We start from the raw sequence: 112,121 nt of genomic DNA on the forward strand, positions 1-112,121 counted from the left end.
CAGCTGCCTATCAACATCCAGGCCCCACAGACCTTAAAGCTTACAAGGGCAAGCGAAAAGCCACTGAAAAATAAATGTCAGGGACTCGGGGTCAAGGATGCATTAGGAAGTGTAAGTGGTAAGGTGTGTATGTGTGTGTGTGTGTGTGTGTGTGTGTGTGTGTGTGTGTGTGTGTGTGTGTGTAGGTGGTGGTATAGCAACTGATCGTGTTAAAAGGGTTTGTGGATTCTTTGTTGGCGAGGAACAAAGAGGCGGCTTTAGAATGAGATGAGGGTGCTGGGGGAGGCAGCAGGGGTGGATGTGAACCAGAATTTTTTCCTCTTTTTTTATTTGTTTGTCTACAATTAGACAGTTATCATTGGTGAGAGATTTTTTTTTTCATTTTTTAGGAAAAGTAGAGTGATACGACATTCATGGTCTCAGACAAGATTTGTGGTAAAGTGAACAGGATGGTTCTTTGGGAGGGACATTCTGTTTCTCGAGTGGCGTGTATGGAAGACTTTGGAGTATTGCTATGAGCTGTGGAGTGGAGGCAGTGTGTGTACTGTGAAATATATGTGTGATGATGTGTTTAGAGTGTGTGATATTGCCTGTGAGAGAGAGAGAGAGAGAGAGAGAGAGAGAGAGAGAGAGAGAGAGAGAGAGAGAGAGAGAGAGAGAGAGAGAGAGAGAGAGAGAGAGAGAGAGAGAGAGAGAGAGAGAGAGAGAGAGAGAGAGAGAGAGAGAGAGAGAGAGAGAGAGAGAGAGGGGTGGGGCGCGATTGTGGTTTGGTAAATACTTTGAACCTCGAACTTGAATGAGAGTTGCAACTGTACACACTACTAGTCACAACCCTTGGGTTATAGCAGATGAGGTTGTTGTATGTTGTATGTGAAAACCTACCTGAACATCAAGTCTTCTGACTCAGAGTAGAAATAAGACCAATAAAACTTTCATGCAACGACGAAACAAGAGCCATGAGTCTATTTCCCCTCCGTGTTGTGTACCATTATTATTATTATAATTATTATTGTCATTATTATCATTATCATTATCATTATTATTATCATCATTATTTGCTTAAGTCGTGTATTGGTATATGATATTCACAGAGGCTGGAAGCCTTACTACCTTCGTCCCTCCCTCCTCCCTCAACCTTTCCTCCTTCCTGACACATCAGTTTACACCAAAACTAATGATGGTAAATTCTTCCGAACGACTTGAATTTATCTATTTATTCATCCATTCGAGCTAACCATTTCTTTTTGTGGAAGATATGGAACGATTATCATGTTCCAGGATCTAAGTTTTTCCTCCTAAGGTCATGTCATTGGTATCAGGACCTGGGAAACAGTCGTCTTCTAAGCCAGACTTCGATGTGCAAAATATGTGGTGGATACTACAAAAATCTCTGAGGGAGACAAGGCTCCGAGAGTTGCACACCAGCTCGATGGAAGTAAGTACACGACCCTGTCATGGTCAGTGTTGACAACGGCCTTCCTGACTACATCGTTCTACAGAAGACCTCTTAACAACTTCAAGAACTGGATCACTGTCGAATGCATGACCATCAATCAATAGTCCAAGACCATCCGTAGTCATACATATAAGCCTTGCTTCTATTTATGTCTCATCCCTTGCTATTGTACCGCGCCCTAGCCTCCTACACATCCTTCAGGCCACTAAGCTTCTTAAGATCCTTTCGAAACGAGAAGCTGACCGGGCGGGAGCACGTCGGGACGATCATCTAAGCTTCCAGCTATCGTCTCCACATTCCTCGTCGACCCAGTACAGTTGGACTCCCTAATCCTGAACGTAAGAACATCTACACGACTTGAATTCTCCCCACGGTCACCTGGCTCTCCCTACGCCTTGGTGTTATTCCTTATCCGCAAGACGAAAGGAGAGGAAAGGGAACTGTTTACAAAATTTGGCCTACGACAAAGCTATCAAGATTGTATAGACCTTCGCTAATATCAGTGTTACAGTTGTTGATGTATTTGATAATAGCAGATTCAATAATACTTCTCGTAGTAAAGGAATTACGGGTAATAATTGAATTAGCGTTACTCCAGTCGATACAATACTCATAATCTTTAACATGATGAAAGAAATCATCTGATTCTTGTCTTATTCTTATAATATATATATATATATATATATATATATATATATATATATATATATATATATATATATATATATATATATATATATATATATATATATATATATATGTATATATATATATATATATATATATATATATATATATATATATATATATATATATATATATATATATATATATATATATATATATATATATATGTATTTTTTTTTTTTTTTTTTTTTTTTTTTTTTTTTATACTTTGTCGCTGTCTCCCGCGTTTGCGAGGTAGCGCAAGGAAACAGACGAAAGAAATGGCCCCCCCCCCCCCCATACACATGTACATACACACGTCCACACACGCAAATATACATACCTACACAGCTTTCCATGGTTTACCCCAGACGCTTCACATGCCTTGATTCAATCCACTGACAGCACGTCAACCCCTGTATACCACATGACTCCAATTCACTCTATTCCTTGCCCTCCTTTCACCCTCCTGCATGTTCAGGCCCCGATCACACAAAATCTTTTTCACTCCATCTTTCCACCTCCAATTTGGTCTCCCTCTTCTCCTCGTTCCCTCCACCTCCGACACATATATCCTCTTGGTCAATCTCTCCTCACTCATTCTCTCCATGTGCCCAAACCATTTCAAAACACCCTCTTCTGCTCTCTCAACCACGCTCTTTTTATTTCCACACATCTCTCTTACCCTTACGTTACTTACTCGATCAAACCACCTCACACCACACATTGTCCTCAAACATCTCATTTCCAGCACATCCATCCTCCTGCGCACATCTCTATCCATAGCCCACGCCTCGCAACCATACAACATTGTTGGAACCACTATTCCCTCAAACATACCCATTTTCGCTTTCCGAGATAATGTTCTCGACTTCCACACATTTTTCAAGGCTCCCAAAATTTTCGCCCCCTCCCCCACCCTATGATTCACTTCCGCTTCCATGGTTCCATCCGCTGACAGATCCACTCCCAGATATCTAAAACACTTCACTTCCTCCAGTTTTTCTCCATTCAAACTCACCTCCCAATTGACTTGACCCTCACCCCTACTGTACCTAATAACCTTGCTCTTATTCACATTTACTCTCAACTTTCTTCTTCCACACACTTTACCAAACTCAGTCACCAGCTTCTGCAGTTTCTCACATGAATCAGCCACCAGCGCTGTATCATCAGCGAACAACAACTGACTCACTTCCCAAGCTCTCTCATCCCCAACAGACTTCATACTTGCCCCTCTTTCCAGGACTCTTGCATTTACCTCCCTTACAACCCCATCCATAAACAAATTAAACAACCATGGAGACATCACACACCCCTGCCGCAAACCTACATTCACTGAGAACCAATCACTTTCCTCTCTTCCTACACGTACACATGCCTTACATCCTCGATAAAAACTTTTCACTGCTTCTAACAACTTGCCTCCCACACCATATATTCTTAATACCTTCCACAGAGCATCTCTATCAACTCTATCATATGCCTTCTCCAGATCCATAAATGCTACATACAAATCCATTTGCTTTTCTAAGTATTTCTCACATACATTCTTCAAAGCAAACACCTGATCCACACATCCTCTACCACTTCTGAAACCGCACTCCTCTTCCCCAATCTGATGCTCTGTACATGCCTTCACCCTCTCGATCAATACCCTCCCATATAATTTACCAGGAATACTCAACAAACTTATACCTCTGTAATTTGAGCACTCACTCTTATCCCCTTTGCCTTTGTACAATGGCACTATGCACGCATTCCGCCAATCCTCAGGCACCTCACCATGAGTCATACATACATTAAATAACCTTACCAACCAGTCAACAATACAGTCACCCCCTTTTTTAATAAATTCCACTGCAATACCATCCAAACCTGCTGCCTTGCCGGCTTTCATCTTCCGCAAAGCTTTTACTACCTCTTCTCTGTTTACCAAATCATTTTCCCTAACCCTCTCACTTTGCACACCACCTCGACCAAAACACCCTATATCTGCCACTCTGTCATCAGACACATTCAACAAACCTTCAAAATACTCATTCCATCTCCTTCTCACATCACCGCTACTTGTTATCACCTCCCCATTTGCGCCCTTCACTGAAGTTCCCATTTGCTCCCTTGTCTTACGCACCCTATTTACCTCCTTCCAGAACATCTTTTTATTCTCCCTAAAATTTACTGATAGTCTCTCACCCCAACTCTCATTTGCCCTTTTTTTCACCTCTTGCACCTTTCTCTTGACCTCCTGTCTCTTTCTTTTATACTTCTCCCACTCAATTGCATTTTTTCCCTGCAAAAATCGTCCAAATGCCTCTCTCTTCTCTTTCACTAATACTCTTACTTCTTCATCCCACCACTCACTACCCTTTCTAAACAGCCCACCTCCCACTCTTCTCATGCCACAAGCATCTTTTGCGCAATCCATCACTGATTCCCTAAATACATCCCATTCCTCCCCCACTCCCCTTACTTCCATTGTTCTCACCTTTTTCCATTCTGTACACAGTCTCTCCTGGTACTTCCCCACACAGGTCTCCTTCCCAAGCTCACTTACTCTCACCACCTTCTTCACCCCAACATTCACTCCTCTTTTCTGAAAACCCATACTAATCTTCACCTTAGCCTCCACAAGATAATGATCAGACATCCCTCCAGTTGCACCTCTCAGCACATTAACATCCAAAAGTCTCTCTTTCGCGCGCCTGTCAATTAACACGTAATCCAATAACGCTCTCTGGCCATCTCTCCTACTTACATAAGTATACTTATGTATATATATATATATATATATATATATATATATATATATATATATATATATATATATATATATATATATATATATATATATATATATACATATATATATATATATATATATATATATATATATATATATATATATATATATATATATATATATATATATATATATATATATATATATAGCTGGTGACTGAGTTTGGTAAAGTGTGTGGAAGAAGAAAGTTAAAAGTAAATGTGAATAAGAGCAAGGTCATTAGGTACAGTAGGGTTGAGGGTCAAGTCATTTGGGAGGTGAGTTTGAATGGAGAAAAACTGGAGGAAGTGAAGTGTTTTAGATATCTGGGAGTGGATCTGCCAGCGGATGGAACCATGGAAGCGGAAGTGGATCATAGGGTGGGGGAGGGGGCGAAAATTCTGGGGGCCTTGAAGAATGTGTGGAAGTCGAGAACATTATCTCGGAAAGCAAAAATGGGTATGTTTGAAGGAATAGTGGTTCCAACAATGTTGTATGGTTGCGAGGCGTGTTCTATGGTTAGAGTTGTGGGCAGGAGGATGGATGTGCTGGAAATGAGATGTTTGAGGACAATGTGTGGTGTAAGGTGGTTTGATCGAGTGAGTAACGTAAGGGTAAGAGAGATGTGTGGAAATAAAAAGAGCGTGGTTGAGAGAGCAGAAGAGGGTGTTTTGAAGTGGTTTGGGAACATGGAGAGAATGAGTGAGGAAAGATTGACCAAGAGGATATATGTGTCGGAGGTGGAGGGAACGAGGAGAAGAGGGAGACCAAATTGGAGGTGGAAAGATGGAGTGAAAAAGATTTTGTGTGATCGGGGCCTGAACATGCAGGAGGGTGAAAGGAGGGCAAGGAATAGAGTGAATTGGAGCGATGTGGTATACCGGGGTTGACGTGCTGTCAGTGGATTGAATCAAGGCATGTGAAGCGTCTGGGGTAAACCATGGAAAGCTGTGTAGGTATGTATATTTGCGTGTGTGGACGTATGTATATACATGTGTATGGGGGGGGGGGTTGGGCCATTTCTTTCGTCTGTTTCCTTGCGCTACCTCGCAAACGCGGGAGACAGCGACAAAGTATAATAAAAATAAAAGAAAAAATATATATATATATATATATATATATATATATATATATATATATATATATATATATATATATATAAATATATAATGCACAATATATGTGAACTTTTTTGTCTTCCAGCGCTACCTCGCGCAAGCGCAGGAGAAGGGGGTGCCATTTCATGTGTGGCGAGGTGGCGACCAGAATGAACGAAGGCAGCAAGTGTAGATATGTACATATGAATTATGTATATGTCTGTGTATGTATGTACATGTGTACGTTGAAACGTATAGGTACGTATATGTGCGTGTGTGGGCATTTATGTATATACATGTGTTCCTATGAGTCCAAGGAAAAAATAGAACACGATAAGTTCCCAAGTGCCCTTTCGTGTAATAATCACTTCATCAGGGGGGATACAAGAAATATAACAGTCATTTGATATGCAACGAGGATACGTAGCTAGAACGCCATTTGGTAAACAATTGATTGTCCAAATGGCGTCCTAGCTGCGTCTCTTCGTTGTATACCAACTGACTGTATTATTTCTTGTATCTCCCCTGATGATGTGATTATTACACGAAAGTGTCTTGGGAGTAAAGTCAGCGGTTAGTGAGAGGACAAGAGCACGGGAAGGAGTAGCACTACCGAAACAGGAGTGGTGGGAGTATGTGATAGAATGTAAGAAAGTAAACTCTAGATTGCTATGGGTAAAACTGAAAGTCGATGGAGAGAGATGGGTGATTATTAGTGCATATGCACCTGGGCATGAGAAGAAAGATCATGAGAGGCAAGTGTTTTGGGAGCAGCTGAATGAGTGTGTTAGTGGTTTTGATGCACGAGACCGAGTTATAGTGATGGGTGATTTGAATGCAAAGGTGAGTAATGTGGCAGTTGAGGGAATAATTGGTATACATGGGGTGTTCAGTGTTGTAAATGGAAATGGTGAAGAGCTTGTAGATTTATATGCTGATAAAGGACTGGTGATTGGGAATACCTGGTTTGAAAAGAGAGATATACATAAGTATACGTATGTAAGTAGGAGAGATGGCCAGAAAGCGTTATTGGATTGCGGGTTAATTGATAGGCGCGCGAAAGAGAGATTTTTGGATGTTAATGTGCTGAGAGGTGCAACTGGAGGGAATTCTGATCATTATCATGTGGAGGCGAAGGTGAAGCTTTGTAGAGGTTTTCAGAAAAGAAGAGAGAAAGATGGGGTGAAGAGAGAGGTGAGAGTAAGTGAGCTTGGGAAGGAAACTTGTGTGAGGAAGTACCAGGAGAGACTGAGTACAAAATGGAAAAAGGTGAGAACAAAGGAGGTAAGGGGAGTGGGGGGAGGAATGGGATGTATTTAGGGAAGCAGTGATGGCTTGCTCAAAAGATGCTTGTGGCATGAGAAGCGTAGGAGGTGGGCAGATTAGAAAGGGTAGTGAGTGGTGGGATGAAGAAGTAAGATTGTTAGTGAAAGAGAAGAGAGAGGCATTTGGACGATTTTTGCAGGGAAATAATGCAAATGAGTGGGAGATGTATAAAAGAAAGAGGCAGGAGGTCAAAAGAAAGGTGCAAGAGGTGAAAAAGAGGGCAAATGAGAGTTGGGGTGAGAGAGTATCATTAAATTTTAGGGAGAATAAAAAGATGTTTTGGAAAGAGGTAAATAAAGTGCGTAAGACAAGGGAACAAATGGGAACTTCAGTGAAGGGGGCTAATGGGGAGGTGATAACAAGTAGTAGTGATGTGAGAAGGAGATGGATTGAGTATTTTGAAGGTTTGTTGAATGTGTTTGTTGATAGAGTGGCACATATAGGGTGTTTTCGTCGAGATGGTGTGCAAAGTGAGAGGGTTAGGGAAAATGATTTGGTAAACAGAGAAGAGGTAGTAAAAACTTTGTGGAAGATGAAAGCCGGCAAGGCAGCGGATTTGGATGGTATTGCAGTGGAATTTATTAAAAAAGGGGCTGACTGTATTGTTGACCGGTTGGTAAGGTTATTTAATGTATGTATGATTCATGGTGAGGCGCCTGAGGATTGGCGGACTGCTTGCATAGTGCTATTGTACAAAGGCAAAGGGGACAAACGTGAGTGCTCAAATTACAGAGGTATAAGTTTGTTGAGTATTCCTGGTAAATTGTATTGGAGGGTATTGATTGAGAGGGTGAAGGCATGTACAGAGCATCAGACTGGGGAAGAGGAGTGTGTTTTCAGAGGTGGTAGAGGATGTGTGAATCAGGTGTTTGCTTTGAAGAATGTATGTGAGAAATACTTAGAAAAGCAAATGGATTTGTATGTAGCATTTATGGATCTGGAGAAGGCATATGATAGAGTTGATAGAGATGCTCTGTGGAGGGAATTAAGAATACATGGTGTGGGAGGCAAGTTGTTAGAAGCAGTGAAAAGTTTTTATCGAGGATGTAAGGCATGTGTACGTGTAGGAAGAGAGGAGAGTGATTGGTTCTCAGTGAATGTAGGTTTGCGGCAGGGGTGTGTGATGTCTCCATGGTTGTTTAATTTGTTTATGGATAGGGTTGTTAGGGAGGTGAATGCAAGAGTTTTGGAAAGAGGGGCAAGTATGAAGTCTGTTGTGGATGAGAGAGCTTGGGAAGTGAGTCAGTTGTTGTTCGCTGATGATACAGCGCTGGTGGCTGATTCATGTGAGAAACTGCAGAAGCTGGTGACTGAGTTTGGTAAAGTGTGTGAAAGAAGAAAGCTGAGAGTAAATGTGAATAAGAGCTAGGTTATTAGGTACAGTAGGGTTGAGGGACAAGTCAATTGGGAGGAAAGTTTGAATGGAGAAAAACTGGAGGAAGTGAAGTGTTCTAGATATCTGGGAGTGGATTTGGCAACGGGTGGAACCATGGAAGCGTAAGTGAATCATAGAGTGGGGGAGGGGGCGAAAATTCTGGGAGCCTTGAAGAATGTTTGGAAGTCGAGAACATTATCTCGGAAAGCAAAAATGGGTATGTTTGAAGGAATAGTGGTTCCAACAATGTTGTATGGTTGCGAGGCGTGGGCTATGGATAGAGTTGTGCGGAGGAGGGTGGATGTGCTGGAAATGAAATGTTTGAGGACAATGTGTGGTGTGGGGTGGTTTGATCGAGTGAGTAACGTAAGGGTAAGAGAGATGTGTGGAAATAAAAAGAGCGTGGTTGAGAGAGCAGAAGAGGGTGTTTTGAAGTGGTTTGGGCACATGGAGAGAATGAGTGAGGAAAGATTGACCAAGAGGATATATGTGTCGGAGGTGGAGGGAACGAGGAGAAGAGGGAGACCAAATTGGAGGTGAAAAGATGGAGTGAAAAAGATTTTGTGTGATCGGGGCCTGAACATGCAGGAGGGTGAAAGGAGGGCAAGGAATAGAGTGAATTGGAGCGATGTGGTATACCGGGGTTGACGTGCTGTCAGTGGATTGAATCAAGGCATGTGAAGCGTCTGGGGTAAACCATGGAAAGCTGTGTAGGTATGTATATTTGCGTGTGTGGACGTATGTATATACATGTGTATGGGGGGGGGGCCATTTCTTTCGTCTGTTTCCTTGCGCTACCTCGCAAACGCGGGAGACAGCGACAAAGTATAATAAAAATATATATATATATATATATATATATATATATATATATATATGTGTGTGTGTGTGTGTGTGTGTGTGTGTGTGTGTGGCAGCTGTCCCTCCATAACTCATTACTTATGATGGATATTCTTTGCAGGTGGAGAACAATGGGATGTAACATGAAAAACACATATATTTCTACTTTTTTTGTGATGTCAGTACTCTAGAGAAGAGTCAACTATTTCCTTTTATGTCTTTATCAAACGACAGAGATGAAGTCAGAAATATATCTCAAGTTACGTACATTTCACATGAACTGTGCAGTGAAGCCGTCGCTAAACTATGCAGGAAAGTGTAGCTAGATCGCACAAAAAGTGTTGCAATGTCGGCCGATGTGAGTGTATGTGTGTGGGAGAGAGAGAGAGAGAGAGAGAGAGAGAGAGAGAGAGAGAGAGAGAGAGAGAGAGAGAGAGAGAGAGAGAGAGAGAGAGAGAGAGAGAGATCGGTGGGCTGTTACGTATCTTGGAATGAAACAGTCGGTTGCCCAGCTGGGGGCCGACTCTCCTCCCAGGCAGCCACAACCAGCGCGCGGTCCTAGGAACTCTGTGGTTTACTTTCAGTCGCCTACGTTGCAGTGGCCAGTCGGTATCAGGCTGTCTCGGGCTCCACCAGGCCGTCAATATACTCTTCCCTTCCAATTTCCTAAACAAACTCAGAACGTCACTAAACCCTTTATGTCTGTGGCTGATAAAGAAAAAGAAAGAGTTTAAAGAAATTGTTGTTATATTGTGTGTTTTCGACGTGTGTTTTAGGTAGATGTATCAAAGTTATCAATTTGTTTTTGACCTCTCGCAACGCAATTGAAAGTTTATAGCATAGGTGTGCCACACTGTGTCTCGCCCGTCTTCCGTGATAGTGTATGTGATGTGCAATGTAGGTTTATGACAACTTACGAGCTGTTTGTAGAGGTACTTACATGTCTGAGACCAGCCGAGTCTTGTGGGTGGGGAACACGTCTCCACCAGCAGCCGTGTTGACCTAGTGGCTTGGCTGGGAGATAGTCTCCACCACCAGTTGTGTTGACCTCGTGGTGTGGATGGGGGGGAGAGTCTCCGCCACCAGCCGTGCCGTCCTAGTGGTGTGGATGGGGGGATAGTCTCCACCAGCAGCCGTGCTAGCTATCCTCCTCACTACCTGAAGCCTGCCTCACCACCGCAAACCTCGACATCAACAGCGTCAGGTCACGTAACCCACCACCAAGCAGGGGACGACGACCCCATCATCCAGACACCAGACAGGGGACGACCCCATCATCCAGACACCAGGCAGGGGACGACCCCATCATCCAGACACCAGGCAAGGGACAACTCCATCATCCAGACACCAGGCAGGGGACGACCCCATCATCCAGACACCAGGCAAGGGACAACTCCATCATCCAGACACCAGGCAGGGGACGACCCCATCATCCAGACACCAGGCAGGGGACGACTCCATCATCCAGGCACCAGGCAGGGGACGACTCCGTCATCCAGACACCAGGCAGGGACGACCCCATCATCCAGACACCAGGCAGGGGACGACTCCGTCATCCAGGCACCAGGCAGGGGACGACCCCATCATCCAGACCCACACCCAAGCAGGTAGGTTGGTTGACCACATGAAAGTCATGGGTTTGTGCACGTGTGTGTCGTGTTATGGGAAGCTGGCTTCGGGAGAGCAACTGGTGTGAGCACAGGTGACAGTAACACTGGCCAGATACCTACATGAAACGTCTACTACGAGGCACAGGATAAAGATGATAGCCTGTGAAATCATGAGGGCCCACTCCCGTTAAAAGCCAATGAACCTCCCTCATTTTTCGCCAATAACCAATAAAGATAATGAGAAAGTTTGTGAGTCTCATCAGGAGCAGAATCTCCCTCTCTCCTTTGGTGATTGTCGACAGCGCCTGAGAATTCGAGCCTCATAATGAACCCTTTGCCTCATTGTTCAGGGTCGGGGAGGAAGACTAGTCCCGTTTTTGATGAGCACAAAGCGATGGGAAAGATTGATGTGAACGGCAAGGGAAGATTTTTTTTCTTTCGACCGCAATTCCCAACCATTTTCGCCGCGATATGCAACATAATCGCTACATCACCATTGGAATCATATTGTGGTAATGGTTTAATAGACATCACCTAACCTGCCAAATGTAAAGAGATAGATCAATCCTTATGTTTTCCTGGTTTCAAATATTTTTTTTGAAAATGTTTTAATTTTCGTTGCCCACTGGGAACCGCTTCATGAGAAGGAAAGAGAAAGTGTCTATAATAATCATTGTTATCTGTGGTGATTCGAGATGTGCTCGGCAAACACTCCCTTTCCATTGAGCAAGATGGTTCGATTCTTTGCTTATGATACCTTTGGATCGTAAAGTCGTGCTGAAGGGTCGTATCTTCGTGCTCAAGGTTCGTACTATCGTATTAAGGGGGTGTGGTGGGGTCAGTTAAGCGTGTCAGTCAGTTTGAAATGTTATTGAAACAGTGAACTTATTGGGTAGATGATGGTTGTCTGGCAAGGTGTCAAGGGATATATAGGCGACACTGGTAATTCAAGGTTGTAATCTAGGCTTATCTTTGACGTAAGGAAAACGGGTCCTAAAGTTGCCTGTTAACGTCAGCACGCAAGGTCTAACAGAGGGAATATTTTCTACGAGTGGTGAATCAAATTAAATTCCAGATTAAACCTTTTTTATAAGTGGTATAAAAAACAAATTCATATTGCACTACATACTTTATTCATCTTAATGGATGCCGGGAAACGAATATATAGAGTTACATGACTGAAGATTTTAATCTCCAATTTATGGGGTAGTTTAAGTTACGGGTTAAACTTAGATTTTAAATGGCATAACTCGGACCGATTCCAAACGAAACGGATTAGTTTTGTGCTATTCAACTGTCTTAATGCTAGGAAAGAAGTGTGTAAAGTTTTATGAGCATCTGATTAAGAGTTTTCAAGTTGTGACCAACGTTTGTGTGGCGCTTATATTGTGACAGGCAGTGTTTGGCATTTATTTTTTTCCGTTGTCTTCCTGAGCGAGCATAACATCGAACGATTTTTCCATCTTTATTTCCATAGTCGTGCTACGCAATGTACACAATCACGGTGACTAGGTGTTCATCAAGAAGAATTCATTCAGCTTAGTCATTTGCCTAAAAAAGCTTTTTATTTAGGTTTAGCGTCATCGCCTTTCCGGGCAGGTAGGTACTGCTTATCTTGCTGGTAAGTGTGAGTCGCGTCGTGTTGTCCAAGTGTGTTTACAAACCACTTCAATAAGAGAGTAAAGGTTTTCTCCTTCCAAGCAAAAGGAGTCATAGTGTACACAGCATTTAGAAACAATTCACAAGGGATGTCTATAAAAGTGTGTGTGTGTGTGTGTGTGTGTGTGTGTGTGTGTGTCTGTGTGTGTGTTGTCTACGGAAAAGGTAATGTGGGATTAGTACGTGAAAATTTCGCGTCAGTCTCCTCCTCCCACAACCTCCACCTCCTGCGTAACCCTTCTGCACTAGTCCCATTCTCATGACCACCTTTCTAATCCTTCTCCTACACATTACTCCTCCAAGTAAGCTACCTAGCTCGTGACATACTAACCCTCTCCCTACATGTCTGCCCCAGTAAGCTCCCCAGCTTCTGGGGCGGCTACCCCAGGCCTGACGTGCTCCACCATACCTCTGGCAGATCAACTCACACCCACCCTGACTGGCAACTCAGTCTCCCGCTTATACAGTTTATGTATTGTGGTGATACGTAAGGTGGTGGCACGTGAGCAGGATACAGCTTACAAGACCTGCAGAGGCCGACCTTCTTGTCCTGGTACAAGACCTGGAGAGGCCGACGTTCTCGTCCTGGTACAAGACCTGGAGAGGCCGACGTTCTCGTCCTGGTACAGGACCTGGAGAGGCCGACGTTCTCGTCCTGGTACAGGAATTTAATGTCATCTGCGTCCACAATAAAGACAGTCGGACTTCACCATTACAGGGCCTTGGAGATCACCTCGACCTGCACAAGAGACTGTTCAGGGTTACAGTCCTCACACAACAGGCTAGGAAAGGGTCGCACCTCCCATAAGAGGCTGGGAGAGGACCTTCCCTCCTACAAGAGACTGGGAGATGCCCTTCGTACTCCCAGCAACAGGCTGGGAGAGGACCCCCAGTCTGCCTCAGGTAAGGCGAAAGAAACTCGTCGAAGCTTCAGTAGCTGTTGAAACTTTGGCAATCAATGGTCGCCTCTAAGCCAAACCTGGTGCCCGTATGTGTAACAGCGAGGTCTGTGTCGTGTGGCTGACCTGACCTTCTTCGGAGTTGAGGACATTTCCACGTCCATGGTGGCGTGGGTTAGGTCGTCCAAATCACTCACTTCCTTTACAAGATGGCCGCCAGGAACTTGGTGACGCTGAGCGAGAACAACTAACGACCCTCAGCAGCTTTTGAGATCACTGTCTTTGGCTCTTCGAGTTCAGCTGGCATTCGAGATCTCTAGGGATCTGGTTAGCCATATTCCACTGTCTCGACACGGGCTCACGCCCGCATGTGATGTGACTGCTGCTTGGTACTTAAGCGTTACCTGATCCCTCGTCGAGAGCAAAACTTTCTTCCTTTCCTTTCATCTTGTTTGTCGTTTCCCATGTCAGCGAGGTAGCGCCAAGAACAGACGAAGAAAAAAAAGATCTCATTCGCTCACACACATTCTCTAGTTGTCATGTATCATGCACCGAAACCACTTCCGCACAAACAGGCCCATAGAACTATACGTGGTTTCCCTCATTTGCCCCACATGCCTTCGTTCAGTCTATAAGCAACACGTCGTCCAACTGTTGATAAATAATTAACAAGAAGAATCAGATCAAAATCCATCAACCCATCTTAAGATTTCAGTCCGTCATTTCTGAACTATTGCCTTCGTTACAGTGCTTTTTGAGAAACGATTTTATTGAAGTGTATCTATGGAGTTTTATACTAGTTAACTTGAATCCGAAGATGCCATTAAGAGCCGATGACAAATATAGCCACGAAAGTGACTTCGAGAGGTCATTTGAGGTCAGATAATGGAAAAAAAAAATCGAAATGATAACAAAAGGTCATACGAACGTCGTATTAGAACTAAATGGAAGTTCTCTTTAGTAGCCAACCATATCACAGTGGTGTTTCAAGTTAAGGAGGTCAACCATGTGACCTCTAGAGGTCATTTGAGGTCATACAGTGTAGAAACTGAAAGTAACAGCGTGAGTTCCCATGAATGCCGCTCTGGTGTCAAATGAAAGCATTTCACGGAAGAAAACTAATGTATTCAAATACTTATAGTGGTTGGGCCAGCTTCGCGACCTGTATGATAGATCAGCGAAAGCAATTCAGTAATGTATTTTTTACTCAGACATCATAATTCCAGACCCACATCTCCGTAATTCCAGACCCATCTCGCATAACACGGTCAGATGAAGTCCTATACAAATCCTTGCTCTCTGGCTGGCGCTGTTGTTTGAACTCGCTCGATAGAACGCAAACAGATCTGTGTTTCGTTTGAAGAGTCGTCCAGGAATTTCTCCCAGTTCATCTGGCGGAGAGGAATTTTCCTTTTGTGGATCTGTCGATTTATTGCCGTGTGTTCCTCCCCTCCACCAGTTCCCTCGGCGCTTCGGCTTTCCGTATTTCCTTTGATGCTTCTACGGGAACGTATTGATCCCATATCAAGTCAAGGCCATCAGCAAGTCTTAAGTTCGAGTCGCGGTCGAGGAGAGAGAATGGTAAGATGGTCGAGGCGTCAAGTGTGGAACAAGTGTAGCTTTGGTTGGAGGGTATGGCCAAGGAACTCAACACCGACGGTTAAAGCATCGTAAATACGTGGATGGAAGTGAACTTACCTCGATGAAACCTTGCTCGACGACAGCAGCGGCGGCGGTTTACACTGAAGCCTTTGTCAGGTGTCGACAGAAGTGTCGTCTCGAACTCAAAGAAAACGAGCCAGCCAACATCCAACGGAGATTGTTAAGATCCTTCCTTAGAAATTCTAATTAAGTACAAAACAAGTGGTTATATTATAGCAATTGTGAATAATGACCATTTTTAATTAAATAATCTTTGTAATCTTCATCACACGAAGCATACTCACTAGTCGAACTGATCATAAACTTGACTGTGCTCTGTAATCCGTATCATCAAGGGGGATTCACAGCTTTGATACTTCCCTCTAGGCTTCTACACTCCCCAGTAAAGAACGAAAGCTAAATTCGTGAGTTTTTCTGTAACCTCGAGGCAACAGAGATGTCCCATGTGAACTCCTCAGGTACTGCAGTGAGGCCAAGATTCGCCAGTTGTGTATGTACTGCACCCCTGATGTAGAGTGTAGCCAGGAGCTTGCTAACAGCAACAGTTGCTCCTTGAAGGCTTGGCTGCTGCTGCTGCTGCTACGTGTGTGTGTGTGTGTGTGTGTGTGTGTGTGTGTGTGTGTGTGTGTGTGTGTGTGTGTGTGTGTGTGTGTTTTACATGGGTGAGAGGTGAGTCCCCAGCAACACTTCTGGTAGGGTGAGCTGCATCTACTCACCCATGGCGCTTGTCATCACATTCCTTGCAGTCCGATGGGCTCATCTTGGGTCACCCTACATCCCTCCCCTCGCTCATGATGATGATGTTGTTGATGTTGTTGTTGTTAATGATGATGTTGATGATGAAGATGATGATGTTGTTGTTGTTGATGGATTATTGCCGTTGTCTGTGTCGCGAGATAAATGATTTGCTATACTGGACTCCTCTGCCTAAGCACAGATACCCGATGTCCGATACGGCATAACACATCTACCAGACCTGGAAGATCTCCAGTGACACGACCATACATTGCCCCTCGTGGTATGATCATTCGCCACAACATCTCAAAGTGGCGATGAACCACATACTTCCCATTAGTTTCAAGAGAATTACCACCAATATTATTAGGTTTTTAGGGTCCTTTCTTTTGCTCAGAAGCGCCGGAGAACTGTAAGGGTCTGGCGCTTCCCACAACGTCAATTAATTATTCACCAGAAATACATGAAGGTCACAAAGACGCATCCCACACACCCCGACAGCTTGTTCCATAGCGTCGCTTGGCAATAAGGGACGTTCAGGGGGAACAACTAGACCTCTGGACGAGGCTGACGATCAATAGATAGATATATCCCATATGTTGGATGGGCCTCAGTCGTTTTATCTCTCTCTCTCTCTCTCTCTCTCTATATATATATATATATATATATATATATATATATACATATACATATATATGGGAGCGTTGAAGAATGTGTGGAAGGCGAGAACATTATCTCGGAAAGCAAAAGTGGGTATGTTTGAAGGAATAGTGGTTCCAACAATGTTATATGGTTGCGAGGCGTGGGCTATGGATAGAGTTGTGCGGAGGAGGGTGGATGTGTTGGAAATGAGATGTTTGAGGACAACATGTGGTGTGAGGTGGTTTGATCGAGTAAGTAATAATAGGGTAAGACAGATGTGTGGAAATAAAAAGAGTGTGGTTGAGAGAGCAGAAGAGGGTGTTTTGAAATGGTTTGGTCACACGGAGAGAATGAGTGAGGAAAGATTGACAAAGAGCATATATGTGTCAGAGGTGGAGGGAACGAGAAGTGGGAGACCAAATTGGACGTGGAAGGATGGAGTGAAAAAGATTTTGATGGATCCGGGGCTGAACATACAGAAGGGTGAAAAGCGTGCAAGGAATAGAGTGAATTTGAACGATGTGGTATACCGGGGTCGATGTGCTGTCAATGGATTGAACCAGGGCATGTGAAGCGTCTTGGGTAAACCATGGAAAGTTCTGTGGGGCCTGGATGTGGAAAGGGAGCTGTGATTTCGGTGCATTACACGTGACAGCTAGAGACTGAGTGTGAACGAATGTGGCCTTTGTTGTATTTTTCAAGCAGGGTGTCGACGAGAATGGATGAAGGCAGCAAGTATGAATATGCACATTTGTATATATGTATATGGCTGGGTGTGTATGTGTATGTATACGTTGAAAAGCACAGGTATGAATATGTGCCTGTGTGGGCGTTTATATATATGTACATGTGTATGTGGGTGGGTTGGGCCATTATTTCGTCTGTTTCCTTGCGCTACATCGCTAACGCGGGAGACAGCGACAAAATATAATAGATAAATAAATGAATATATATATATATTTATATATATATGTATATATATATATATATATATATATATATATATATATATATATATATATATATATATATATATATATATATATATATATATATATATATATATATATATCCCCTGGGGATAGGGGATTAAGAATACTTCCCACGTATTCCCTGCGTGTCGTAGAAGGCGACTAAAAGGGGAGGGAGCGGGGGGCTGGAAATCCTCCCCTCTCGTTTTTTTTTTTTTTTTTTTTTTTAATTTTCCAAAAGAAGGAACAGAGGGGGCCAGGTGAGGATATTCCAAAAAAGGCCCAGTCCTCTGTTCTTAACGCTACCTCGCTAACGCGGGAAATGGCGAATAGTTTGAAAAAAAAAAAAATATGTATATGTGTGTGTGTGTGTGTGTGTGTGTGTGTGTGTATTATGCACACGGCCAGAGACACAATGGCGGTAAAACGTTAACTTTCAAATTCGCCTTCTCCACTTCCAGAGGCATACAGTATGGACCGGAGGCATCTTCTCTAAACCCATATGACCCCGTCTCATAATCTACATACGAAGACAAAACAGTGTTATTATAGACGGTCATCCATACCCTTGGGCAGCCTAAAGCCTCACCCCTGTCGATGTTGGTGACTTAGAGCAGTAGAATATTTGTTTTCCCCCTTAATACATCGGTCATCAATCCTCGAACATTACAAGTTCGTCAACTGAATCAGACACGCGTGGGTTGGCGCTCCGGAGATCACGACTCCTCTAAGTGGAAGGACCTGATCTGTAGTATCACAGCTGCTTACTCAGCCACAACACGTCAGTCTGTGGAGGGCTATTGGGCTATTGTATTTAAGCCCATCAAGTCCTCTTGACTGAGTGTAAGAGCTGAGTCGCCTCTCCTACCCTTGAGAGCCTAAATAACCTCATCACGTAATATTACCAGCTTATGTAACCAGCGTTTCTATATATATATATATATATATATATATATATATATATATATATATATATATATATATATATATATATATATATATATATATATATTTTTTTTTTTTTTTTTTTCATACTATTCGCCATTTCCCGCATTAGCGAGGTAGCGTTAAGAACAGAGGACTGGGCCTTAGAGGGAATATCCTCACCTGGCCCCCTTCTCTGTTCCTTCTTTTGGAAAATTAAAAAAAACGAGAGGGGAGGATTTCCAGCCACCCGCTTCCCCCCCCTTTTAGTCGCCTTCTACGACACGCAGGGAATACGTGGGAAGTCTTATTTCATCTAATTTCATCACTACGTGTTGTAACTTCCTCTTTTGCTCCCTTCATCGATCTTCCGATTTGTTCTCTAGTCTTTTGCACATTATTTGCCTCCTTCCAAAACATCTTTTAATTCTCCCTAATGTTCAATGATACTCTCTCACCCTAGCTTTCATTTACCCTCTTTTTCAACCCCTTCACCTTCCTCCTGACCTCCTGCCGCTTTCTCTTATACATCTCCCAATCATTTGCACTGCTTCCCTGTAAGTACCGCCCAAACGCCTCTCTTTGCTCTTTCACTCGTAATTTTACCTCTTCATCCCACCACTCACTACCTTTCCTTATATGCCCACCTCCCACCTTTTGCATGTCACATGCATCTCTAGCACATGTCATCACTGCTTCCCTGAATACCTCCCATTCTTCATTCAGTCCTATCACTTCATTTGTTCTCACCTTTTCCCATTCCACACTCAATCTCTGCTGGCATTTCTTCACACAAGTCTCCTTTCAAAGCTCACTTACTCTCACCATTCTTTCCTCCTTGACATTGTTTCCTCTTTTTCTAAAACCTCAACAAATCTTCCACCTTGCATCCACAAGATATCCCATCTCCTGCCCCTCCCAACGTATTTACATCCAAAAGTCTCTCTTTTCCACGCCTATCAATTAACATGTAATCTAATAATGCCCGTTGATCACCTCTCTTCTCACATACGTATACTTGTGTATATCTCTCTTTTCCAAACCAGGCGTTCACGATCACCAGTCTTTTTCAGCACACATCTTTACATGCACTTCACCATTTCCTTTCATAACACTGAATACCCCATGCGAATCAATTATACCCTCAACTGCCGCATTACTTACCTTCGTATTTAAGTTACCCATCACCACAACCGGTCTCGTGCACCAAAACTGCCGACACAATCACTCAGCTGCTCCCAAAAACTTGCCTCTCATGATCTTTCCTTTCATGGCCGTGTGCATAGGCCACTCATCTCTATCCACTTTCAGATCTACTCACATCAATCTGTAATTTACTTCCTTACACTATCACACACTCCCACAACTACTTCAGGAGTATTGCTGCTCCTTCCTTAGCTCTTGTCCTTTCACCAACCCTTAACTCTACTCCCGAGACATTTCCAGAGCATTCTTCCCCTGTAACCTTGAGCTTTGTTTCACTCACAGACAGAACATCTAGGTGTCTTTCATCTGTCATACTACCTATCTCTCCTGCCTTCTCATCTTGGTTACGTCCACAACATTCGGACATCCCAGCTTGAGCCTTCGAGGAGGATGAGCACTCCCCGCTTGGCTCCCTCTTCTGTTTCCCCTGTGCAGGCTTGACTTCAGACGGTCCTTGGGTGCGTCAAAGTCAGGAACGCTAACCGATACACTAATGGAGATGTGAATCATGATATATCCTGGACGTGATAAGCTGATAGAGAAAAAAATACATAAAACTTTATAATGCCTAAAAGAACTATGGCACCAGTCTATCACTTCTTTCCACCATCAGTAAAGATTTCCTCCATTCGTGGCTCATGTTCCGAGCTATAGGTTGTCCACACATTGCAATCAGAGTTTCAGTTTCATGTAACCTGTGTGAGTTTCGTGCTCGCGACAGTGAGAGACCGGGAGTGTGAGAACTGGGTCAGTTGGTTAGGAGGGAGAAGGACAAAGGAGACGAAGGAAGGCGTGAACAGATTCTCCTTCACATCAACGTAAAGTTGACCACCTCCTTCAGCAGTTTGCTGACGTAGCTTGTGAGGGATCCTGGGCTGTGGTTCTGTGGTCCTGAGGCACCCTTGCCACTCTTGGTGAACTGTGAGAGACTCTCCCACCACGAGAAGGTAGCTCCGCTGGGAGGGTCAGGCGTGGGGAATATGACGAATCTAAGGGGTGGGAAGTGTGACCAGGTCAAGAGCGTAGGGTTATCCTAAAACCAAACGTGGGGTCGAATTCGAGGTCTGGTATCTGCGGAATAACAAGGATTTTGTGAAGGACATGTGAGCAAGGTCCCGAAAAGTCTGTTTGGCTAAGCACAAGGAGGCTATGAGGAGGCTGAGAATGTAAGTATAGTACCACATTGTCATGGATGAGATCATGGTGGAAAAACAAAAACACGGGGAGTTAGATATAGTCACAAAGATGGAAGTAAGGCAAGAGTATGATGATAAATAGCACAGGTAAAGGAGGTAAAAAAGGTGATAAAGATGTACACACACGAGGGAAGGAGGGTCGGGTATGATGAGAGTGTGAAGTGGGAGCACATGGGCTGTAGTCTGTGTTGAGGATTGTTGTACAATCTCTGCATTGACCTCTCGTCTCGTCTCTCTCTCTCTCTCTCTCTCTCTCTCTCTCTCTCTCTCTCTCTCTCTCTCTCTCTCTCTCTCTCTCTCTCTCTCTCTCTCTCTCTCTCTCTCTCTCTCTCTCTTTCTCTTTTTCTGTGTACCACCTACACACGAACAGGATTAGTTCTAACATGCGATCATTAACCTCCCACTTACATGCAGTATGTCCATCTACCCACGTGCAGGATGAACACCCACGTAAGGAGAGGATGACCAGTTACCCACGTGCAGTATCACCACCTACTAAGAGGCGTCATGACCATCTAACCACGTAGAAAATAACGACTCACCCATGTACAGTATAGTCACCCACCTACCTACAGATCCAGTCAGTGTTACCATGATTCCAGTTACTCAACCAGTCAGCGTTACCATGATTCCAGTTACTCAACCAGTCAGCGTTACCATGATTCCAGTTACTCAACCAGTCAGCGTTACCATGATTCCAGTTACTCAACCAGTCAGCGTTACCATGATTCCAGTTACTCAACCAGTCAGCGTTACCATGATTCCAGTTACTCAACCAGTCAGCGTTACCATGATTCCAGTTGCTTAACCAGTCAGCGTTACCATGATTCCAGTTACTCAACCAGTCAGCGTTACCATGATTCCAGTTACTCAACCAGTCAGCGTTACCATGATTCCAGTTACTCAACCAGTCAGCGTTACCATGATTCCAGTTACTCAAGCAGTCAGCGTTACCATGATTCCAGTTACTCAACCAGTCAGCGTTACCATGATTCCAGTTACTCAACCAGTCAGCGTTACCATGATTCCAGTTACTCAAGCAGTCAGCGTTACCATGATTCCAGTTACTCAACCAGTCAGCGTTACCATGATTCCAGTTACTCAACCAGTCAGCGTTACCATGATTCCAGTTACTCAACCAGTCAGCGTTACCATGATTCCAGTTACTCAACCAGTCAGCGTTACCATGATTCCAGTTACTCAACCAGTCAGCGTTACCATGATTCCAGTTACTCAACCAGTCAGCGTTACCATGATTCCAGTTACTCAACCAGTCAGCGTTACCATGATTCCAGTTACTCAAGCAGTCAGCGTTACCATGATTCCAGTTACTCAACCAGTCAGCGTTACCATGATTCCAGTTACTCAACCAGTCAGCGTTACCATGATTCCAGTTACTCAACCAGTCAGCGTTACCATGATTCCAGTTACTCAACCAGTCAGCGTTACCATGATTCCAGTTACTCAACCAGTCAGCGTTACCATGATTCCAGTTACTCAACCAGTCAGCGTTACCATGATTCCAGTTACTCAACCAGTCAGCGTTACCATGATTCCAGTTACTCAACCAGTCAGCGTTACCATGATTCCAGTTACTCAACCAGTCAGCGTTACCATGATTCCAGTTACTCAACCAGTCAGCGTTACCATGATTCCAGTTACTCAAGCAGTCAGCGTTACCATGATTCCAGTTACTCAACCAGTCAGCGTTACCATGATTCCAGTTACTCAACCAGTCAGCGTTACCATGATTCCAGTTACTCAACCAGTCAGCGTTACCATGATTCCAGTTACTCAACCAGTCAGCGTTACCATGATTCCAGTTACTCAACCAGTCAGCGTTACCATGATTCCAGTTACTCAACCAGTCAGCGTTACCATGATTCCAGTTACTCAACCAGTCAGCGTTACCATGATTCCAGTTACTCAACCAGTCAGCGTTACCATGATTCCAGTTACTCAACCAGTCAGCGTTACCATGATTCCAGTTACTCAACCAGTCAGCGTTACCATGATTCCAGTTACTCAACCAGTCAGCGTTACCATGATTCCAGTTACTCAACCAGTCAGCGTTACCATGATTCCAGTTACTCAAGCAGTCAGCGTTACCAATGATTCCTGATACCAGTCAGCGCAGAAAGCTACCCAGATACTATGCAGGAGTCAGCCGTTGTCAGGAGGGCTGCCATCACCTTCCCAGGAGGCAGTCAGTGTCATGAGGTCTGCCACCTCCTCTCCAAGAGTCGGTCAGTCTTAGGAGGCAGATTGTCATCTTTTTACTCGTCCTTAAAATCCGGTTCTGGCGTCAGGTTAGGGGCGTTGTCGGTTTCAATTCTCTCTCACCCGCATAGATTCCTGCAGTTTATTTCGTGCTATACAGTTGTCATATCAAGGCCTCTTTTTCTTTTCATCCTGACCCATACTCATTACTTTTCATCATTTTCCTCAGGAAAAATTTGATCAATCATGTGCCAGACCAATTTTTTTTTCGAGTTGGTCTAGGTTCTCTTGTGAGTTGATGCAGTCCTCAACTTCCTCCACTTCCCTCATGATTCATGGCATCATCCGCAAACATATACGGGTATGAGTCCAATCCTTCTGGTGAGACTGATACACACATCTAGAGTAGCAATGATTTCTAAGCTGAGTGCGTCGGCGAACACGCCTAGGGTGACCCCCATCCATTTGGAGAGGGCTCTCGTGACATGCCTCCTTTGCACCCGTCCACGAAAACTGGTATTCAGTCGATCGAGGGAATTCTTTGCCCTCATTCCAGTATGAGGATTCAGCTTCTATCCCAGCCTCGCATGCGGTACAGTGTCAAATGTTTCCTGGAAGTTCAGATACACAAAATATAATCTTCTTTTGCTTTAAGACGATGTTCACCCTCTCTCTCGGACTTCTGGGACGTTCGTTGCACACGACGTCCTTTCTTTAAGATCGTGCTGTTCGCTGGCTTCGGGAGGTTCTCCTTTATGAGCTGTCATGCGTCTGCATTTTGATCATCGCTTTCAGCTATTCCGCGGAGCAGACTCGTCAGAGAGAGAGAGAGAGAGAGAGAGAGAGAGAGAGAGAGAGAGAGAGAGAGAGAGAGAGAGAGAGAGAGAGAGAGAGAGAGAGAGAGAGACTGCGTCGGCAGTTCAACGTCACATTCCAGACTCATTTCTCTCATTCTTTGGCACTCTCCTCTCCTCCAACGACATCTTGACAACATTTCAAGTTTATTGCCTGGTGTACGTGCACACTTCAGAACATATGTGTGTGTGTGTGTGTGTGTGTGTGTGTGTGTGTGTGTGTGTGTGTGTGTGTGTGTGTGTGTGTGTGTGTGTGTGTGTGTGTGTGTGTGTGTGTGTGTGTGTGTGTGTGTGTGTGTGTGTTTCTCCGATAGTTATACAAAATAACTAAAATAGGAATACAATTACATCAAGATACGAAAGAACATGCAACTTGAGATACGTTTTCAGTTCCAGGGTTTCGAGACAGAAACTATATCAAAGTGACTCTAGTTCAAATTAAATTTGAGGTTAAACGTACTAAACGTAATCATTTAATGAGTCCTGAACGTTTTTATATAATATGTCCTGAAAGTTATTATATGATGTTTCCCTATAGCAAAATGATTGAGATATATTCACTTTATAAACAAATAAGAAAAAGAATCATTGATGTCTAATAATACTGAACATATCCATATAATGAGTTCCCCACACGGAAACTCCTTACAACAAAAACCATCAGTTTCATAATGAAGCAATTTGTAGAATACATATTCCAAGAAAAGGTGATGATCTTGAAACCCTTCACGTAACATTCAACTACATTTAATCAGTGAACTATATTTTCCTTCTCTGTCATCAAAGGGTGAAGTGTAACTTTTCTAAGTCCATTTTTGATTATGACTACGAATTTTTCAGTCCGTTTCAGTGCAACACGTCTTATTTCCTTTCCACCTATGTATACTTTTTTCCAGTTCAACTGCCACCTACATGATACATAGAAGAGGGTCAAGTGACGAGATCTGTATTAGTTCCAAATATTCATTGCTGATATCTAGTATTCCTCGGGGTCGACGTGCTGTCAATGGATTGAACCAGGGCATGTGAAGCGTCTGGGGTAAACCATGGAAAGTTCTGTAGGGCCTGGATGTGGAAAGGGAGCTGTGGTTTCGGTGCATTATTACATGACAGCTAGAGACTGAGTGTGAACGAATGGGGCCTTTGTTGTCTTTTCATAGCGCTACCTCGCACACATGAGGGGGGAGGGGGATGTTATTCCATGTGTGGCGAGGTGGCGATGGGAATAAATAAAGGCAGACTATGAATTATGTACATGTGTATATATGTATATGTCTGTGTGTGTATATATATGTGTATATTGAGATGTATAGGTATGTATATTTGCGTGTGTGGACGTGTATGTATATACATGTGTATGTGGGTGAGTTGGGCCATTCTTTCGTCTGTTTCCTTGCGCTACCTCGCTAACGCGCGAGACAGCGACAAAGCAAAATAAATAAATAAATAGATAATGAATAAATATCTAGTATTCCTAGGCAGAAGGTGTACTAAGAAGACACTATCCAGGGAGACGAACTAAAAACGATCAGCTTTTAAGCTTTTAAACTTCTATGTCGATCATCACAAGCTAAAAGCGCTGATCTTTAGACCTCTTACGATGCTCTGATTCAGCTTCGTCCCTGTATAACATCCAGCAGTAATCTGCAAGTGTTCCAGAAATACTGGTATCGATGCTCCATCGCGCTGATGTCCTGATGGAAGCGTTCTCCACGTTCGTCAGACACTGCCCCAAGGTTCTCCGCAAAACGTCTAGATATGTATGGAGGAAATGCACTTTGAGCGAACGTCCTACATCCCTTCAAAATCCGGAGACCTTATGTTTCCCAAGAAATTTTCCACATAGTCAGCAGAAAGAGTTCCAGGCCTCCAACTCCAAGTCATCAAGATGTGTGATGCTGAAATTGTGGTCTTTCAGGAGCTCCATCATCTGAGGACCAACAAAGATGCCTTCTTTCAACTTGGCCTCAGCAGTCTTCGGAAAATTTTCCACGACGTATTCGAATCCTTTCGAGTTTCTCTTGGCTCTTGTTTCCACAAATTGCTTCATGAGACTAAGGTTTATGTGGAGCAGCGGGAGAGAGAGAGAGAGAGAGAGAGAGAGAGAGAGAGAGAGAGAGAGAGAGAGAGAGAGAGAGAGAGAGAGAAGAACGTTTTTGTGGATCAACCAGAAGCTTATCCTGGACACTCGAAATCCCTGGCTCATATGATCTTCCATGAGGTCAGTCCAACTCCATATCATGCCTGGAAGTTGCTCGACTGTCCCAGAGGCATAAAAAAAGCAGTATCTCATGAACCCTGACTGCATTCCCTTCAGCATACTGATCACTTTCATGTCCCCACATATTTTCCAGTCGTAATTTTTGTATTTCATGGCATCTAGGAATGGCTACATGTTCTCATAACATTCTTTCATGCGCATTGAATGACGTACAGGAACGGAGGGTTTCGTGTTTCCATTGTGAAGCAGCGCCGCTTTCAGAGTTCTCTTTGATGAGTCGATGGACAAGTGCCATTGAGAGGGATCGTCACACTCTTGGCATAAGCAGTGGAATAATGCGCCAATGGTGTTGCAAAAACAGAGCGGCCCATCTACGGATGAATGAGAAGTAAGAGTCTGACGTCTTCTACCTGAAATAAGTTATGCGAGCTTCCTCCTTGAGCAGACATTTTTTTTCTTCTCTCTTAGACGAAATGTTAAAAGTTCAGCTCTATCTATCGGTAGTGCTAAGTCCCTCATGAAAAGTAGACGTGATACAAGAAGACGGACGGCATTATCGAAATCAGCGTCCACAACTACATCAAGTGCACCACAAGCCAAGTGTGATGAACATTAGCTGGTGACCAGTGAATTATTACACTGGAGATTACATTTAGTCAGCAGACGCAGAGAGAATGATTACTACACCGGTGATTAATATTCAGATCTCTGTTCTTTGATGATGAGACTTCTTGGGTTAAGCGGTTAATTCATCAACAAAGTACCTATGTTTTTCAGATTTATCTTTATCTTCTTCTCTTTTTTTCAGGTAAGCAGATGGGATCTTACTACTCTGAAATGAGGGTTTCTTTCGGGTTACTTCACAGGCTCTGTGTATATTGAGAGTGTTATGTGGCTTGAGAATTACCCTTAAACGCCTGAAGAAGGTGACCAAGATCTTCCTGCTGGTGGCTGTAGCTTGACCTTAGCGGCCGTCATGGTAGATATTATACCGTGTAGGGTTTCACAAGGGCATGTGTAGTGTTCATATCCCACTGGTCCTGGGGGACATCTCTGGAGACCCAGAATAGACGTATATTTGATATGTAATAGATCTTGTTGTGATGCGTACGCCTCTCAGTCGACCTTTCCTCTCTCGTGTTACAGATGGTGTTGGTCGGGGCAGCCACGTCGGCCAGGACCATGACGGCTCCTGACGTGGCCGCGGCCGTACATGCGGGACTCACCACGACCGCCGACACCACCGGGCTCGAGGACACCCTCGCCGACGCTGCCACCAACGTCAGCGCCTCCTGCTGCGCCGCAGTTGTGTTCACAGACAAGTTTGACTCCCGGCTGGCCTGGCACGAGGACATCATAGTCGGGTTCTTCCTCATCATCGTCGGTAAGTGTCAGGAGCAAGGACGGGTACTGAGGGCGAGGGGAGAGGCCTGCACGCCTCGGTAAACGCGTGGCAGGATAAGTAAGGCCAGAGGATGTGGAGGAGGAGCAAAGGATATTATGGTAAAGGATAAGATGTCCTGCAGCGGTTCATTGATGTCTGGGGAAAGGGAAATTAATTACACGAAATAAACATTGATGTTGTGTAAGAGGGAAATCGAGCTGAGGGAAGAGTGAGCGCAGCTGTATTCGTGGCAGAATGCAAGCGGATGGACACTTCCGCCTCCTCTCTAGGTGGAGAGGGAAGGATCTTATTGATATCCTAGTGTAGGCTGTGTGTGTGTGTGTGTGTGTGTGTGTGTGTGTGTGTGTGTGTGTGTGGAGGAGAAGGGAGGAGAATCCTTAGGATTCCTCAGTGTTAGGAGGGTATTAGGACCTGTTGGGGGCTGGAGTGAGGAGAGGACTCTGAGGGGTATCAGTGCTGGTGGGAGCTTCAGGGAATTTCAGTGAAGGGGTTCGTTGTTACGAGACTGTGTGGGGGGGTGAGTTCCCAGGAATCCTTGTGTGGAGTTCACAGGAATCCCTGTGAGGGGATCTCGCGAGTCCCAGCGCTGCGTCCGAGTGCTGCGGTTCTCGAGAAATCCAGTTCTGCGGTTCTCGAGAGTCCCAGCGTTTGGGTTTAAGAGAGCTTCTAATGTGGTGAGATTGCCAGGAACCCCTAGAGTGGCTATCTTAAGAGCTCAACAATGGGGATTTATCCCTGGGGTATGGAGTTGTCAGTGGGTTAAAGGAAACCCTCTTACACTTCCCTCAGAACTTTCACATAAGCGACGTCAAGCCGACAGGGGACTCTGCCATTGCCCTCAAGGTACCGACCACCGAAAAATAAGTGGACAATTCATTAGCCAAGGTTGTGTACAGATTATCGAGCAAATTCTGGGGAGTAGAGAGGGAGTAAGAGACTCCCTGAGTCGCTAGTTCCTGGAGATCCTCAGGTGATCGACTTTCATGACCACAGGCGAATCCAAAGAACACTTGCAAACTATTGACACCATTAGAGTCCGGAATGAGCAACGCTAACCGGGAGAGTCGGCCATGTAATCTCTTTGGGGATAAGAAAAGACATTCTTGGCTTCACAGGGACAAGCAAATGCAAGACCAGAGCGCCCTTCCAGTCAGAAGGCTCCTGTAAAGACCGGAATGAAACTATTGTCTATGGATTTCATTCCTTAACGAGGATGATACGTAGCTAACTGGGCTTCTGCGGGTGGTGAGGTTATCCCCAGCCTGTCACTAGTTAAGCCACTCCCTGTGCTGGGGCTGTCCTCAGCCCATCACTAGTTAAGCCACCCCCTGTGCTGCGGTTATCCTCGGCTTCACTGATAATAAACACTTGGGCTGGAGGGCAGTGATCACGTCTCCGGTCTTCGTCTCTCCCGTCTGGTTTGGTCTTCCCTTTCTTTTGGGTTTCGCTGAACTTCCTTTTGTGTTTGTTTGTACACTGAAACTTGCTTTTTATTTGCTTTGTGCTATCTATAGGTCATGTATATATCCGGGACCTTTACGCTGCCAGTCTGTTCAGGTATTTGGTATTTCCCATATTCATGTACGCCTTACCAAACACGAGACATTCACAGAGAGAGCTAGGAAATAGAGTGATAGGCTATGGACATGTTAATTTCCGTACTGGGCAAGTGTTCCAATTAGCGGAGATTTTTTGGCAGTCGTAAGGAAGTACTGATGAAGGTATAGAGGAGTCTGGATGGCCGGGTGTAACAGAGGGAGTTTGGATGGCAGGTGGAGCTGAGGGAGTCTGGATGGCTGGTGGAGAGGAGGGAGTTTGGCTGGCTCAGATGAGGATTCCTTCCTTATAGAGTGCCGTGGAGGGAGGGAGTGGAGCGCAAGGGTGACGTCGAGGTGGGAGAGTCTCTGCCAGAGATTGAGGGTACGTTTTCCAGTCTTGGATGGTTGGGGACGGGAGCAACTCATTGAGTTCCAGTGTGGGGAGTGTTGTCATCCAAGTTATGTTGAGGACATTTCTACAGGAAGGAAGAGGTGCTCTCATTGGTCCCACTGTGGGGATTCCCAATGCTGGGGGTCAGGTTCCCAGAAATCCCAAGCCTGAGAGTTTGGGATTTGTACTTATAGGAAAGCTTGTGGGTTATCGTGAAGGTATTTTCACGAGTCCGATGTTGGGTGGAAAGTTTCATCAAAATTTCTAATACTGTGAAAGATCTTAAAGTCCCAAACTGGGGCTCTGGAGAGTCCCAGAACTGGGAGATCGGGAGTGTGGACGTTCCACTATTAGTGAAGCAATGTGAGGGATTATACACTCTACTGACACAGACGCTGGCAGCAAAGATGGGGAGGAAAGATACGAGATCAGAAAGGCAGGTGGTGAGGGGGGAAAGGGGAAGCACGATTGATTATGAGCGATGGGATCGATAATGGGCGAACGAGAGAGTGGAGGGAGCGAAGGAGAAAGAAACGCAAGGAGTTTGAAGTAGGGAAGCTGCCTCGGGGCAAGTCCCGGGGTTCATAAAAGACGGATCTCATGTTACAAAGGATACTACGTGGGAGCTTACATTACAGAGGGCATATTACAGTTGGAAGTACACTGTAGTATGCACGGGGGCTAGCCTATCGGGGTACAGGTCTGACAGACGGTGGTACATCAAACGTGACGCAAGGACTTCGTGGACTATGGAGTCAGAGTACGTGGAGGCGTCTGAGGCCTTGTATTCTCCGTTTCTGTGTTGAAAAGCTTTTGGAATTTTGTACTTGAGGCGAATCATCCTCCAGTCTGAGGAATATTTTCATTCGTGTTTCTTTTGCTGATCATATTCTAAGGAACTCTGTCAATGGAAGAAATGATCTTTTGATAAGGGTGGGGGGTGGGGGGGATGCGCCTCCTTTCCCTCCCACTTTCCCCTTTACCACCACCACCTCCTCCTCCCTCGCCCCTGGGGCAGAACGTGTCCGGCAGGAGGAAGGTGAGGGTCTGTTCTCTGTCCTCTATCTTCATCAGACTCTGACCTCTGTATAATGAGCATATCCTTTCGTAGAGAGACCTCAGGGTCACACAGAGAAGACCCGCGAGACATCTTTGCTTATCTGACCCGTACCAAAACATACTCCTTCTTTTTTCTATGGCATCCTTCCCTCTGAATTCATTCAGTCACTTTGATTTTGTAATCATGGACTATGTATACGGCTCGGTTTCCTAATTTCATCTTCATCATTCTTTTTTTTTTTTTTCCACATGATTTACGTTGTAAATTCGTCAGTTTGTTTCATATCTCTTCATTCGTTTGTTGTGCCTTTTCATCCATTTTCTCTTCAGTCGACAGTACCCTTGTTGGTCCCAGTTATTTCATTCATTAATTCTTCTTTATTTCCTTTTTATTTCCTTTATATGTTAAAAAGCCTACGAAACCTCATCCCTCATCATCCAGCCTGCTTCTGAGAAACCTATAGACATACATATTAGATCACGATGGATTTCCTTTGTCTCACTCCAACTCTTCATCTAGATTCTGGTCTAAAATTGAATGAGATTATGCATTTCACCTCACTACTCTCTTTCTCAGTGCCTCCCTTACAGTCTTTCAGTTTTTTAGGTGTCGTAATCTAAGAAAATAAAAAAGTAACATTTTCTGTTAAAGCGATGAACGTACTCTGGGTTCGCTATCTCCTGCCTGAGGCAAGTGTTACAAGAAGCCATTCTTCTAGAAGGCGCGGTGGAGGAGAAGATATGAAAAGACTTCGGTCATCGTATTACCATATTCGACCTCATTCTGAATTCATTATTTGACTATAGCGAACTGCTCTTTGATTTACATCCTGTAATTTTCCCGTCTTGTGATCAGATGTGCCGTCTGGCAATTGCCCAGTGACTGTTATGGTGTGGAGAAGATATTTCTTGCATGGGTCATATGTTTCTAACAGTTCTGTTCAATTTGATGGTATTTCATAAAATCTCGAGTAAGGCAAGTAGAGTTTAATGACTCCTTTGAGAATATACCTTCCCCCATCACTCTGTGTCTAGGGATCTAGAAGAACATTTACTCACTTATTGATACAGGTATTTCAGGAATCCCTGTGAACTCCTTGTTAGCATCGAACGAAGGGTTCAACGCTTACGTTATGCAAGACTATAAAAAGAAACTGGACATATTTTTCTAATCTTCTTGTGTAAAATGACTTTCAGTGTTACAAGGCAAATGCAGTCTCTTTGCTTGTGAATGATTCTCCAAGTTCCTTACAATGCCTGTTCTTCATGGTCCTTGTCATCCCTGTTCTTCATGGTCCTTGTCATCCCTGTTCTTCATGTTCCTTGTCATCCCTGTTCTTCATGTTCCTTGTCATTCCTGTTCTTCATGTTCCTTGTCATCCCTGTTCTTCATGTTCCTTGTCATCCCTGTTCTTTACGTTCCTGGTCATCCCTGTTCTTCATGTTCCTGGTCATCCCTGTTCTTGACCAGTACCGTTCTCGTCCCTGGCAGGTGTGACGTCAGTTCTGGGCAATGGGTCAAGCCTGGTCATGTTCTGGAGGCGGCGGCGACACCTGACCCCGGCCGAGGTGTTGTTGGTCAACCTGGCCATAATGCACCTCTTCCTGGCCCTGGCCAGCTACCCTGCACCCATGATCTCCAGCTTCGCCCACCGATGGCTCTTCGGGGACCTTGGTGAGTGCTGGAGGAGGGAGGGACTGGTGAGTGAGGTGGTGTTGGAGAAGGGAGGGAGGGACTAGTGAGAGAGTGGGGCGGTGTTGGAGAAGGGAGGGACTAGTGAGAGGGTCGGGTGGTGTTGGAGAAGGGAGGGAGAGAGCGGTGAGTAAGGCGATGCTAGAGAAGGGAGGGAGATGAGTGAGGCAGTGTTGAAGTAGATGGCAAGAGCAAATAACATGTGATCTGATAGTCCATATCGAGGTTATCTGCTGGAGGACGGTGAGTTCATGATCATATCTGTGGTAGAGATAAGAGAGTAAAGCAAAAGGCACCTCTCCACCCATCTCTCCCTCCTGTACAACAACCATCAGAAGAAAACTGAGGAAGAAAACGATGTGGTATGGATAGTATATACTGTCATGGAAATTCTATAGGAAAGCGCTAACGGGAAGACTTTCCAAATCTGACGGCAGTGGGAGAGGAATCAAATCTGAAATGGAGTAAAAGGGCTGAGATTTTTTAAATCAATGAATTCAAAAGTCTCTCTTTTTATATATATATATCTTGTAGAAACAGACGTATCACCCAATAATGAATATGAACAATATATTTGTTTAGCTTTGACTTCAAGGCAATGAAAGTCCTCCCGTTGATAATATCTGCTGGTACATTATGTGAGCTGAAAAAAATATAAAGAGAAAATGCTCACATTTGATTCGAACTCAGGGTGAGCGGTTTGCTTCGCATGAGGCAAAGCAATATTCATTCAACAGGATTATTAGCACGGAAAGATTAATCATTTACAGTGGTTCAAAGCACCACCAGACATATGATGAATACTTGGCATCAAACACACGCCTGACAATTGCGCCTCTTTAGCAACATGGAAAGTTTGCAGGCATTTGAGTCTGACTCATCTCTATATATATCCTCTCTTCCTACACTGGACTTTTGATCTCTTCCACTATCATACACATTCTTGAAAGGATTCAATGAGATGGCGCTGTTCGAGTCTATTTGCATACATTTTTACATATACATATTTACTTAGACATCATCATTTTTTGGAAAATTTGATATTTCAATTTCATTTCCTTCAGAAGCGTCGATTTCATTTTTTCCCTGACGTTACGAAAACTTGAGATCACTTGTGAGCTAGTCGCTCCCACTGCATGACTGAGCAGTGAGGTATTCTGGTCACCTCGGCTGAGGGAGGGGACATTATAGACGGCTCAATGGACGGGTTCCGATGAGGGAGATCTTTCCCATCATGCGCACCGTAGCTTGGGCCATCTCTCGGCATCAAGAATCGAACTGAAGATGTCTGAGGAGTTAAAAGGTATTGAAGCACAAGTAAATACCAGCAGTTAAGAGGAACTCCATTTGGAAGATGCGATTAGAAATTTCAAATGAATCCAAATTTGATCTTCACAGAGAATTTACCGCGAGGTCTGTGTCGTCATCATGTCTGTAGGAGGCAGTAATCAGGTGTGGGTTGCGCGTCGTAAACAAAGTGGGTCCTGGAGCTATGGAGACGATCAAAGGGGCTTTATTCTCCCAGCTTGTCCTCTGCCATCGACCTTATGTCCCCCCGAGGGTTACTTAGTGTGGCGTTCCCACCTTTATGACTCTCAATATCCTCAGTAGAGTCTCCCTTCATCCTTCTTATTAGTAGAGGCTTGTCCTCCTTACCCAGGCTGGGGACTTGCTACACTCGTCCTCCTTACCCAGACCGGGGACTTGCTACACTCGTCCTCCTTACCCAGGCAGGGGACTTGCTACACTCGTCCTCCTTACCCAGACCGGGGACTTGCTACACTCGTCCTCCTTACCCAGGCAGGGGACTTGCTACACTCGTCCTCCTTACCCAGGCAGGGGACTTGCTACACTCGTCCTCCTTACCCAGACCGGGGACTTGCTACACTCGTCCTCCTTACCCAGGCTGGGGACTTGCTACACTCGTCCTCCTTAACCAGGCTGGGGACTGATTGCACCTGAGTGTTGATTTCTTCCCTCGCTAATATACATATATTCATGTTATTAAGGTATGTAAATAAGCATAACTTAAAGGTTTCGTTGGTAATTTCCCTATAGGATGATAATCTACAAAGCTGCTGAATAATCACCAAAGTACGTCTGGCAGCTGTGTTAATGTAGTTACTGTGTACAACATTTCTCCGACGCGTCGCATCTTTCGTCTGACAGCTATGTTGTTGTTACTGTGTACGACACTTTCTCCAACGTGGGGCATCTCTTGCATGGCAGCTATGCTGTTGTTACTGTGTACGACACATGCTCTAACGTCTGGCAAGTGTGCTAGTGTTGTTGTTATGTACGACACTTTCCCTAATGTGTGGCATTTCTCGGACAGGTTGCCAGCTGTACGGGTTCGTCTGCTACGTCCTGGGCGTCGCCACCATAATTTCCATAACAGCCCTGGCGGTGGTGCGGTACCTTAAGACCTGCACCTACACCTATAGTAAGTAGAGAGAGAGAGAGAGAGAGAGAGAGAGAGAGAGAGAGAGAGAGAGAGAGAGAGAGAGAGAGAGAGAGTGGGTGGGTTGGGGGGGAAGATCCCAGACGGACGCTGTCAACCACTGGGACAGACACCATGACAACTTCAGTCACGGCGGCCACCATGGGAGCCACCAAGATCACCACCATGACGACCATGACCTGGTACCACCACCATGACCTGGTACCACCACCATGACGACCATGACCTGGTACCACTACCATGACCTGGTACCACCACCATGACCTGGTACCACTACCATGACCTGGTACCACCACCATGACGACCATGATCTGGTACCACTACCATGACCTGGTACCACCACCATGACGACCATGACCTGGTACCACTACCATGACCTGGTACCACCACCATGACCTGGTACCACCACCATGACCTGGTACCACCACCATGACGACCATGACCTGGTACCACTACCATGACCTGGTACCACCACCATGACCTGGTACCACCACCATGACCTGGTACCACCACCATGACGACCATGACCTGGTACCACTACCATGACCTGGTACCACCACCATGACCTGGTACCACCACCATGACGACCATGACCTGGTACCACCACCATGACCTGGTACCACCACCATGACCTGGTACCACCACCATGACGACCATGACCTGGTACCACCACCATGACCTGGTACCACCACCATGACCTGGTACCACCACCATGACGACCATGACCTGGTACCACCACCATGACCTGGTACCACCACCATGACGACCATGACCTGGTACCACCACCATGACGACCATGACCAGGTACCACCACCATGACCTGGTACCACCACCATGACGACCATGACCAGGTACCACCACCATGACCAGGTACCACCACCATGACCTGGTACCACCACCATGACCTGGTACCACCACCATGACCAGGTACCACCACCATGACCTGGTACCACCACCATGACCTGGTACCACCACCATGACCTGGTACCACCACCAGGAACCCACTAAGCCAGACGTTCTCCCTCCCCCAAGGCAGGATGTTGACGCTGCAGCACATGAAGCTGGTGTTGGTGGCTGTGTACATCTACTCCTTGTTCTGGGCCCTCCTGCCGCTCTTCCAGGTCATCAGTAACTACGAGGTGGAACCATTTGGCGTCTCCTGCACCCTGAACTGGGCCAACCCCAGCAATTGTGAGTCTACCCAAGTGATTATTCTAGTTTTGTTCATCTCTCTCTCTCTCTCTCTCTCTCTCTCTCTCTCTCTCTCTCTCTCTCTCTCTCTCTCTCCCCCTTTTATGGGGGTGGGGGGGAGGGGGGGGGTCCCCAACAGCGCCCAGGAAGCTGGCCACATCCAAAAGCTTGTATTTGTTGGTTGAGCGGAGGACAACTGAGGGGTAAGTGTTCAGTGAGGTGGGGTTTGTAATGTCGTGGGTATGGGTTCGAGTTCACGCGCACTGGTTTCTTTGATCATCCATTCTGCAGGTCAGAAATTTCTCTTGACTCCGGTACCCCCAGGCTCAAGCTTCAAGTTCGTCCAAGGTGAAGTATTGTTTACTCCTGTGCATCATTGTCAATAAGATCTCATAGCAAGATGTCTTTTGTGTGCAAGTGAGGACATCATATATGGCAATTCCTCCTCCCGGATCAATTTTCATCCACTTCGCTGCTGGAGGTGCCACATACTTCAGAGTCTGAACTGAACATTTCCTTCTTTTATTTTGGCTCAGAGTTGAAACTTTGATAACATTTTTAATCGGATGGTAAATCCAGGATCTCCAAAGAGCTCCTCCAATTTATGGTTGAGGAATTCGGTGCGCGAGACGAGCGGAGGAGGAGGAGGAGGAGGATCAGAGGGCAACTCAACGCCCGTCATTTGTTTTCTCTTGGCATTAGTCGCTCATTGTGAGGTTGTCGTCTGCCAGAATTCTTTATTTGATTCTATATATATAATTTATAAAGAAAAGATGTGATTATTAGGGACTTTGAATAATAATGATGATAACTTTTATTACTATCATTGTTATCATTATCTTTATTATCATTGTTATTATTATTATCATTATTATCATCTCTGTTATTATTATCATTATCATCATGACTGAGAAGACATTAATACGTTGTTTCCCTTGGCTGTTGCTCCCGCCTGTGCTGATGCCTCGTCTGTGTCTTCTGCTTCCCTCCTGACCCATGTCTGTTGTCCTCCTCTTCCCCCGTCCTTACCTGCCGCCCCTGACACCCACGCCTGTCTGCTGCTCCTGTCACCCGTCCCTGCTGCCACCCGCGCCTGCCTGCTGCTCCTGTCACCCGCCCCTGCTGCCACCCGCGCCTGCCTGCTGTTCCTGTCACCTGCCCCTGCTGCCACCCGCGCCTGTCTGCTGCTCCTGTCACCCGTCCCTGCTGCCACCCGCGCCTGTCTGCTGCTCCTGTCACCCGTCCCTGCTACCACCCTCGCCTGCCTGCTGTTCCTGTCACCTGCCCCTGCTGCCACCCGCGCCTGTCTGCTGCTCCTGTCACCCGCCCCTGCTGCCACCCGCGCCTGCCTGCTGCTCCTGTCACCCATCCCTGCTGCCACCCGCGCCTGCCTGCTACCCCTGCCACCCGCACCTTCCTGCCGCCCCACAGCTGCTCGTGTGTACATCCTGCTGGTGGTGATGCTGGTGGTGGCGCTGCCGTCGCTGGTCATGATCTGGTGCTACACCAAGATCCTGCTGCTGGTGCACCGCAACCGACGTAAGAAGCTCATCATCAGCAAGAGGAGCGCCACCTCCCAGGGGCCGTCCGAGCTGCAGATCACCCTGGTGAGTCCCCCAGGGAGGGCAAGGCCTGGCGTGGGGAGGGCAAGGCCGAGTGTGGGGAGGGCAAGGCCTGACGTGGGGAGGACAAGACCGGTGTGGGAAAGGCAAGGCCGGGCGTGGAGAGCGCAAGAAAGGTGTGGGAAGGGGAATAGGAGGTGTGGGAAGGGGGTGAGGGACAAGGGTAAGCTTGTAATTAGATGGCTAACTTTTATACCATCTATTTACACGAGGTCAGACCTGGCGGGAGAGGGAGTGGTGTAGTCTGGCTCAGACAGTCTCTTCATAGGTCCTGGGAAGGAAGGAAGGAGTGAGGTGGGGAAAGGTAGGGGAGAAGCCATCACTTCTGTCGTTAGAAGATGAAAAAAAAAAAAGATGAAATGCGTTGAAATATAAGCAAATGATGAAGTGGGCACTAGCAGAGAGAGAGAGAGAGAGAGAGAGAGAGAGAGAGAGAGAGAGAGAGAGAGAGAGAGAGAGAGAGAGAGAGAGAGCACCATTAAGGAGCGGATGTTCGTGAGGCAGGAGTTCCTCTACGGAGAGGCAGGATCCTGCGAGGGAAGTGTAGTGTCAGGATGAAGGATATGGCAGCCTTCCTCGGATTCCTTTCTTTCTTCCTGCTTTCGGGAAGTAATAACAGGAGGGGAGGATGTCCAATACCCTTTACTGCCGCCCCTCCAAGACGCCTTCTGCGAACGCTGGAGACCCGTGAGAATGTTCTCTCTCCAGGGACGCATTTGAGAATAGTGGAGGAGGAGGGCCGCACCTCAGCTGAGTTAGGGTGAGGTAATATGCCAGCATTTCGGGCGAGCATATGGAGTGGTAGCTCCTTCAAGATATGAGGCCTGGAGCAGCGCTAAATTTAGAGCAGGACTCGGCTATTAAGGTAAACCCCTCGAGGGGTTAACTTAAGAGGGAGGTGTTGTAGGACGTGCACAAACCTCTTCGGTCTGTCCGGGTGTGGAATGGCTCGACAAGAGACGTGTGGGTGATGTAGAGAGACGCGAGTGAGCCATAGCCTGTCCAAGCAGGGTGACCCTCACGGTCGAAGGGGCGGCAGGGGATGAAGAGCATCATCACACAGGAAGCGTCGAGTAATCACTAGCAACACATGCTGGCTGGTTCTCTTCATGCATGTTCAGGGACTCGGATCGAGCAGACCATGATGAAAGGTGGCCGGGGTAGATGTAATGACCTTCACTTCGTTAACAGAGCAGCGCCAGAAGCCCAGATATAGGCAGAGATGGAGGGACGGAACCCGATGCTCTCATGTTTGGGATACGTGCCCAGCGTGGCCCGTGTGGTCTTTGTGAGGAACGTGTGGACATTGTGGGGGATACGACAACATTCAATCCAGAGTGAGCTGAGCTAGTGTGTGAGAGGTGGTCTGTTGATCTCACAGTATTATCACGAGCTCCTTCCGCTTGTGTAAGATGTAGCAACCCTCTCTCTCTTAACAGTTTCTCCCGCCACATGGAACAGAGTCTTCAACAGCTGTTCTGTACCTCTGTAAATTTTGTTTTCCATATGAAGCCTCGGTGTCATACAGACGAAAATGTTTTCTTGAGTCATTCCTTCTCTTCGTTTGTTTCGCGTTCCTTCCAAGTGATCCGTAGAGAACGAAAGGAAGATATATAAAAGATAATATAAATCTCAGTTGATAGAGAGTGTCAGAAAAATAAGCCAAAAGGAAAAACCAAATCGCATGATAAAAGTGACTATGTTTAAATCGTTCTGACTTTTTATATGACTCGATGGTTCGAAGCTGCTTCAGGTGTGAGTTGAGTCAGGTGAGCCTAGAGGCACAGCGATCACTGGCCACATAATGTTACACCTGAAGAGCCACGTGTGTGTGTGTGTGTCCAGGGGTTAGTGCGGTATATGGGTCGTCCGTTCCCAAGAGTGAGAACTGTATTGGAGATTTAAGGATGTGTGGACCTTCTGGCAAGTGGTATGGTGTTATAATCCCCGACATCCACCGTCCATCACTGCTGTGTTTACCTGGAGGAACCGCCTCATACCTGAGCATCTCCCTCCACTTCCCCCTCCATCGCCACACATTGGTTGACGTGCAGGTGTATCGTACAAGCAGGTATATGCAAGTGTGTCTACATTATTCAGGTGCAGGTGTCCTGCTATGCATGTGTCCCGCCGGTATAGGTATGTTCTAACCGTGCAGGTGGTATAGTACAAGTGTTTCCTTCAGGTAGATATTACTGTACAGATGTTTCTCTTGGGTGTGTTTGTGTGCGCTGCCCCTGTAGGTGTGTGGGCTGTCGTGTGTGGGGTTCCTGGTAGCATGGATGCCCTACAGGTGTTTGTACCGCTCCTGCAGGTGTCTGGGCTGGTGTGTCTGGGGTTCCTGGTGGCATGGATGCCCTACGCAGTCGTCTCCATCATGTACGGCCTTATGGGCAAGGCGGCGCCCGTCTACGCCTCCCTGGCACCCGTCCTGCTGGCCAAGTCCTCCTGCGCTTACAACCCCATCATCTACATCTTCATCAACGCCAGGTACAGGTGAGTCCACGCCCAGGTACAGGTGAGTCCAAACTCAGATACAGGTAAGTCTACACTCACCTACTGGTGCGTCTATACTCAGGCACAGGTGAGTCAACGTTCGGGTGAAGATGAGTCGTCCTTGTAATGAGTACTGCTCTCACATCTGGGGCAGCTGTAGCTCAACACGCTTTATTACTGCCACTTACCCTATGCCTCACTGCTGGTTCTCTCTCCTTCTGCCACAGCTATTACTCCGATCTTCGCTCCTGAGGACGACTGTACGCTGACTTACTTGCGCTTTAAACTAGATCATGGCAATACTCAGCAAGACAATTCTGTGTCACACAATTACCGTGCAGGTGTCGACACCTTATGGGTGAACCGGTGTGATGTCTTGACCAAATCCAAGCAACATTTAGTGCTTTAATGTAATGTGATCCGAAAGATCTACTATGCACGAAGATCCATTTCCACTTGCCATTAGTAATGCCATGGAATTCAATACATATAAAGAGATATTCATGAGAGAGTCCATCAGAAATGAAGTTCTACATATGTTATCATTAATCGGGAATGTTCACAACGCTGTTACAAATTCAGACTCGTTCTGGTGTCTTGTATACAAAGAGGTAAACCCAGATTTCTCGGTACGTGACATTAACAAGATCGAGCGTATGATCAAGGAGGACCACCGCATTTCATTCCCGGGGTTCCGTGTGTCTGGGCACAGGCTGGTGGTGGAGAGGGGACGCTAGAACAGACGAGACCGTGGCCACCTTCCACTCCAGGAATGTGTGTGTGTGTGTGTGTGTGTGTGTGTGTGTGTGTGTGTGTGTCCTCGTACAACCCGGGAGACTTGTGGTTGAGGCATGTCCATTAACAGCGAATGTCAGACTTAACAATATTAAATGACTGGAAGATTTATCCGTCGACATTAATCCCCATGGCATATAGGTAAATTCTTCCCCATGGCATATAGGTAAATTCTTCCCCATGGCATATAGGTAAATTCTTGATATCTTGGATTTGTTCAAATAGTGTTTTTGCTGGTTTGTTGTTCCCTTAGATTGAATTCATTTCGTTTAATCAGTTCTAATGTTTTGTGGACTACAATTACCGATGTATGTTGCTTTATTGTATATACTGTAAATCCTTTACTGAGTATATGTAATATGCAAAATATAACTGTCGTCTGTTTCTTTCCGTGCACCGCTTAACCTTAGAACTTCTTTTATCCTCTCATTTTTTTTTGGGTACAGCTATGACCTGCACTCTATGAAAGACAGATTCTCCTCCTAATATGTTTTTCACGTCCTCTACTTCATTCTCTATCCCTTCAGCCATATCTATGACTCATTTAAGGCCCGACCTTGATAGACAACCTCTGTCCATGACTGGAGCCTTTGACGCAGAGAAGACTTACCATAGGAACAGACCTTTACACTCATGTCCTTCCCTACAAAAGATGGAAAGTACATCAGTGTCTGACGTTTTAAGTCCTGGGTTAAACAAGTATTCATTCCTGGGAATAAAACTCTCCTTCCAGTTACCTCAACGATGAGCAGGACGACCACGAACTGGCTCCATCCTCCTTAGCCTTTCCCGAGGGTGACCTTGAAGAACACCTCCAGCCTTTTGATCTGATCTACTACAAACTTGGATAATGTGACCTTTGCTTCCTCTCTGATAGACACAAATGTGTGTGGAAGACCATCGTAGCCAGCATTTCCTGATCCCTGGTCTCTGCACACACACACACACACACACACACACACACACACACACACACATCGACTCCCTGTCTCCCTCCTACGCTCCCAGATCTCTCTGTCTCATGCACGACACGCCAACCTCACCCCTGAACACATGTCTACTACGGCTTCTGGCTTATGATTATACATTATCGCTGTATCACAGGTGCACCTTGAATCTAAGCGTTTATCAGTGATCCATAGCTTATCTATATTGCGTTCACTAATAAATGCAAATTCTTATCTAGTTTATCTTTTTCTCACATATGAATGAATCTGTATTTTATCTAAAGGCTGACTTGACTCATAAGATATATCATTGGCTGATTAATATTGATATTAGTGATAAATATCGTAACAAGTGATTCTGACGTTACGTATGACTGACGTATCAGTATTACTGATAAATATCGTAACAAGTGACCTTGACGTTACATATGACTGACGTATCAGTGTTACTGATAAATATCGTAACGCGTGACTCTGACGTGTGCCAGCTTTGAGTAGGTGACACGAGAGGTGTGAGATGGTCCTGCCTAATGATGCTTCCCCGGCAGGCGTGAGATGATGGGGATCCTGCAGGAGCGCCTGGGTCCTCTGCTCTGCTGCCCACCACGGCAAGATCACCCTCACCAGCACCAGGACCCGCCAGGTGAGTGCCTACTGTACAAGGTCAGGTCCTGCCAGGGTTGTGGGTTCACCAGGTCCTGCCAGGGTTGTGGGTCACCAGGTCCTGCCAGGGTTGTGGGTTCACCAGGTCCTGCCAGGGTTGTGGGTCACCAGGTCCTGCCAGGGTTGTGTTGTCATCAGGTCCTGAAGGGTTGTGGGACACCGGAACCTGGCGGGGTTGTGTTGTCACCAGGTCCTGAAGAGTTGTGGGACACCGGAACATTGGCGGGGTTGTGGGACAACAGGATCTACGAGGCGTGTGGGGGCACAAGGCACTGTCAGGGTTGTGGGACACACCAGGTCCTGCCAGGGTTATGGGTCACCAGGGCCCTGCTATGATTGTCGAAGGCCAGGACCTTTCTCGGGTTGTGGACCACACTGGTGTATTCCTTCGCTAGCTTCAGGACTGTGTCCAGAGACGAAAAAAAAAATCCGACTGAATCAGAATCGGTGAATGAAATGTGTCCAATGTCAAAAAAAAGTAGATATATGTTTAAAGATCTTTCCACACGGAGGACGATCTGCCCCTAGACATGGACTATGAAGTCGACGAGGTGTTTCTGTAATCAGAATAAAGGTTTGATGAATTCCAAGGAGTTAGGGTAACTCGCTTAAGAAGCAGGGGAATTCCATATTCATGCAAATATGGAATCTAAAATTGAACTCGCTATCTCTTCGTAGCGAGTTAGGGATGAAACGAGTTATGGATATAGCGAGTTAGGGAGGGTGAGCGTTAGGGATATAGAGAGTTATGGATGTAGAGAGTTATGGATATTGAAGTTATGGATGCAGAGTTCTATCAAGTTCTCCTGAGTTCTTCTAAACTTAGTTTCCGCAGTTTCTCAGTCGCGTCTGCCAACAAAACCAGGCAGACGACAAAGAGCAACTGATTGACCTCATATAGCTCCCTCTTCCTCCAGAACACTGTAGACACATCCCTCTCTCCAAGGGCCATTTGCTCCTCTCCCTCTCCACCCTATTGATAGACAGATATAACAGCGATGGTGACATCAATCTTCCTTGCCGGAGCACACTCGCCTTCTCCTGGAAGCACTCACCTTCCTCCCTCTCTGCCGTAGCTTCCTCCTCAGAGCCAACCCATCAACCATGTCATAATCTTTCTTCAGATCCATAATATTCAATGAAACTTGTTTGAGAGAAGATTTCCTGCCTAGACACACACACACACACACACACACACACACACATATTTACCACTACACCCCGAAAATCGATTCCCAGAACATCAGTGTAGCAGCCAGGTAGCCTAACCTTCAACCCACGAGGAGCACACAACAGCATCTCCTCCGTAACCACTCGCTCTTTCACTGATCTCTCTGGTGCGTCACGCGTCCTTCCCGAGGTGGTACCACTGCCACTCCCACTCTGGACAAGGAAAGAAGACTTATTAATCGATTCCCAAATCACTACGGTGACATGTATGTATCTCAACCACGTAATGTACTTATGAAATGTGTTGTTAGCTGCTCACCTCCATACCCCAAGAATTACGTTTACATTACATGGTCGAGATATTCTATGGCTTATAGATTACAATCAGCTCATGGATCGAGAAGTCGCTAATGAAGCACTGATCGTAGGCCAAGCTGAGTCGCATTTCTACACTATAGAAATATGAAATAAGTTCATGTTTCTGATATATGTGTTATAAAACTAGACAAAATATATCTATCATGTGCTCGAGAATAACTCATGTATGATATGCCGTTCCATCCTCATCCTCAACTTTACTAAGCTTCATATTTTTCGTGACTCCCACACTACGGAACCGTTTACTAATAAGATGCTACTCCTCTCCTCCACAGAGTCGACTTCGCTCACGATGAGAGTTCCGAGGGAGACGAACCAGACGGAGGAGGTGTCGCTCGCAGTTCTTGCCGAAACAAACGGCACGCCAGACCTGCAGACCGCCACCGACCGCCCGCCACTCACCTCCTCACACCACCACAACCACACACTCCAGGACTGTCGTGATGCCCCCCACTGTGTCCCTGGCTCGTCGCATGACCAGACCGATGGTGAAGGACAGTCAAGCGAAGCTGATGAGGTTCCCGACCAAGCTGCTGGATGGTCTCTTCCTTCCACTGGACAGCTAAAGTCATTTTCGTGTGATGATATCCATCCTTTGTATCACTTCCCCGACCAGAAGGGTCATCAGAGACTCTCGTTCACCGGCAGCCAGGGCCACCAGTCGGCTAAACCCTCAAACACAGAACCGCAAAATATTGAAGAAATGGTAGAGAGTGTTTCAGTGGGTGGGAGATCTTCAAAGACCTGTGACGGGATTAATGCTTGCGTCTCCTCTCGTGACGAAGACGAGTCTTCCTCGTCATCAAGAGATGTTCAAGACATTAATTCAGACATGATCTCGTTACCATAAACTGTGAGGATAGTTCTAATGGCCCCCATCACATGATTTTGTAACAGAAATTTTCCCTCTGACTCATCGAGGCACCATTAACTATCCAGCCTTCAAGAATGTTTGAAGCCGATACCTCCCCTTCAGCAGAACCTGGAGGGAGTAACGTCTCGCCAGAAGAATTTCAAAGTGACGACAGACTCAGCCCAGTGGAGGAACTTCAGGCAAGGTCAACCACCTCGACGAGAGTGTTTACACCACCAGCTGTGTCGTTATCTTATAATCTCTCACAAACGTCGACCTTGGAGGAAAACTGTGAAGCAACAGTGAACGCATCAACGGAAGACCTGGTGTCAACGGTGACCACGACAACGAATGATTTTGCCAGATCTGTCCCAGAAACAGGACAACAGACAGTGATAATAACACGCGACAGATGATGTATTATTCGTGTTTTCACCGTTCATGGAGCGCCAACAGTACCATCCCCAACAGAACTCCCACACAATAGACACACTAGCAAACAGAACCTTCCTCTCCATCACAATCATCCTAAACATCAACATCGACCAAGAGAGAGAGAGAGAGAGGCTCTGCCTCCTTACAGAAGCCCCGGCGACTGGCCCACTCACCCGACCAACAAGACCTACCGTGTTCAGTCTTCTCTCCGCATCAGGTAACCACAGATCAAAGAATATGTCCTCAAGTGCCATTCGAGATAGTTAAATGAGACCCCTGATATGAGGGCGTCTGTGTGAGCGCGTCTGACATAAAATTTACCTCATTATACATAGGTCATGTCACTCCCACAGACTCATGTCATCATATGACCTTAGCTCACCTCTCATTCACATGTTACAATAACATTCCCGCAGGCTGACCCGTTACAACTGTGGAGCATGACTTGGACCAGCATTATATCTTGCTGAATGATATTGAATGAAATAAAAACTTTTATGCGTACCAAAGAAAATATGGGGTTGATTAGGATAAAGATAGGTAATACTCTTGTGAGATATCATGTAGAATATGTAATAAAAAGTATCTTAGTCACGGATTGGAGGTGGAAATATACTGACGTGATGTTCGTCTCCAACTGTGTTTGTTGGTTGGTTATCCTCCCGTACCACGTGATGGTGTATACCCCATGAGTGTGAGTGATCTGCATCGAATACATTACTGAACATGACGAGAAACCTTGGCTGCTTAGGGTCAAATGATGTCTCATAGATTCTGGTGACTTTCTTCAAGTGAATCACTTTTAATCAATCTCATATTTTTCCAGATATACTTCTGTTACCTAACTTATCATTACACTATAAGATTCAATGTTTCTGATCGTGGTCCACAGGCATTTTGTGTAATTACAACGAATTACATTAAGCATCTATAACATACATAGACTTTTCCCTAAGGTATGTCTTATACGAAGCGAAGCTGGTAAATTACTGATGTTATTACTGTTACCATCACTATTACTGTCATCTTATATATATATATATATATATATATATATATATATATATATATATATATATATATATATATATATATATATATATATATATATATATATATATATATTATGAAGGTGAAATCGCACTTCAGTAGGAGTTCATACAATTTTATATAACACGTAATTTTCCCATACATGTGTCAAATATCAGGTATTACTTTCCTGTTAAATTGGCATCTCAAAAATCTGGGGAGTTAAATTTCCTAAAAAGACGTTCCCTGGGGAGGAAGGTATAGGTTAGGGTACAGTGCATGGTGAGGCCAGAGACCAGTCTTGTGAGGCAAGGGCTGTGCAGTGGAGGGTACAGTGCGTGGTGAGGCCAGAGACTTGCCCTGTGAGACAAGGGCTATACAGTGGAGGGTACAGTGCGCGGTGAGGCCAGAGACTTACCCTGTGAGACAAGGGCTGTGCAGGTTACAGTGAAGGGTCCGTTTTGTGGTGAGGCCTGTGGAGGACTCCGGACCACCTTGGACCATGTCATGTCACCTGCGACCTGTTGCTTACTACCATATTCTCACCCACATTGGACGATAGTAAACCTAAGGTTACTATAGTTAACCATTAACCCACGTTAACTTAACCATCCTACACGAGACTGAACCATAAGACTATTACATTCTGGCGCAGCTTTACCTTACCTGAACGGCTTTGAAATATGGAAGCGACAGCTAACGAAGGTCCCTCCCTCACCTCTGGATGTTGTTCTAACATCTTTATAAACTAGATTGCGAACGAAGCTAGGCTGGATTTGAAGGGTTTTCTAACTCACGTCACTGTCTAGGTGGTACTAGAATCATCTGTATTACCCTTGAAGTGAGTTGAGCTAGAGAGGTATTCACGAGTCCCACCACACACTCCCTCCCTACCACACCTCCGCCGCCGTAGAAGCCAGCCAGTACCAGCTCTGAGGCTGCGTCGTTCACTTCTTGTGACCCTCTGATCCTTAAGACGAAAAAAAATAAAATTCATTTCGTTTTTGTGTTGAGTCTGACGACGGACGTTCACTCTGATTCTATTTTATTTTTTCATTTCCGTACAGCCTCGTATTGTAGAAGGATCCTTATCGAATTACAAGCCACGTCCAGATTCAAATCCCTTCTTCCTTTTAAAAGCAACGTTTCATTTGTTAGAATTTAACCTTAACTGCTAGTTCCAACGTCTCATTGGTTAAGATAAACCCAAACTACTAGTTCCAACGTCTCACTGGTTAAGATAAACCCAGACTACTAGTTCCAACGTCTCACTGGTCAAGATAAACTCAGATTACTAGTTCCTTATGGTTTATTTCTTGCTAAAAGGTAGAGTCGCAACGAAGGACCTCTTTCGCTCTATCCCAGCCTCATTAATATGCGAATATCGGATCAGATTTCCTCATATATTTACCGTACCAACTTTGTTATTCTTTGAGGAGCAGAACAGTGGTCTTGTTCTTGCTCAGAAAGACATCGCGAGAACACAACAGAGCAATAGAACACGACAGAGTAATAGAACACAAGAGTAATGGGGTGTTTGTGATACTGGAAGCGATAAGAAGCATCGAGCTAAGTGTGGTAAGAGTTAGATAACATGGTTGATAATTCAAGGAGAAATATCTTTAAACATTATATACAAAGCTTAATCTTAGGATATTTGCTATGGACATATATCTGTAACTAAGTCGTCATTTACATAAAGTGATAGACCAGCTGTGTAATGATATGAATATGTAATTCTGTGGGATGATTGGTTGGTTGTTTGATCTTTAGGCCTATCACCTACCAGGGTCATTAACGCTGTCTCTCTCTCCGTCAAGCGACATCGACCAACACCTTCTTCAGGAACTAAGGATAATCCTATGACCACATACACACTCTCGCTTCATATGTATTCCACATCAACATTTACTTTGATCTATCTTTTTCTCATGCAAATTATGCTATATACTTCTTCATGCTAATTAATGCAGATGTTGATAGTATATTCTGGGACAGACAGACACATTTTGTTTCGTTAATTCACTATTCTTTTTTTTTTTTTTGGCATACGTATGGAAAATGAGCGTCAGCTACGCTTTAGCAAATGTTCTCTCTGATGGTCACTCACATCAACTCACTATAAGACTCTCCCGAGCTACGTCTTATCGTCTCTAGCCATTGAGATCATTGAGATATCTAAAAGTCATCGTATTTTCCTTAGAAACCATACTGAACCAACCTTGAAAAGCCAGTATTGGAAGCAAGCGACCTCAGAGGTGATGCGTTGGTGAAATTGCTTGTGCCAAACCATTCTCCAGCCACGACATTATGGACGAGATCCTCATGTACAGCTAGAACAAAGCTAAGTCTGATGATATTTACGTCACGATTAGGCAAAGGTCTCTTCTAAGGGCACTAACAGGCAACACTTACTTATGTAGCGCCCACGGTTGCTGGTGAGGAAGTTTGGCTACCGTTGATAATTGACGATACGATACGATCAACAAACACACGCAAGGCTGAATCCCACAGCAGGGCGGTCAGGTACAACAGATGACAAGCAGGGTTAGGGCAACTCCATGTTTGAGAGAGAAATTAAGAATAAAGAAAGAAAGAGTTATAGAAGGTATCAAAATTAACTCTTCTCATTTACCAAGTCAGAAAAACTATTCATCTATTGTTATCCTCGAAATGAAGTTGAGAAATTCGTTGCTTTTTTCATAGATTTTATGTAAAGTGACTCATACATATCTGTCTGGCAGTGGGGAGTGGCTACCACCCATCCTAGAGCGGCCCAGCACTGCCTAGTGTCAGAGAAACTCGAGAATAAGTCTCTCTCTCTCTCTCTCTCTCTCTCTCTCTCTCTCTCTCTCTCTCTCTCTCTCTCTCTCTCTCTCTCTCTCTCTCTGCCAAACTATTGTTTGAAATATATATATTTTCTTAAAATCAATGTTGTTTCAAGCTTGTGAATAATGGTGCATGACATATTATGAATCATGTTGCAGCATATATCATGAATCATTGTGTATGATATATCATGAATATTGACATATTACGAATAATGGTGTATGATATATTTTATTGTTGTGTGACTTTATCTCAATAAATCAATGAATAAAGTACTTTTTTATATCCCAGATTTAAGCTCTATGATTCTCTCTCTCTCTCTCTCTCTCTCTCTCTCTCTCTCTCTCTCTCTCTCTCTCTCTCTCTCTCTCTCTCTCTCTCTCTCTCTCTCTCTCTCTCTCTCTCTCTCTCTCTCTCTCTCTCCCTCTCTCTCTGGGTAAGACAAATCAACCTGATGTACATTTTTTTTTTCAACACTGAAAATTGTAACTTTTTCGACACTGCAGATGTCCTTCGCAGAAGACAGGCATGAAACTCTTCATAGAGATGATGTCACAGTTTTTCTTTTTCATACATCTTCGCCATTTCCCGCGTCAGCGGGGTAGCGTTAAGAACAGAGGACTAAGCCTGAGAGGGAATATCCTCACTTGGCCCCCTTCTCTGTTCCTTCTTTTGGAAAATTAAAAATGAGAAGGGGAGGATTTCCAGCCCACCGCTCCCTCCCCTTTTAGTCGCCTTCTACGACACGCAGGGAATACGTGGGAAGTATTCTTTCTCTCCTATCTCCAGTTCTTACCTCTTGTAAAATTTACCATTATGTTTCACTTTGTTCTTCGAAACACTAGCGATGTGCGATGGCTGTCCTAGCATTTCCTTGATCCGTGTATCGCAAAATGGAGAACAACGAACTTAGCGGAAAGTCGTTATCTTAAGCTCAGGACCTCCTCATGATAGGGGCCTCGATGGTTCCAAGGTTACGACGCTACTTTCAGTTGCAATAAGTGGACTCCTTTAGAATGAAAGGTTCCTCGAAAAGAATGTACTCCTCTTTTTTGTCAGCAACCCCACCCAAAAGTGACTTTTCACTTACAGTGCAACCACAAGGAGTCCGGTAACACCATATATATATATATATATATATATATATATATATATATATATATATATATATATATATATATATATATACGAACATAGTGCATAAAATCGCGCACCTTCATAGAACATACAAACCTCCAGCAGCCAGGATCGAACCCGGGACCCCTGTCCAGGAGGCGGGAATGCTAACCGGTAGGCCTATAGCCTAGCGGTTAGCATTCTCGCCTCTTGCACAAGGGTCCCGGGTACGATCCTGGCTGTTGTAGGTTTGTATGATGTATATATATATATATATATATATATATATATATATAACACTAAAGGGATAAATGATGAAATTTTTGGCAGTCAGAAAAGCGTAATTCATATCCCAGTGCAGTCAGTACACATGCCGCTACAATCAGTTCATATCCCATACAGTTAGTACGTACACAAGTGCAGTTAGTATGTATGTCAAAACAATTAATACACATATCAGTACAATCAATCCTTATACCAGCATAGTCAGTCCATATACCAGTACGGTCGGTAAACATACCAGTACAGATAGTACGTATTCCAGTGCAGTCAGTACATATACCAGTATAGCTAATACAAATGCTAATACCTTTGTCTTTTTTCCACGTCAAGAAACTCAGGAAAATAAAATGATTATGATGAAGTACATTGCTGGCGGTACAATACTGTAAAGGCCATTTGGTACTGATATGTACTGGTTCTAAGAAATCTCACTCTGAAGTTAATTTAGCTATGTGCTTTGAGTACGAAGGTACGACCATTGTGCACGAAGGTTCGACCCTTGAGCACGAAGGTGCGACTATTGAACACGAAGGTACGACCCTTGAGCACGAAGATACGACTATTGAACGCGAAGGTACGACCCTTGAGCACGAGGGTACGAACATTGAGCACGAAGGTACGACCCTTGAGCACGAAGATACGACTATTGAACACGAAGGTACGACCCTTGAGCACGAAGATACGACTATTGAACACGAAGGTACGACCCTTGAGCACGAATGTAGACCCTTGAGCACGAAGGTAGACCCTTGAGAACGAAGGTACGACCATTGAGCACGAAGGTAGACCCTTGAGCACGAAGGTACGACCCTTCAGCACGAAGGTACGACCCTTGAGCACGAAATACAAACATTGAGCGCGAAGGCACTGCCTTCGAGTACAGTAACAAGGCCCTTGGGTATGATCACCTCAAGGGCCAAATAAGGGCCAAAACTTAAACAACTGCTGTATCATGAGCAACTCATGAGACTTGAGCATGACAATGTACTGTAGTACATCTACACACACAGAGAACACTATGAAAGTTAACGCGAACAAACACTTTGATGTAGTACAGTGAACACGAACAAACACTTTAATACTGTATGGTGAAGACGAGCAAATAGTTGAATACAGCACAGTTAACACAAACAGTTTAATACATTACAATTAACACGAACAGTTTAATACAGTCTAATTAACACAAACAATTCAACACAAAACATTTAACACAAACAGTTTAATACAATCTAGATAACACAAACAATTTAATACAGTATTTGTAAGACGAACAAGCAGTTTGATTCTGAACACTGAACATGAATGAACAGTTTAGGATAGCATTGTTGGTGCGAATAAACAATTTGATATAATTGATACAGAGTAATGATTTGGTGCAGTACAGCCAAATTCAGCAAAATTTATAGTTTAACTGTGAATGTCTTAGTACAACACAATATTTTAGTTACCGTACAAAAGAGTCAGACAAGAGAAAACGTATTTTTAACTGAGAACAACGAATTTCATATAGTATAAGATAAAGGTTTTGTGTGTACTGGGTTGAGTGTATAGCTCTGTATGCTAGTTAACATGGTAGTTAACATGGTACTTAACGAAGGTATAGCTCTGTTATGCTTTCCTGTGCCCGTCACTACTTAATGTCGCCGTCTTCGTTATCCCAGGGCAAGATGCTGTTCATGTTGCCTACGTTGTCGGTCGCTCGTTTTTTCATCTTCTGGCTGGCCACCGAGGTCTTAGGTCGCTCCTTGTCCTTAGCCTTCACTTCCTCGCGGGTCGTGTCGGATCCCGACTGAAGGCCGACGCTCAGGTCGTCCTGTGTTCGAGGGTCAGCCAGGTGTTCGATCTCTTCGGAGCTGCTCGAAGGTGCCACTTTATTCTTGCTGCGCCGTGGTTTCTTCTCGGCCCACTTATCACCATCGTCGGCGTCAGCTCCTGTGGCTTCGGCCGCGTGAGTTGAAGCCTCCTCACTCAACACCTTCTCCTCCTTCGCTCCCTCTCTAGCCTTCTCCGTAAGGTTACTCTCATCAACTTTAGGAGTGCCTTCTGCAGCGCGAGGTTGGTCTGGAACCTTCCTCGCTGCTGTGCTGGTGGCCACTTTACTCACTGGGTCATACTTTTCGGTGAAGGTCATAGCAAAGCGAGCAGGAGTCTTGCGAGCTGAGCCGATGCGTCGAATTTTAGCAGATGGAAGGCGAGGCCGCGCGATCAAGGAGACGTCGGTGACTGTTGTCTTGGCAGTTGTCTTCGTATCTTTTGAAGTGGCAGGACCCAAGGCCTTTCCTCCAACTGCCGGCAACGCAGCAGACGTCGCCGCACTGGGAGGCACTTCCGTTTCAGCTCGGATGATGATTCTTGGCTTAGCAAGGCGTCGGGACTCCAGCATGTCCGTGTCGGAGTCGTCAGATTCTGCGCCGCCCAGAGCCGCCGTTAGGAGGAGCTCCTCGTCGTCTAAGAAAGCTGGGTTGTCGTAACCGTCCGTTTCGCGTGGCTTCCTTTTCTTTTTCTTCTCGGGAACAGCAAGACGATTCGATTTGTGAACTTCGGTCGTCTGCGTCGGTCCTTTCGTCTGAGCCTTTAGAGGGTCATCGTCTACACCATCACCGGAGAAGTCGAGGTCATGCGTGAAGGCGAGTTGGTCGATAGCACCGCTGATGGCTCCGAAGCCGTCCATCAGGTCAGGGTCGACGATTTCTCCATCGGACGCAAAGATGGCCTGGTCCAGGGCGCTGGTCATGATCTCTCCAGTGGCAGGTCCTGTGTCAATGCCCAGCAGACCACCGTAGCCTTTCTTCTTCGCCGGTCTACAAAACATTTGATCATGATACATTACACATAGAAAAACAGTATGCACAGGAAAAACCTGATATATTCAACAAAGAAAATATGAATGAGTCGAAAATAAACGTACCTATGATAAAAAGAGAACAAAACATAGGGAAGGAAATCCAAGACAACTTCATAAATTGTTTATGTTTGATCTTTAACAAAAGTATACTTGAGAACAGCATCGAGCAGAGGAATGCTATGTCCGAATACTTGAAATTACTTGTAGCTGTGTGTGTGTGTGTGTGTGTGTGTGTGCGCGCGTATGATGTACGGGTACGTGTGTAAGGGTACCGAGAAAAGGGAGAAAAGTCAAGGTTAGATTATGCCTTACGGGAAGGGGTGCGTGTGACGTGCCCCTTGACAGGTGTCTGGGTAAGGGGAACGTGTGACGTCCCTTCACAGGTGTTGAGGCTGGTGTTCTGGGAAGGGGGAGACGAGTGACTTACCCCTTGGCAGGTGTGGAGGCAGCAGTTTGGAGTCCCCACATCTCCCTACGGAGGAACTCGCCGCTCACCCCACGACGGTGGAGGGTGTCGATGGTGACCCGACCCACGCGCTGCATACATGACGTAGTGCGTCAGGCAGACAGACAGGAAGAGGAGAGAATTAAAAATGGTAGCTGAGAGAGAGAGAGAGAGAGAGAGAGAGAGAGAGAGAGAGAGAGAGAGAGAGAGAGAGAGAGAGAGAGAGAGAGAGAGAGAGAGAGAGAGAGAGAGAGAGAGAGAGAGAGAGAGAGAGAGAGAGAGAGAGAGAGAGAGAGAGAGAGAGCAGTGAGAAGTACAGTATCTATCATGAGAGAGAGGGAATCCAAAGAGGAAGGAGGTGTTGATGAACCAGCTGTGCCCCTCTAACATTCTACCCCATCAACACTTTCTCCCATATCCACACACTTCCCATCATTACACTCCCCATTATCATACTGCCCATCATTACATTCTAACCATCATCACACCCCGTCAACACACTCCTCATCACATTCTCCCCATCAAAATACTTTCTTCATCACCACATCCCATCACCACGCACACACTGCCCACAATGCTAAACAACATTCCTGCCCATAGTGCCAAGTGGCACCCCTGCGTATAATGGCAGTAGGCGCTACTGACCATAGTGTGTGTGGCACCTTTGCCCACAATACAAGGTGATACTCGTTCCCACAGTGCCAAGTGGTACCCCTGCCCCATAATGCTATGTCACACTCCTGCCCTACAAAGCCATGTGACACCCCTTTGCCACAATACCATGTAGCACCCTTTTGCTACAATGCCTTGTGGCTCCCCTTTCCACAGTGCCATGTATCACCCCTGACGCACAGTGGCAGGCAGAACGGTGCCAGTCGGCTCAAACCTTCCAGTTGGATAGAGCGCCCTTCCTCTGCTTCGCTTTTGTCTTGTCTTTGCTCTTGATGACCATGACGCCCAGGCTCTCCTCGCCTCCCTCACCTCCTCCGCCCAAAGGCAGACTGTACATGTAGAGGTAGTCCTTAGCCTTCTCCTGGGAGATGGCTCGCTCCAGGGCGATCACAATCTTGGCCCACTGTCGGAGGAACAGACACGGTTAGCCAGTCACCCAAACAGTCAGGATACCTCAGACTTCGGAATTCAATCCCTTTGGAAATGGTAAGAGTTGGCTTGACAAATGCTTGGTGGTGCTGTGGGAAAACATTCATTACTCAAAACACAAAGACGTGGTTGATTAAATGGCATAGTATTCTGAGCATGTATACCCAAAACCGCGTTTGATAAAACCGCAACAAGCAAGGGACTTTCGTATACGTTTTTCGTTGCCATGAATTATACAAGCAGACTTCCCGAACTGCATAACTTGAGTTAAGACGAAAATCATTAATGTGGCAAGAGTTCATAAAACTAACGTCAGTATCAATTATTAGAATGAGGGTCTATAAGCCTATAGTGTTCATTTACCGTGGAGATTGCCTGTGTCCAGACTATCTGGCTTCTGTTGCAAAACAGTGATAGGAACCCCTTTGTGAAATGTTCCTGTTCATTCTGTAGTTCTCTCCAGCCACTCACCCTGCTGGACAGACCATATAAGAGATCAGGTCGTGGAGTATTGCACTCAACTTGACTTACACTTGTCAGAAAAGGAGAAAGGACTCTTTATTCGAGAGAGAGAGAGAGAGAGAGAGAGAGAGAGAGAGAGAGAGAGAGAGAGAGAGAGAGAGAGAGAGAGAGAGAGAGAGAGAGAGAGAGAGAGAGAGAGAGAGAGAGAGAGAGAGAGAGAGAGAGAGAGAGAGAGATCATTACAATAAATCTGATCAAGTAACAGAAAGTAATGACTACAATGATTTTATACCGTTGTGCTCAAGGATCGTACCGTTGTGCTCAAGGATCGTACCGTTGTTCTCAAGGATCGTACCGTTGTGCTCAAGGATCGTACCGTTGTTCTCAAGGATCGTACAGTTGTTCTCAAGGATCGTACCGTTGTCCTCAAGGATCGTACCGTTGTGCTGAAGGATCATACCGTTGTGCTCAAGGATCGTACCGTTGTCCTCAAGGATCGTACCGTTGTTCTCAAGGATCGTACCGCTCTGTTCACCGGCCGACACGCTCGTGGGGGGTTGAGTGCGTGTTCATAGTAGTTTTCGTACTCATCCATTTAAAAGTGGGAGCCACACGGAGCCCTACCATGGTCTCTCTCTCTCTCTCTCTCTCTCTCTCTCTCTCTCTCTCTCTCTCCACTGCCCAGTATATTCTGTGATGTAACCATCTGTAGACACTGGACGATTGGCACCACTAAGGAAACGCTAGTGGAAGGTGTGTGGGGGTTGGGTAACCAGGAAAGCATCGTGACGCGGGCCCACTGAGGAAACACTAGTGGAGGGTGGGTTAGGGTTGGGTAGCCAGGAGAGCATCGTGACGCGGGCCCACTGAGGAAACACTAGTGGAGGGTGGATGGGGATTGGGTAACCAGGAGAACATCGTGACGTGGGCCCACTGAGGAAACGCTAGTGGAAGGTGGGTGGGGGTTGGGTAGCCAGGAGAGCATCGTGACGTGGGCCCACTGAGGAAACACTAGTGGAGGGTGGGTGGGGGTTGGGTAGCCAGGAGAACATCGTGACGTGGGCCCACTGAGGAAACACTAGTGGAGGGTGGGTTAGGGTTGGGTAGTCAGGAGAGGACCCTGGTAGCGGAGAAGGAGAAGGAGGAGGAGAAGGAGGAGGGGAAGGAGGAGGGGAAGAGGCCCTTTCTCAAGCCCTTAAGTCCGCCTCCGTGGTCCCTTATCCCTCGAGGAGCGATGATAAAGCAAATTCAATCGAGTTGAAAAAATAAAATATATTTTCTCTCTCTGAGCTGCGAGGGGAAGGCGGTGGGAGCCTCGCACGGATATTGTATTAGACCAAAAGGGAGTTGCTTCTGAGATACAAATAATGCCCCCGCTCATGGGTAATGGAGAGAGAGAGAGAGAGAGAGAGAGAGAGAGAGAGAGAGAGAGAGAGAGAGAGAGAGAGAGAGAGAGAGAGAGAGAGAGAGAGAGAGAGAGAGAGAGAGAGAGAGAGAGAGAGAGAGAGAGAGAGAGAGAGAGAGAGAGAGGGGGGGGTAAGTCTTGGAATCTATTGTTATCTGTGTATGAAGGGCCGTGCGTATGTCTCTGTCATCTGCCCCACCTGTGGTGTTATCACCCATCTGTCTATGGATTTGTCTTGAGGCTTCAACTTGCTCCCCCTCCTCGGTGAGGGCGGACCTCCTCGTGTATTCGTGTCTGATGGTCGGGCCTCTCCTGTTGATGGTTCGTGGTATGCGACAGATCTTATATTTGTCTTGATTTTCAGGCCCTTGTCCTTCAGAATCGCTTTCCCTTTTTTGTTGACTCAATTCGTATTGGTTTTTTAATGTTTGTGTTAATCTACAAATATTTGTTTAGACTTTTAAGTTGGGATAATCTGTGTTCAGAGTACACACACACACACACACACACACACACACACACACGGACCTCCGTGGTATAGTGGTTGACGTTACTGACCGTCATGCATGCATGGGCGGCCTGAAATAACAGGACAGCAGAGCAGGCCGGGAGGTAAGGAGTCTGTGTGTGGTGTGTAAACATTATGTATCGAGTGTGGAAAAGTGAAAAAGCGAATAAGTGGAGCAATCAACCAAAGAAACTGAAATGAATGCCATGGCATTACAACAAATGGCATCACACATTACGCAGAAACAAGAGACATGTTTGCCCAGCCAGGGGAGCATGACGCTACCATCTACCACAATCCCGGCAAGCCATACCTAGCTCCGTTACTCAAGATGTCTTTATAAAGTGTGCAGTTTTCGTCCTCCTGTAAGGGGTAACGAGTTAATGATAAGTCTACAAGAGACACTGATGACTTCAGTTTCAATCAGGGCACCAATCAGGGCACCAGTTAAGAGTCGTGCCGTGCACCAGGTAAGGTCGTACAACAGTGGGGGGTCGTGCCTTGCGCTAGTAAGCGACTGAAGAGACTCTTAGCAGTGTGCAGGTATAACCATAGAATAATGGAAAATACGAAGTATCAAGCGCTTTCGCATAATTACATATTCAGGACTGAATAGAGACAAAGAGAACCAGAATATAACATACCAGCCGCCACTGGGCAGGGCAGGTGAATGAATTAAGAAACAGGTGAAGGGGTTAAGTCACGGGTCACCTTCAATGATTTCACCTCTCTCAAGTCACAAACTCAAGTTGACCTATCTTCTCAGAAACATATTTACATTTGTTTTCCCTGATAAACTTAGATAATTTGTATGAACCAACATTTTGCTTCATACCGATATCTATTCTATGTTTCATAAGCGACGATTCAACACTGATTCTATCCATTAATAAGTTGTCTATGATATCCTTAACGGTACTCCAGTGAATTCGATGATCAAAGTCTTTGAGGTGGACAAATATTGTATCGAATCTTGACCATACGTAACACTATTTCTACGTTGTTTAACCCTGATATTAAGAACCTTATCAGTTTGACCATTGTAAAGCTGATCACACTCTTTACAGGGGATTTTATACACACATCCTCCCTGGGATGTTACAGAATTTCTATTTAGACATTCCCTAATAGTAGCATTATTGTTGAGGACTACAGTAATAATTGAAAATTTTAACAAAACAGGAACATGAAGCACATTATCACAACAGAGTAACACTAACAAGTTTTTGTTCACAAATGTTTCTTTAGGCTGAACATTTTGAAAATACTTTCTAAAAAAATAACAAGCTGGGTCGAGGAAATGTTTGGGACTCTGTTTTTATAAGTCGGATCAGCAAGGCCTGACACGGACACACACACACACACACACACACACACACACACACACACAGGGGACCAACAATAAGCATACTCACAGCTTTTACCCATTCCTTCTCGGACATGGAGATGACGGTGCTGTATGTGTTGCCCATCATAGCAATCAACATGTTCAACAACATGATGGGCAACATGATGGTAAACACAAGGAAGACGAACTTGCTCATGGCGCTGTAGATGTTCTGGTTCATGCCCGCATACTGCCAACACATACAGACAACGTTGTTATTGCTACACAACCAACAAGACATACAGGCAGCACTGTGAAAGCTGCACTGCCAACACATACAGACAACGTTGTTAATGCTACACTACCACCAACACATACAGACAACATTGTGAAAGCTGCACTGCCAACACATACAACGTTGTTATTGCTACACTACCACCAACACATACAGACAACATTGTGAAAGTTACACTGCCAACACATACAGACAACGTTGTTAATGCTGCACTACCACCAACACATACAGACAACATTGTGAAAGTAACACTGCCAATACATACAGACAACAATGTTAAAGCTACACTGCCAACACACACAGAAAAATTTTCTATGCTACGCTACCAACATATACAGTCAACATTATTAACACTACACTACCAACATATACATGATATTATTGCTATCTGACACCGTGAATATAAAGATAACATTGTTGATGTAACATATTGCCTCACATTTGGGTAATCCCAGTAACACCAAATCTGTAGCCAACATAAAGATAGCAGTAGTCCTGGGAACCCAGTGTACACTGCCAACATAAAGATAGCAGTAGTCCTGGGAACACAGTGTACACTGCCAACATAAAGATAATATTCGTTACACTGGATATACCTGCCAATAAACTCAGACTTCGACAGAATATCTCACTGAGGTAGACGAAATCTCGATCAGTTTAATGCCTCCAAGACCCACTTTCTACCCATCGCTCCATCGAAGACTCCTCACCACTTTCCTCTCTCCCTCGACGGTTCTGTAATTCCATCTCTTGGTTCAATGAACATCCTTAGTATTACTGTAATATCTAGTCTATCTTGGAAACCCCACTTTGCGGAAATAGATAAATCTGTCTAGATGTCGAAATTTCTTTTTTTTCTGAACAGTCTCTTCGTTTATACAAAGGATTGATCCGTCCTTGTATGGAGTGCTGCTCGCACATCTGGGGTGGTTGTAGATCTGCATCCAAACTTGACAGAGTTGATTTTAAAGCAGTCCGATTTATCAGCTCTACCAGGCTAACTTCAAAACTTGACCCCCCCCCCCCTTTCCCTACGCCGCAATGTTGGTTCACTTTCCTTCTTCTATAGGTATTACCTTAGTTTTTGCTCCTGAGAGCTGGCTGCTTGTGCGCCTCCAACTCTAACTAGACCTTGCAATACTCAGAAAGCTGCTGCATCACATGATTATTGTGTGGCTGTTGGCAACTCAAGGGTGGGCCGTTTTGATAACTGTTTCCTTCCCTACACCTCGAAGCTTTGGAATTCTTTACCCTCTCATATCTTTCCCAATAATCATAACCTGGCACATTTTAAAAGACAGGTTTTTTACTTCCTTCACACACACACACACACACACACACACACACACACACACACACACACACACACACACACACACACACACACACACACACACACACACACACACACACACATATAACGCAAAATTTGGATCATCTGGTGAGGGAAGACATATGGTCAAGTGGTGGTGGAAGTAGGAACTGTCTAGCCGAACGGATCCCTGCACCTTGAAGCTGGTGCAACACTACCACCTCTCTCTCTCTCTCTCTCTCTCTCTCTCTCTCTCTCTCTCTCTCTCTCTCTCGCTCTTGCTCTCGGAGACTCGGGCTGTCGTGAGAGATTTGATGCGTAGCGGAGCCGGGGCACCATCCACAAGGGAGTGGTGTATCTGGAAGAAATCTTTGCTGAAACTAATCGATAGGCTTTTGGAATGTTGATTAATATCTTCAAAGACGATCAAACACCTTTGATGTGCCGGGCAGCAATGGCGAGTTGAGGATCAGAGTGGGTGGTTCTCTTTGAGGTGTGATCCCTTTTGCCATGGGTGAGGTGGGCGGAAATAACGCCATCCATTAATTATAATGGCCTGACTGGCTGGAACGTTACCGGGTACGACCTGGAAATGTGACCTGGTATCTGGTTTTCTCAATGAGACTCAGAAAGGATGGCTGTTCCAGATGGGATCATGATGTGTACTGAAACCTTTTATAAGGCATCGAGTCCTCTGTAGTCACGACGTCCGGCTGATGAGGCCTCCGAGAGCCTACTATCCAGAAAATAGGCGCCAAATTCACTGGCTATGCCTGACACAGACAGATATTAATTCATATCAACAGGCATCTGTTGCTGTGGCGTTGCAGACAACTGGCCGAGAGAACAGATGTCGATCCTACGAATTATGTGGCTGTATAATGTTTTCTTCGCAGTTACGGGGGGCTGAGTACAACTGAAATTGACTAAGAAATGGCGATTTTGGCTTCTTCGACCCAGAGACAGAGAAGGTGGGCAGGAGAGCAGCAACTTTACCTTGCCCAACACTGAATGCAATACTAAAGATGTTTCTCAAACTCTCAATGATCTCTCTGTCCTTAGGACAGCTTCCTGGGCCGTCATCAACACCCTGGAAACCGAAAACTCACAGGATCCTGATGCCTCAGTGTTGTGGTTAAGTTTTGTCGTGTTTATTTCCCCAGCTGCTTTCAGTTCATGTCGATCTTCAGGGAACTGTTTGCTTGCTACAACTAGAGGCAATATCTTCCGATCCCAGGAATATCACAGGGGTCCACGTATGATGTTTAGGCAGAATCGCAAATACTGTCATGTGCTGTTAGTGTGAATATTCTTTTTTTTTTCCCCTGTTCTTCGTTGATCCTGGCTGGGATAATCATTAAGATTCAAAGAAACGTTACATCAAAACAATGCCTCCGGTCGTAAACCCTCATATAATTTCCCCTAGAATAGGTAAATAACCTCTTAACCGCTCGTCCATCCCTCCCCTCCCAGCAAGGATCACTTGTGCCACCACACAACAAGAATGGGATGAAAAACAAATGACAGATTTGTGCATCAGGCTGTTGTACCTTGTGGAGGACCCCTCTCTCCGTGAGGGATTAACTATGCTGCTCTACCAGTGGGGTGGGTGCACGGAGGAACGCGTCACAATGAATTACCTGCGGAATAAAACCAAATTCCAGACCACGCACAGACCAGACCGGGATCGTGTGCAGCTGGAGAACTCCACGGGGCTTCCAGTAACATTTCAGAAACAAGCTTGCTGGAAGCTGCAGTGGCAGGCCAGAACGCTGGAATGGCGTGCTGGAGGGCAGTCCGGTGGATCTCAGTGGCATCCAGTCCAAGTGGCAGAGAGGGGCGACGTGAGTACCTCCGGTGCTGACTCCACCTTCCAGTCATACAAGACGACTGAAGAGGGGCCGGAGCTTGGAGGGAGAGGGGCTGGAAATTCCCCTCCTGTGTTATTTTCCAAAAGAAGAAGCAATCGTCTGATCGTGACGCTACCTCACTCGCGTGGAAAGAAACAAATATGTGTGTGTGTGTGTGTGTGTGTGTGTGTGTGTGTGTGTGTGTGTGTGTGTGTGACGCCGACGGCTATGGGCCTAATACCCAGACCCTCTTTCTTCAGGCCGCAGTGAGGCATCAAAGCAGAGTAGCCTGGCGGACTCCAAGACCTTACCTATAAGGAAGGCATCCTTTTATGATTTAAGTCGAGAGGTCGTGTCGATGGAGCGAATGGAGGGACTTGGTAGTTCTGTCGCATAGCTGATGAAGTATTTCACTTACGAATCCTGCAGCTGGTCTGGAAGGGCAAAAGGTAATAGGGTAGCTTTAAAAGCCTCTGGTTCTTGCAGGCTTACTGGCTCGTGTGTGAGGATATCAACAGAGGGGAGGGGAAGTTTGTCACTTGATACGCGAGGTCGATAATTTCACTTGGAGGGCTCGAACTGGTGGTTTCGTGACCTGGTGAGTGTGTCTGCGTTGGTGTATGACACCCTGCTTGATTCCACAACGTTCACTTCAGGTAGCATATTGACTTGAGCTTTAATGATGATTGGTTTTGAGAGAGCGACACCATGTGGGGGACATGAGAACTTCCCAACAGTCGATCGAGCGCCTCCCAACCCAGCAGGCAGGTGATGGACGACCCTCATTTGTTTAGCTTCGCTTAGAAAGTCGATATACCATCAATAATTAGCGAGGGGGAAGTCAGAGACCACCATCTCTGCCCACCATCCCTGGCTGGGGCGGTGGCATCTTCATCAATGTGAAGACTAAGTGAGGCCACTGGCTGATTAAGGTACGTATTGTAGTGATATTGTGAGGATTTTCGTTTCAGAAAAGCCGTTCCGTCGATCTACAGATGATCCGTGATTAGAAGGGGTTCCCTTCCTGGACGGGCGGTGGATGGAGTTGCTTGTAAGGGAAGTATACAAGAGGCGTCTCGAACCGTAGACAGTGTCCTGAAGCAGGACTCTCCTGGGGAACACGACCAGACAACATACCTTGCACCAATCGGGAGTTATGCATCTGCCATGTTGTCGACCCTCTGACCTCACTAATAATCTGAAAGGACTTCCGCCACATTACACCCGTGGCAGGTAAGATCCAAGGCACACAAACAACAACCAGGAAAGCAGTAAAACAAATGAAAATCAGGAGACTTGACCGGAACGTGGCAGCAGTAGAAACAACAACAACAACCCACCCACCCACACACACACACACACACACACACACACACACACACACACACACAAACACACACCCAGGCCTGCAGGAGACCAGCGTATCCCCTCTGAAGGTAAGCAAGAACAATCCCGGGAAAGAGCGAAAGGAAAATGAACCTCCACTGAGCAGTGGGTGGAATGGATTGAGGAGACACCAGGAGGGCGGGAAATCGGTGCCTGAGGATGATTTGCTACGCATAGGACGCCAAAAAGGTGAGGCACGGACCGAGTCATGATCCTCAACAGCATAGACGAGTCACGATTCTCCAGCTTATGGCTTGCCAACGTCCAAGCTTACCAGGAAGCTTTGACAGCTTGGCTTCTCTGCTTCTCTCTCCGCTAACTAATGTATAGCCTGGTTTACGGTCGTCCCATTGCAGAAGTAGTGGCTGGAGCGACAGATTTAGAAATGGCGTCCCTCAGGACTCTGTTCTGTCGCCGATCCTCTCTCTCTCTCTCTCTCTCTCTCTCTCTCTCTCTCTCTCTCTCTCTCTCTCTCTCTCTCTCTCTCTCTCTCTCTCTCTCTCTCTCTCTCTCTCTCTCTCTCTCTCTCTCTCTCTCTCTCTCTCTCTCTCTCTCTCTCTCTCTCTCTCTCTCTCTCTCTCAGTATCTATCCCTAGTCATCTTTACTCCGGTGATCTCGCGCTCCACACTTCCACTCACTTCCACCCCACACCTTCTCCTTCTTCTCCTTAGCCCTCATTCGCCCAAGTATGGAGTACGATCCGCATATCGAGGATCAAATACCTTCCACTTCATGAACGCTCGCTTTCATTTCTTTTTTTTCAGAGATTGTTTTTCCGTCTGCTTTGGTGCTGCATCCTTATCTTTGTTCGACAGACATCATCTCGGCTACCGTTTTCATGAGCTATCTGCGTGTGCTATGTCCACTCCTGCCGTTCACCTGTCCTCTCCTGCCCTCATGTCCTCTCCTACCAACCGCCTGTCCTACCCTACCGTGCAATAGAGACCATAATTGCGACTGCGGCCTAATTACACCGAGTTCTTGTCCTATTCATCTCCCTTCCTTCATTAATCTCTACATCTCTCTTTCTCTCTTACGTCACTCCTCGATCCCTAGCCTTGTTAGCTGCATTACCAATGCTATCGATTTCCATTCATTATCTCCATAAGAGGGTCGAGAGGCAAGTGTCCATATATATATATATATATATATATATATATATATATATATATATATATATATATATATATATATATTTCTTTCAAACTATTCGCCATTTCCCGCGTTAGCAAGGTAGCGTTAAGAACAGAGGACTGGGCCTCTGAGGGAATATCCTCACCTGGCCCCCTTCTCTGTTCCTTCTTTTGGAAAATTAAAAAAAAAACAAGAGGGAAGGATTTCCAGCCCCCCGCTCCCTCCCCTTTTAGTCGCCTTCTACGACACGTAGGGAATACGTGGGAAGTATTCTTTCTCCCCTATCCCCTGGGATATATATATAAATACATATATATATATATATATATATATATATATATATATATATATATATATATATATATATATTAATATATATATATATATATATATATATATATATATATATATATATATATATATATATATATATATATATATATATATATATATATATATATATGTGTGTGTGTGTGTGTGTGTGTGTGTGTGTGTGTGTGTGTGTGTGTGTGTGTGTGTGCGTGTGTGTGTGTGTGAACGGCTTTTTAATATGTGTAGTCTCCTCCCATCACTGGAACTAGTTATGAGTTTGGTGTTAATCACTATAATCTCCCTCGTTAGTCTCATTAATTGCTTTTGTACATAATGTTCTTAGATTCCACCTTCTTGTAAAGCCGATCATCTCCCAGATCCCTTCACCTACTTACAGGTTAGCCAAAAAAAACTGAACCAATGGATCTCATCTTACATCCCTACGACTTATTCCCTACAATCGACTGAAGAGTTTATTGACATCTTGAAGAATAAAGAACCACATTGCATCACAGATCCCCTAGCTATGTTAGTCCTTAGAAAAGTAAGCACAAAGAAGCACCGAAGGGTGAACTCTGAGCTCTTCCAAAGTGAGAGAATTAGCGCTTCGAGGAGCGGGAGAAAAAGCTGGTGAGCGTGCCTAGCTGGAAGTGTCGGAGATAAGACTGATCTCGACAACCCACTGAACCTTCACCCTTGGCAATGAGTGATATGATCAGTGGGAATGAGTTGCAATGTTCATGAGTTTCAACATTGCCATGATCATAACTGAGAGAATATTTGCTAAAGATTTTGTGGGAGTGGAGTCCATCGGCTCTTGTATCGGCAGTTTCAGCAGTGAAGACTACATGAATAAGATCAGCAAGTCCTTCAGTATTCCTGCTTATTGTACGTGCATCATGAGAGACTTCAGAAGCCCTCGAGAGTAAGGTTATGAAGCTATCATCGCAGGACCCAACACATACCTCAGGACCACAGTCTACTCAAGAGGATCAATATGATCAACAAGCAATGCGACCCAGACAAACATGTCAGGCTTCATAACATGCATTTACGCAGGTGTTGCCACCACCTCATTAACAAGGAGACTAACAAAACACCTGGGAGAGGATGGTTATGAGTAACATATGTTCCAGCAGCGCTCAAGGAGTTTAACCAGAAGACGACTTGTAAAACACCAACTTATAAAGACCGATCATGACATAAGGAATCTAATACTCAAGGAAGTCGTCTGGATAAGAGAATTTTCTCTTGTTCTTAAAGGCAAGTGAACCCATCCATTACTCTCAGTCTTCACAGCCAATCTTTTGCTCCCAATCAAGAAAAGAAAGAGTTGGCCGAAAATACTCAGCAGCTAATTGGAATCTTGCCTGGCTAGCTACTTTTTCGTCTGTCCCTCTCAACAAACGACCAACCCTCCGCTTCACTTATCGTCGTGATGAAGACACCGCTAAACATTATAGAGGATCAGCTAACATCTTCTCCTCGCCTGAATATGGGATAAAGTTTCTGAAACGTTGCAGCACGATCTTATCTGTTCTTTGTTCTAGATACATCTGATACAGTAAACAAAGGAGAGTTGATTTTCAGCCATTAACGAAAGATCAAAGCCCTGTCTGATCAGACGTTTAGGAAGCTTGTTAACGTTATATACACTATTGTTTTTAACGAAGGGAACATTGTTATGGTGCTAGGAAAAAAAAAAAAGACAGTAATACGAGAGGAATATGCATAGAAATAGCGAACTGAAACTAGTGGATAATTTGACTCACGTCATAATCGCCAAGTGTCATGTGGAAGAGGGCCATCCAGGTGGTGCGGTAGGAGGCGTACTTGCTGTCCTTGTCCTGTATGGGACTCTTGTAGAGGAAGAAGAAAGCCTCAGAGAAGCCGAGCAGCATGATGCAGTAGATGATGGAGAAGGTAAACATGTCCCCAGAGATCATCTTGTAGATCATTACCACGAACGGTCCCGTGAGCTTCAGGGCGCTGTTGGGGTGACATCGAACGTGAGGAGTTAAGGACGGGACGTGGTGGAGGAGAAGAGGGAACTTAGTGAGTCAAGGACGGGACGTGGTGGAGGAGAGCAGGGAATTTAGTGAGTCAAGGACGGGACGTGGTGAAGAGGGAACTTAGTGAGTCAAGGACGGGACGTGGTGGAGGAGAGCAGGGAACTTAGTGAGTCAAGGACGGGACGTGGTGGAGGAGAGCTGGGAACTTAGTGAGTCAAGGACGGGATGTTGCGAATGAAACGAAGCTTAGTGGGTAAAGGACATCACGTCTCGAGGGAGATAGAGAGACCTCAGTGGGTAAAGGATGAAGCAGCAGGCGAGGGAGACACAGCGCCGCCACAGAGCGACGCTGGGAATAAACTAATTACAGGAAAACATGAATGAAATTGAGACCAGTTCACTCTGTACCTCAAGATTCTCTACAAGATACATACCACTTGGCCGGAGGATGAGTTCTTGGCTTGCCTCAGAATTAATGATATGTAAAGGAGATGTGTGTGTGTGTGTGTGTGTGTGTGTGTGTGTGTGTGTGTGTGTTTAAAGTACATGCAGCCCTCCCATATGGCACCCTGAGAAGCGGGGAGATTATACAGACAATGAGACACAGCTGCTGTTGTGGATTTGCAGTCTCGATGGTTCAGCTGTCTCGTAATCGTAGACTTTGGTCCCTGGATTGTCGTGAAACATCTGTGAAGGAACTACTTGTTCCTGGTCCTTTTTATGGGCAGTTGTTAAGAATCCTTCATCTTATAGTACGTTGCTAAACAGCTAACAGAGTATCACTCATCCTACTGTGTTTAATGGAACAGTCACTCCCTCTCCTGTGGTATTTCACACAAGCCAAGGAAATTTCCTCTCGTCGATAATTCATAGTGTAAATGTGGCGTAGCCTCCTCTTCTCGTCTTTATTCCAAGACAGTACTGAAGTGAGGTGCGCCGTGGCATGTGTCGTGTGGTAGACCGCATGCCAATGTGTGGCGTGTCATGAGAAGTGTTAGGAGAAACCTCCATCATCTGGTGTCTGCTTTGGATCAGGTAGATAGATAGTAGATTCTAATTCACTCAGCAGTTCATTAGTTCAGACACTCGAACAGCATCATCAGACGTATGTTAACCCGAGGAATTTAAGCTTTGAACCACACTCTTGCACTCGCATCCACTCCTTCCTTCAGGCAGCGATGAGCACCGGCAGCGATCAGTCCCTCCTCTTGCAGCGTCTGTGTCAGCGTCTGAGGCCAATACCTCATCCTAGAGCAGCCAAGAGAGTTATGTACATATACCGTAGAAACTCACGAGTGATGATACGGAGGAGATGGAACCAGTAAGGGTCGTCAGTGGGTTGGTGTATCGGATGTGTTCTATGGCCATTATCAACCCGGCTCCCTGGAGCCTTGTGACATCTGGCCCTTGACAGAATCCATTTTCCTGGGCGGTATTCATAGCTTCTCCTGCAGATTACCATCGGACGTCTCTCTCTCTCTCTCTCTCTCTCTCTCTCTCTCTCTCTCTCTCTCTCTCTCTCTCTCTCTCTCTCTCTCTCTCTCTCTCTCTCTCTCGCTCTCTCTCTCTCTCTCTCTCTCTCTCTCTCTCTCTCTCTCTCTCTCTCTCTCTCTCTCTCTTTCTCTCTCTCTCTCTCTCTCTCTCTCTCTCTCTCTCTCTCTCGATGTCTGTGACAACGGCATGAACGTAGGATGAGAGCGGATGGCTGGGATCAGATAAGTAGGTCTCGTGCGTCGGACAGGATATTGGTGGACAGGGACAAGAAACCCACGCGTGTCTGGCCATGGCAGAAGCAGTCACGCACACACACACACACACACACACACACACACACCGCCATCAAAAGACCTGTACGAGCGCACGCCTGTATAAGCCTTGTGTGGGTAATTCCTCGAACGGTACACCAAATCCTCTTCCTTGTATGTTGCACGTCTGCGTCCATGGCAGAGTTTTGTGGCAGCGTCCACGTCAGGGGACCTCCGAGGCAGCGTCCACGTCAGGGGACCGCTGAGGCAGCGTCCACGTCAGGGGACCGCCGAGGCAGCGTCCACGTCAGGGGACCGCTGAGGCAGCGTCCACGTCAGGGAGCCGCCGAGGCAGCGTCCTCATCAGGGGGCCGCCGAGGCAGCGTCCACGTCAGGGGACCGCCGAGGCAGCGTCCACGTCAGGGGACCGCTGAGGCAGCGTCCACATCAGGGGAACGTCGGGGCAACGTCCACGACAGTGGAGATCAAGGGAGGTTTACCCAGCTAGGGAGATCAAGGGTTTTTTTTTACCCAATTAGGGGGATCAAGGGTGGTTTACCCAGTCATTGAGATCAGGGGTGGTTTACCCAGTCATTGAGATCAAGGGTGGTTTACCCAGTCATTGAGATCAAGGGTGGTTTACCCAGCTAGGGAGATCAAGGGTTTTTTTTACCCAATTAGGGGGGATTAAGGGTGGTTTACCCATTCATTGAGATCAAGGGTGGTTTATCCAGTTAGGGAGATCAAGGGAGTTTACCCAGTCATTGAGATCAAGGGTGATTTACCCAGTTAGGGAGATCAAGAGTGGTTTACCCAATTAGGGGGATCAAGGGTGGCTTACCCAGTTAGGGAGATCAAGGGTGGTTTACCAGTCATTGAGATCAAGAGTGGTTTACCCAGTTAGGGAGATCAAGGTTTTTTTTTTTACCCAATTTGGGGAATCCAGGGTGGTTTACCCAGTCATTGAGATCAAGGGTGGTTTACCCAGTTAGGGAGATCAAGAGTCGTTTACCCAGTCAGGGAGATCAAGGGTGGATTCGGCTTGGATTTATCGAAGCGGGTTCATGGTGTTGATTCGGAGTTTCGGAGCCTTCGTTGGCAGATCCTTTTATTGTGTGGGGGAAGGGAGGCGTTCGTGCCGATGTACATTAAAACTACCTAAAAGCAGATACAAATAATGAGCACATCATTCAGCGGTGAGAGAGATTATTAAGACTGCTCCTCAGGGTACGTCTCGAGATGAGATTCGTTAGCGGTCGAGAGAGGGAGTGTGTGTGTGTGTGTGTGTGTGTGTGTGTGTGTGTGACTCAAGTGAGGCTTCAAAGATTTACTCTGATAGATTCTTGGAAATGTGCCCGGTGAGATGATCCATCTCACTGGAGCTTAAAACTATCGTATTGGATGTTTGGTTTATGCGAAATGTGACATATGTGTCCATGACAGAGGCGAAAGAATGCAAAAAGATCGGTAAACCTTAATTGGCCACCTAAGATATACTTCTGTGAGAGGGTCAGACTATATTTTTTTTAAGGCACACACACACACACACACACGGATGGGAGGGATATTTCCCATCCATCGTCGCTGTCACCCCCTTCCCGTTAGCTTTGTGACTCATCTCCCCTGCCAAGTCCTCCTGTTCACAGCGACCATCCGTTTTCTTCTCCATCTCCCTACTTACTGAGGAAAAGACAAGAAAAAAAAAAACCGGTCCTCTAAACGTCTGTCACAGGTGGGATTCCAACGTGGGACTTCAGAGTGAAGGATGTGTTTGTTTGTCTAGACTTTGAGAGAGAGAGAGAGAGAGAGAGAGAGAGAGAGAGAGAGAGAGAGAGAGAGAGAGAGAGAGAGAGAGAGAGAGAGAGAGAGAGATAGGTCGTGCCCTTGGCATGGGGAGACTCACCCGGCGAAGAACATGAGCATGAACCAGGACCCGGCCACGGCGTAGGCCAGCAGCTCGTCCTCGATGACCCGCATCACGGGGTCCGGCTCCTTACTGAAGAAGTAGACCAGGCGGCAGGGCACGCACAATATGATCAGCAGGTTCGATACCAGGAAGATAGCCTTGGGCGAGTTGCCGGACTGTAGAAGACAACACAAGATCAGTTGCCGGATTGTAGAAGACAACGCAAGATCAGTTGCCGGATTGCAGAGGACAACACAAGATCAGTTGCCGGACTGTAGAAGACAACACAAGATCAGTTGCCGGACTGTAGAAGACAACACAAGATCAGTTGCCGGACTGTAGAAGACAACACAAGATCAGTTGCCGGACTGTAGAAGACAACACAAGATCAGTTGCCGGATTGCAGAGGACAACACAAGATCAGTTGCCGGATTGCAGAGGACAACACAGGATTAGTTTGCTTGACTGCAGAGGACAACACAGGTTTAGTTTGCCTAACTGTAAAGGACAACACAGGGTTAGTTACCAGCCCGTAGACAACACTGTTGTCGACGGGCTATGTTTGTTTACAGGCTTTGTCTACGGGCTATGTTTGTTTGCTACAATCTGGCAACAGATTGTAGTAAACAGACATAGTAAGTTGCCATCCCATAGTTAACAAATGTAGTATGAGTTGCCAGCCTGTAAGCAGCAATGGATACGTTGCCAGGCTATACAAGCATGAGTTACCGTCCTGTAAGCAGCGTTGGGTACGTTGCCAGGCTATACAAGCATGAGTTACCGTCCTGCAAGCAGCACTGGTTACGTTGCCAGGCTATACAAGCATGAGTTACCGTCCTGTAAGCAGCGTTGGGTACGTTGCCAGGCTATACAAGCATGAGTTACCGTCTTGCAAGCAGCCCTTTGTTACGTTGCCAGGCTATACAAGCATGAGTTACCGTCCTGTAAGCAGCGTTGGTACGTTACCAGGCTATACAAGCATGAGTTACCGTCCTGCAAGCAGCAATGGGTACGTTGCCAGGCTATACAAGCATGAGTTACCGTCTTGCAAGCAGCACTGGTTACGTTGCCAGGCTATACAAGCATGAGTTACCGTCCTGTAAGCAGCGTTGGGTACGTTGCCAGGCTATACAAGCATGAGTTACCGTCCTGCAAGCAGCAATGGATACGTTGCCAGGCTATACAAGCATGAGTTACCGTCCTGCAAGCAGCACTGGTTACGTTGCCAGGCTATACAAGCATGAGTTACCGTCCTGCAAGCAGCAATGGATACGTTGCCAGGCTATACAAGCATGAGTTACCTTCCTGTAAGCAGCGCTGGGTACGTTGCCAGGCTATACAAGCATGAGTTACCGTCCTGCAAGCAGCAATGGATACGTTGCCAGGCTATACAAGCATGAGTTACCGTCTTGCAAGCAGCAATGGATACGTTGCCAGGCTATACAAGCATGAGTTACCTTCCTGTAAGCAGCGCTGGGTACGTTGCCAGGCTACACAAGCGGAGCGATAATTTGATGACCGTCAACAAGAGAGGATGGGCGGCTAATAAGTCATACTTTCACTCGGTAACCTAAGTGTACTGACGGGTGTCTGATGTCATAGATAATCCATGGTTAACTCACCAGACCATATTCTACTTACCAGGCCTTGGCTTACTCACCAGACCCTGGTCTACTTACCAAGCTTCGATGTACTCACCAGACCCTGTTCTACTTACGAGGCTTCGGTGTACCTACTATGCCTTGGTCTCTTTACCATTCTCTGGTGTATTCATCAGACCCTAGTCTACTTACCAGGCCCTTGTGTCCTCCCCGGACCCTGGTCTACCAACCTGGCTTTGATGTACACCCAGCCGCTGGTCTACTCACCAGTCCCTGGCCTACTCATCAGACCTTAGTGCACTTACTCGTTCCTTTTCTACTCACCAACCCCTGGTCTACTTACGAGGCCACGCATGAAGGAGGACAAGCCTTGGTTCATGATCTCCTCGCCCTGCTGGAAGACGACGTAGGAGATGACCCCGGCCAGAGTCCCCACCTCGAAGCAGTAACGGGCGATGTTCTTGACGTCGGTGTCGAAGAACTCGTTGTACAGCTTCTTCCGCACATCCGGGTCGGACTGCGGGAGGACGGAGGTGCTCAACTTGGAAGGACAAACGACAGGTGAGTCCTATTCAACGAAACTCATGGATTTCTACAAGAGAGTGAGCTCTGTTTTAAACAAAAGAGGTTAGGTTAGGTTAGGTTAGATTGTTGGTATCAGGACTTCAAGAAAGCACCTAACACTATTACAGATTTCTCGTTTTCGTTTTACGTCGGAGGCTCCAGTCTGACAACACCAGACGGGACTGATTCATGTAAGATCGTGGGCAAAAGTTTGGCATAAGTTTGAAGCCCCAAAGACCCAGTTTGATCCAGGTTGAAGCTGTACTGTACTTTCTGTGGGGAGAGAGAGAGAGAGAGAGAGAGAGAGAGAGAGAGAGAGAGAGAGAGAGAGAGAGAGAGAGAGAGAGAGAGAGAGAGAGAGAGAGAGAGAGACGGGGTTCGATACGGCTCCTTTCAAGTATATCTCATCGACTGTGCATATTTACTAAAGACCATAAGATCTTATGTCTGTATCAGCTGGTAAAGATGGAAATTTGAGCAGCCCTGTGTTAAGAGTCTCATTCTGAATAGCGTTGGTTCTCTTATTTACGAAAGGAAAATTGAAGTGGAGATGATGTGGACATTCTAAGTTTAGGAATGGGTTCCTGACGGGGAAATATTCTGAGACATGGAGAGAGGTGCGCTATCCGTCATCCCAGGGAGGACCAAGTGCTAACCTTGTGCATGTTCTTAGGTCCACAGTAGCAGGGGCGGAGGTAGACGGCCACACTGAGGAGGAGCAGCTGCAGCATCATGATGGCCAACCGCTTCAGGAACTGGTTCTGTTCGGCAGAAAAGATTAAAAAAAAAATAAAGTCTAAAAAGATCAAATGAATTTTTTTTTCTTCGTACAATCCTAGAGTTATATATGGGTTTAACACTGCAGTGACAAGATGGCCAGTCATTCCATGATGTGGTTTTGCCTATCTTACCCTAGCAAAGGTCTTCCATTTCTCTTCCAGGAGTCTTTGGATGATGCCACCTTCCAGCATGTCCAGGTGCTCGCTCTTGGTGCCGTTCAAGATGATCATCAGGGCCGAGTTCCAGTCTGTGGTACATACAGATAGATCTTCAGCCACATCTATGGGTTGCTTTGAAAACAGATTATGATGAATAGATAAGTAGAGAGATAGATAAATGTACAGATATATTGACAGACTGAAAGATGTATACATAGACGATAGATAGATAGATAATTGTATTGTCATAAGTAATTTTTCAGTGTCCAAGAGCCGGTTCTCTGAATCAGTGATAACGGGGGAGTACATGGCAGAGACAACATAAGACCCAAGGGTCTATTCCGAGGTTATCTGCTGGAAGACGGGAATAGAAACCTAGATTCCTACTGTGTGTAGATGCGGACAGGATAACAGAGCAGGAGGCTTATCAACACATTTTACAAATGAGAGCAAACATCAACAGACCATCTTAACCTTTCGAGGTTGTCTGTGATGGCAGAACAGATCGGGAACACGGGGCTTAGTGATGAGAGAGTAGAAATGTAAACATATGACTCCAGGATAAATGCCTACATAAACGTATTTTTTGTTTAACTACGGAAGCTCAACTAACGTCAGACGTGGACCTGAGCCGAGGTTTTCGTCCTCTTTACGCTGAAACGTTTTTATGATGTCTTCATCTACTCTCGTTGGTAAGACATTTCGTAGGTTAACAAATCCTGTTGAGGGACAGTACCTTGCCTCACTCGAAGTGAACTTTGCATCTGTTACGAAGAGTGAAAAAAGAATGATCTAGATCTAGAATCCCTGCTTAGATCAAGACTGACAAAGGGTTTCGATAATACTGAATACTTGCATTATATCAATAAAAGAAACCTACTATGATAATCAAACCATCAGCTTGGAGAACTCGGGGTTCGTCAGCTCAGTAAACCACCAGTGTGCGTCGTGTGGTTGTGACTATCAAACTGCAGACGTCCTGGGTCATCGAGGTACTGAGGAACGAGGGCCAACACAGTGATGATAACTTGAAGCAATATGAACCTCTCTCTCTGACCCTAGGAATTTCCACTACTCTGCCTCCCTTTGTGGACTTTCGAGTGGGTCCTCTAGCCATATATACATTTTTTTTTTCTTAAATACCGCCTTGTGCTGTATTGACCGTGATGTTGGCCCACAAGGGTCTTCTTACTAAGGACCAGCACCCGCCCCAAGGGCGCCCTTAACGAAGACCAGAACCCATCCCAATTCACAAACCCTCAACTTAGGCCTCATATTAAGGCCAAGCATCCCTGAAGTGCTTCTATTGTGTGGCAGTCGGTGGTATTATGCAGTCAAAATAAGTCCTCCGGAGAATTAACATGTCAGCTATTCGTTAATGCTGCAGCTCCTCCAGAAGACGATGGTGGTTCTTAGAAACACATGTCGGAACCCATCTAAAGTGGATACAGTCTCAAAACGTTATCTTGGAAAGCAAAAATGAGTATGTTTGAAGGAATAGCGGTTCCGACAATGTTATATGGTTGCGAGGCGTGGGCTATAGATAGAGTTGTGCGCAGGAGGGTGGATGTGCTGGAAATGAGATGTTTGAGGACAATATGTGGTGTGAGGTGGTTTGATCGAGTAAGTAACAATAGGGTAAGAGAGAAGTGTGGTAATAAAAAGAGTGTGGTTGAGAGAGCAGAAGAGGGTGTTTTGAAATGGTTTGGTCACATGGAGAGAATGAATGAGGAAAGATTGACAAAGAGGATATATGTGTCAGAGGTGGAGGGAACGAGGAGAAGTGGGAAACCAAATTGGAGGTGGAAAGATGGAGTGAAAAAGATTCTGAGTGATCGGGGCCTGAACATGCAGGAGGATGAAAGGCGTGCAAGGAATAGAGTGAATTGGAACGATGTGGTATACCGGGGCCGACGCGCTGTCAATGGATTGAACCAAGGCATGTGAAGCGTCTGGGGTAAACCATGGAAAATTGTGTGGGTCCTGGATGTGGAAAGGAAGATGTGGTTTCGGTGCATTATACATGACAGCTAGAGACTGAGTGTGAACGAATGTGGCCATCGTTGTCTTTTCCTAGCGCTACCTCGCGCACATGCGGGGGGGAGGGGGTTGTCATTTCATGTGTGGCTACGGGAACAAATAAAGGCAGACATTATGAATTATGTACATGTGTATATTTGTATATGTCTGTGTGTATATATATGTATACGTTGAGATGTATAAGTATGTATATGTGCGTGTGTGGACGTGTATGTATTTACATGTGTATGTGGGTGGGTTGGGCCATTCTTTCGTCTGTTTCCTTGCGCTACCTCGCTAACGCGGGAGACAGCGACAAAGTATGATAAAAAAAAAATATGTTATTATCTTTTTTATACTTTGTCGCTGTCTCCCGCGTTTTATATATATAATAGAAAAAAAATAATTCCTCAGATCATTCCAAATACTACAGAGCACTAGCGGGAAGAGAACTTCACAATAAAAAGTACACACCTGCCACTGCTGGACACTCAAATCCCGTATGTGTTTGTTAGAACTCAAATGATAATATTCTCTCACCTAATTCTCACAGTATTCGCGGTGTTGCTTTGTTCGAATGGCCAAACGAACCTCTCCTCCACTCTACGTACAAAACACACCTCACTAATCTCACTGATCTACCAATACAGGAATGTCGCCCTCGAACTCACTGGTCTCCCCGCTTGGGCGGATGGTGTCCAGGGCGTTGAGCGGGTAGGCGCTGCAGGTGATGTTCGAGTACCTCCAGAACTCGATGCACGTCAGCTCAAGCATCTCCTTGAAGATGGTGGAGCGGGCCAGCTTGCAGGCCAGGGTCAGGGGCGTCAGGCCTGCCAGGTTCATGATGCCGTCCTGTGCGGGTAGCCGAGGGTGGCGGAGGGCGTACGAGAACATCCCCTGCAGGAGGAGGAAGAAGTGTTACTGGGTTCGTGGTGCCGGTTACGTGTGGTCATGGTGCCGTGGTTACTTGTGGTCATGGTGCCGTGGTTGTGTGGTCATTATGCCGTGGTTGTGTGGTCATGGTGACACGGTTGCCTGGTCAGGGTGCCGTAGTTGCGTGGTCATGGTGCCATGGTTGCCCGGTCATGGTGCCGTAGTTGTGTGGTCATGGTGCCGTAGTTGTATGGTCATGGTGCCGTGGTTGTGTGGGGATGGTGGCATCATCAGTTTCCTTCTCACGTAGTTATAGTTGACTTCACTACATAAATTCTATCAAATCATCCTTTTGATATAATTCCTGGGCCGACGTTGCACACATCAGAGTGACCTACGATGACCTAGACCACACTAGAACTCAGTGGCATGACTCCAGTTGACAGGGGTCAAAATTTATAAAGATAAACAAAGATGGAATTATCTATCGAACATGATAATTGATAGATGTTAGTATAGTTATAGTCTGTCACTGAAGCTGAAGTCTGTCAGTGTATATATATATATATATATATATATATATATATATATATATATATATATATATATATATATATATATATATATATATATATATATATATATATATATATATATATATACATATATATATATATATATATATATATATATATATATATATATATATATATATATATATATATATATATATATATATATATATATATATATATATGTATATATATATATATGTATATATATATATATATATATATATATATATATATATATATATATATATATATATATATATATATATATATATATATATATATATATATATATATATATATATATATATATTGGAAAGGATCAGTTTTCCCGTGGACTCAGGAATATATTTTAATGTATTCTAACTTTCTAAACGGGGAAACAGAAGAAGGAGTCACGCGAGGGGTGCTCATCCTCCTCGAAGGCTCAGATTGGGGTGTCCAAATGTGTGTGGATGTAACCAAGATGAGAAAAAAGGAGAGATAGGTAGTAAGTTTGAGGAAAGGAACCTGGATGCTTTGGCTCTGAGTGAAACGAAGCTAAAGGGTAAAGTGAAAGAGTGGTTTGGGAATGTCTAGAGAGTAAAGTCAGGGGTTAGTGAGAGGACAAGAGCAAGGGAAGGAATAGCACTACTCCTGAAACAAGAGTGGTGGGAGTATGTGATAGAGTGCAAGAAAGTAAACTCTAGATTGATATGGGTAAAACTGAAAGTGGATGGAGAGAGATGGGTGATTATTGGTGCTTATCCACCTGGGAATGAGAAGAAAGATTATGAGAGGCAAGTGTTTTGGGAGTGTTTTGTTAGAAGCAGTGAAAAGTTTTTATCGAGGATGAAAGGCATGTGCACGTGTAGGAAGAGAGGAAAGTGATTTATGGATGTGTTTATGGATGGGGTTCTTAGGGGGGTGAATACAAGAGTCTTGGAAAGAGGGGCAAGTATGCAGTCTGTTGTAGATGAGAGAGCTTAGGAAGTGAGTCAGTTGTTGTTCGCTGATGCTACATCGCTGGTGGCTGATTCGGGTGAGAAACTGCAGAAGCTGGTGACTGAGTTTGGTAAAGTGTGTGAAAGGAGAAAGCTGAGATTAAATATGAATAAGAGCAAGGTTATTAGGTACAGTAGGGTTGAGAGACAAGTTAATTGGGAGGTAAGTTTGAATGGAGAAAAACTGGAGGAAGTGAATTGTTTTAGATATCTGGGAGTGGATTTGGCAGCGGATGGAACCATGGAAGCGGAAGTGAATCAAAGAGTGGGGGAGGGACGAAAGTTCTGGGAGCGATGAAAAATGTGTGGAAGTCTAGAACGTTACCTTGGAAAGCAGAAATGAGTATGTTTGAAGGAATAGTATTTCCAACAATGTTTTATGGTTGCGAGGCGTGGGCTATAGATAGAGTTGTGCAGAGGAGGGTGGATGCGCTGGAAATGAGATGTTTGAGGACAATATGTGGTGGTGGTTTGATCGAGTAAGTGATGAAATTTTAAGAGAGATGTGTGGTAATAAAAAGAGTGTGGTTGAAAGAGCAGAAGAGGGTGTTTTGAAATGGTTTGGTCACATGGAGAGAATGAAAGAGGAAAGATTTACCAAGAGGATATATGTGTCAGAGGTGGAGGGAACGAGAAGTGGGAGACCAAATTGGAGGTGGAAAGATGGAATGAAAAAGATTTTGAGTGATCGGAGCCTGAACATGCAAGGAATAGAGTGAATTGGTATACCGGGGTCGACGTGCTGTCAATGGATTGAACCAGGGCATGTGAAGCGTCTGGGGTAAACCATGGAAAGTTCTGTGGGGCCTGGATGTGGAAAGGGAGCTGTGGTTTCTGTTCATTATACATGACAGCTAGAGACTGAGTGTGAACGAATGTGGCCTTTGTTGTCTTTTCCTAGCGCTACCTCGCGCACATGCGGGGAGAGGGGGTTGTCATTTCATGTGTGGCGGGGTGGCGACGGGAATGAATAAGGGCAGACAGTATGAATTATGTACATGTGTATATATGTATATGTCTGTGTGTGTATATATATGTATACGTTTAGATGTATAGGTATGTATCTGTGCTGTGTGTGGACGTGTATGTATATACATGTGTTTGCGGGTGGGTTGGGCCATTCCTTTCGTCTGTTTCCTTGCGCTACCTCGCTAACGCGGGAGACAGCGACAAAGTATAATGAATGAATAAAATGTATATATATATATATATATATATATATATATATATATATATATATATATATATATATATATATATATATATAAACCATGAAATGTATACATGATAGCGGATTATTTACCAGTGTGCCTCGAAAATCCAACACTGGACGATACGTCTGGCAGCCAGGTAACCTAAAGTCCAGCCAACGAAAAGCGTAAAACAACATTTCCTGGGTAACCACTCAGAGGAAATGTTGTTTTAAGCTCATCGTGGCCTGGGGGTTAGAGCATTTGACTTCCGCACAGACGGTCTGGGGTTCGATTCTCGTGTTATAGTGGCAAAAAGTTTACACACACACGCACACACAGAAACTGGAAAATGAAACACGATAAGTTCCCAAGTGCACTTTCGTGTAATAATCACCTCATCAGGGGAGATACAGGAAAGAAATATAAGTCAGTTGATATACAACTGGCGCGATAGACATGCATGTCATAGTTTCAACCGTCCCAATTCGAATCCAACGTCATTGTAGGAGACATAACAAAATTCCTCTTATGTCTAGCGACGGGGCAGAGCGGGTCGGGGGCGTCTGGAGACATCGTTACGTACGATCTCTGATGTGTCACGTCCACCATACCTCCTGTCATCCAGGGACGCACGGTCTAGAAGGTGCCTGGAAACTTTTTGGAGCAATATATCATCCTGGAAAGGTCATTTTTTTTTCTCTTTTTTCAGTTCTTGTGTTCGTTTTGGAAATTCCCGGATAAGATTAGAGTGGCCAGTGGTGACATGGGCGTCTTTAAAGTTCCATTAAAGAAAGAAAAATCTTCCCTCTTCTTTTTAGTGATGATATTTGATCTGTCAACGTGTCTTCTGCATTCCAGTTGTCCACCGAAAACTAACTGTTTTCCATGTCATGAGCCTTCAATATTCTCACATTTTTTCTATCAATTTCCTCATCAACCGATGAGGGAAACCGATCCTGTATGTCCTGGGGAACAGGAAGACACAACTGATTTTTCCTTTTTCCTTCCCAAAACACCAAAAACCTGAATGTGATAATAAATATATCATCCTTAAAACTTTGAGAATAATTCGGTAAAATTCTTGTCTGTGGGACACAAAAAAAAGAAGAAAAAAAGAAGAAAACGTACCACCTACAATATCTTAACCATTGCTGGTGAGGAAAATATATTTTGGGGCGATATTGTGACTTGAGAATATTCCATAGATACATTAGCCAGAATATATAGAGGGTATCATATGGCCATACTACATCCCCCTGACCATATAAGCATTTAGTCCTCAACACACAATGCCACCAGGTCAGGGGACAGATTTTCGTCGTTCTTGAAGGCGATGTTACATTCCACCGGGGAAAATGTTCTTCCAAGTAATTGTGAATGGCTCCATCAACCTGGGGACTTCCATGGATCGAGAAGTGACATCGAAGCTGACCAACTGACCCTTCGCTAATCCCAAACGGTGTCTTTCAGAAACATTTGGATGGCTTTAGCGTGTGGAGGTGAAGCTCTACCCACGGCTAGAGGCAGAGTGTTTGCCTAGCCACTCGGATAGTTCCTTGTGGGTAAGTGATCCTACTTGGGAGATAAGAGGAAGATAAGAGGGAGATAAGAGGCAGGGTCTTGTTGTGATATATATATATATATATATATATATATATATATATATATATATATATATATATATATATATATATATATATATTATTATATTTATTTATTATACTTTGTCGCTGTCTCCCGCGTTTGCTAGGTAGCGCAAGGAAACAGACGAAAGAAATGGCCCAACCCCCCCCCATACACATGTATATACATACGTCCACACACGCAAATATACATACCTACACAGCTTTCCATGGTTTACCCCAGACGCTTCACATGCCCTGATTCAATCCACTGACAGCACGTCAACCCCGGTATACCACATCGCTCCAATTCACTCTATTCCTTGCCCTCCTTTCACCCTCCTGCATGTTCAGGCCCCGATCACACAAAATCTTTTTCACTCCATCTTTCCACCTCCAATTTGGTCTTCCTCTTCTCCTCGTTCCCTCCACCTCCGACACATATATCCTCTTGGTCAATCTTTCCTCACTCATCCTCTCCATGTGCCCAAACCACTTCAAAACACCCTCTTCTGCTCTCTCAACCACGCTCTTTTTATTTCCACACATCTCTCTTAGCCTTACGTTACTCACTCGATCAAACCACCTCACACCACACATTGTCCTCAAACATCTCATTTCCAGCACATCCATCCTCCTGCGCACAACTCTATCCATAGCCCACGCCTCGCAACCATACAACATTGTTGGAACCACTATTCTTTCAAACATACCCATTTTTGCTTTCCGAGATAATGTTCTCGACTTCCACACATTCTTCAAGGCCCCCAGAATTTTCGCCCCCTCCCCCACCCTATGATCCACTTCCGCTTCCATGGTTCCATCCGCTGCCAGATCCACTCCCAGATATCTAAAACACTTCACTTCCTCCAGTTTTTCTCCATTCAAACTCACCTCCCAATTGACTTGACCCTCAACCCTACTGTACCTAATAACCTTGCTCTTATTCACATTCACTCTTAACTTTCTTCTTCCACACACTTTACCAAACTGGGAATAGGAGAGAAAGAATACTTCCCACGTATTCCCTGTGTGTCGTAGAAGGCGACTAGCAGTGGATGGTGATATCTTGGTGGACCCGAGGTGAAGGTATGACGCAATACTCTAACGTACGCATGACGTCACCAATGTAGGCGTGACCTCAGAGAGACGCTGCGCAGCGTCTCTGTACTACGCCGGCTGCTATGCCCCGCCCACTCGTTTGCTGGTTTTCTGATATACGCTTGACTAACAGCCTATTGTAATTACTTGGAAAAAAAATAATCATCATTTAGTCTATGTTTGAAAAACTGTTGTGTTGATGATGATAGAAGATTGAAACACCCGGCGTAAGTGTGTCATTCGTGTGTAAATGCCCAGCCAAACTACCAGTTCCATGACCCAATGGCTACCCGTTCCCGCGCACAACACAGTTGCAGGTCCACTTCCTCAGTGCTGCCGTGACCTGTCACGTACCTGGACGTAAGACGCGGAGTGCATACATTATACGTAGTAGACCTAGCTCGAGATATATGAGTCTCATACGGAAATACACACTTGATTTAGTGCATCAAGTGAGTGTTTCGCCGCATATCGCAGTGAAAGTGTAACAAGTACCAGAAATATTCAGGTTACTTTGCATATCTTGTAAATATAGACTTGTATTGGAACTTGAAGACTAGATTGGGTTTGTGAACGCCTGTGACTGGGTCAGGAAGCGGTAAAACAGACAGTGTAACATTCACTCGTGTGTGGTTTTTTTTTGAGTGATTTGTGGCTTGGAAAAGATGGTTGCACAAGCCAGGGGCACAGCCACTTATCGTTCTTCTTGTATCTTCTCGTCTACCAATCAGTGAGTGATGATTGAAACGGTGGAAAAAGGCATCTAAAGAGAGAATGAACACCAGAACATTCCATGACCACAAAGATTTAATAGACAACACAAAAGAAAATGAAACTATTGCAGTATATTGTGTTTGGTGAACAACGTATGATGAAACGGTTGCAATATATTGCTTGGTGAACAATACTGTGAAAGTGTTGCAATATCGGAACAGTGATTGGCTTGAATGTAATATAACTTTCAGAAATACATACGATACTTAGAATGTGATTACTTGAAACACTTATAAAAGTGATTACAGATTAAGTGATTACAACTCCCGCAAGACTCGTCACTGGTGACTGATGTCTGCCACAGCGTTACGTGGTAGACCTGTCTAGCCGTGGATGGTGCGCTGGTCACATCCCTGGTTCCTCCTCCTCCATTACCGTCCGAGACGTCTTCGGCGTCACTCAAAGTCTCTCACTAACCCGTCCTCAGTCTTCAGCGAGACGTGCTTGGTGCTCACTAACTACGAGCTCATCGGCAAGAACGAACTCCCTCTCCTGTATTTGTGAAGTCGAACTCGGTGCCATCCGGCCAAGTCGCCCAGAATATTAATCAAGTTATATTCAGGTTCAACCTGATCGTTCTGAACACTGATCACACAGTATTCCCTACCAACCAAGGGGAGGGAGGGTCTTGTTGACTTTCAAAATAAGAGAATGTTTCTTGATGAGAATCGAATCATCAACGAAGCTTCCCCGAGTTCTCCACAGTAGTAAGACGAATCAAGCATTCTTACGAGGAACCTAATTCATTTTCAGCACTACGTGAGACACTCCTGATATTTGCAAAGCGTTTTAGATGATATATTGCTCTTGATATCCATTACGTCCTCTACAGTAAAGGCCTTGCAGCTGCCGCCCATAATTCATAGAAAGTTATCCTAAATACTACAAGAGTCGTTCGTTACCTCAGGCAAAACGTCGCACAACAGAAACCAATTGATCATCAACACCAACCAAGAAACTCTCGACTCACATCGGGTCGTACTCTGTCGCCATACAGCAAGTTTGTCTGTCTTTGTCCTCGACACCAAACGCGTCAGTCGCATTTGGAAACTTCCAAGTCCTCCTCAGTAGTAGTCTTCTCCACGTGAGCAAATCAGGCAGTCGTTTGAATACCCATATATATATATATATATATATATATATATATATATATATATATATATATGGATTTGAAGAAATATTATTAGCTCTCCAACAGCTTCATGTACCTTCCATGCCCGTGTTCATCACTGGACTCCAGCCATGGTCTGTTGGCCACAAGCAGGGGAAAAATAGTACTTCAGCGTCACCATTTTGATGAGACGCCTACGTCGGGAAGGAGGAGGAACGTGAGTTTCTGCAGTAACGGGAGGCATCGGCTACTGATGTGCGGTGCCACGGGAAGCACTGCTGACAGTGAGGGATACTGACGTTGCACGGACTGTGATCCTCGCTTTGGTTTACAAGAATGTTCTTCCGCCCACCAGTGATGCTACTACTTTTGTGAATTATGAACCATTGCAACACAAACCTCGCCAGGTGGTAGAGTGACCCGCAGTGTATCGAGACAGACTTCCCCAGAACATTTTTTAAAGGGTAAGTAAATGTTTATAGTTGTGTTACTGGAGTGGTAGTTTTCATACATGATGCTCTGACAAGAAAATAGTGAAATTGGAAAAGAATGTAGCTTAGACATTGAAGCTTATTCTTTCATTGAAATGTGAACAGAGAGCATTTTTCAAAGTGATAGAGATGGAAAGCAAAAAGGTGTTTTTCATGAATGTACTGGAAAAGTTGAGGTCCAGATAAACTTTTGGTCTGTCAAGGCTTTATTATGGCGGATGACCAACTACCTACCCTCATGTATCCAAGATATGGTTGTACTTTGTGTAATGAAGACAATTGAGAAACATCATAAGCCAATATTCCAGTTTCATAATAAGAGAAGTGGACCAGGCAGTATGATACAGCGGTTAAATTGATGAAAACTACTATTGACGTTTGTATAAATAAATTATACATTTCCCTTTTCCATAGCCAGAGGTTGAACCATTATGTGACATTCATTTATTTTTAATTTCAGCTGGAAGTTTCAGTTTTCTAAATTATTTGCATTTTTCATATGTATATATATGTATATGTGTGTAAATGTGTGTATGTGTGTATATATGTGTATATGTGTGTATATATATATATATATATATATATATATATATATATATATATATATATATATATATATATTATCCCTGGGGATAGGGGTGAAAGAATACTTCCCACGCATTCCTCACGTGTCGTAGAAGGCGACTAGAGGGGACGGGAGCGGGGGGCCAGAAATTCTCCCCTCCTTGTATTTTTAACTTTCTAAAAAAAAATGGGAAACAGAAGGAGTCACGCGGGGAGTGCTCAGCCTCCTCGTAGACTCAGATTGGGTTGTCTAAATGTGTGTGGATGTAACCAAGATGTGAAAAAAGGAGAGATAGGTAGTATGACTGAGGAAAGGAACCTGGATGTTTTGGCTCTGAGTGAAACGAAGCTCAAGGGTAAAGGGGAAGAGTGGTTTGGGAATGTCTTGGGAGTAAAGTCAGGGGTTAGTGAGAGGACAAGAGCAAGGGAAGGAGTAGCAGTACTCCTGAAACAAGAGTTGCGGGAGTATGTGATAGAATGTAAGAAAGTAAGTAAATTCTCGATTGATATGGGTAAAACTGAAAGTTGATGGAGAGAGATGGGTGATTATTGGTGCATATGCACCTGGGCATGAGAAGAGAGATCATGAGAGGCAATTGTTTTGGGAGCAACTGAATGAGTGTGTTAGTGGTTTTGATGCACGAGACCGGGTTATAGTGATGGGTGATTTGAATGCAAAGGTGAGTAATGTAGCAGTTGAGGGAATAATTGGTATACATGGGGTGTTCAGTGTTGTAAATGGAAATGGTGAAGAGCTTGTAGATTTATGTGCTGAAAAAGGACTGGTGATTGGGAATACCTAGTTTAAAAAGCGAGATATACATAAGTATACGTATGTAAGTAGGAGAGATGGCCAGAGAGTGTTATTGGATTACGTGTTAATTGACAGGCGCGCGAAAGAGAGACTTTTGGATGTTAATGTGCTGAGAGGTGCAACTGGAGGGAATTCTGATCATTATCTTGTGGAGGCTAAGATGAAGATTTGTATGGGTTTTCAGAAAGGAAGAGTGAATGTTGGGGTGAAGAGGGTGGTGAGAGTAAGTGAGCTTGGGAAGGAGACTTGTGTGAGGAAGTACCAGGAGAGACTGAGTACAGAATGGAAAAAGGTGAGAACAATGGAAGTATGGGGAGTGGGGGAGGAATGGGATGTATTTAGGGAATCAGTGATGGATTGCGCAAAAGATGCTTGTGGCATGAGAAGCGTGGGAGGTGGGTTGATTAGAAAGGGTAGTGAGTGGTGGGATGAAGAAGTAAGATTATTAGTGAAAGAGAAGAGAGAGGCATTTGGACGATTTTTGCAGGGAAAAAAAGCAATTGAGTGGGAGATGTATAAAAGAAAGAGACAGGAGGTCAAGAGAAAGGTGCAAGAGGTGAAAAGGAGGGCAAATGAGAGTTGGGGTGAGAGAGTATCATTAAATTTTAGGGAGAATAAAAAGATGTTCTGGAAGGAGGTAAATAAAGTGCGTAAGACAAGGGAGCAAATGGGAACTTCAGTGAAGGGTGCAAATGGGGAGGTGATAACAAGTAGTGGTGATGTGAGGAGATGGAGTGAGTATTTTGAAGGTTTGTTGAATGTGTTTGATGATAGAGTGTCAGATATAGGGTGTTTTGGTCGAGGTGGTGTGCAAAGTGAGAGGGTTAGGGAAAATAATTTGGTAAACAGAGAAGAGGTAGTAAAAGCTTTGCGGAAGATGAAAGCCGGCAAGGCAGCAGGTTTGGATGGTATTGCAGTGGGATTTATTAAAAAAGGGGGTGACTGTATTGTTGACTGGTTGGTAAGGTTATTTAATGTATGTATGACTCATGGTGAGGTGCCTGAGGATTGGCAGAATGCGTGCATAGTGCCATTGTACAAAGGCAAAGGGGATAAGAGTGAGTGCTCAAATTACAGAGGTATAAGTTTGTTGAGTATTCCTGGTAAATTATATGGGAGGGTATTGATTGAGAGGGTGAAGGCATGTACAGAGCATCAGATTGGGGAAGAGCAGTGTGGTTTCAGAAGTGGTAGAGGATGTGTGGATCAGGTGTTTGCTTTGAAGAATGTATGTGAGAAATACTTAGAAAAGCAAATGGATTTGTATGTAGCATTTATGGATCTGGAGAAGGCATATGATAGAGTTGATAGAGATGCTCTGTGGAAGGTATTAAGAATATATGGTGTGGGAGGCAAGTTGTTAGAAGTAGTGAAAAGTTTTTATCGAGGATGTAAGGCATGTGTACGTGTTGGAAGAGAGGAAAGTGATTGGTTCTCAGTGAATGTAGGTTTGCGGCAGGGGTGTGTGATGTCTCCATGGTTGTTTAATTTGTTTATGGATGGGGTTGTTAGGGAGGTGAATGCAAGAGTTTTGGAAAGAGGGGCAAGTATGAGGTCTGTTGTGAATGAGAGAGCTTGGGAAGTGAGTCAGTTGTTGTTCGCTGATGATACAGCGCTGGTGGCTGATTCATGTGAGAAACTGCAGAAGCTGGTGACTAAGTTTGGTAAAGTGTGTGAAAGAAGAAAGTTAAAAGTAAATGTGAATAAGAGCAAGGTTATTAGGTACAGTAGGGTCGAGGGTCAAGTCAATTGGGAGGTAAGTTTGAATGGAGAAAAAAAGGAGGAAGTAAAGTGTTTTAGATATCTGGGAGTGGATCTGGCAGCAGATGGAACCATGGAAGCGGAAGTGAATCATAGGGTGGGGGAGGGGGCGAAAATCCTGGGAGCCTTGAAGAATGTGTGGAAGTCGAGAACATTATCTCGGAAAGCAAAAATGAGTATGTTTGAAGGAATAGTGGTTCCAACAATGTGTATGGTTGCGAGGCGTGGGCAATGGATAGAGTTGTGCGCAGGAGGGTGGATGTGCTGGAAATGAGATGTTTGAGGACAATGTGTGGTGTGAGGTGGTTTGATCGAGTAAATAATGTAAGGGTAAGAGAGATGTGTGGAAATAAAAAGAGCGTGGTTGAGAGAGCGGAAGAAGGTGTTTTGAAATGGTTTGGGCACATGGAGAGAATGAGTGAGGAAAGATTGACCAAGAGGATATATGTGTCGGAGGTGGAGGGAACGAGGAGAAGCGGGAGACCAAATTGGAGGTGGAAAGATGGAGTGAAAAAGATTTTGAGTGATCGGGGCCTGAACATGCAGGAGGTGAAAGGCGGGCAAGGAATAGAGTGAATTGGATCGATGTGGTATACCGGGGTTGACGTGCTGTCAGTGGGTTGAATCAGGGCATGTGAAGCGTCTGGGGTAAACCATGGAAAGTTGTGAGGGGCCTGGATGTGGAAAGGGAGCTCTGGTTACGGGCATTATTGTATGACAGCTAGAGACTGAGTGTGAACGAATGGGGCCTTTGTTGTCTTTTCCTAGCGCTACCTCGCACACATGAGGGGGGAGGGGGATGGTATTCCATGTGTGGCGAGGTGGCGATGGGAATGAATAAATGCAGACAGTGTGACTTGTGTGCATGGGTATATATGTATGTGTCTGTGTGTGTATATATATGTGTACATTGAGATGTATAGGTATGTATATTTGCGTGTGTGGACATGTATGTATATACATGTGTATGGGGGTGGGTTGGGCCATTTCTTTTGTCTGTTTCCTTGCGCTACCTCGCAAACGCGGGAGACAGCGACAAAGCAAATATGATATATATATATTCTCCATTCAAACTTACCTCCCAATATATATATATTGGGAGCGGGGGGCTGGAAATCCTCCCCTCTCGTTTTTCTTTTTTTTTTTTCTTCCAAAAGAAGGAACAGAGAAGGGGGTCAGGTGAGGATATTCCCTCAAAGGCCCAGTCCTCTGTTCTTAATGCTACCTCGCTATCGCGGGAAATGGCGAATAGTATGAAAGAAAGAAAGATATATATATATATATATATATATATATATATATATATATATATATATATATATATATATATATTTATATATATATATATATATATATATATATATATATATATATATATATATATATATCCGCAAGAAATGTACCACAGCCACCAATCTACGGCAGATGAATTACCTTCTCAACTATGCCACTCCGGGGAAGTTTATTTAAGCGGAACTCATTTACTCTTCGTTAGTCAACTTCTGATCTCTAGAAACAGTCTTCAATGTGGAGCGTTCAGTATTAACGAGACAGCGTTTGCCCTAATTAGTCTGGAAAAGCTGCGTGAGATGAGGAATCTGTTCCTTAGAAAGAGGTAAAGATCTGTTGCCTTCTCCCTGAGTGATCTCGTCCCTTCGTACCGTCTATACAATCGTCTTCCCCAAGATGTGTACCGCCATTTCCCCTCCAATCATCTCCAGCGGGTCATCTTGATTAAGTGGGAGTTTCCTATACCCACTAAGTTCCCCTCTCCCCGTGCTCCCACCGCGGGATGGATGAGGCTCTTCACGTCCATTCACGTCCCGCATATCCTGAAGTGCGTGGCGATCGATCACATCCGGCGGGCGAGTGCGTCAGAGACCACGTCAGGTCACGTCTCCTATATCGTGACGTGGGTAGCGATCGATCACATCCGGCGAGTGCGTCAGAGACCACGCCAAGTCACGTCTCCTATATCTTGACGTGGGTAGCGATTGATCACAGAGGCCACGTCAGGTCACGTCTCCTACATCCTGACGTGGGTGGCGATCGATCGCATCCAGTGGATACGTCACTGGAGGGATAACGAAACATTTCTTTTATCTTTTTCCATCAGAGGCTCCAGCCACGGAGAAAAGTCCACATCAAGGTCATGTTTTGAAGTTAGCCTGGGAGTGTATTTAAGTCGGACGGCTTTCGATTTAACTCTGCCATGTCAGGATGCAGATTTAAAACCACTCCAAATGGGAAAGCAGGCGTTCGGAAGAAGAGAAATTTTGACATCCAAATAGGACTCCCAGTTTCATAGGGTCAGACTTAGTTATTTTCGTAATGAAGTGGATCTTAAAGTATTTCCAAGTATGTCCATTGAGTTAAGGGGTGGGATTACAGGCCCGTCAAATGAGAGAGAGAGAGAGAGAGAGAGAGAGAGAGAGAGAGAGAGAGAGAGAGAGAGAGAGAGAGAGAGAGGAAAGATGCGAGGAACTTTCGATAGAGAGATGTGCCGAAACTGGGTCTTGGAGGCAGTCAACTTAACCAGATTCCGCCTACCCCACTGAGACATCCTGTCCGAGTCTGAGTCTATTGAGTCTTCTTTAATTCTCCTCCGGTTACACCTAGCGGGGAGAGGAGAGTTCATTAGCTATTGTTATCCTACGGTTGTGAAGACGAAGAAGACTCCCAGCATGATGAAGATAACTATAAGAGGTTTTTGATGAGATATTGTTCAGCATGGTTCACATATGAAGGACTTAGCTTGGCTTTATTGAGGCCGAAGAATGGACATGAATCTGTCATTGCAACAACATTCGATCTATCCAGATGGGAGAGACAATAGTGTGTACCGTGTACATATACGTGGGCCGTTGTGATGACCTGTTACTTCCCCCCCTCACACACCCACCAACCCACACGCACACACACACACACACACACACACACACACACACACACACACACACACACACCGTTCTTTTGATACTCTTTTATCCAATTTTTCTCGGAAGTATGACTCGTTCCTTTATAAAATAAAAAAAAGTGTCAGCTTCTTTTTTTCAACTCATCCCCTCAAAAACTCTCAAGTTACTCCTCTTCTTTCTTCCTGCTCTTCCTTTTTATCTCTTTTGGTCTGTATTCTCTAATGGAGTAGAGGAACATTCTTATATTGATGGGAAGCCATATGGCTCGTCTGAGAGTGCAAGTAGGATATTACTATCAACCGTACTGAGACAATGTTGGTTCCTAAACCAGTTAAACAATGACCATTCCTGCTAATGGACCCTCATCCCCGTTTTCTTAGACTTCAACTTCCATTTTTCCAGTTTTGTTACAGTTCCTGCTAATGGACCCTCATCCCCGTTTTCTTAGACTTCAACTTCCATTTTTCCAGTTTTGTTACAGTTCCTGCTAATGGACCCTCATCCCCGTTTTCTTAGACTTCAACTTCCATTTTTCCAGTTTTGTTACAGTTCCTGCTAATGGACCCCCATCCCCGTTTTCTTAGACTTCAATTTCCATTTTTCCAGTTTTGTTACAGTTCCTGCTAATGGACCCCATCGCCGTTTTCTTAGACATCAACTCCCATTTTCCCAATTTTGTTACAGTTCCTGCTAATGGAACCCAACCCCGTTTTCTTAGACATCAACTTCCATTTTCCCAATTTTGTTACAGTTCCTGCTAATGGACCCCAACCCCGTTTTCTTAGACATCGACTTCCATTTTCCCAGTTTCGTTACAGTTCCTGCAAATGGACCCCTATCCCCGTTTTCTTAGACCTTAACTTCCATTTTCCCAGTTTCTTTATTCATTTTTTTCCTACCCTTATCTCAGCGTGAAGGGAAAATGATGCTTGGTACGTACAACAGGTGTCTGTCTCTCGTTTCTACAAATATTTGTATTGTGTATTTTGGCGAACAGATGTTTCCTCGTTCCGTTCATCATGCGCCATCCACGGAGATAGCCAGTTGTGCCTTGCTAATACACAGTGTCCTAATTGGTGACGTACATTGCCCTCACCATCTCTGCACACCCACAAGGGCCATTACTGCGACCTAATGTGAACACCATTTAGTCGACGAGCGAGAGGAGCCAGGGGGTCTGAATGGCATAACAAGAAAACAAACAGTTCTTGGAGACCAGTCCGACGGCCTCTAATTACAATCGTGACGTCATTTCAGCTCACCTTTTTGTTTTTAGAGAAAAGAAGAAAAAAAAGAATAGAACTGACTATCAAAGGGTTGGTAGGCATGTTGTTACTCCTAAAACACAGTTCAGGGACGAATGATTTTAAAAGTTTAAATGAGTTTGTTTTCCCCTTTTGCTCCCAGCGTGACCTAAGGAACCGAATATTTCTGGCGAGGTAGAGGCTGGACGTGAACATCAGTCTTTGTGTCTCCACCACAGACCCCAGCTCAGGGCCTCCCTCACATGTTTCCCCGACAGCCTCTCACGCTCGAGTTCCTCCCTCACGCTGGATATCTTCCTTTGTTGTTGTTATTTAATGAACACAGAGTTTTATATATATATATATATATATATATATATATATATATATATATATATATATATATATATATATATATATATATATATATATTCCTATGAGTCCACGGGGAAAATGAAACACGATAAGTTCCCAAGTACACTTTCGTGTAATAATCACATCATCAGGGGAGACACAAGAGAAAAATATGTCAGTTGATATACATCGAAGAGACGAAGCTAGGACGCCATTTGGTTTACCAAATGGCGTCCTAGCTTCGTCTCTTCGATGTATATCAAATGACTTATATTTCTCTCTTGTGTCTCTCCCGATGATGTGATTATAACACGAAAGTGCACTTGGGAACTTATCGTGTTTCATTTTCCCCGTGAACTCATAGAAATGTCTTGATCAGCGCAAAATTGTGATCCTTTCCAATATATATATATATATATATATATATATATATATATATATATATATATATATATATATATATATATATATATATATAAGGCGGATGTCATGATAGTTACTCATCTTGTTTAGCTTCAAGACCCCTGTCTCATTATATGAGTGGTCTCATTTCATTGCATTGACCTAACCCCAAGTGGACCTCTTATATGGACGGCTTGTAGACACCCATGCTAACCGCCAGCCCATTATATAATCTCAAACAACGTAGGGAACACTAGAGACCTTCGGGTCCGTCATAATGACACCCACATCCAGGATGCTCCGCCAAGCCTTGGCCACACCACCAGTCAACACGTCTCTGTGAGAGAGGGGTTTTCCTCGGTGAGGCCAAGCATGGGGATCGTTTAAAGAGCGCACCACGCGTGCGTACTTCATTAGAAATAATCCCCACGCCCACGTATTAGTTAAGACCCCTAGTTACTGCGGACAAAACCCTAGGCGCACGCCATAAATATCCCCACCAGCGAGATGGCCTCTCTCTACGGACGTTGGCTTACTTTATCAAGAAAGTAAGAGAGCAAGACTATAGGCATAGACGACCCGTTTTGTATACTCTACTTCCCTCCCATGCTACCCAAACTCTCAGGGGTACAAGTTATATTCCTTCAGTTTAAGTCTATTTTTCTCCGAAGTCAAAATGCTATTTTAGCCTAGAATACCTTTCACCAAGGATAACGTGTTTTCCCACTCTAACATGCATCCTATTATCCTGGTCTCGCATTGTGTTATTCAAGTATAACATGCTGTTCTTCTAGTCGTAATGTTTTTTTCCCATTCTAATTTAGCATTTTTCACAGTCTAATATGCTGTTCTCCTAATCTAACATGCTTCTCTCTTAGGCTATCATATTGTTCTCCCAGTCTAACATGCTGTTCTTCCAGTCTAACGTGCTGGTCTCCCAGTCTAACATGCTGATCCCTTCACGTAATATGCTGTTCTTTTAGTCTAACATGGTGTTCTCCCAGTCTCACATAATGCCTTCCCAGTCTAATATCGTGTTCTCCTAGGCCAACATGGTGTTCTCTTAGTTTAACATGCTGTTCTTTTGGTTTTACATGCTGTTCTTCCAGTTTTGATGTGAATTCCATTTTCACTAAAGTTCCGAATTGATAAAACCATCACATACCTAACTAGGAAGTTACCCTATCTCAATCTTGCCTTACCCCTGCCCATACAAACTTCCATTGACTTAGTAGAGCTTCGTGTTTCTAATGATGTTTTCCAAGATGGTGAAGGTAATTTTTATAGAAAGTAATTTGGTCTTGTCATAGCAAATCCCCTTCGTCCTATCCTCAGTAACTTATTCATAGAATACTTTGAGACTGAAATTCTAACTTCAATCAGTAACCATCCAAAAATCTGGTTTAGATACGTTGATGATATGTGGTCCTTATGGTCATCTTCCCAAGACTGTGATGTTTTCTTTAATGAATTGAATAACATCCACCTCACCATCAAAGTCAAGACTGAATGGGAAAAAAGAAGGCAAAGTTGCCGTTTCTTAATATGTTAATAACTAAGGATCTGATCATTTGTCCTTCAAGATCTATAGGAAGTGATAACATGCAGTGATTGAGGAGGAGATGGAGTGAGTATTCTGAAAGACTGATAAATATGTTTGGAGAGAGAGTGGTTGATGAAAGATGTTTTGGTCGAGGTGGTATGAGAAGTGAGAGAGTTATGAAGAGCGGTTTCATGAAGAGAGAGGCGGTGGTGAAAGCCTTGTTGGAGATGAAATGTGACAGGGTGGCTGAAGTGGTTGGTACTGAAACTGAATGTATTTAGAAAGGGGGTGACTGGGATTTTGATATGTTGGTAACGATTTTCAGTGTATGGTAAGGTGCCTAAGAATTAGCGGAATTCATGTATAGTGTCGTTGTATTCAAACTACAGATGTGTATGTTGAATATACCAGGTATGTTTTGTGGGAGGGTATTCACTGAGACCTTGAGGGCATGTATAGAGCATCAGACACGGGAGGAGCAATGAGGTTTCAGAAGTAGTAAAGGGAAGCCAAAAGAGGGGAGTTTAGAGATGAGACCCCAATGCCACACCCTTTCAATAACTTTGGATATATCCAGGGAATCTACATAGGATTCCTCTAAGTCTTTCAGAGAAGGTGAACAGACATTAGTAAGACAGGGAGGAATATCAAAAATGGATCCCGCCTTGCGGAAGCCACCATATTCGTAATCAGAGAAAAAAGAATTTGGACGATAGTTAGAGGGGGTATATACGAGTATATGTGATATATTTGCCACAAGTCCCCTTTCTTAGAGAGGGACCTCGTGTTCACGTGGACCTTTATCTATGAGTTCCTGCAGCTCTACGGCTGGACCTTCTTCCACTGGCAGGGAAATGAAGGATTCCTTTGGAGGGAGGAGTTCTTTGACGAGATAAACAGACAGACATAATTATCCCATCCCCACCCCTCATATGTGGAGTCTCTATCTTGCTGGTCGTCTCCACTCCATTCTCATATGTGGAGAGTCCGCCTTGTTTGTTGCCTCCACTCAACTCTCATATGTGGAGTCTCCACTTTGCTGGTCGCCTCCAAACTACTTTCATATGTGGAGTTTCCACTTTGCTGGTCGCCTCCAAACTACTTTCATATGTGGAGTTTCCACTTTGCTGGTCGCCTCCAAACTACTTTCATATGTGGAGTCTCCAATTTGCTGGTAGCCACCATTCCACTCCACTTTCATTAAACTTTAACATCATCACCTCAACCTTCCAAGTTTCGAACTCTGCGGCGGATAGGTTTGGGTAGTACCTGTCAAGTCCCCACTCTACTTGAATGATGAAAGGATGAAGCCGCGCCAGGACATGTCATGTTGTTGGTTTGAGTCGTGTAACCTCCATACAGGCCTTCACTACTATTGGCTTGGGTGATGGAAGACTAAATGATGGTCCACCATAACAGTGGCTCGGATAGCGAAGAACACTTGATGGCCAGCAATGACAGGGGTCCCACTTCCTTGCCCACAATAACAGGGGTCCACTTCATGTCCCAAAATAACGTCAATATTGACATCTACCTGAGTTAGTATTGACATCCACCTGGGTCAATATTGACATCCACATGGGTCAATATTGACATCCACATGGGTCAATATTGACATCCACGTGGGTCAATATTGACATCCACATGGGTCAATATTGGCATCCACGTGGGTCAATATTGACATCCACATGGGTCAATATTGGCATCCACGTGGGTCAATATTGACATCCACGTGGGTCAATATTGACATACACCTGGGTCAATATTGACATACACCTGGGTCACTATTGACCTTCACACGGTTTAGTTCAATATTAACACCCACTTGGGTGAATATCAACACCCCCTTGATTCAATACTGGCATCTACCTGGGTCAATATTGACATTCACATGGATCAATATCCACTTGGGTCAATATGGACATAAACTTGGGTTCATATAGCGATATGACGAGAAATAATACTTTCCCCCTACACATTTCTGCCCCTTGTTCAAAAACCATCGTTATCTTTCACGCATTAATTCCTTTGCTTTTCATTTCATCTTGTTATGTCTACAAGACCCCACTGTCCTGGGGAAAGAGAAAAATGACCGATAAGTCCCGGAAACAATGTGATAAAGGAGCAGATTAAAGGTTAGAGACAAACACTTTACCTGTGGCCGTAGTTCAAAGGGGATCACGAAGTAATTCCTTTCATATAAAACTATTGTTTGACTCATTAGCGGCGTAATTGCTCTCAAAAGCTTTAGCTGAGATGAAAAGGAAATAGCTCAGAGCGCCTGAGTTGCCAGTCTTTGTAAGAAAGTTTTTTCTAAACGTATTTCTCTGTCGTGGCGTAGTTCATGAGGTTATGAGGCTGTGTCCTGGTGTAGTTCATAAGATGTATGAGGCTGTGTCCTGGTGTAGTTCATGAGATGTATGAGGCTGTGTCCTGGTGTAGTTCATGAGGTTATGAGGCTGTGTCCTGGTGTAGTTCATGAGGTTATGAGGCTGTGTCATGGTGTAGTTCATGAGATGTATGAGGCTGTGTCCTGGTGTAGTTCATGAGGTTATGAGGCTGTGTCATGGTGTAGTTCATGAGATGTATGAGGCTGTGTCCTGGTGTAGTTCATGAGGTTATGAGGCTGTGTCCTGGTGTAGTTCATGAGGGATCCTGTGGCTATCCCCCGATACGAAGACCCGACGTACCCAGCCAGGTCGGGGTTGGAGCCCCGCTAGGACAAGCCGGGGGCCCCGCTAGGACAAGCCGGGGGCCCCGCTAGGACAAGCTGGGGCCCCCAAGGGCGCGCTCTTCCTTTTGATCTCATTTCCTTAGAATCAACCACCGTCTCTGAGAAGCATCGCCGCGTCACCCAGAATGCTTCTTGCGTCAATTACAGGGGAGAGAGAGAGAGAGAGAGAGAGAGAGAGAGAGAGAGAGAGAGAGAGAGAGAGAGAGAGAGAGAGAGAGGGCCTCCATTCCTCTGAGAACTGATTGTACAGTATAATTTCTCGGGAGCAATCACCGCTTTACGCTTTGTACGATAACCTACGCTGTTGACTGACTGGTCTCCTTCCCTTTGTATAGTAATCGAGAGTAGATGTCACCTGGTCTCATTCCCTAATGTATAGTAATTACTCCAACAGATGGACACGGTCCCTTGTGTTCTCGTTGAATAGAACAATGAAAACCAGAGCATCAAGACCATTGCCACAGGCCACACACCCGTCGCTACCACCCTCTTCGTCAGGGAAGTTGGGGTCATCTTGAGACTACAAGATATTCCCACTAGTCATCTAACCATACTGACGTCCCCAGCCATCATTCTGGAACATCACGTCATCTTCATTCATTTACTATAGGTACTTTGCGGTACCTATTGAGCTTCTGCAGCTAACATATCTCCCACATTCTCCTCTTTCACACATTTGATTTGCACCTCTTGGTCACGTACTTAGCCAAGAACGTTGCTCTTCCACGTCAAGCCATGTTCAGCAAAGGATTCTCTTCATTCGCTTTCTGTCCCTTGAGGTATGTTCATTCACATGCATTGAGTAACCTAATCTCGGAAGGTCGTTTTTGTTGCACTCATGTCATGGCCATTACGGTGGAGGGGATGCAGTGCTACTCACCAGCTGGTTACACACAACCACCATGTGAAGGATCATATTTCCGAAGTTGTCCTGAGCGTTGGGATCCGCGCCGTAGTCCAGAAGTTTGTTGTAGACGGTTTCATTACCCAGACAGGCGGACCAGGCGAGGGGGTACTCTCCTAGATATGCTAGACCCTCGTAGTCCGTGTTCTCAGGCCCCGGAGGGACCGTCACCTGCTGGTCCTTCGGCAGAAAGAAACTACCTGGAAAAGGAAGCAAAAGGAAATTGAGTGCTTCAGGTGACGGAAGTTCTTGAATGTTAGTATGATCTTGAAACTGGAGGACTGAAGGGTCGTATAACAAAATGGAGGACGATGGTTTCCGTGTCAAGCTGTCAAGAACAAAGTACAGTAGGTGTTGAGCCCCGAGAGCATATATATATATATATATATATATATGTATTCAATTATTCATTATACTTTGTCGCTGTCTCTCGCGTTAACGAGGTAGCGAAAGGAAACAGACGAAAGAATGGCCCAACCCACCCACATGTACATGTATATACATACACGTCCACACACTCACATATACATACCTATACATTTAAATGTATACATATATATACATACACAGACTTATACATACATACACGTGTACATAATTCATACTTGCTGCCTTATTCATTTCCGTTGCCACCCGCCACACATGAAATGACAACCCCCTCCCCCGCATGCACACGAGGTAGCGCTAGGAAAGGACAACAAAGGCTACATTCGTTCACACTCAGTCTCTAGCTGCCATGTATAATGCACCGAAACCACAGCTCCCTGGGAGCGATGAAAAATGTGTGGAAAGAGAGAACATTATCTCAGAGCGCAAAAATCGGTATGTTTGAAGGAGCAGTAGTTCCAACAATATTATATGGTTGCGAGACGCGGGCTATAGATAGGGTTGTGCTGAGGAGGGTGGATGTGTTGGAAATGAAATGTTTGAGGACAGTATGTGGTGTGAGGTGTTATGATCGAGTAAGTAATGAAAGGGTGAGAGAGATGTTTGAAAATAAGAAGGGTGTGATTGAGAGAGTAGAAGAGGGTGCGTTGAAATGGTTTGGACATATGGAGAGAATGAGTGAGAAAGCACCTGTCATCAACATCCAGACAAACACGACCACCGTCATACAGCTCTTTGATGGCCAGCCAATAGGACGTAGACGATGGGAACACGTCATTGACTCGTCACAAGCTACCTAGTCCGCCTTTGCTGGACGGAGGAATGCGGTCCTGGATTGCGAAGGTCAGAGAGAATCTGACGAGCCCAACCTGACCGCAGCCCCACAACCGAACAATGAAGGCCTCACATGGCCCAACTTAGTGTCTTTAGTGATGGACTTTCTGCATTCCTACCTCGTTTAATATTGTTCTTCTGTGTTGCCTGAACTGTAAGTATTTCTATATTTCTTTTTCCATGTTTCATAATTAGATTGTAATTCATACTACCCTTCATGATATTGTTAATTTGTTTTGCTTTCAGTGGTTACCCTTACTTTTCTGCGGTATGTACTGTGTTTTTTGAGTGTGTTCCTTTTTCATATTTTGTTTGCGTTTTACATATCATATCCTAGCTTTGTAACTTTTCTATCTTTTTTGCAGATCACTGATGATGCCTCTGTGAAGGCAAAAGCTTGACTGAATTAAAATGGATAACTTTGGACAACTGATGCTTGAGCACCCAGCTGATGGTAGAATAATACAGAGAAAATTAGAGAGCATGAGAAAGAAGATTGATAACTCTAAATATACTGACTTATATTTCTCCCTTGTGTCTCCCCTGATGATGTGATTATTACACGAAAGTGCACTTGGGAACTTATCGTGTTTCATTTTCCCCCGTGAACTCATAGGAATATCTTGATCACGCGCAAAATTGTGATCCATTCCAATATATATATATATATATATATATATATATATATATATATATATATATATATATATATATATATATATATATATATATATTCTTTATGCACTCGTGTGAGTGGCGAGAACGCAGCGTACACACACTATGTCTTCATTTTTCCTGCCATGTTATCTATTTCACTCATAGTGTCTAGCCTGAGGGGAACTTCCACCTTGCAGCCTTCTGACACGTGTGCCTGGCCTCCCCAGGCGAGGGAGCGATTGTCAGGTCGTGAAGTGGAAAGATTACATGAAGCAAAACAACGGAATTCCCGCTTCACGTGAATCGTATATCCATACATGAATGTGTGCCTTGTTCCTCTCGAGTCACCAGCCATCTTTGCCATACCACCAACATATTTTCATCTGCCAAAGATTTGACAACATTTCGAAATGCTTTTGTTGTACGTATCAATGTATAAGACTATTTAGCAAAATATGAACACTTTCACACTCTTGTAAATTCAGTCTTTGCCTTACACAAGGAGAATCTCTTACCTCGGTATCAGGAAAAGATAAACATGATTTTTCCATAAATCTTAACTGCCTAGAAAACAAGAAATATGAAAACATTATCAGCGGAATGAAGCGGGTTTAAACATTATCAAAATCGATAATGTTGCTCTTCATTCTTCTTTTCAGGATTATCGACGAAAGGGTACCTAGCGTGTTTAATTGAATTGTGTGTGTGTGCGTGTGTGTGTGTGTATAAGAGGGAAGACATGGTACGTGTACAAGGCCGAGAGACATGGCAACACAAATGTAAAACTCTCCGTGGAGCCTAACCTAAGGTGACCTTGGCTGTGGAGCCTAAACTAAGGTGACCTTGGCTGTGGAGCCTAAACTCAAGCGGCCTTGGCTACGTCTCTAAGGAAGCCTGGTGTAACTCAAACAGGTATTTATGGCAACTGTTTGTTTAACCTAATTAAGTTAGTGTTTGACTTCGGGGAGGAAGGAATCGGTAGGGGGGGGAGAGAGATGGGCCATGTTTACACTGTTCCAGGACTATAATGTCGTTTTTCTGACTTCTCTCTCTTTCTCTCTCTCTCTCTCTCTCTCTCTCTCTCTCTCTCTCTCTCTCTCTCTCTCTCTCTCTCTTCATATATATATATATATATATATATATATATATTTTTTTTTTTTTTTTTTTTTTTTTTATACTTTGTCGCTGTCTCCCGCGTTTGCGAGGTAGCGCAAGGAAACAGACGAAAGAAATGGCCCAACCCCCCCCCCCCCATACACATGTACATACACACGTCCAGACACGCAAATATACATACCTACACAGCTTTCCATGGTTTACCCCAGACGCTTCACATGCCTTGCTTCAATCCACTGACAGCACGTCAACCCCTGTATACCACATGACTCCAATTCACTCTATTTCTTGCCCTCCTTTCACCCTCCTGCATGTTCAGGCCCCGATCACACAAAATCTTTTTCACTCCATCTTTCCACCTCCAATTTGGTCTCCCTCTTCTCCTCGTTCCCTCCACCTCCGACACATATATCCTCTTGGTCAATCTCTCCTCACTCATTCTCTCCATGTGCCCAAACCATTTCAAAACACCCTCTTCTGCTCTCTCGACCACGCTCTTTTTATTTCCACACATCTCTCTTACCCTTACGTTACTTACTCGATCAAACCACCTCACACCACACATTGTCCTCAAACATCTCATTTCCAGCACATCCATCCTCCTGCGCACATCTCTATCCATAGCCCACGCCTCGCAACCATACAGCATTGTTGGAACCACTATTCCCTCAAACATACCCATTTTTGCTTTCCGAGATAATGTTCTCGACTTCCACACATTTTTCAAGGCTCCCAAAATTTTCGCCCCCTCCCCCACCCTATGATCCACTTCCGCTTCCATGGTTCCATCCGCTGACAGATCCACTCCCAGATATCTAAAACACTTCACTTCCTCCAGTTTTTCTCCATTCATATATATATATATATATATATATATATATATATATATATATATATATATATAATATACACCACATACACACACACACACACACACACACATTGAACTGATTCGCTAAGCGTTGGTCACTTATCCCATACAGCAAGCCAGCAATGCAACCCATGGACAACAGACACAAGCCAAATCATGCAATCATTGGGAGTGTTTACGCCGTCAATTGCAAGGCATGTTCAATATATTCAAATTGGCCAGACAAGTAAAACTGTTGTAACGGAGAGGTGTTATTGGCACCGTCATTCAGTACGCGGGGATGACCATAAAAATGCGATCGTTAAACATTGTATTCATGAATATGATCACCCCATAGATCTTGAAAATCCCGTTATTTTATACCCCTCTGCTGATTATACCACACTCATCGTCATTGAATCTGTCTTAATTGCTGATACTAAGAACTTTCATTTGTCCCCAGGCAATTTTAAAGCCTATCCTAGCATTAACCAAATCATTATGAGAGATCTGACAAAACACGAAAACATAAAAAAAAGATTGTTCAAGACACGCCCAGCTACCCAGGTCAACCCCCGCCACGTGACCCCCTTTAATCACACCCTTACAACTCTTACTGCCAGACAAAGCAAACAGTGCTTGGTCTATATGGATTGGTGTTGGACGGCGGGAATCAAGTGTGATGTTGGGATTTAAATAACTTTGTTAAGTACTGGAACCTGATGAGGTGGATTGTCTCCACAAAACATGTCGTGCCACATGTACAGAAAAATTACGTTAGATAAATTGTATGGACTCCTATTGAAGAGCAATTTCACCTATATATATATATATATATATATATATATATATATATATATATATATATATATATATATATATATATATATATATAATATGATTCAGATATATGCTTTACGATTCCATGAAATAATCGGTTCCACGACTGGTCTGATAGTGGTGAACTCAAAAAAACTTCCTGTTCATTTGCAGTGTATCTAGTCAGGTTATACAATGATTTGTAATAATTCTCGGTTTAATCCAAGATATATAGAATTTGATAATTTCCGTCTCTATACTCTGCTTTTAACCAGATTAGAAAAAAAAAACACAGTGATTATGAAGCATTCTTATCAGCCAATCACTACCTCCGATACGACAACATACTATGTGAGGCTCATTCATGACAAAAAAAAATATTGTATACGACACTTTCACAACGTCTAAAGCTGTCGTGAGACGTCGCTTCCGTACGCCGGAGAGACTATCAAGACATTAATGTCCTGAGGCGTACGGTTGTGCTACTCAGGAGACCTACCTATGGCTCGTTGCTCGAAGTCTGATCCACAGGCCAGCAAGATGGTCACCAGCTCGTTGTTGGTGTAGGCGATGGCCAGGTGGAGAGCACTCGCTCCTGCGGTATAACAAGAACACTCTCAGTCTCCTCATACACACATACACACACACACACACACACATTTATATATATATATATATATATTTTTTTTTTTTTTTTTTTTTTTTTTTTTTTTATACTTTGTCGCTGTCTCCCGCGTTTGCGAGGTAGCGCAAGGAAACAGACGAAAGAAATGGCCCAACCCCCCCCCCCCCATACACATGTACATACACACGTCCACACACGCAAATATACATACCTACACAGCTTTCCATGGTTTACCCCAGACGCTTCACATGCCTTGATTCAATCCACTGACAGCACGTCAAACCCTGTATACCACATCGCTCCAATTCACTCTATTCCTTGCCCTCCTTTCACCCTCCTGCATGTTCAGGCCCCGATCACACAAAATCTTTTTCACTCCATCTTTCCACCTCCAATTTGGTCTCCCTCTTCTCCTCGTTCCCTCCACCTCCGACACATATATCCTCTTGGTCAATCTTTCCTCACTCATTCTCTCCATGTGCCCAAACCATTTCAAAACACCCTCTTCTGCTCTCTCAACCACGCTCTTTTTATTTCCACACATCTCTCTTACCCTTACGTTACTTACTCGATCAAACCACCTCACACCACACATTGTCCTCAAACATCTCATTTCCAGCACATCCATCCTCCTGCGCACAACTCTATCCATAGCCCACGCCTCGCAACCATACAACATTGTTGGAACCACTATCCCTTCAAACATACCCATTTTTGCTTTCCGAGATAATGTTCTCGACTTCCACACATTTTTCAAGGCTCCCAAAATTTTCGCCCCCTCCCCCACCCTATGATCCACTTCCGCTTCCATGGTTCCATCCGCTGACAGATCCACTCCCAGATATCTAAAACACTTCACTTCCTCCAGTTTTTCTCCATTCAAACTCACCTCCCAATTGACTTGACCCTCAACCCTACTGTACCTAATAACCTTGCTCTTATTCACATTTACTCTTAACTTTCTTCATCATATATATATATATATATATATATATATATATATATATATATATATATATATATATATATATATATATATATATGATGATCAATTGCTATATGAAGCTGTTCCGATCCCACGTCATATGGGTTCGAGATCCTATCTTCATGACCAAATTGAAGCACTTCACTTCAACATATACAGTACATGAAAAAAAAAAATACCAATCTTCTTAATTATAGATACAAAATATTTGTATTTTCCCCCATTCTTTCAATGGAAATCCCAACACACACACACACACACACACACACACACAGCAATCACGGTAGGTCCTCAGAAACATAAGATTTCCTCAATCGATACTGAAACCCGTCGCTTGTGAATTTCTGTCCCGGGAAATGAGAAGTGATGAAGCCAAAGGACGCTGCTCTCCCGTCGGAAGAGATTATCAGTTTCTGGAAATTACTTATGAGGAAGAATAGTAGTGAGTTACAGGAAGTCTTAACGTCAGACAAGAAAATTTGTATTTAATCATGGTATCTGAGGCGGCTCCAGTCACGAATTAAAAGTAAACATCAAGGCCGAGCCTCAGTTGAAATATAGAGAGGATGATAAAAGGCAAAATCAAGAGACAAGGGAAAGTCTTTTACGAATTTTGAAGGAAGTGAAAAAGCTGTCTTTTATAAAGTGCCAGGTCATAGTTACTGGAAAAGAAGTTCGAGTGTTCCTAAGATTCGAGGTGTAAGGGAAGAAACAGTTATCAAAACGGCCCACAGTGGTCATGTAACGCAGGAGGTTGCTGAGTATTGCGTGGTCTAGCTAGTGATGGGGACACATAAGCAGCCAGCTCTCAGAAGCAGAAACCAAAGGAATACCTATTACAGAGAGAAAGTGAACCAACATTGCGGCGTGGGGCAAGCGGAGCAAGTTCTGAAGTTAGCCTAGATGGGTTTATAAGTCGGACCACTTTCGATTCAGCTTTGTCAAGTAAGGATGCAGAGCTAGAACCACCCCAGATGTGAGAGCAGTACTCCACACAAGGATGGATCAGTCCTTTGTGTAAACGGAAAAGCAGTTCGGAAGAAAAGAAATTTCGACATCTAAAGAGGACTCCCAGTTTCTTAGAGGCAGACTTAGGTATTTCCGTAATGTAGCATTTCCAAGATAAAGTGGATGTTACAGTAATACCAAGTATGTTCACTGAGTCTTCAAAGGAGAGACCAGCGTTGTGAGAAATTTCCGATGAAAAGATGGGCAGAAACTGTGTGTTTAGAGGCATTAAGCTTTACCAAATTTCGTTTCCCCAACTGAGATATCCTGTCCAAGTCTGACTTTATTGAGGAAGCTGTGTCAAGACGCAATGCAGATCGAGTGAGAAAAGTAGGAGCAGAATTGAAGGATGAGGAGGGAGGCAGTGTATGTGTTCATTTAGTTATTTGTGGAAGAAAGGAAATCGTTAAATGAAAGAAGCGAAATTGTAGGAGAAAGGACAGAACCTTTAGGGACACTAGTGATGATGGTGAAAGGGGAAGGGGCCGATTCATCAACAACCAAAGAAGAGGCTAGATATGAGGGAGCAAACTGAGGGAGGGAAGGCAAAAGAGGGGAGCTTACAGATGAGACCCCGATGCCACATCCTGTCAAAAGCTTTGGACATGTCGAGGGTGATTGCATAGAACTCCTAAAAATCTTTCAGAGATGATGACCAGACATTAGTAAGATAGGAAAGAATATCACCAGTGGATCTCCCCTTACGAAGTCATACTGGTGATTAGAAAGAAGACTGTAAGATTCAAGATATATGAAGATGTGTGGGATGAGGAGGGATTCAGAGTTTGGATATGGTAGTTGTCAATGGAATGGGACAATAGTAAGAAGGGTCAGAACGATCATTCTTCTCAAGGATGAGATGTACTAAGGTATGCTCCCATGAAAATAGAATAATTCTGGTCTTTAAACAGAAACAAAATAAACGAGCCAACACAGATGTAAGTTCAGAGGCACACTCTTTCAGTACACGGGGATGGATGCCATCAGGACCATAAGCCTTGCCTACGTCAGAGAGAGAAGCGCTTTTCGGACAGTTCGAAAAGAGATTACGGGAAAGGGCATAGGATTAGTAAGACGAGCATCTACGGTGATGGAATGAGTCATGGAAGGTCGAATTGGAAGGGAAACGTGAACCAAAGAAGAGATTGTGATCAGGAGAAACGAAGGAATAACGAGGGAGTAATTAGGAGTACCAAGGGAGACTGGGGAGTAATCACAAGTACCTAGAGGGACTATGAATAATTAGGACGACCTAGGGAGGATCCAGGCTTCCTCGTGAGAGACATAGGGTTAACTTAGGTTGCCCTTTGAGACCCCCAGTGTCTTAAAGATCTTCATAACCAAGAACGAAGGACACTGTCTTTTTAACCAAGACGGTAGAGCGTGACAGGGAGGTGACTACGACAACTTGCTACGAAGGTGTGGGAGATAGGCCTGAACTGCTGAAGGAGACGACGTAGTGGCTATTAAGAATTTCAGGAGCCTGCAGATCCATTGCACAAACATTCGGAGAAAACGAGACAGATTCCATCATTAATCTATGTCTCGTTAGTGAGATTCAATCGAAACAATTGTAAAGTAGTACAAATCGGGGCTTTGGAAAATGAGATCTGGATACAAGTATCATCTCATTGGGAGCTAATAACAGAAACCCATCTCTGAAGAAGATGTGAAGGAGGACCTCTAACGTTAGAATGCAGTGAACGAATGAAAGCAATAAATGTGAGAAATATTGGAAAGATTTAGGCTGGGATACGGCACTACACTAACCAGTGCTAACTACATGCAATTACCGACAAAAGGCCTGCGACAGGCCTAGAAGAACCTGAATCGAATTCCCTTGTTTGACAGGTAGATACAGGGTTAGTTACAGCCTCGACCAGACGCGTATCAGGACTTTAGGACGTGACTTGTTTTCCACACTGTCGGTTAACTATGACATTACCAGACATCTGACCTGAGTACTTCCTGAGACTTACCCATGTACAGTACTCAGACACCTCCCTCCTTTTACTGTCCCAGACAGCGCATGCTGACCACTGACCTAGGTACTCCTCTCCCTCGACGACGTCGACAGCCAGCTTCGGGAAGCAACGAAGGAGAATCTTGGCGACGCGGGTGTGGGCCTTGGTGTCGCACATGATGAGAACGTGGAGCAGAGTCTCTCCCAACGACCCTCGGAACTGCATCTGCCAGCAAGCTTCGTGGTCCGTCCACTTGTGCAGGGGATCGAACGGGCTCTTCTCCTCCATGTGCACCACCATCTGTCGAGAAGTTGATGACACTGAATACACTGTGGATGGAAACTGCCTGCTGTATGTTATCAAAGACTTTGATATAATCTAGTAAGCTACTTAAGGTTTGACTAGTCTCATTTCTTTCGTAGTAATGGATACAAACTCGTGGACAAACGTCTTTCCTCAAATGAGGAGAAGGACTTTTTCTTAAGGGCCAAGATTGTTAACATATGAACTTACCTGTTAAGACAGTTGACAACAGTACTATGGATCCGTTTAAGGATAGACTTATGCCTACTTAGTCACATGAACAGTATCCAGGTCTTCCCTCTGAACCCCCTGCATGCCTTTCTATTCTGACCACACGAATGAGTTTCTCATGTCTTCATCTGTCACAAATAGCTTCGAAAGAACCAAAACTGTCGGTTGTTGTTCGAACTCTGTGGTGTCGGACCTTCAAAACACTGATCCCTTTCCTCACTCGTTTGTCTTTACGAGGCCGCTCGTCTGCAATCTGCCTTTACTAGGGCAAAGAAGCTCCAGGGACTGTCGATTTCGCAAGGTAAGGAAGGTCAGGTTGTTTGGGCATTATCCGCCATCCCTGATGTTTACATCGCACCTCACTGCCGTCTCCTGAGGGTTCTTCCAAGTGGGTCAACTCGACCCCTGTGTATCACCTTCAGTGAAAGTCTTCACAAACATGAAGCTAGATTTTGCTTGAGAGTATGATTCACCATGTAATATACATATCATATGAAACATTACACATACTATACACCACGTATATTTTTTCAGCTTTGATCGCTGTTTCCCGTGTTAGCGGGGTAGCGCCAGGAACAGACGAAGAAAGACCACGTTCGCTCAGACCTTATGTCTAACTGTTAAGTGCAATGCACCGAAACCGCAGGCCCCTATCCACAACTACGCCCACAGACCTTTCCATGGTTTACAACGGCCGCTTCACATGCTCTAGTTCAATCCATTGACAACACGTCGACCCCTGTATACCACATCGTTCTAATTCACTCTATCCCGTGCACACCTTTCAAGCCCAGATTACTTAAATTCTGTTTCATTCCATCCTTCCAAATCCAATTGGATCTCCCCATTCTCTTCGTTTCCTCCACCACTGATACATATATCCTCTTTGTCAATCTTTCCTCACTCATTCTCTCCAAATACCCAAACCATTTCAGCACACTCTTCTGATTTCTCAACCACACACATCTCTCTTACCCTTTTATCACTTAATCGATCAAACCACCTTAAACCACACATGGCCCACAAATATTTCATTTACAACACTTCCACATTCCAGCGCGCGGCTTTGTATCCATACAACGTTGGGATTACTATACGTTTAAACATACCTATTTTCGCCCTGCCAAGGTAGTGTGATCTCACTTTACACACATACTTCAGTGCTCCCAGAACCTTCGCCTCTTCACTTAATTCTATTACTCACATTCGCCTCCATGGTTCCACTTGCTGCCATGTCCACTCCCAGGTATCTAAAACATTTCACTTCCTTCAAAGTTTCTCCATTCAAACTCACATTTCAGTTAGCCTGTCTCTTAATCCTGTTAAACCTAATGACCTTTCTTTTATTCATATTTACTCTCAACTTCCTCCTTTCACACATTTTCACAAACTCAGTAACCAACTTCTGCAGCATCTCGCTCGAATCAACCACCATTCATCTGGTATTTCATCATGATCCATAACATACATACTTTGAAAATCGTAACCAACTAATCAGCAACACAGTTACCCCTTTTCTAAAGAAATTCAACTGTAATGCCATTCACTCCAGCCGTCTTGCCACATTTCATCTTACGCAAGGTTTTCACCACCTCTTCCCTCATCACTAAACCACTATATATGACTCTCTCACTTCACATACCATCCTGATCCAATCACCTTACTTCTACCACTCTATCATCAACACATTCAGCAGTTCTCCAAATTGTTCACTCCAGCTCCTTACACCATCACTACCTACTACCACTCCCCCACTTGCCATATATATCATAGATTCCCTCACCTGGTCCTTAGGCACCTTGCGGTATTTCCACTTGAGGTACTCTGTACGGGTGATTTCCATGCCCCTCCCGTGGTTGTACATGAAGACGCCAAACTCCTCCAGGATTAGGCGTTCCACCTCCTTCCCTCCGCCTCGACTGTACTCCTCGATCAGCCGCCCACCTACGGAAGGAACACCTGGGATTAGGTTTTCACTTGCAGGAGGAGATATTGGTTGAGCCTCCCACCTACAGGAGGAACACCAGGGGCATCCGCCCACATGCAGGAGCAAAACATGGAGTCAACCGCCCATGTGTAGGAGGAACACCAGTAGCCCCTCACCTGCATGAGCAAGACATAGGTCAGCCGCCCACCTGCAGGAGGAAGACTAGGGTCAGCCTCTCAACGGCAGGACGAAGACCTGGGTCAGCCGTTCATCTGCAAAGGGTCAGCCGCCTCTGTGCAGGACGAAGACCTAGGTCAGCCGCTCATCTGCAGAAGGGTTAGCTGCCTCTGTGTAGGAGGAATACAAGGGTCAGCCTCCCATCTGCACGAGGCAGACTTGGGTCAGCTTCCTACCCGTAGGAGGATGACCCTGGTAAGCCTCCCACCTGCAGGAGGAAGACCTTGGTAAGCCTCCCACCTGCAGGAGGAAGACCTTGGTGAGCCTCCCACCTGTGCAGAGGAATACTTGGGTTAACCGTCCATATTGCAGGAGGAAGATCTGGGCCAGCCGTCCTACTGCAGGAGGAAAAATTAGTTGAACCTCCCACCTGCAGGAGGAAGACTAGGTGAGCCTCCCATCTGTAAGATGAAGACTTGGATCAGCCGCCCACCTGCAGGAGGAAGGCCTAGATGAGCCTCCCACCTGCCGGAGGAACCCCTCGGTCAGCCACCCACCGGACGTACCAAGCTTTATCAAGTGGTGTGGTGTCTACCCTGCAAAACTGCTCAAAGTTGCTTCATCCATGGAACCCAAAGGTGTTTGTTCAGTGAACCTTTTGAGTCATGATCAAAGTCTCGCTTTTGTAGCTTTTGTTACTTCATTTTGGGTCATTCCTACATTTCTCTAAGAACTGAAATATCAACTGAATAGCAGTCAGGTTTAGACAGTTCATTAGATGTTGTCATCATTCTGTTTGGAGAAGGATACATTCCAACGACTTGAGAGAATGTGACCTGTTCTCAAGTGACGACATGAGCTGTTGATGAGAGGGATAAGGTCATATAAAACGTGACCATAACAAAGCAGGATATGACATCACACTTACCAAAGCAGAAGATGACATGAACTGTACCTAATTATGGTATGATGAAGATGTATATGTTAGGAATATGTGACATGACCTGTACTTAAGTAGGATGTGCGTATAACCTGACCCTATGAACAACGTGACCCCGAGCTGTAGGAGTGAAGGATGTGTGACCTGCTCTGTACATGAAGAAGGCTTGCTCTGACCTGTAAATCAGGTGGTGATACGACCTCAACTTGAATATCATTGGATCTGACCTGACATCACCTCCCCTGCACGTAATGATGTGGCCTTATTCATGTATGAGAATGTAACTTGATTTAAAGAGGCTGGAGACTGATTTGACCTAAACCTAAGTTGGTTGTGGCTTAACGTGACCTAAACCTGAAAAGGATGTGACCTGACAAGACCCAAACTTGAATGGGATGAAATCTACCCTGTGCATGTGTGTGTGATCTGACCTATTATGCACAAGGCAAACTTTGACCTTAACTGTGACCTTATATGTATTGGATGATACGATAAGATGATATGACTTGACTTGTATGACGTTGCCAGAGCATCAAGAACATTGTACCTGACACGCACAAGGGTGAGGTATATGGTGTAAGGTGTATCGACAGAATTGGACCTAACCATACCCATACGTGCCACAAGACCTGGTCTAAGGAGGAGCATGTATGGTGAGGATACGTTACGACCCGTGTCTGAGGACACGACCTGACCTTTCTTGTAGTCGGCGAGGCGGTACAGGACGCAGTCATCGCTGGAGGCCTGTGAGATGACAGTGTCGAGGGCTGATCCCGGGTTGATGGCTTCCTTCTTGGCGGCACACGCTCCCATCTTCGTGGTTCTCTCTCTCTTTCCGTAAGGCTCCTAAGATGTCGTCTTGACTCGGGGTTCTTCCCTCCTACGTCTATCCCAGGTCTTCCCTGACCTTGCTTAGGCATTCGACAAGAGGAAGTAAGAGAACAATATTAAAAGTAAAACAGAAAGATGGTTGATAAACTAAATATCGAAAATATGTTAAATATTTGATGCAATTTCAAAGGGACGTAGATAAATGTATGGACTGGACTTACGAGAGGCAAATGGAAATTGATATCGATAATAAATGAAGTTTTGCATAACGGTAGTAAGGTCGGAAATACACATTACAATATGAATTCTCTCGAGCTACGAAAAGGAAAAGACTTGGGTGTCATCATCTCTGGGGAGCTAAAACCAAGTAAGCATTTAAGAGTAGCAGCAAAAAGGGCAAACAAAATTGTTGAGTTTATTCGTCATTCTTTACATGTCATTTGTGCGTCCCTGACTTTAATATTGTGTTCAATTTTGGTCATCCTAACTGAAGTGATAGATAGACAGAAAGGATATAGTAGAGTCGAGCTACCAAAGATGATCCTGGACTAAGGAACAAATCCTTTGAGAGCCAACTAAACGACTCAGACCTAATTGGCTTAGAAATGTTCGTTATCAAAAGCTTCCATAATCTCGATCAAACAAGC

At 44.8% G+C, this 112,121-nt stretch overlaps 2 protein-coding genes across 3 annotated transcripts; one reads left to right on the forward strand and one right to left on the reverse strand.

Moving 5' to 3' along the window:
* The first annotated feature begins 10,054 nt into the window (after positions 1 to 10,054).
* LOC139762334 (opsin-5-like) lies at positions 10,055 to 46,497 on the forward strand. Of its 2 annotated transcripts, XM_071686992.1 has the most exons (9): positions 10,703 to 11,149; positions 27,488 to 27,725; positions 32,227 to 32,409; positions 34,763 to 34,870; positions 35,921 to 36,079; positions 37,511 to 37,686; positions 40,016 to 40,197; positions 42,488 to 42,582; positions 44,426 to 46,497. In XM_071686992.1, the coding sequence occupies exons 2-9, from the start codon at positions 27,488 to 27,490 to the stop codon at positions 44,998 to 45,000; spliced, it is 1,716 nt and encodes a 571-aa protein (XP_071543093.1). In that variant the 5' UTR covers positions 10,703 to 11,149; the 3' UTR covers positions 45,001 to 46,497. The 2 variants fall into 2 exon arrangements, with proteins under 2 accessions (XP_071543094.1, XP_071543093.1); XM_071686993.1 differs by lacking the exon at positions 32,227 to 32,409 and having other exon boundaries at positions 10,055 to 11,149; positions 44,426 to 46,496.
* A 5,158-nt stretch (positions 46,498 to 51,655) lies between these two features.
* Positions 51,656 to 111,548, reverse strand: iav (transient receptor potential cation channel subfamily V iav). The gene is made up of 15 exons (XM_071686994.1): positions 111,339 to 111,548; positions 109,383 to 109,543; positions 107,146 to 107,365; positions 102,979 to 103,078; positions 97,797 to 98,016; positions 76,534 to 76,759; positions 73,817 to 73,932; positions 73,562 to 73,666; positions 72,685 to 72,858; positions 70,738 to 70,916; positions 66,850 to 67,066; positions 58,876 to 59,037; positions 54,871 to 55,059; positions 53,967 to 54,076; positions 51,656 to 53,495 (listed from the first exon to the last, which is right to left on the reverse strand). Exons 1-15 carry the CDS (start codon positions 111,454 to 111,456, stop codon positions 52,325 to 52,327), a joined length of 3,468 nt encoding a protein of 1,155 aa, XP_071543095.1. The 5' UTR covers positions 111,457 to 111,548; the 3' UTR covers positions 51,656 to 52,324.
* Positions 111,549 to 112,121: the final 573 nt, after the last annotated feature.

Source organism: Panulirus ornatus, chromosome 43 (assembly GCF_036320965.1).
Source record: "Panulirus ornatus isolate Po-2019 chromosome 43, ASM3632096v1, whole genome shotgun sequence".
NCBI classification, from domain to species: Eukaryota; Metazoa; Arthropoda; class Malacostraca; order Decapoda; family Palinuridae; genus Panulirus; species Panulirus ornatus.

Coding starts and splice junctions, on each gene's coding strand:
- LOC139762334 (XM_071686992.1), top strand. CDS start 27,488: ATGGTGTTGGTCGGGGCAGCCACGTCGGCCAGGACCATGACGGCTCCT. Junction 34,871..35,920: donor GACCTGCACCTACACCTATA/GTAAGTAGAGAG, acceptor CCCTCCCCCAAG/GCAGGATGTTGACGCTGCAG. Junction 42,583..44,425: donor CCAGCACCAGGACCCGCCAG/GTGAGTGCCTAC, acceptor TCTCCTCCACAG/AGTCGACTTCGCTCACGATG.
- iav (XM_071686994.1), bottom strand. CDS start 111,456: ATGGGAGCGTGTGCCGCCAAGAAGGAAGCCATCAACCCGGGATCAGCC. Junction 76,760..97,796: donor TGGTTGTGTGTAACCAGCTG/GTGAGTAGCACT, acceptor CTCCTCCTGCAG/GGGATGTTCTCGTACGCCCT. Junction 55,060..58,875: donor AGAAGGAATGGGTAAAAGCT/GTGAGTATGCTT, acceptor TTCCTCCGACAG/TGGGCCAAGATTGTGATCGC.